We start from the raw sequence: 144,179 nt of genomic DNA on the forward strand, positions 1-144,179 counted from the left end.
ATCTGGTGTGTGTCTTTGTCGTCTCTGGCTGCCTCGTCCATGCTGTGATGTCAGGGAAGCAGGAATGGCTGACTCGAATCGTCCAGGGCATTTATAGAGTTTTTCCAGTTTGAATCAATACAATTTTTGCCTAGCGTCCAGAAGGCTTCTTAGGGATTTTGTTTGCCTATGATGAGATTTTAGCGAAATTCTTCCCCATACGTCAAACAGTATTCATTCAAGGCGAGCAATTATCACGTCACCGTCGGTTTCAAAACAGGGGCAACCGAACGAAACGCATATATCAGCATATCTCCTAAGCCGTGTCCTCGTTGTGGAGCGACACCTCGTTACACAAGATACATGACTTATAGCGATGTTTACACTGTTGAAATACGACTTACTGACAGGCAAATAGTGAGGAGGTACAAATTCGTGGTGAACATGATAGGTGTATTTAGTCCCGGTAGATTCCACTTTGAAATAAATGACTCTCAGTAATGGTTCGGATATGTGACGAACCAGGTTGTACTCCACCACTTTACAGTACACAAAGATCAAAAATAATCCTAGGTTCACTTCTACAAGGAAACGAAACGAGTCGCAAAATTCAAGTTATCTACAATGGGTGATATAAAACCATTAACCATCTTGAGGTCTCTGCCGAAAATGTCAAACAATTCTGGACAAAATATAAGGAACAACATTTTGTCACCCAAAACTTTTATCAGTAGGCGACGAGCCACCTTATGGTATGCAATGGTGATACTTCGTTTTGTTTTGTCCAAGGTTTTACCAAACAACGCACTGAATTCGGAAGCAATCGTGTCCACCAGATGTGTCACCGATAAAATAACATCCTGCAGGATGCTTCGTCAGATATATGCAGTGAAGTATCGGGTAACACTGATTGTTTCAAAGAAGAATCTGCCGTTTTTTTGTTTTCATTCAAGTAATGTTGAACTTGGTCGTTCAGAACTTAGGTCTTAAAAGTGTTTTGATTTTCAGCGATGTTTTTGATTTGTGCTGCGTGAATCGTATCTACCAAAGCCACTTCCCAATGAGCGTCGTAACCTGCTTATATGGCCTGAGGAAATCTGTCAGTGAATCAGCACAAAGTCTTGTGGGAAACACATCCATTGAACTGTCACTGGCAACGTTAAGTAAAATTGCTTGTTCATAATGCCTGAGTTCTTTTGTTCGCGATGTCAATATATGTCAGTGGTGTGTCTAAAAGAGGGTTTTGTTGTGTTTATGTATTGACTGTTGCAAGTGTGACAGGTAATTGCCGCAAGGCTTCCGTTATTTTCGTTAAAATATTTTAATGAAGGGTTGGGGAAAAGGTAACTAATGCAATTGTCCAGTAAAATGGTTCACAATTGTTTGTCTTCTTGTTGCAGACTCAAAAAGGTAATGGCAGTACCGATGACACAATAGACCACACAGACTTGGCATAAAAAGGACTATTTCCCTTTTAGGCACACGTTCTCCGCACCCCACCCATAATGAATCCTTTTGTATAACTTGCAAAGAAGAACTCGGAGAAGGAGTGGTTACTGTTGTGGCTGAGGATGTGTAGAAGGGCATGATGGCCACTTCTTTTTTTTTTATAGACAATGACTTGCTAAGCGTCGATACAAGGCTCCAAACTGGAATGATATCCTTTCCAACGTAATTTGATTTGTTTGACACGATGTTTTCCCACTTTACTGGTTCTTTGATCGAAAATGATTTCGATGTGGTTCACTTCGTTTTGGTATTGGTTACGCATTGTAGCTTGGGCAATTAAATGTTTCCTTATTACACTACCCTGTTCAAGTCTTCCAATTTATCGACGGCAGGATGATGGCCACGCACTCGTCTAGTGACAAAAAACAATTCGGTGGTCCATTTGGGTAAGTACTCATTGTCGGAAGTGCGTTAGGTTTAGTCAATGCGCACACAACATATCGCCGTCAACACTTAGCATATCCTGGGGACTACCGTAGTCGGGGACGCACCAAAGAGGCGGGAGTCACTTCCTCTGTGGCGCATCCGATCCTCTGATGGCAAGATTGGTAGCACGCTTTGACCGGGTGCGGTAGGACGTCGATGTACTTGAGAGTGTGTTGACGCTTAATATATTTCCACATGCGTTATTTCAAGGTACGTTGAAAAGGTTTTACGATGTTGGCTTTGTTTTCGGGATTCTCGATGGTAAAAACTGAATGTCTCGTTTCTTTAATTAATTTTGAAAAGCTTGGTTCAGAAATTCGGTGCCTTTGTTAGTTTTGGCAAAGGGTGATGACCACTTGTTTCAACACCAGTTTTACGACTCGCACTGACTCAGTGCTCGATTTGAAAGTCAATGGCACGACCCCGGCAAATTAAGAAAAGAAGTCGAAGACAGAAAAGCAAATATTATTTTTGCCACGATTGAATGTGGCCAAATGAAAGACATCGGCTAAATCGGCTTGCCATTTGTGATCGATACCCTCCACTTGGGTGCGATTTCTGGAAAGGTTCCGTCGAATGGGTTTGTTTAAGGTGTAAGTGTCTCGTTCTTGTAACCATCGTTGCACTTTAGGTAAACAAATACTTTTGAGTGCGATCTTGTCAACATGATACACTATCTGAACTCCTCCGTATCCCACACGATTGATTGGACCGTAGCAAATGCTGCATACCAAATTCTCCATTATGACTGTCTCTCTTTTCAATAAGTCACCCACTCTTCATGGACGCTACTCTGGCTGGGGTGAGGTGTTGGCTTGGAAACGAACGCTTTATGTATCCTACGTGCCAAGAGAGTAGACGTTGAGGGTAGTAGTGGTGATGACAATGTGATGGTTTTTGTATTGCTTTCTTTTTTCACTTCATGTTTCATTTATTTTTCTTTTCACTTCTGTCGAATGAGGCGTGGACATCATTATTGTAGCCAAGCTTTGCGTTCTTCTTGTTGTGTTGTAGGTGAAGGGGTCAACAAGGACAGTGCAATCTTATCATTGATGGGGTCTCCTGACCTTGATTTATATATGTATTGTGCATCATTGTCTTCAGGCATACATGGGGTTGCGTTCATCTTGGTTACTAGGGGTGGTGGAGGTGATATACGTTTCATCAGGGTCTTAAAATCTTTCAGAGTCGGTCGATCTGTTTCGTGTTGCAACTGGAACATCTCGGTCAGATGAGGATTGGGAGGTAAATGAGGGGTGAGTTGTTCTTGCTAACGACGGAATTCCAGCCTTCGTCTGTAAATGACTAAGGTATATTTTATTCCTTCCATCAGATTCCAATGACCAGGTCTGGGATGTTTTTAATCCAGTGGTCCCCTTTATGTGTTTGATCCCTTTTTATCTTTGACCTATCCCTTGTTCAACAGCCCACGAGTCCTGTAATCGGTGGTCACAATGTGGCTGTTTGCACGGGTGATAACAGCAGATGCACATACCACAAACGTTGCACAAACAACATTTTCTTTTGACGGATTGGTATTTTCTACTAGAACATTTGGCGAACAACGTGTGGATGCTTGGCTACGCTGTCTTTCTGATGTTACTGATCGTCGCACCGTCGTATCATCTTCATCACAGGTGTCATTAGACGTTCAGGGGTTTGCAAACGTCTAAATCGGGACAGTTCTCCAGTAAGCCCTGTAACATGCCCGATCTCTTGGATTTTGATTTCATGGATTTGTATTTTGAAATTTAAACAGCTTCCAAAGCAGCTACATAAGAGGGTGGTGTTACCTCAGGAGGAGAAGTTCGTGGAGATACGGGTTTCCATTTTATTTTACCAAATTAGGAAACTGGGTTTGGTGGGCATCACAAGCAACGGAGAGGTAGAAGATTATGAGGCTATTGGAAACGCCGTCACCGCCGCTGCAGGTCGTGGTTTGGGGATGTAAGTTTCCTTCCTGGCCGCAGTGCCTGGCTTGCTGTCAGAAGTTATTTTATGTGGTATTTTCTTTAGACTTTTCTTTTTCTGGGTAATTTGTATCTTAGGCTGTGATCTGGTCTTGTCCCCACTAATAATTTTTTTTTTGTGGTACATTTAGGTCGGGGATTGGCTGTTTTATTGGGGGTGTCTTTTGGGGCATTGGGATCCCATTTTAAGAGGGAGTGAATGATGACGCCTTCTAGAGAACAGCTACTTCCAGGTTTGAAAAAGATTTCCTTTATGGTTTGAGAGGCGATGAGAGTATCTGGCAGTTGCTTCAAGGCTACATTGTTTCCCTCAAACAAGCGTTTTGTTTGATGTGGGATGTGAATGATTTCTTGAAGTATTTGAGATCCTGTCACCGTAAACCATCGTACGACTTATCTGAGACTGGCTTATAATACACGAAAAAGTATTGATTTATTTGTCTAGCGACTAATGTAGTTCAAGGCACGAATCAATTTGACGGAAGATGAGACAGACGAGACGACAGGTTCACGATGTGTGAGATATACTAAGTATCCGTTTTTATAGATTTGTTTAAGTCGACGGGGACGTGTGCACGACAGGCCGTCCGTCTTGGCAACAGTGGTGTAACAAATAGGACCGAAATCGCAGATAATCGTGGGTAGTGGGTTTTAAATCCACGAGTAAATATGCGTGAGAGGTTTGAATGGCATCGTCGTACGCATGAGTCTGATAAGGAGTACCTGTTTGGCTAAAACTTGCACTTGCGACTTCTTTCTAGTACTTTTAAACAAGACTACCTAATGAGCACTGGGATTTATGATACAATTGGCTTTACTTTGTTGAAACAAATGATGGGTGATGGGAATGACCCTGGCATTACGATGATGCCTTTTGCGCGTAAGCCAGTTTAATTTCTTCTTCGTATTCTCCTAACATGTTGTCGCAGACTACTAGATGCGTTTGACAGGCGTCAGACACGATCCCGTCATCTTCGCCACGAATGACTTACACTAATACGATTGACCTTCTAGCAAGAGGCTGTACGCCGATTGCCACTCTTTGTAACACCGCACAATACTTTGAGGTGGACGACCATTCAAATGATTTCTATGTTCGATCATACGTTTGACCAATTTGGCTTTGCCTACACTGTTCGGTCTAGCAATTAACATGACTTAGAAAGTGGAAGTAGAGGAAGCAGAGACAGAAGATATAGAAGGTGATGTCAATCTTGAAAAGAACAGAGAATACAAGAGTTTCTTAATACTTTTTCATGACATGTTTTTCCCAAACGGTTTCAAATTGAACACGAAAGACAAAAATAAATAACAGCCTAATGATTAAGTACATCGATGTAATACACATCAAAATGATCACATTCCAATATAAACAAGTCACTGTACAACATTGTTTGTGACGAAGGTGTGGTGTACTATGGACACTTGTAAATGTTCATAAGTTTCTCTACACTTGGCACTCTCACACAGTTGTCCTTCCGACATGGCTCTTCGGAGAAGTCAATGTTAATGTTTGTCCTGCCCTAAATGGAATGATTTTCCTCGGTGTCGGATTCTTCTAACTCTGTGGTTAACACAGGTTTAAATGTTACGCTTTTTACTGAACGTTTGACTTCAGGATTACAAATCTTTGTCATAATGTGCCACCTTTTGTGTCCGAGTCCAAGCCTCAAAACTGAGTCTTTTCCTGTCACGTACATCTTGCCAGCGAGGTTGTAAGTCACAAGCTATTCACACATCTACAAAAGCATTCTCAGTGACTAAAGCATTAAGAATCGTCGATACGATTCAAAGTTTTGCTAGTCGCTGTCCCAAACATTACGGCTACGAATACACTGACCAAGAAGGATAAGGGCACACCGACTGCAAAGTGAAAGGATTGACTCTAAAGTATCGCACCAGTCATGAGGTGAACTTTGGAGTATAGACAGAAGCCTTGCAGTCAAGAGAGGTTCAATATTTTAAAGGGTCCACCTACGAACCGCACAATATAGTACGTTTAGCCACACACCAAATTGTCAGTCGACTTTTGAAAAAACCTGAATAAAATTGTGTACCAGAAGAGAGTGTGACTTCCAACACTTCAGATTACCTTACGGACACGCCGGTATTGGTCAGCATATACAACGATAAAAGTCCAAGAATCATAGTTCATTGTGAATACAGGCCCCAGCGAGAAAGATGAATTCTTTTGAACAGACACAATTCAAGTTCAGCGATACTCTATTGAAGTGCGATACTGTCCGATTGCAAGGATGTCGTACGCTGTGACCTTAGTGACGCAGCAGGACATCATGGTAATTTTGCTTTGATAACTACTGCAATACTTATATGGAAAGTTCTGTGGGTTTCAAACCTGGTTGATGAGAAAACGATGCCACTCGTTATCATATCATCTTTACTGGTTTTCATCCTCAGCTTGAAGCAATGCGGCTACCACCCTTCGGATGTAATCTATGACTGGGCAATCTACTTCGGATTTCACCATACTCTCATCTACATGAACATACGAAACAATAATATTGTGTGCCCGTCTGTCCAGGCTCTTAAACGGTCTTCTTCGATGTCAGGATGACGGAGACCAAGGCGATAGATGTATATGCAACTGTATATGTCAAAATACAGGACGCGATCTCCTAACAGTTATAACTCTTCGAACAATTTTAAGAGAGTGTGGGCTGTTATTTAGGCTGCAATGATAACATTTCCAAAGTAGTCGGCCTGTTAAAGTCAAGTTTTTCTTCGTAACTGACCAAGATCAAGTCTTCACGAAGGACGTCCACCTGTTTCATGCATTTGGTTTTGTCGTAAATCATCTGGAAGTAGCGCAAAGGTACTATCAAATACTTCGTCTTGTTTAAACACGGTCGTTCTGCCATTGCGCTCCACAAGCAATTCAACATCACTTTGGCAAACTATCGTCGACCTTCGTTTTTCTCGATGTGATCTAAAGTGATGAATTACTGCTCCAAGTATTTCATATAGTCATCAACGTAATCTGCGGAAACGCCTTTCTCAGTCTCCTCGCCTTTGCGGTACTGTTCCGTTTTGGGAAAGTGGAAAATTTTGTACACTTATACTAATTGGTATCCTAGGTCCAGAGCATTGAACAATTCCATACTGACCCAAGTTCATGTCAAGGCGCGTTCTTCTGTGTGTGCTTGTTCTTGGTTGTATGTTTTAGCATAAGTACGGCTCAAGTGAAACACCAGTGTTCCTTGGCAATGGTGAGTTAAAACAGGACAGTACAAGTCCGTGTGAGGGAATACTTTACATTTAATCATTCCTTCTTAATTTCCAATGTTTTCCTCCTCGATGTGGTTCGTCATCAATTGTGGGTACCCTGCGAGAAAGTGAGGATATTTGCACACGTAATGATACAGAGGACACACTTCAAATATTTGACTTCGTCTCCTTTCTCCACGTCAGCGTGGTACACCAAATAGGTTGCATTCATCCATTCTCCATGAAAACTCCACCAACTTGTAACTTTCCACGACATGCTTAAATTCGGGATCAGTTTTCAATATTTATAATATTTGACCAAAACATTGCAAACTCAGCTGGCACACTACAGCAACTCACCATTGGTCAAATTAGCAAAACATTTCTTATCGTTTAGCTTCGTATATATTATATGTACAATCGCAGGTTGCCACATCACGGCGACAATCTTTAACATCAGAAAATATCTATCGAATAAAATGAAATTATTAAATATTTCCTGACGAATGTGTATAAACCCTACATTCATCTGCAGTTATATACGACAAGTTGAATCTAATAATTTTTTCATTGAGAATTAATGTGAGTTGCCAAGATTCCATTTCATGAATAATGGTACGATTCATGACATATGCAACATTGCAGCTAATGTGTTTAATGTTTATCAATATAAAGACATGTAGTTACATTGCCAATGTGGTCAAGTTAACAACAACAAGTTATGTATTGACATATGGATCTAACTCATAGCATCGGTACAGACTTTATCTGCTGCTAATTGGTGCTCTGTACCGTTCCTCAATCTTGTTGCAAATATATACAGATCTCCTTGTATGGGTGAGCATTTGCAATTTAGTTTGATTAAATAAAATAATATGGACGCTTACAGTTCGACCGTGAAAGATGTATAAAAAGTGCAGTTGAAAAGTAGTGAAAACTTGGCCATTTGTATCACAGTATGTACGTATCATCAACACCCAGACTTTTCTATAGGTGGCCCCGAGTGGCCGAATGGTCTAAAGCGCTCTCCGTTACGGATCACAGCCATCTCACCTGTGTTTGAGTCAAGGATTCGGCCAATGTGGTTATGTGAGAAAGCTTGCCAGTAGCTTATCGTGGGTCGGTGGTTCTTCCCGGGGTTATCCCGGGTTCTTCCTCCATCATTAATACTGGCCGTAATGCATAGCCTATCGTGTGCTGAAAAATGGCGTTAAACCCACAACAACAACAACAACAACTTTTCTATAAATTCTCCTTCATCTTGCTTGGCGGTTGCGACCTTATATCTCTCTTATTGTGTAACACGTGAAAAGTTAACTAACAAAATAGTTGTAGGTTACCTAGATAAGTTTCGTTTTCTGTTCCGCTGCAAGATAACCATGCGTTTTCCTCTACCAACATCACTATGTAACAGTGCGGGCTATAAAATAGTGTACATACGTTTAGAAATTATAAAGTTAAATGTTGGAGTTGTATCTTAATATTGTATACTAAATAACTGGAGTTGAATCAATATCATTTGTCCCTTTATCATCTTCCACATTCGTATTCTCACTAACTTGGAAAATAGGACGTTTATGAGGGAACGGGATTTGCCCTAGAACATAATATGTTTTATGTTGTAATTATATACATCATTGTGATCACGGGTCACATTCTGAACCTTTCCATTTGCTAATAGTTATGTACATTTCTTCTAAGTACGTTTTTAAATGATCAGACTGATATTTCCAAACCTACTTGTCACGTTTGTTGTGGACAGTGGATATATCAAATTGATTTCTTTTTTTATTTAACTTAAGTAACACCTGTATGGAAGGCAAATGGCTACTTTCAAAACCATGCCAAGATAAGGTGACTGGGTGGGACATCATGCTACATGTCTACGGCTAGAAGCCTCAGTGCTAGACATAACTATAAACTGCCACATTGCAGATATTGTAGCAATATGAATGAAAAATTGTTAACGCTAAGTTAAAATTGCTAATCACACACACACACACACACACACACACACACACACACACACACATTACCTTTTGTGATATGTTTCCTGTAAACTGATATTTCTTGTTTTACTGTAAGCGACAGACCATTGTTTAAAAATATCTGAGTCATGTATTCGATGTCTGGTTTCTTGTCGACTAGTTTTAACTTCCCTATGCCCAATGGATTTGTATAATTCCCCCTTGCACAATCATGTAGCAATGTAGTTCTCATATCGTTTTCACCGTCCTCAATGTTATCAAGAGACGGCAACGTTCCGTTGATCTGGTCATCATCCATATATTCTTTATCATTAGCTACCAATTATGTTTGATCAGTTGTACTATCGTGTTGCAACTTGTGTCCTTTGATATTAACTTTGACAACTGAATGTTCATGGCCAAATTGGGGTAATACACCATATTTTATCAGAAACAACACTGAACCTTTTTGGCCATTGTACTTGGCATGTCTCGGAACATGCCTGCTTGTTATAAATTTTATGCATGCATGCATGCATGCATCCTTGCATCCATCCATCCATGCATCTATGCATCCATGCATCCATGCATCTATCCATCCATGCATCCATGCATCTATCCATTCATGCATCCATCCATCCATGCATCTATCCATCCACGTATCCATCCATCCATCCATCCACTAATGCATCCATGCATCCATGCATCCATGCATCCATCCATCCATGCATCCATCCATCCATGCATCCATCCATCCATCCATCCATCCATTCATACATACATCCATGCATCCATACATCCATCCATCCATGCATCTATCCATCCATCCATACATCAATCCATCCATCCATCCATCCATTAATGCATCCATGCATCCATGCATCCATCCATCCATGCATCCATGCATCCATGCATCTATCCATCCATGCATCCATGCATCCATGCATCCATCCATCCATGCATGCATTCATGCATGCATCCATGCATCCATGCATGCATCCATCCATCCATCCATGCATCTATCCATCCATTTATCGTTCCATCCATCCATCCATGCATGCATGCACACACACACACATCCATGCATGCATGCATACACACACGTACACACACATACATACACACACATGCATGCATGCATACACACATACATACATACATACATACATACATACATACATACATACATACATACATACATACATACACACACACACATGCATACACACACATACATACATACATAACATACATACATACATACATACATACATAACATACATACATACATACATACATACATACATACATACATACATACATACATACACACACATCCATTCATGCATGCATACACACACACGCATACATACATACATACGTTTTTCCTCATTTACAGAACATAATAGCATATTCTCATTTAAATCGTTCCTGAACATTTGTATTATTTTAACGTATTCGTTTATGCCACCGTGCACCTTGCTTATATTTAGAGCTATTTCCTTTTCAGCTATCACCTTATCCTCTTGTATGTTTGAATTTAGTTTGTTTTTGAGAATTAATATATTTATTTGCATCTGAGACTTTAATCGTGTAATTTATATATTGCATTACTAGATGATCAGTTGTTCTCATCAATCGAATGTTGTTGAAATTAAACATACTATTTAAAGATAAATGCAATTCAGGCAGTGACACACTTCCATTAATGGAATTTACTTGCTTTATATTAATCCATTCTAAATTACCCTTGAGAATATTTTTTGTCAAGAGGCTAATATCCGCTCTATGTAGATTTATCGTGCAATTAATGTCAAACTGCCTATACAGTATGGTATATCATTATTTGTTTTACAGACACTTACTAAAGGGGAAATCCGTTCATAAAAAGTTAGCAATAGTTCACATGACTAGTGAAGTGGGATACTCTAGGGACAATGGGAAATACCATTACAGACACTCCTGGGACACTCTGGGGACTATGTAAATTTAACATGGAGAAAAATCGTGGGACACTCTAGGGACAAGGGGAATTAGCATTACATGGGAATAGAGTTTGGGACTGTCTAGGGACAAGGGGGAATTGAACATGGGGAATAGAGTTTGGGTCTGTCTAGGGACAAGGGGAATTGAACATGGGAATAGAGTTTGGGTCTGTCTAGGGACAAGGGGAATTGAACATGGGATTTTTTTTTAAGTTTAAAATAAATGTGCTAGGCAACTGAAAGTCATTCTCTTTTCGAGAAATATGGGTGGCCCTGAAAAGGGCCTTTGGGTTTATGTTAATGTATCCATTAACATAAAGGGCATCTGCGGCATCTTCTTGTCCTCAAGCTGCGTCTTACTCGAGGGCCATAAATCAGTGTCCTCTTGAGGCAACCTTGTCTTTCTACGTACACTCTTCGTATCCACAGACTGGTGTCTGACTTGTCGACAACGGTCCACTTGGACCGGACATACATGAGCATGTCCGTCCTAAACATCATGGAAGACACAAGGGTGGATGATTCGACTGTGGTCCACATCGTGAAGCGACGAGAACAGGTGAATCAATGCAGTGAACTGCGCTTATTTATAGGTAGAGGAAGGATTGAAACGGATTGAGTTCATTCACCAATCCAAACACGCATTACATAATTCAGTCAGCCCGCATCCAATCCGAAGAGAGCAGTCTGTGACGTCACGTGGTCTATATAGATTCGCTAGCGCTTGTGTACAGTCAATCTATGCGACAGTGATTCAACATGACGGAAACTCAGAAAACGATTCATTGGGGTGCACCAGCAGGGGAGACTGCCCAAGGGAACCCGGACTTACTTTCAGAAGAGGTAAATTGGGATTTTATGGATTTTCTTACCTCGCAAGAATTTGTTCCGGAACCTTCGTTACCTTCTTCATTACCGCAAGTGGAGAATTTTAGACAGAGACAGAAAGAAGAATTGGAGAAATTTATACAACGACAACAGGAAGCGGAACAAGCTTTTCTCCTACAGCAGCAGCAAGAAGAAGAGGTAAGAAAAAAACAACAGCAACAACAGCAAGAAGAAGTAGCAGCAAAGAAACAAGAGGGTGAAAATCAAACGGTCACGGTACTGTTGGACGTTTTAGCGGAGTTAAGAAGTCTGAAACAAATGTATCAGACTTCTTTATTACGACCAAAGAGAATACGACCTTCCCGAGCTAAACACGTTAACCCTGTGACTAAGTCTACCGTACCACCCTTAGTGATTTCAACCCAATCATCAACATTACGCAGTCCAGAAGTAGGCCTTGGCCGTGGCAAAGGCTTAAGGCAGTTAAAGTTGATTGCTTAAACTCACCCCTACACCAAAAAGAAAAAAGGCCCTTTTCAGGGCCACCCACATTTCTCGAAAAGAGATAGCCTTTCAATTTGCCAATAACTCAAAAAAAAAAAACATCCCATTTTACCCCCTATAGTACGTGTCTTTGTATGAGTGCGTGAGTGTACGTTCTTATTTTAAAATCAAAACTCAAAGACACTTACCTTATATAATTAATTTATTCTTTTATCCGTTGTTACAATCCAATTCACAATTCACAACAGAACACTTTAATATAAAGTTCATTGACTTCTTCTTTCTCCTTGTTTAGTCTCTCTGTTTTTTAAATTTCTTCACCGTCTTTTCCTCTTCTTCCTCCTCACTTTCTTCCCTTCTTCTTTTCTTCTCCTGTTTCTTTTTCTTCACCTGTCTGCTTTCTTCCTCTGAAAAATCCCTCTCTTCTTCTGAAGAATCCCTCTCTTCCTCTGAAGAATCCTTCTTTTCTTTTGACTCCTCTTGTTTCTTTTTTGGGCAATCTGGAGACCAATGTCCTTTTTCTTGACAATAATAACAGGTATCTTTACTTTTGTCTTTTTTAGCCCCTTTTTTTCTTTTTTGACCGTCTGGACACTCTGAAGACCAATGCCCTTTCTATGACAGATATAGCAAGTATCTTGACTTTTATCTCGAAAGGAAGGAGAGTAGTCCGTCGGCTGGTCTGAAGAGAATTTTCTAATGACCCCTCGCAAAGCTCTGACGAAACGTTCGATTTGGCTAGTCTCTTCCATCGTTGTGCTCGGTTAGAAAGTGAAATGAATAGTGAAAATACAAGACACACACCCTTTTATATACGCTGGTCTGCCATGACTATAAATTGGTCTATGGTGTTTAAACTTGAGTCATTTGACGTTTTTCACTCAAGATGAAACGATCCCATTCATTCGAGAAGAAAGAAGAAGAAGAAGAAAGTAAGAGGCAGAAACGTGATCTATCGCCTCGTACCAGAGCTGAAGTCTTGGCACAAATTCATGCCAGTGATTTTGAAGAGGACATGAGTGAACCAGAATCCGAACCCTCTAAACCAAGTTCGTCACCCTTAGTCAACCCTGAAAAATACTATTCCATTCGAGAGACGGAAAAGCGCTCCTCTAGAAAATTTAGAACCAAGGCTTACAAATACACGGTGAAGTTTAAAGATTTCAAGGCTGAAGTGCCGTTAGAGAAAGCAGAAGTGTTTATTACTGGGGTGTGGGATTCTTTGCTCACCGCACTCAAGCGACAATGTCAGCCCAAAGAAGACGATCGCTTGAGACTTTCCATACAACACGACGGTTTGAAATCCCCTGTTTGGATCGAGTTTAGCACCCCTGCAGAATTGACTGCTTCCAAAGTCATGGACAAGATTCAACACGTACAACAATCTAATGATCAGTTTGACATCACCGATGGTAAAGCCACACTGGACATGACCCACGTCTCTCCTCCTCAAGGGACTGGACGCAAAAAGATGTTATTGGTGGACGACCTTCGCAACACCAAAACAAGTCTCGTCCGAATTAACAACCCTCAAGACCAGATGTGTTTAGCCCGTGCCATCGTGGTGGGACGAACCTATGCCAACAAGAACGACACGGTAGAATGGAAAAGAACCTGGGAGAACATTCGAAAATCGAACCGAGCCAAACAACGAAACGAAGCAGAACTCCTGTTACAACAAGCCGGACTGTCCAAAGACACACCCTGTGGCATTCCTGAGATGCAAAAATTGCAAGATGCCCTAGCTCCACGATACACCTTGAAAGTGCACCCTCAAGAAATGCGTGGGTCTCTGTTGTTTCGAGGCCAAGATTTTAAGGACGGAAAATACATTCATGTCTATTATCACGACGACCATTTCGATACCATTACCAGTATCACTGCATTCCTGAGATACGGTTATTACTGTGAGAAATGTGATTACGGTTTTAATAATCGAGAGCAACACAAGCATTGTGGATCGAAATGCCCAGGATGTTTGGCCTCTCCACCCTGTCTGAGCGAAGAACCAGTGCCTTGTTCAACTTGTCTGCGCACGTTTGTCAGCCCTACCTGTTAACAACATTTGAAGACGCAAGGTTCACAGAAGAAATGTGCTTGTCAACTGCTGAGATTGTGCCCTACGTGTGGACAAGGCATACTTACCAATAATGCCAAGGCACACGTATGTCGAGGAAAGAAAAAATGTCACATTTGTCACCACATCGTGGACTTGGAACACCAATGCTACGTGCAAAAATACCAACCCCCACCAGAGAAAGAGGACGGTCACAAGAAGAAAGGCAATTTCATCTTTTTCGATTTCGAATGCATGCAAGAGACCGGCATTCACATTCCTAATTTCTGCGTGGCTCATCGAGCGTGCGAGAAGTGCATTCAAGAACCTATTTTCAGTGATTGCCCTCATTGCAGCAAGATTCCCGGAGGGCGTGAAAAAATCTTTCGGGGACCGAACACGTTAGCCGATTTTGCCCAATGGGTCTTAGACCCCATCGACAAGACGTGGAGCCAAGAGGACATCGAACGTTACGGAGATTGTCATCGTCATGCCACGGTGATGGCTCACAATTTCTTCGGATACGATGGACAGTTTCTTCTCAGATACTATACGGAACAAGGCACCGAGCGTCCTAAAGTGACTTTGAACGGAGCCAAAAACATTTTCATGCAAGTGGGACAAGTACAGTTTAAAGATTCGATGAGCTATTTGGCCATGCCTTTGAGCCGAATGCCTAAAACGTTTGGAATGACAGAAATGGCTAAAGGGTACTTTCCACACTTTTTCAATACGGAAGACAATCAACACGCCGTTCTACCCCATTTACCTGAGGCTCACTATTATGACCCCGACAACATGCGTACCGAACAACGAGAAGTTTTCTACGCTTGGTACCAGGCTCACGCCTCGGACCCTTTCGACTTTCAGGAAGAAATGCTAAAGTATTTTCGTTCCGACGTGGACATTTTACGGCGTTGCTGTGGAAAATTTCGAGAACTGTTCATGGAACACGGAGGGGTCGATCCTTTGAAAGAAGCTTGCACCATTGCCAAAGCGTGTTCCTTAGTGTATCGACAACGATTCATGCCTGAAAACACCGTGGCTGTCATCAGCACTCAAACGACCAACTTTGTCAAACGTCAATACTCGGTCAAAGCCCTACGTTGGTTACATTACTTGTGCGACAAGGAAGACAAGTGGATTCAGCATGCCCGCAACGGAGGGGGTGAAAAGACCATCGGAACGTATTCGGTCGATGGCTGGGACTTACAAAATCCTAAGATCGTGTACGAGTTAACGGTTGCTTATTTCACGGATGTCCCGTCTGTTACCCTGATCGTAGCACTAAAAATCAGTTTTTGCAACGAACCATGGAAGACTTGTACCAGGCCACTTGTCAGCGACGCCTAAAGTTAGAACAGCAAGGATACCAAGTGGTGGAAATGTGGGAACACGAGTACGATCACCGTATGAAAACCGGTCCCGAGTTTAAACGCCTCGTGGAAAGTTACCAGTTCATGGACCCGTTGAAGCCGAGGGATAGTTTGTACGGAGGAAGGACCAATGCCACCTGTTTGCTGTACCAAGCCGACGAAGAGAAAGGAGAAGAAATCAAATACTTGGACGTGTGTTCGCTGTATCCCTACGTGTGCAAATATTGTCGCTTTCCTGTAGGGCACCCGCAATTGTTAACGGAGCACATCGACCTGAAAAACATTCGACAATACGAAGGCTTGATCAAGTGTAAAGTTTTGCCTCCCACCAACCTATACCATCCCGTCTTACCTCACCATTGTCAAGGCAAACTGATGTTTCCATTGTGCCGTACTTGTGCCGAAACGTGCAACCAAGACCAACCTTGTCAGCACACCGAGGAAGAACGGGCCTTGACGGGAACCTGGGTCAGCGTAGAATTGTTCAAAGTTCTGGACATGGGATACCAACTGTTAGAAGTGTACGAAATTTGCCACTTTCCCAAGACACAACAATACCACAAGGGTGATCCCAGTCAGAAAGGCATTTTCGCTGACTACGTGGATGCCTTTTTGAAACTGAAACAAGAAGCCAGCGGCTATCCTTCCTGGTGTCACACTCCCGAAGACCAAATACAATTCAAAGAGAAATACTATGAACAAGAAGGCATCACTTTAGACCACATCGAGAAAAACGAAGGCAGGCGATCATTTGCCAAAGTGATGTTAAATTGCTTGTGGGGTAAAATGGCACAACGACCGTGTTTACCCAAGACGGAATATTTGACAGAACCCTCCCGCTACTTCCAGATGATTCACGACAAAACCAAATACATGAAACACGTGGACGTCGTTCGAAAGGATTTGATCTTGGTCAATTACGAAGAAGATCTGGACTTTGTACAAGACAACCCTTTTGGAAAAGTCATCATTGCGGCTTACGTGACAGCTCATGCTCGCTTAAAATTGTACGAAGCTTTAGAACTGTTAGGGGAACGCGTCCTGTACTTTGACACGGACAGTTGCATTTACATCCATCACCCGGGTCAACAGCACCCTGACATCGAAGGAGACCGTTTAGGAGCCTGGACAGACGAGCATCCCGACGACAAGATTCTAAGTTTCGTCAGTGGCGGTCCCAAAAATTACGGCTACGAATACCGCGACAAACAAGGAGAAGTGCACACGACGTGCAAAGTGAAAGGACTGACTCTGAATTATCGTACCAGTCGTGTGGTCAACTTTGGGGTATTGAAAGAAGCCTTGCAATCGGGAGAGGATGGAAACTTTAAAGTGACCAATCACCAACCGAACAAGATTGTACGTTTACCCACTCATCATATCGTCAGTCGGCCCTTGGAAAAAGTCTATCAAATCGTGTACCAGAAGCGAGTGCGACTTCCCAATCATTTCACCTTACCGTATGGACACGTCGGTATTGGTCTGTATATAAAAAAGGAACCCTAGGCAAGATCGATAGTTCATTGGGACTACCAAGACCGAGCGAACAAGATGAATACTTTCAGAGAAACACAAAACAAGTTGTTTAGAAAGGCACAATTCAAGTGTGAGGCTTCGGAAGTGGAATGCGATTGTGAGCCTTGCGATGGGTACGATGCTGTACCTTGTGACCTTAGCGATGCCGTAAAGCATCATGGGAACTTTAGTGTCACTACCCCTATCATGGAAAGGGATGATGTGCGTGTCAAACCTGAGGGATGCGAAAGTGATGCCGCTCGTCCTCTTGGACATTTTACTGGGTTTGGTTTTAAAGGGGAATGTTCACCTTCACGTCTACCCCCCCTATGGATGTCATCCAGCCCTGAGCAAACTCCTGTTCATGTCACCCAACCCTCATCGAAACGAACCTGTGAAAGACGAATATTCGTTTCCTGTGCGTTTGTCGGAATACTGCGACTTTGAAAATCGTCTTCAATCGTTCAAAGGAAAATGGCCTAAGTATCTGGGAGGACCGACCCCCGAAGAATTAGCCAGAGCCGGATTTTTCTACTTGGGCGAAGGAGATAAAGTCAAGTGCTTCAGTTGCGGTGTGTCACTTCACCACTGGGAACCGCAAGATTCGGCCTACGTAGAACATGCTCGATGGTCACCGAATTGTCATTACTTACCCTTAGTGGGACCGAGACATTGAAGTAACTTACCATAATCTGTTCATGGATACTTTACAAGAGAACATTTGTGCTTTGCCTGTGGAGTTGAGAGAACGCATTTACCGAGAACTGGTCAAAATACAAGTGAAACGTAAAGAACAATTGCATCCGTTACGTCACCGGTGTTTGAACCATTGGTACCTGAAGGCTATACAAGGACTGATTCAATTGAAAGTGTTCCATTGGACAGACATTGATCAACGATCCCCTAGTTTTAAAAAGGATTGGTTTGTTATGGACGATTCTATCTACTACATCATTGTAAACTTACTGCATCGAATTCCAGAGGAAGAGTTAACGAATTACCAACATCTTGAACACAATGTCAACTTAGTGAAAGAGGAAACTTCTGAACGAATTATAATGTGTAAATTAGTGACTAAACGATTTAAATTCGACACTGAAGTAAAACCATGTTTGTGCAAAGAGTACATTTCTTGTGTCAGACCAAAGACGATTTAGTATGACCTATTCATGGATACTTTGCTAGAGAACATTCGTGCCTTGCCTGTGGAGTTGAGAGAACGCATTTACCGAGAACTGATTAAAATACAAGTGAAACGCAAACGCAAAGTTATTCAACCGTTTTCAAATTATGCTCTGTTCCAAAGTATAAGAAGACTGATTATGAGTGAATATTACATTAGGCACAAAGGTAAACGAGGCTATTGGCCACCACCCAAGGATTCCAAAAACAGTGAATATACTTATGGATACTTTACAAGAGAACATTTTGGGCTTGCCTGAGGAGTTGAGAGAAAGGATTTACCGAGAACTGGTCAAAATACAAGTGAAACGTAAAGAACAATTGCATCCGTTACGTCACCAGATCTTTAACCACTGTTACCTGAATGGTATAAGAGGACTGATTCGTCAGAAATTTTTTCAGTGGTCAGACCTTGTTGAACATTTTCAGTTTGTGAATGATGATGAACTAGACGTTCGTAATTTTGATGAAGACGAGTTAAAGGATTACCAACATCTGTTACATGGAATCTGCTTAGAGAAAGACGAAACCTCTAGACAAACTCTGACGTTTCAGTTACAGTATGTAACATTGAAATTCCCTACTGGAGAACGAACATGTCTAGTTAGAAATTACCTTTATTGCTTCCGAAACAAAGACACTATAAAATCAAGTTGCCATGCCACGGATTATGTCACATATTATTGAACAGATTCCGTGGAAGGAACTCAATGACCATATTCAAACCGTGGATCATTACCATCGATTATTACAAGAACTGTATCCATTCAATTTGGGTCGACAAGTGGTGTGTGTCTTAGTGACTTGTTTTCTGGGATTTCGTTTACCAGCCGATTCTTTGTGGACTCTTTACGATCAGTACTTACCACCTCAAATACCTTAAATGGTCACGAAAAACTCCTTTTGCTCAAAGCCTTAAGGTTTCATCTGGATACTTCGCGACCTCAACAGGAAATAAAGATTCGTCAACTTTTAGCTACCCAAGACGTGTATGACGATGTGTGTGTAGCTTGTGACTTACATCCCCATTGGACAGATGTCCGTGCCTGGAAAGAATGGGATTTTGAGGCTTGGACCCAAGAAGTGGCCCAGTATGCACGAGAGTTGTTCAAGGAAAAAGGTTACTTTTCAACCCGTGTTAGTGACGGTGCCAGAAGAACCCGTCACCCAGGACGGGACTGTCGTGGACAGGCCTGAAAGACCCTTTCGGGAGGACACTTGTGTGACCTTACCCCCTACTATAGAACTGGTCAGAACATTACCCAAAACATGTTGTTGTACAGACACTTGTGTTTATTCCACGTTAATGGTGATCATGTGCCTTTTATCCTTGTACTTAAGCCTTTGGCTTTTATGTATTTTTGTCTTTCGTATTCATGTTTGAAACATTCAGTAAACGTGTTCTGAAAAAAGTATATAAACTCTTGTCTTGTTTGTTTTCGTGTCACAAGTGACATTCCTGACACTATGGCTACCTCTGCTGTCTCTGCTCCCTCTTCCTCTACTGTCAAAGTCATCGACGAACACTTAGATCGTGCCAGTTGGGAGGCTTTGTATCTTCGCCATCCCTTTAACATGCTCATTGCTGGACCTAGCGGTTCAGGCAAAACCGAATTTGTCAAACGTTTGATCGAACATAAACATCATTTGATCGATCGGCCACCTCATCGGATCGTGTGGTGTTACAAAGAGTGGCAATCGGCGTACAGCCTCTTGCGAGAAAGTCAAGGCGATTCCATCGTGTTTGTGGAAGGCATTCCTAAAGAAGACGACGGCATCGTCTCTGACTCCCGTCAAACCCATTTGGTCATTTTCCACGACATGTTAGGAGAAGACGAAGAAGAAATTAAACTGTGGTTCACGCGCACAGGGCATCACCGTAATGCCAGTGTCGTTTACATCACCCAAAATTTGTTTCAACAAAGTAGAGCCCATCGCACCATCAGTCTCAATGCGCATTACGTGGTCGTGTTTAAAAGCCCTCGAGATAAATCGCAAGTGCAAGTCTTAGCCAAACAGTTAGGAACGCCTTGGCTGACTCAGGCGTACGACGATGCCACTCAAACGCCACACGCCTATTTACTCGCCGATTTGAAACCTACCACCCCCGAGGATTTGCGATTTCGTACCCACTTGTTTCACCACTGGTGCCAAGACGGAGGGCCTGTCCTGTACACGTCTCCGTCCTCGACTTAATTTCACTCCACATAAAAAAAATCTATAAAAACCTCAGACCCTTTTCGTCTGTCTCACACAGTGTGAACATGACGTCCCTTCAGTCGCATCTTCCCGTCAAATTGATTCGTGCCTTGTATGGCATCAGTCGAGAAAAAAAATCCACAAATACGAGCTCGTGTCTTAGAAGCTAGTCTCAAAGAAGTCTTACGATGGTTCACGGTGACGGCACGTCAAATACTCCAAGGAATCATTCAGATTCCTCATCAAACCAAACGCTTTTTCGATCGAAACAAAGTCGCTTTGGTCCAACTGGCCGATCCCCGCATCGACACTCAAACCAAAAACCAAATCATTTTGAAACCTGGAGGGAGCAGTACTCTAGGAGGGGTCATCATTCGCTCTCTCTTAAGATTGGAACCTAATGCCCCCAAAGTTATAGTCAAGAAAAGAGTCCAACGAAGCCCCAAGAAGAAAAAGAAAAAGACCAGGTCCCCAAGAAGAAGAAGAACTTCTCCAGTGGCGGGACCGTCCTCTTATCAGACACCACCCCGGAAAAAGAAAAAAAGCCCCCAGAAAAAGAAAAGTCCACAGAAGAAAACTAGTCGCAAGAGAGGCACTTCGGCCAGGTCGCAAGTTTACAATCGCAAACCACGACCTGCCACGGCAGTGACTGTGTCTCCGGCAGCCTCACGTTCATCCACTTCTCCATTAATGACACCCAGAACTGAAGAGTACTTGGAGACATTGATCACACCAAGAACTTCTCCGTTGATGACCCCCAAAAGAACTTCCCCAGTGGCAGGACCCTCCAATTTAGTGGCAGTGGCTGCTGCTCACAAAGTACCTTCTCCCAAAATCAAAGTCCAAGAAAGATCGGGCATGTTACAAAGTTTACTGGATTTGTCCAAGCAAGAACTGGCTCGATTTAGTCCGTTGCGTACCCCTCCACGACGTGTCATGCCTGTCCTCAAACTGATACGACGTAAAGACAATCAGTGGCTACGCGTTCCAGTATAAAAAAGACCTGTGACCATGTCGGGGGTATCAGTGTTTTTTTTGGTGCTCCTGAAGACTCAAAGATGTCACCCTCCAGAAAACCCCAAGGAAAGAAAAGAAAAGGACTACCACCTCGTTTAGTTAAACATGGAAACATGTTACCTGTCCAAAGCTTCTCCACTTCTACGAAAAAAACTCATTCAATCGGCCTCCAAAGAGGTCATCGATACCGTGTGCGAATGTTGTTTGAACGTCTTGAAAGGCACGATCCCTTTGTCCAAACACCAGAAACAATGCTTAAGCAAACATCGTCACGTTCTTCGCCAAATGGTTCAAAAGAAAATTCCCATTCGTCAAAAGAAGAAGATGTTGGTCCAACGTGGAGGCATTTTACCTCTCTTGTTAGGCCCCATGCTGAAAGGAGTCTTGGGAACCATGTTTGGAGGACTGGTTGGCGCAAGATAAAAAAAGCCTTCGGAAGTCCCAAGATCTCGGAATTGACCCCTGACAACCCCATGGAAGGACGAAAACTAGCTTTAGTGCCTTACAAACGATGTATGGAATACCATCGGTGGCAAGAACAACGCACCCCGCATTTACCTCCCAATCCCCATTTGAGCGAGATCTCCCAGTTACAAAACGAATTGCAGTCCTTGATGGATCGCCAAGATTTGTCCGAAACAGAAAAATCGCAAAAGTACGGTCAACTCTTGCAACGAATGCAACTCTTTCACCAGAAAGCTTTAGACGAAACAGCTCTACCCACTCTGAAAGATTTTAAGACCTTGATGAAAAGTCCAGCACCATCATCATTACCACCACCACTACTACCATCCCCAGGGGTCACCAGAGATGCTACCCCACAAAGGCCTGAGGAAGAAGAGATGCGAGAAGTGTTTCAAACACCGTCAGCAGCTCCCATTTCGAGTAAGATTGCAGTATCCTTGTTAACCCGTCCCCCACACCCCAACGAGAAGAAATGAAAGCTTGGGTTAAAAAGATGATGTCCACTCCTCCTTCGACAGAAGTGAAAAAGAAAGAAGGGAAACCAGTAGTGAAAAAAGAAAAGAAAACCAAAACCATTCCATTGCCACCTCCACCACCACCACTACCTTCGACTTCTACTCCCGTAGCCCATCGGACACGTAAATCCGTTTCTAAACCACCCTTTCGACCCACCCAAAGTAGCATCACCGAAGAGTGGGTGACTTATTAACACACAAACACAAACAAATGGAAAAAGTCTTAGCCAGCATTTACTACGATCCCTCCCATCCTGCAGGTTACGCAGGAGTTCAAAAATTGTATCGTGCTGCCAAAACTCGACTGAAAAGTCTCCGTTTACCTCAAGTGCAACGATGGTTACAAGAACAAGCTACCTCCACTTTACACAAACCCATTCGTCGCAAGTTTGCCAGAAGTCGCACCCGAGTGGAAGGCATCGATCATCAATGGCAAGCCAATTTAGCCGATGTCTCTGATTTGGCCAGTTACAATCGTGGCTACAAATATTTGTTTTGTGTCATCGACGTCTTTTCCAAATTTGCCTGGGTCGTACCCTAGACTTCCAAATCGAGCAGCGAGTTAGTGCGAGCCCTGCAACGGGTGTTGAAACAAAGCGCTCGTCACCCTCTTCGATGGCAAACGGACAAAGGCACCGAATTTCTAAACCAAGCTATCCAAAAAGAATTAAAGAAACGTGACATTCATTTTTTTACCACCGAGAATCCCGAAACCAAAGCCAGCATCGTGGAACGTTTTCAAGGCACTTTGAAAGAACGCATGTGCAAATATTTTACGCATCACCACACTCTGAAGTACATCGACATCTTACCGCACCTGGTGCAAGCGTACAACCAATCTTACCATCGAAGCATCGGACGTGCCCCGCAAGACGTAACTCCCGACAACGAAGTGTTGGTGTTTGAGCGCCTGTTTGGTACGTCCCCAACGAGGGCTGTCCCCAAGAAAAGTGGAGAGTTGGCCGTAGGAGATTGGGTGCGCATTGGCAAAACCAAACGCACTTTCGACAAAGGTTACTTACCTAACTGGACGACCGAATTGTTTCGTGTCACTGGACGAGTGCATGGCCGTCATCCTGCCGTCTATAAATTGGAAGACATGAACAGAGAAGTGCTCAAAGGAACGTTTTATTTGCCCGAGTTACAACGTGTGACCAAAAAAGAAGACGACGTGTACGACATCGAAAGCATTCTCGAACGCAGAACCCGTAAAGTGTGCAAACGACGTGTCAATGAAGTCAAAGTACGTTGGAAAGGATATCCACCCAGTTTTGATTCTTGGATCGACGCTTCGCAAGTCATCGACTATAAAAAGAAGTGACCATCATGCCCTTTCACACAGACGCAGCTACGTCGACCACTCCTCCTTCACCTAGTTCTTCTGTGCAAGATTTACAAAAAAAACCTTGTGGGTGTGGTGTGGAGAACGTGTGCCTAAAACGCAAATCGTCTTTTTCTGCCAAATCTTCGTGGTGTATTGTGTCATCGGGGCAGCCATTGCGAATTTGAGTTTGCAACAAGGAGACAAACAATTGTGGACCATTTTGTTGAGCAGTTGCATCGGTTACCTGCTTCCCAATCCCTCCCTGAAATTCTCTTCCAACGGGAACCACGGGAACCTTGTGTCCAGTGCCAGTGCCAGTCACCACTCCAATAACAACAACCACAACCAGAACCCCATTTTGGGAGGAGACACGCCTCTGACGTCCAGTAACCCCTCGGACAGCCACAGAACTCTGGAATTATGAGTCACCAAAACCAATTTTACTTAACCTTACCAAGTGACAGTTCCATGGAGGTGTTTCCCAAGAACACGTTGTGCTGTTACACGGCCAAATTACCTCAAGCCATCCCTTTAGATCACGAAGCCCATTGGGAAGTGGCTTTAGTAGAAATCATTTACCCGACCCAAGTTAAATTTAACGCTATGGACGTGCCAGTCTTAAAAAATAAAAAGCAAAGCAAAGAAGAAGAAAAAAAATCAATCTTCAACTGTTGCTATTTGCCTTTGTGACTAAATTATAGTGTGAGCTTGATGGTTCTTTAAAACTGAAACGTTACACACATATTTACTCCATTTATTCAATGGCGACGACGATGTCATGTTCTCACCAAGATTAGTGAATTATATCTAGTTTATCCTTGAACTGTGCACCTGCTGGTCGTTTGACGAAACACAAGTTTTTATTTTCTCAGGCTAACATTCTGTCCTTGTTGTCTCAGGTAAGATTTAACTTCCTGAATACGGCGACTTCTATCTAAATGAAGTAATTCACTTTTATAAAAGGTCTATATTATTGTTATTAAAAGAGCATTTACTAACGACCGGTAAAAAGATCACATTATATGGTTGGCTAGCGACGGGTTGTACAAAGATGACCAAGATCTGCTTAGTTGAAGTATGTCATTCGCTCTAGTGAAGGTATTACAACTTTGACAAACATTCTGCCACTGAGCGCCAATTATTGTTCTGGTCACACCGCTGCATGAAAGACGCCATAGGTAAGTAAACTAATTGATTCCAGCATAATTAAAAGATTGTTTTAATACTACATGTGTTAGGCCAAGTTGGACTTATTCTTACCAAGTGCGTTTATCTTATGTGCAATTATGCATTGGTTCTTCTTGTATAACCACTAAGTGGCCTCTCTTGTTTCACCTTATCACATGAACTAGGCTGTTTTTGATGTCATGCCTATCAAGATATTGAAAGAAGGTGTAAGAAAGGATTTGTTTCATATCGTATTTCGGATGAGGAAATATGGTGTACCACCTTCTCTTTACTTCTCTTTATTAAGGTAGAGGCCACTGCGTGGTGGTAGGTGACTTACATATTTGACAATAACTTATTATGTAATGTCAGATTAGATAGATTTCATTAGAGCAGAGGGTGTAACGGAAATTTGCTGTAGACACTTTTATGGAAGCATGTTCAAGATATCAATTCAATTGGACTTTATACATTTCCAAAAACACAAATTAAGTGATTTTAAGTAAGGCATAACAACACCGGATTCACATTCATTTACATAATGTATATTATAATGTAAAGCAGAAAACAGATTTGTTGATATAAAGTTAGTTTTAAAGACCACCTTTAAATGTCACCTGGATTAGCGTTGCCAGTACGGTATAAGTTTTTCTACAAGAGTACCTGTTGCCTTAGATTAATTTTAAAGTATCAACACATGCCTTTCTCATGGCTGTTATTTATATCGAAAGCAATTTAACATGGTGCAACGTCCATGGAGTGTCACCGTCAGTCCAAGCATCCATTCCCACCTAAACCTATCAGCCATCAACGACGCATTATCACTTGACTGAACCACACTCTTCGCCAGAATAAAACGTCCAATACAACTGTTCTATATGTTTTTGTTAAGTCTTCATGTACAAAGTATGCTAATATAATATATAATAAATAATAAGAATATTAATACAAATGTAAATATCACTCTCTTATAACGAATTCTTTACACGTTCCCTATTATTCTTTGTAAGCTATCAAAGACTAATCTTCACAGCATTGTCAACTCAAGACCTCTTACCTCATATCCATAACGACATTTTGTTGTAATACTTTAAATACCTATCACATGGGTTCAAAAGAAAAATAAACACAACGACCGTAAATGAGTCACTATTTATTAATGACCGTATGACACCGCACGCCCTTGTTGGTTGCGTGGAGTAGAAATGTGGTTTGCATTGAAATAATGATCAATACATACATTGTCAAAGGAAGACAAGTATTGAGATCATCATGTATAGTTTGTTTATACATATATCATATGCGTTTGTTTAATATATATATATTATGGTCGAATTCAATATGATCGATATAAATGTGCCTTTACATTGACATAATGTACCAATCATAAGAACATTATCTCACAATATATCATCTATCATTTAAGGTCAGAAGCCCATTTTCCATTATTGTATTGATACACACATTTATGGCTTTAACGTTCAAGCAAAGAGTCACCTATAAAAGTATTCAAGTAAGCAAAACATTATGCATACATTATTCAAGAAATTGGGAGAAGGGTAAAAAAGAAATTCATATTAGGCATTTTCAAGGAATGCACTTTCGTATCTTCTCTGTCAGGGATTTATTTTCCCCCTGTACTTTAGGTAACCATGGCATCACCAATGGAATGTAATCTTTTTCTTGACCTCCCTTCATGTAGATTCAGTTAAGCAATTTTGGAAAGTATTCACCGTTTCCGTTTCCGTTTCAAATTGGCTCGAAAGCAATGTAGAACCCACTCTTTTGGTACCCCTATAATATCAGAGATTTAAAACACTTTTGTAATGTCGGTATGTGAGAAAGCTTGCCATTAGTTTCTCGTGGGTTTGTGGTTCTTCCCCGAGTTTTCCCGGATTATTCCTCTACCATTAATACTGGCAGCTAATGTATAACCTATCGTGTGCTGAAAAATGGCGTTAAACTCCACAACGACAACAACAAACATAATTGCACTATTATAATAATTAGAACAAAACACAAGCCAGCAACAAATGATAAATAAAATAGAAACAAATGCAGGTTGTATTTACAATTTAATAACGATATTAAAGCCCTAAATCATCTATTATCATTTCCTGGTAATCTTGAACACTATATTACATTAGTTTGTACTTGACCTTCGGTTTATCCATTCATATGTATGCTTCTTTTTTGGTTGTTTGTATTTTTTAAATCTGGGTCTATCTTATTCTCATTCATTTGTTTTGAAACTCAGTGTCTCAGTTTTAAGCAAATCCATCCCTTGTGAGTGACAAATTAGACTCATTTTTACCTCAGTTATACGTTTTTTCATTACACACACTTGACAAGGCATAAACATGGCTTTTTTTCTCATAATTCGAATGGCAAAAAAGTTCCCCAAACTGAATTTCCTTAGTTCTGCAAATCCAAATTACTTGAGCAACGTCATGCTTCAAAAACTGGATTACACACCATGAAATTCTGCTAAACGTTTGACTACGTTTCCAACTGCAAATCCATTCTCGTTGTTGCACTCAAAACGAAATGAACTTGCAAGTCCATAGCATAGTTTGGATTTCAGTTGAAATCATTCATATGTTTCCCAGATTATGATTCCAAACATGCAGTGAGAGAACAGAAACACACATGCATCTGAGTAAAATGTTTCCTGCTCAAATCACAAAATCACATGTACTTGCTGTGGAATTGACACAGCTAAATCCAGCCCAATATCCGAACAAAAAAAAAAATATATATATATATATATATATATATATATATATATATATATATATATATATATATATATATATATAACACTTATAATTTAGGGTCAGAAGCCCGTTTTGTATAATTGTATTCATACATATATATGGCCTTAATGTTTGAGGAAAAAGTCACCTATCTATATGATAGTTATAGATTATTCAAGCAAGCAACAGATTATGCCTAAATGTTTTAAGAAATTGGGAGATCAGTCAAAAATGTTTACATTAGGCATCTTAAAGGAATTCACTTTCGTCTCTTCTCTGTCAGGGATTGCCTTTGCTCTCTGTACTTTAGGTAACCATGGCAGTACTTATTCTTGTTCTCGAGCTCCCTTCATATAAATTCATGTAAGCAATTCTGGAAAGTATTCACCGCTCCCATTTCTGTTTAAAATCGGCTCGAAAGCAATATATAACCCACTGTTTTTTGGTACCCCTATAGAATATGATATTGAAAACACTATTGCACTATGGAAATAATTAGAACAAAGCAAAAAACAGCCAATAAGAAAATAATAAACAAAATACAAAGAAAAACTACAGTATGTCTTTACAATTTAATAACAATATTAAAGCCATAAATCAATTGTTATCCCTTTATGGTATTCTTGAACAGTATATTGCAGTAGTTTGTACTTGACTATCTTTTTATCCATTCATTTGTATAATTGTTTGGCTGTTATTTGATATATGGGGCTATCTTCTTCTTATTCATTTGTTCTTAAAAAATGTATCAGTCTCTCCTTTGAAAGTATACACATCCTTTGTGATTAAAACGTTAGGCACATGTTTACCACAGTTATACTCTTTTTCATTACACACACTTATCGTTCTTTTGTTATCATCTTAGCCATAACGATTTCCATCTATGCTCGAATCCCTTTACATATATCTCTGAAGCGCTTCTCCTTGCGTTGTAATCCCTTTGAGTTTTTTTTTCCAATATTAATATCTTGAGGCTGTCTTCTTTCATGTTCAGACTAGGAGTTCAAAGTCGTGCGTGCTGGCCCCGCTACTCTATGTTATAAGGGCATAAATTTTCTACTATTAGGACGTAATTGGTTTATTAGGCAAATCATTGACAACATTAGTGTAATACTGACAGAGTATCTATAAGGTATAGCTGAGCTGCAGCTATACACATAAGAATTGAGTTTAATTTAGTAATAATAATAAGAAGAAGAAGAAAGAAAAAGAAGAAGAAGAAGAAGAAGAAGAAGAAGAGGAGGAGGAGGAGGAAGAGGAAGAAGAAGCAGAAGAGGAAGAAGAAGAAGAAGAAAAAGAAGAAGAAGAATATCAAAGAAATATCGGCAATTCGTTCCACACACCTTGGTTCTGGTAGGCAAACGAAAGTTGTCCGTATGGCTTCGCTTTATCAGTGGGAACATTGCGATATAAGGTTTTCCAGTAACCGTTACATAGCTGAGAGTGGGTGGTGTAGTGGAAGAATCTCAATACTTATTACTCGTGTTTGGAACTGTTTCAAGTTTGTGCTGCAGATACTGAGACGAACCATACATAGGTGCAGTATGATAACAGAGTCAGAAAGTATTAAGGAAAACAAAAGTGTTGTAGTGTAATCAACGAAAAGAAATTTGCGATTGGATATGATGCGTCTCAGCTCAAGATATGCAGCCCTGATTATTTACATTACACGTTATTGTGATAAGAGCGTACCATCGAGAGTGACACCTAGGTTTCGTACTGACTGTATCAATTTAATGTTGGTACACCTGTTACTTGATGTTTGAGTCAAGGGATGCGAATTGAAAAGGTTTTTGCTAGGTGATCAGGACGGCTTTAACATTACATCGTTCATATGCAGACAACTACATGTAATCCATGACTTCACATCGACAATACACTCTTTATGCCTTTAATGGTAACCGCAACTTGAGAAGTGCAGCTAGATTTGTATTCTTTTGTGTCATCAGTGTACAATGGGAGATATATACACCCATATTCATTAAGTAGATCTATATGTTTCTACCTTTAAACTTAAGAACTTATTATGGCAACCGATGACACTTATCGTTGGTACAGTTGTTGTACATTAATACAATGCATACACAGTCAAGGTAATTATTTTCGGAATAACGGTGTGTTCAGGATATAGGTAAATATATTTGATATGAAACCTTTACATAACATATGCGATGCCATGGAAAAGGGTATGAATGGTGGTTTAGTTTCACTTTGTTCACAATTCGCATGATTTTTAATACAGCAAACAACTGCATATATATATATATATATATATATATATATATATATATATATATATATATATATATATATATATATATATATATATTACAGTTAATACTATCATACAGGTTAGATAATTTGAATTCGTACTCTACGGAGATTCGAATATAAGTCCGAGGGTAAACGGTACCAATCGCCTTGACTGCACACACCAGCCCATATTCCATTACAACTAAGCACACATCCCCAAAACATGATGTTACTTAATCGGTGCACGCGTGTGTTGCAGACACACTCGCATAACAACCAAGTAATTAATTATCATCTATCTAAACAGTCATTCCGGATTTCTATGAGCAAAATCAAGGTATATATGATTAATTAAACAGAATTATAAATATACACCAGACAGAACGGAAAGTGCTATCCCTGCATTATATCGGAGAATTCTTGATAATAATAGGCCTAATTAATATGTAATAAAAATAATACTATTATACAAGTTAGATCGAAATTGGACCGATAAGTATGGGCTTAATGAGAACACAAGTGGGAATGTTTATATGTGCCAGTGAAAGCTAGAGTATCCATCTGCCCACTTTAGCAGCATAGCGAATACGAAATATACATTATATTCGTACATGTAACACAAGACAAGAGCATGACATTGACAACACAGTCTTATTCACCTAACATACTTTCTAAGCTCATTTCCACGACATATGAATATATGATACCATTTCGATTTATTTTAAAAATATCATTAGCGCTTTTAAACATAAATAACATGTTTTGGTAAGAAAATTATAAGACTTTCAGGAGTCTTTTGTAATTTCTAAAATCAATCTCGTTTAAATTATATGCCCCAAGCCATCACTCTCCAATTCTGTCTGTCTGCGTCTCGCTATATATATATATATATATATATATATATATATATATATATATATATGTGTGTGTGTGTGTGTGTGTGTGTGTGTGTGTGTGTGTGTGTAGTGCCGGGAAACTAAACTCCATTTATGTTATGAAATTTAAAGAGCAACATATTTTCAGGTTTTCTTTTGTCAAATCATCTGGTGCTGTGCAACGCTTTCAGTTCTGGATAGAACATTTAACATGAAAGAGATATTATCTGCACTGTACAACATTTTCGCTTTGTGTAGATATTTAATATATTTGGGTCGTGACATTAAAAATGTATTATAATATAATTGTATATGGACAACGTTATGCAAAAAAGTTTTCTCTTTATATGATCGACAGTATTCACACTGATTTTGTTTAGCTATGCATCTCGCAAAACGTCTATGGCACTTTCCCAATTATCACCAACGGGGCACTATTGTAGCATACCAAATATTCAAGGCAGATTAGAGACATGAAATCTACACTTACATAAACAGCAGTTAAAAAACTTTGATGAAGCTAAATTGATCTGTTCGGTGTGTAAGTGAGTAATTATGGATGTGCTGTGAAAACTTGTATGTAGCTTCCCTCCCTTTCTGATATAGTTTGTGTTTTACTGATAGAAATATATCAATTCGTATAGAAATCTATGCGGCATCGGGTATGTGTTCCCTGAATAGGAATTTTGTTGACAGAGAATCCTTAATTCTGAAGGTAAGCTTGCGTGGATGGATGGAAGGATGTATGTTTGTCTGTTTGTCTTTCTTATGTATTTATGAATGTCTGTATGTACGTATGTATGTACGTATGTATGTATGTATATATGTATGTATGTATGTATGTATGTATGTATGTATGTATGTATGTATATTCGTATGCGTGTATGTATGATGGATCTGTGAATATAACATGCATTGAATATTACGGAAAACTGGAATTGTTTAATTAACGTAACCCTCTTAGACCATTTTTAATAAAAAATGTTGATGCAGAATAACCACCCTTACAAGTGATTTCTTAACGATTTTGTCACATTGGTTGTTATCCGTTCCTTACCTGAGTCATTACTTACTGATTTTATTGGGTGGGTAAGGAGTACATGTAATTATCAGAGCAATTTTCAAGTTTTTAAACCAGATTTGTTAGGATTTTAATATACATTTATGACATAATCTTTTGTTATAAAAGACCAAAAAAACAAAGAGTTATCAACTTCTTTTGTTGGAGTTGAAATCGTGAATCTATAAATGTTGATTCAGGAATGATATACAGGGCACGACCAATTTAAAAATAAAGAAGTTAAATTATATTAAGTGTCAAAGAAATATTATGCATATTTCAAATGTGCAAGAAACACCTTTGATGCCAAATGACAACTAAAAAAAATATACGGATGGCTCGTACTATGCTTGAAAATCATAATTACAGTCTTACATTTGCTTTGATATGTTCATGTATGAAATTAGGCATCTTCATTAATGACGTACGGTCTCATTTATTCAATGCTTTTGTTGAGTATGTTATACAGGAAAATATAGAGTAACTGTATATGAAGCAGCTTCAAAGGTGTTCAAGTGATATGTTGTTATATTACTATTTGTCTTCGAATTTATGTATTTGGGTTTAGGAAATTGGTTTAAAAAAGGAAACAAAACCCATTAAAAATAATAACGGTATCTAAACATTTTCAACGAGTAAAGACAATAATTACTTTATAAAACTATAAGAATGAATTGAGTTATAACCCATATAGTCGGCTTTGAAAACTCAGGCCAAGAATATATAATTCACAAATAAAAATATATTATATCTGCTTATTCATTCTCAGTAAAATAACGCAATCATTGAACACATGTAGAAAGAGACCAAACATGTTAAATAAAACATATCAGACCGTTACGCTACAAATAATAATTATTGTGAGAACAACACAACAGTTTGCACGAAAGCAGTCCATATCAGCTAAGATTTCATTACCTATGATAGTTTGTGACATTGATGACATATTTTGTTGTCTACTGTTTCAATGGTAAAGTAGCCCTGATTCAAAACAGGTGCTTTTTTTTCTTATCTGTAGGTTTACATTGGGCTTATCACGACGTAACAGTGATGCCACTAAATTTAAAAATAATTTCCACATGTGCAGATAACATTACCCCCATATGATTTCAGGCGCAAGACAAACTGATAAGGATAAACACAAAGTCAATAAAAGGAACTAATATACAATGTCCACCACTATTATTTACGCATACTTACTTACATAACGTATTAATTGATGATATTTAATTGGGGCTGGTATATTCTCAAGGCAAAGGCATACATTTTTGTATCTGTTTGAAAGTTATTTTTCTAGCACAATGGATTTGGTGGGATAAATATTTTTTGTATTCTTTTCTAGCAGGATATTTGTCTGTTTTGTTATCCTGGACCTTATATATTTAGATACCGCAAAAATTAAGTTCATCATATGCAGATTTATATTTTAATCCAATTTCAGGAAATAGGGAAATTTAGAAAAACATTTCTATCTCAGCATGGTCTTTCTATTAACTTTTAATGAAGCGAGTATTTCACACACACACACACACACACACACACACACACACACACACACACACATATATATATATATATATATATATATATATATATATATATATATATATATATATATATAGTGAGTAAAATTTATTTCTGTAAAATTCATATGTCCAGTGACTTTGGACAGACTGACCCAAATAGTATGATCAGGGTTCTCCTAATTGCTGTTCAGAAAAGACAGTATCACTTTACGTCTGATATAACAATGTAAATGTTCCTCCGAAACATTGTTGAATTCAATGCCGTGGATGTGCCAGTCTTGAAAAAACAAAAAAAAATAAAAAAAAAAAAAAAAATTGTTCAACTGTTGTTCTTTTCCTTTATCATCATAACTAAATATTTGTGAGAGTGATGGTCCTTTAAAATTGAAACGTTACACACTTATTTGGTCCAATTATTTTATGGCGATGACGATGACATTTTCGCAGAAAGATTAGTGAATTATATCTGTTTATTCCTGAACTGTACCCTTGCTGATCGTTTGTCGAAACACAGTCGAGATCGTGTAGGCCCAATACTTTAATTTCTCTCGCTTGCATGACAAGTTTTTCTTTTTTCAGCTAACATTCTTCCTTTGTTGTCTCAGGTAAAATTTAAATTCCGCAATGCGGCGACTTCTATCTAAGGTAAGTAATTCACTTTTTTAAAAGGTTTATAGTGGTGCTATTACAAGAGTATTTACTAACCACTATTAAAACGATCACATGATGTGGTTTGCTAGAGACGGGTAGAACAACGGTATGGCTTGGATCTGCATAGTTTAAGTATGTCATTCACTCTAGCGAAACTATTACAACTTTGACAAACATTATGCCACTGAGCGACATTTACTGCGCTAGTCACACAGCTGCGTGAAAGATGTTATAATTGAGTAAAGTAAACAATTCCATCATTTCATCCTCATTTTTGTCTCCGTTAAATTTTTGCATTGTCAGAATCGTGCTGTATGTTACGATACTGAACACTTTGATATTGTACGCAAGTGCAAAACTGTATATAATGTATTGAGTCAATTTAATTGGGGTTGCTATATTCGCGAGGCAAAGGCATACATTTTTGTATCTATTGGTGTATTAGGAACTATGTACACTAATTTATTAGATGATTTAGGCTCACTGTGTGTGTTTGTGAATGAAATAAAGGATGTTTCGTCAAATTGAACATATAATGATACAGTTAACGACGAAGACGAGTTCAGTGAATCAGAAAGCTACGTTTCAAGCATTCACACGTGTCAGAGAATTAAACTTTTATTTATTGAATACATATTTCGTTTTTTGTGTACAACGATGTCCCAGGGTGATTTATGTATATTGTGTCGTATTTCGAAATACTGAGTTCGGATCATTGTTTGTTGATAGTATTATTTTTTTTCTCCAGAGGTGGGTATACTTTGGGTAGCGGCCGTGTTGATCGTTTCAAGGATATTGTTATTATATATGTCGATGTCATTGACCCGTAGGCTGGCCATAGTCACTCCGGTAAGTAAAGAATTAAATGAGTGCATCTGGGATATTTGGGACATCTGGGACAGTTCGTTAAGTCCGCCCCGCAACGGATGTGTGTCGGCCTCAGATGCGACTCCCATAGTGAGCTTTTGGGGGGCATCGCCCGCTATGTGTGAAACAACATCCAGTTAGCGGTCTAGAGGGCTGGAAGTAAAATACCCAAGGATTGTATGGACGTTAATAGGTCTGTCTGGTCTAGTATTTGGAGTGGACCTGTTACTGGAGCCATTGCTTGTTGTATTTTCGCCAATCTTGCCAGAGATATCTGGGCTTGCTGGACTTGCATTTGAGTTTTTTAGCTTGCTAATTTTCTTTGGCTTTCCTAGTTGTGTATCTATTTCTGTTCATCTTAACACTAGCAATACCACAACCAAAAACATGGAACGCGCGGAACTAAATGAGATACTCACTTCCACTTTTTTCCTGCAAACACTTTTATTACTGCTCATACAATAAATCCTAAAACAAACACTCACTATCCTACAAAACCAGGGAAACAAACCTTTTATAGACTCATACAGTCTTACAACCCTAAAACACACACACACACACACACTATCCTAACATCCAGGGAAACGAAGTGTTTATAGGGACACTTCTGTTTTTTGTAACCTACCAACTTACGAACACAGACACATTCGGCAATAAATTAGTATGTAATTTCTAGGTTTTTGGGGTAGCCCTGAAAATGGCTGTTTTGTTGCTTAAGAGTTTTGGCAATCTCTTATTATCTAAGATTGCATTCACGTTTGGCTACAAGTTTTTCCACAGGATATGGTCTGCTTAGGAAGGAGGAGAATATATCCGTAGTATCCACTCTACAGTCCACTAAAACTCTGTCTGGTTCCTGCGGGTGTTGTTGCTACTGCTGTTTTGATGCTGCTCTCCCTTCTGTTTCAGAAGTCTGTACCTCTCTGTTTATTCTTCTTGCTCCTTTTTATTTCTTCTCTGAAGACCTCTTCTATCAAGTCTTGTGCCACTTTCAGTATTCTGTCATTTTCTACATCTTCAGGCTTTGACATCAAGTTTTGCCTGACACGATGTAAATAGGCGTGGGCTTCGTTTAGCTTAACTAGTTTTGAAGTCTTCACAAGTTGACACATTAACAATGAATGGTCAGACTGGGGACGGCCCAGATTTAAATGTCTCAAGCGCGGACGCGATAGAAAACATCCCAACGGTTTTGTGGACCATTTTACTGAGCAGTTGTATCGGTTACCACCAACAATGTTTTGATAATATTTTTATTGAACCAAGAATTAACCAACAAATAATATAATACCAGACATTTGTTTCAAACAACACATTTTTGACGATGTTGATTACGTACTAAAGTCAAGTTAGACGTCCACTGTTGGAGGTCTTTTTGTCATTGATGTACGCTACGTTTCGTAGCTAAAGACAAGGTATATCCATAATGGTCACAAAACCATCTATCTACTTATTCGTTCCTAAAAGAGTCACGATCAAAATAAGGCACTAAATGTTCTTAGAGATATCGAAGACTCCATTAATGAAGAAAATACACACAATATTGTCCACACACTATGGCATCTGTGCCTTGTAATTTCCCGTTATAGAATCATGTCGTCTGGGCATTTCTTCTCATAAAGTCGAAGATGTCTTCTAAAGGAGGTAATCTTTAAGAATCAAAATACTCCACACAGGTATCTTAGGGAAAGTGGACGGCTACCCAGTGGGTTCCTGGGAGATGACTGTCGTCCGTGTCGATGACATAAGGTTTATGGTGTTTAGGTTTGTGATGAGAAAGTTCATCTTTATAGCACACGACAGGATTACAAGAAGCGGTGTACGAACTGTTTTTCAAAATCTAATACAGTTCCCAGGTATCCATTTTTTTTGTTTCAGAGGTAATGATAAGTCATCAATTCAATCCTGACGATTTACTTACAAATCTGTTACGTAATTGTCTCTTCGCTTCGTCTCCATACTCTGACCAAGAGAGATTCGATACGATGGATCTCTGGAATAGTTAGTGGAGTGGAAAAATGTTCATGCAAGTCTTTATACCACTGATGCAACACTGCTTCTTCCGAGATGAGACCCCAAGCGTGATCCAGAAACTCGTTCAATTGTTCTTGTTGACTCATCATCATACATTTATCGTGTTGAATTTGACTGGAATGATCGTTTTGACATCCATATCAATCTTTCCTGGTAAACCCTGTAATTATTTGTGCCAGATGTTTAAGAGAACAGGAGACTATATGTATGTCTTGTTATGGCCATTTGGACTTCACCATGTCGTCTTCGTCTTTGTCTTTTTTGGTGGGTGGTTCTACTTCGAAAATATAGCCCCTTTCCATTTCCAAAGAGGCTCTACTCTTCAATGAGGGGCAAGATTCTTCCATATCTTCTAATAGTCTAGAAAAAACTTCTCTCAAACTGCTGATTTCTACAGTGTTGTCGAATTCGGCATACAAGATGACGTTCACAGTGTGGTTTGCATAGAGTTTCTGCAAACTAAAGTTCCACACGCAGTTGACGGATTTTAGAGGGTACAAATGTCCCTCGTCACTGCCTGGGACAGGAGTGAAATCAAAAGCCCACAAAGCGTAACCTCCTGCATGATCATCGTATGAAATGCTGTGGCATGTGTTGGTCTCTAACTGCCCCGTGGATTCCTACATGATAGGTACGATCTCAAATAATTCTTCTCGTCAAACTTAGGTTCGAAGGATCGCGTCCACAAGGTCTTGCCATCGCAAATGACTTCAATCTTGGACACTTTGTAATGCTTAAATTCAAATGAAATTTCATTGTGGGTTCCGTTGAATGCTGAATTCTTGACGACGACGCCAATGATTAAACGTTTGGGTAACTGTCCTTAGAACAGATTATTTTTGATCACGGATCGCTCTCCAGCGGGAATGGTGAAGGTTTTCACTTCCACGCGTCGTATTGGATACTTGGCTTTCTTTCTGCTCAAAGTGTGGCTGATGTCGTTTCCCACTTTAGGTAACACTTCCACGTACCGCAAGTAGAGTCTGGCCTTTTGGATGATGGCTTTGTCTTCGTTGGGTTTGTCCATCAAATGCAAAGCGTTATTGCTTCGATTCAGTGGTAGTCGGATATTTACTCCGTTCAACAAATATTTGTCTTCTAACCACATGTCATCATGTCCAAATGTAAGCGATCCATCAGTTCTAAATTATGTCCTTGCATGATTTTCTTTCGATGGTCGCTAAAGCCCACATTATGAGGATCTTCAGCTGCTGTCGCGGCTGTGGCTTTAAACCTATCCTCGTCCGCTGTGTCAGATTTCCATACTTCGCAAGCATCTGAATGAGTATTCTTGGCATCTTTCCCATACGTCAAGAGATTTTCCATGTAAGGCTCGGAAAGGGTACGTTTTTTCAAAATTGATATGACTTCTTCCGCCCGTATTGTCTTTCAAAAAGTGCTCGAACACAACATGCACCATGTCTTAGTACACTTTAATGGGCTTAGTGTGCCTAAGTGATCAAAGGGGCTAGCCATTACAAATTTACGTTTTTGCAAAACAGCTAATAAATGTATGCTTGAAACAAAGATTGCTTGGATATCGCAGTGGTAGCACACTTCGCTTTTCTGGTCAATGTTTGAAGACAAGGCAACATATTTTAGACTGTTGATTTTGTCATGCTTATTCTATATCGAGAGTCTCAAATGTACGCCCATTAGTATCAATTTAGAGTTTCCTTGAATTATTTTATTCCCGATTTCATTTGTTCTTTTCAAGTGACTTTAACTTATAATTATATGCTAAAAGTAATCAGTTCAGGTTATTTATTTTTCATTTTACTATTTTATATATCACATTGTTAAGACCAACTCTTAATAAGTGACTATACAATGAGCTAGCTGTCGTAAAGGTCGAAAATTGCGTGCATGACTGTACGGCTGACTGATAAGGTTGACTGGGAAGGTGAATAATAGCAAGAAGCTGCTCTAATTCAAACATGTATACAAACTAACATTTCAAACACAAACGTATTAAAAAGATTGTCACCTTCATGGAGTATAATGTTATTACGAATGATAATAAAATATTATTTTCCCATTGATTCTCAAAGCGATTCAGAGTTAAGGAAACACGATAGCCTTAATGTTTATAAATCCGTCTTTATATTTTATTATCGTTTCTAAATATTTTATGATCAAAATAATTCACTAAAGTATCTAAGGGGATAAAACCTGGTTTTATTTTCCGCATACAATGAAATCTAATTCTTGTAATTTACATTTATTAAATCTTCTCATAGTCTTGTTTAATGCTATATTATTGCAGTATCTAAAAGTATTGGAGATTCCCGTGGAATTGCATAGTTCTGCATATATGACAACGTTCAAAACATTGGACACAGCTTCCCTAAAATGAAGTTTCGGATGACGTTGACCGGATTTAAATTGTGGAATAGGCCCAATCTTGCCGTAGTCGTTAGTGAAATCATCACGAATAATATAGTCATGCATAATCATGGAAAGAAATACAGTTGATAACTAATGACCATGTGGATTTAAACGGTCTCAATGAAAATATCAAGTACTTTGCATCGGCAAAGTTATATTCAAAGACAATGCTACACAACGCTTGGTCAAGCCGAGAGACTTCTCTAGAACACATATATTTTCGGTTCCAATGGTCCGGTACACAAAATCATCTCGGGTGAATGTCTATATTTGACACATTATAATGCTAGTTTGTTTTGTATACATACGGTAAGAGAGGAAAGTCATAAAGGGTTGGATGAAACATATCCGGCATTAAAGTAGGAAACGATTCCTCATCACAATACGCATCACAATACCGCTTTTCCTAAATTCATCTCACTTTATAGCCTTTATCATATAATATACGTGACATAAAAAAGTGGTGGGATTGGATTGTTGACCTAATGTGTCGCATGGAAACTGCATTTGTGTAAATGTGTAAATTATTTTATCCCATCTGCAAACGGAGTAAATAAGTCCAATTCATCATTGCCTCACTATTATAGGTAATCATACTCAGTCACCGCATCTTTTATTTTCAAATGTGAAGATACAATTATATATTTAATCACATGTGAAAATATAGAGCTATATTTTCACATAAAATATGGTTATAAGAAACTGAATTTGTCTTCGCCAATATGTCTCTATATTTAGCCATTACATGCATTATCAATATGTCGAAATAAATTGAAATGAATCACTGTCTAGAGAATATTTAAAAAATGTATACGTTATACTGCATTTATATGGGAAAATATGAATGAGTTGCTCAGATGGAAATACTGCACGATCTTGGGAGTGAAGTATATCCATCCGACAACACGAGTTGATATTTTCCCATACAAATGCAGTAACCTTTTTATTATATGCTCATTTTCTTTTTCTACCTAAGGCTTCATTATGTAAATAAAAATACACTACAAGAAAAAAAGTAACTCAGTGTATGCCGTATTCCTAACTAAATGCACAACGGCAGATTTGTCATTACACTACAACAACATTATTAATCACGTGCACACAACTCCGTCCAGAAAACTTGAACTTAGTCACGCGCAAGACATAACTTTCGAAAAAATGGCGTTTTGGTCTACTTGCAATTGAAATTTTGTTTCGTATTATGAATGAATGCGCATTGCAACAACTTTTCCTTTATATCTGGAATGAATGGATGTTGGTATTTTTGTCGCTTGTAGGAAATTTCCTGATTATGAACTGGATTTATCTGCCAATTCTACATGAAATACATAGGACTGAAGTAGCGAGGGAAACGCATGTTGACATCTGCAAGTGTGTTTCTGTTCTGTCATTTTATGTTTGAAATCATAATGCGGGAAAATTATGACGACTTTCAATTGGAATTGTCAACAAGTCTAAGGAATTCAAGGTTTATTTCATTTTGAGTGCAGTAAGGAGGATTTAATTGCACATGGAACATAGTCCAAATTACAGTACAATTTCGAATCGTGTAATCAAGTTTGAGAATCCATGACATGGCTCACGTATTACAGATTTGCAGAACAAACAAATTTCATTTTTAGGAAATTCAAGGTGTAAAACTAAGTATATTGTTTGCCATTTGTATTACCAGCTAAAGAAGACAGCTTATGTATTGTCTCTTGCATGTTATTTGTAAGGACCCTGTCTGGCGTCTATAGCGATCCTAAATGCAAAACATTTATCCAAGAAGTTAACACGGAATGTGCTAAAGCAGTTGATATGTAGCAGTCCACGAAACATCTCGTTTAGTTCATTCAGAAACAAATGTAATCAACCACAACGTAAGGCGTCTACTACGAGAGTGTATATGATTTATTTACAAATTAGTTCCAAATAAAATATTGGGCACACGTGAGTTCAATATGAAGTTGAGCGCGAGCCCCCCCCCCCCCCCCCACCCCCACCCCGAAGTAGGTCGGTGTATATGCCAATTTGACCTGAATATATACATATTTACGAGATAAAAAAAGAAAATTGGAGAGAGGGATAACTAGTGAAATCAAGACGTGATATACCCACATTATTGATATATGATTTCGCCATATTTTACTATTTCCAAAGTTTTGACATTTTTGTATAGATAAGCGATGATAAGGACGATATACATAGCAAGAGGCCGAAGGAGTTGCTTTAAACTTCTTAGCAGCCAGCTCTTCGTTTTTCTCGCTTACAAATTTTGCACTTAAAAACTAACTTGAAATAGTCAAAATGAAGAAAGAAAAACAGATACATATTTTACGCATATAATATGTTTTTGAATGCTATAGAAACGCACAATAATTTCACACGTGTGAAACCAGGTCAGATATTTTCGATGAGCTCAACCACACAAACAGGTAAATCCCGGACGTTCATTACATGTAGCCTGAGATATGCGATACAACATATATATTACGCGACAGATATGAATTTGCCACACAGAGTTGTGTATAGCTGTTTTGTAAGAAAGTATATGTCATGCAGAATAATACTATCGCATGATGGGGATGACTTGACAGGAAACGAATGATCACGTGACTGGTTTTTCCACACTTGTATTACACTTCCTTTCTGAAGTGAATCAGTTAGTTATAATATCGAAGTTGGCTGGTACACTGATCATTCGTGGTTTCCCTGCAGTAAAGATATTACAGGTTAGTAAAATGGTCAGTGGTAATATATACAAATTGTTTTTTATACAACTGAAGTTTAACATACACATTCACGCAGAAGCTGGTAATTTAAGTGTATACTCTGGTAGTGTACCTTCAAGTTATATGTTCTGTGTTGCCTCTCGTTTTGTTCATAATTTTCCAGGAAGAGTATCTCAAATCTAATTACGCGCTTCTCTTCTCTTTAGCATCATTGTGGATTGAATAGGGAAATACAAAAAGAATAGAAAACGAATACTTTCTTTTGGTTTTGTGAGGTTTAACACAATGTTTTCATCAAAAAACAGGCATATATGGCGACCAGTATATTTGGCTAAGAAGGAACCCGGAAAACCCCCATAATTTCTCCAAACCTCGACCAACGGGTGTTATTTGTCTCTCATAAGCAGACTCGCGAAGCCGAAATTCAAGCCCACAAACAAATAACAGCTGTTGCTTTTGTTGGGTTTCACGACAGTTTTTCAGCACATAATACACTCAAAATGGCGGCCAATACTTTTAGCTGAGGAAGAAACCGGGCAAAGCCTAGAGAACCGACGTCCCTTGGGAAACTAGTGGCTGGCTTTCTAACAATGCCCATTTGGCCTAGCCAAGATTCGAAACAACATGGACAAAGGTGCGATGTAAGTTATCTGTAAAGGGTAGCACCATAGACCGCTCAACCATCAGGGTCCAACACAAAAATGAAATGATGAGATAATCATTGCGTTCCATGCCCATGTTAAATATCCTTGCAACTGATTAGTCAAGTTGATTACAGTACGCGGAGATTTGGCTTGGCCATTTTACTAACTTCTTTTGTAATAACTATATGGCCATTATACCACTTTTTAAGAGCTTCGATGGAGAATCTAAATGAGATTTTCTTGCAAACAAACTTTCAGCAGCGGAGATTAGCGTGCTATAAAGCAAATGAATCGAAATATAGTTTGGAATAGTATTTGAAATGCACCAAATATGCTGCTTTACAGATCGTACTAAATCAATTCAAAGCAAGAAATGTGAGTTTGTTATTATCATTGTGTAGTTAATGATCATGTTTATGCGTCAGGTAGAATGAGAAAACTCAGTTATGTATCATCTGTCATAGCAGTGAAATATGTAGTCCAAATCATTTAAAAATAGACGCGAATCGTTATAATCATACAGCGAAATTTCCGAAATTGGGGAAGTATGATCGACTGAGATTGAAAGCAGCTTAAGCTATTGAATCTTGAATGGACCCCTCCATCCTTAATACACACATCTAATGTCTCCTCTAGCTGAGAAGCCATAATAAATGGGAATAGTGTTCCTAATGGTTCATTTCAAGCTTGACATTCGTCGGAGAGAGTTTGTTTCCAGTGGGTTATCGTTGAATAATATCTGAAACAGAGTGGCCTTTGAAGGTTAACACTGATTATCAGTAATTATTATTGTTGGAGAGGTGGATGTATTTACCAATAGACCAGTTTGACAACAACCTCACGTTATCGCTGCCGAAACAATTATTATGTATGGCCTTATTTCTGCATGTACAATTTTCTTATCAGCTCACTTCGTTGCAAATTACACCAGGGTCAGAACATTCAGAACTGCGTATTAGCTGCAATGGAACTGCAGGACTTTTAAAATGGTGTGTCGACAACTTGAACACGAAAAAGATGTGTTTTAATGAGCTCACATTATCTCGTAAACTAATATGGATAATTAATAGTGTTCGATGACTAAAACTAGGCACTTTACTAGACGCGACATTTGGACAGAAACACTGTTTCAAACCACTGTAAGGCATGGTACATTTAGTATCATGTTCACGATTGTTCCACATGGCTGCTGTTGAGGGCATAAAATATGAATCGGTAGAACTAAGCCTGCAATTGCAAATGACTATTATTTTAACATCGAAGGTTAAAATTTGTCCGGACAAGGGGTTGTGGTAATATAATGAGATAACCCGGAGTTTGGCTCATTTTGATTTTGTAGAGTGTTAATAATTTTTGTCTCTTTCCTCTAGAATTTCCCACTATATTTCAAAATAACGAAAGTGCCTATTGGTGTGTTTTAGATGCTCTCGAAGTATTCTTGCCGCTTCAAGATGTGGCATTTCCAGCTACTTCTGAATCAATCAGCGAACATTGATCCCAGACTACACTGGCATATTCGAATATATGACTGATAAAACTATATAAAACATTGATAAAATATGCCTGCTAAGTTCGCATTTTTGTTTTCGAAGATTGACTGTTCGATATGACGCTTTTTTAAAAAAGCTATCAATGTGAAAAGTCGATTTGATACTTTCTAAATATTGTTGATTCAGTAAAAAAGATCAAATATGGTACCGAAGAAAAGGTAAAACAACCGTTAACTAGAACATGAGCCAAAGATTTGTTTCCAATCCGACATTAGTCTGCGTTGAATCTTCGGCTGTTATGTTATGTATCATGATTCTACAAAACAGTTTCAGCTCTGTAGTCGTTTATTATAATATGATTCCCTCCATACATTGCTTAAATTTAGATGTTGCTTTAGTCAGTCATATACCATCGTAGTTTATGTGAGGTGTTCGGTAATACAAAATCAATCATTTGTCAAACCTACACTGACAATAGTTGTACCATAGCCGTTTGTTTACTTGATCTCAATAATCATGATCGTCATCAGAATTAGTCCATTCCGTAAACTAGTCTTTAGCCGTTGTATTATAGACTATTGATATTCTGATCACATATTACACCCTGACTTGCAAAATATAATTATAGGTGTAATTTTGAAGAGAACATTTTGGACCTTATTGCATAAATTCGTAATATTTAATGCAAGAAAACAACGTGCACATATTCTACAACTATATGACGAATTGGCGGATAAGCATGAACACAAGATAATGACTGCTATAATTAAAATTAAAAGTATTAGTAAAGTTCATATTTTGTCATTAAGAATGAGAATATTCAAAGAATAAATGTACCGCGGTTAGATTAACTAGATCTCAATGTGAGGTCATTTGTTTTGATCACTTGACAATATGGCGCCGCGTTCGCCTGAATTAGTAGAGCTGAGTGCAACGCAGGGAGTATACTAAGCAGGGAACCAGACTAAAATAACATGAGATCCAATGTTTATAGAAATGACGTATCGTCGCGAAAAATTACCCGACGCGCAGAATTGGCCGATATGATGCGTATATATAGGTTTAGATATAAAGAAGCGTCTCGCAGTATATCGGACTTAAGTGGAACTGATTCATATCTTTTTTTCCCCCTCTGCTTAAACTTTTAACCATGTCTTCCATAGGGTGGAAGCAGGTTTTGTATTATTTTAATGTTCATTACACTTAACTCGTATGTATATCCCACGTTTCCTTCCACAGGGCATAGTGGACGGTCAGCTGGTGCTTTGATGGCAATATCAGTGGTTATATCCTTACTGCCGAAAACGAAAAACACATCTCTGCTCTGACTAAATCTTTTGAGAACCACTGTTGTTACTATTTTGGACACAATGCTAGAATGGAAACGGCAGGAGCCAAAAATCAACCAAAGGAAATAGAATTTGATCTAGTTCGAATTAAAGACGTTATTGCAACGGGGTCTTACGGTGTAATTCTGAAAGGTATGTAACTAATGAAACCATGCTACCTTCTGTTAGCAACTGAAGTGGTAACAGTTATTGTTGACAGCCAGTTCTTATCATTTAGCAAAAGCCATAGGGTATGAACTTTAAATTACTTCTGTATTCGTTTACGTGTCAAGACATTTTAAAGCCAAGTTTAAATGAACTAATAAAATGGATACATACATATTTATGAATTAAATTGACTTGAACAGCAACGAATCCATCCTGGTTCCATTGACATGAACAGAGGACCAAAACAATTGCCGGCATGATCAGTTCGAGTCCACTGAAGATAAGCATTTGCCGATCATTATTGAATTGAATGTATTTGTCGTTGACAAATTAATACATATCACGGATTTGGGAACTGAATTAGAGATATATTTGGAGTAGCACCTACACCAATTACATTGATAACGTCGATATGAAAATAGTTTTATGCTTTTGCTAAAATATTTAGAACAATTGACGTACGTTGCTCTATCAAACCTTGATACATTCTGACATCTTGATCACTACCACTTTATTAGGAAGAAAAAATTGAAACTAATATTCATCCTGACACGAAACACATAGCTAAAACAATGCAATTTAGCGCCACTGGGCAAGGACGTTTGATAAGATCTGCGTATGTTTTATATGTGTTGTCAATGGCACGTTATGTGTGATATTTCATGTTGAATACCGTTTCCTTTAGATAAATAAAGATGTAAAACAAAAATTGTTAAACTATTGAAACGATGATTTCGAAAAGGGAAATAATGTTTGCTTTATCAACAAACCACTCGAATGTCCATATGTTTTTATAATATATTGTAATACGAATTCAACCGGCAATGTAAATAACTGAAATTTATTTAATGCACACGTATGATTCCTTGTTTCCATGGACTAACTTCGATATTACCTTCATCATCATCGTTATTACCTTCCATGGAAGATTACATGATATAAGAATAAATCATCTAAATATAATCAATAGATAAGTATTTAAATAAAAAAGTTATATAAAAAAACCAACGATATTAGAATCCAAATTCTTACACTATATCAGTCAACAAAGTGTTCGTCAGCTGCATAAGTTGCAAGTTTCAGTACCTTATTTGTAGAAGATAGCTGCACACTGAATGACAAGGTATGCTGCATACAGGACGAGTAGCTTGGAATTTTCTTTGTCGATTACACCTCATGGTAACCTTTTACCTAGAAGATAGTGTAGTTACAGCTCAACTTCTGCATTAAATAACGTAATGTGCAGGCTCAGTGGAACTTTATCAGTAAGGACATCTCAGAAAGAGGTTCTAAAATTCGACATATAAGGAGAACTAACACAACAATGAAGTATCAAGTCTGTATAAACATTCCCATATTTAATACACATATTGAGCTGTGTTTGAGGAAGAGCAGCCCATAGTATAGCTACATATGTAAATACCTTAGAGTGTTGTCTGTTTTTAGCCGACTGCCACACTGAGGCAGGTCGTAAGTATTCGTGTATGGAAGAGAATCTATCAAATATGCTTGATTAGACATACGAATTTTCCAGAGGCTATTTTAAAGACCAACAAAGTTTGAACTTACAATTTCTTTCCAATTTTGTTTATCTGGAATTTCAGAGTGATGCAAATAATCAGTTAGATACCCGAGCAAGTCAAACTTCTTTGATGTATATTATAAATTTGAAATTAACCCGTAGTTTGACATGCATCCGCTCAAAATGAAGTGAAATAACGCAACGTTAAACACGTTTAGTATGTATGTTGTTAGGCATCAAACACAATCTGTGTAAAAACATCAATTTTTTTAATATTAATTTCGAACTGTGCTGATCTCCATCCTAGTATTCCCAGGGCAATGTCTGATCTTTTATGTGTTGGAAAACCTTGTGAATGTTTGTCAAAATACCTCAGAGTTTTATCCAATAAAGAGAGGTCACTTTTGAAATGTTACACCATAATTCACTTCCATAAAACATTGAAGTGAAATTACCTTTTTAATTACATTTGCAGCAACCAAAGGATTTAAGCCATTCGGTTTAATGCCAATACCATTCGGTTTAATGCCAATACCAAACAGACCGTGAAAAGATTTTTTTCCTTTCTTGCATGCATCGAGTATTGCGTCATGCGACGTCAGCTTGGAGTTAATCCGGTGTCCCAGGTGTGTTGCCGAATCAGTAACCGGCAAACATGACGGGCCCAGATACAAGTTCATACTGATATAATTCTTGTACTGGGGACCGAAAATGATAATGAATGACTTTGTGACACTAAGCTCGAATCGCCACTTGTTACTGTAATCGTATGCTAGATCTAACAGCTTTTGTAGATTGCTAGGATATATAGCCAAAAGTGAAATATCATCCGCTAGGGTTGGATTTCCCACAGCCAAGGATCCAATCTTTGCTCCAAACCCACTATTTTCTAACTGTAGCAGCAAGTCATTTATAAATATTGTGTATATTAAGGTTGACAAAACACCACCTTGTCTCACTCCTTGGCCAATTGAGAACCAATCTGAAAAGTGCCCATTTACAAGAACTTTACTCTGTAAATTTGTATACATGTTAAAAAATATCAAAAAAGATTTACCCGTAATTCCCAACATGAATAATTTAAAAAGTAGTCATTTGTGCCACACGGTATCAAATGCGTTTTTTGTATCAAGAAATGCAGTAAAAACCCGTGAACCCATGTTTACATTATATTGTACTGATTGCGAGAGCACAAATCTCGCTGTTGTGCGGCCTAAATCTTTTTGGTAACCATGTTGTTGTGAACTTGGTATACTAGAATTAGTATCTTTGAGCCAAGTTACCAAACGTTCATGAATAATTTTCTCAAAGGTTTTGTAGATAACAGGCAGTAATGTAACATGCCTGTAACTTTCGAGGGAGTTCTTTGATTTTCCGTTACCTTTGTACAATGGTATAACTAACCCTTGTTTGCAATCTACAGGTATGTAAGATTGATCAATCATCTGAGTAAATAAAATTGTCATACACTCGATGAGGTAGTCGCTGCCATAGATCAAATGTTCATTGCAAATTTGATTATGGCCCGATGCTTTTGATTTCTTTAGACCTTTAATGATTGCTCTTACTTCGTTTAAACTGATACTGGTCTGTAAGGCCTCATAATGGCTTACTCCGTCCTGTAGACCCCGATTTAATTCTCACTCTATAAATTCATAAAAGTTTCCGTCAAAACTATGGCTAAAATTTGGTGTGATAATGTCCTCATATTATCTGGAAAAGCCATTTGTGATGGAATCATCATCACGGACAAAACTACATCAGTTGATAGTTCCTGACAAAAATGTATATTGTTTCCTCTCTTAACGTTGATCATTTTCCAAAAGTGTCTTATATCGCATTCATGTGCTTTTTCAATTTCTTCATATACCTCCTCCATATATTTTTCAACAGCCAGTTTTTGAACGTCTCTAAAGTCTCTCTTCTTATCTTTATATTCTCTGCAAGAATTATGTTGACTACCCCTCGGCCTTCCCTCATTTGTTCAAGTATACCTAGCTTGTCTTTGAAGCTTATGTGCTTCTTTGAGTTCATTTGACCAGTATGGTTTGGCATGATAATTTAATTTAGACTTTGGAAGCGCGATGTCGCTTGACTGCTGTTTTGCATTAACAATGCGCCCGAAAAATCTATCAACATTGTCCTAAATGGTATCTATATCTAAAGTTTTCAGGCGATGGGTATTGGTAGTTTTTCAAGATATCAGTGTCTAATGTATTCCAAGCTATCTTATTTATCTCCATAGACTGTCTGAAGTCTCTTCCACAGGCCACTGTACGAAAGGAAGTAAGGATAGGGAGATGGTCAGATATCACGTGCTCTTCGTGATCTGAAACAATGTGCACACTCCGTAATCTACCTATGCTCCGACAGTACAAACTTATCAATCATCGTTCTTGCTGGGGTGAATGTATAACGGGGACCAGTGCATATTATTACATGCGCAGCACTCACTAGATTATTATGTCGCAAGAACTCATGAAATACCCTATCTTTGTAATCTCTGAAAGTGTCTTGTTCCTCTGCTGCATTGAAATCACCCGTAAAATACACGTCCCCCAGCTGTGAGTACTGATCATACAGATTTTAAATCAAATCAGTTTGCGCTTTGTAACAATCTATGTCATACAATAGGATCGGCATATATACACACAAAATATATAAATTTTGCATATCTGGAAATTTGAATTCTATGCCAACAACTCAGTCACTATTAACTTCATCTATAGAGTTAGCATATCCCATGAGATAAGTTTTGCTGAAGATCGCAACTCCTCATTTACCACATTTTATTAACGTGCTATTAGAGGAAATATCATCGGTCTTAGCAGTGCATTTATAATCAGAACGAATAGAATCGCAAAATGGAAGTATGTGCTGTAATAGTTTATGTTCAGTCATGCAAGCTACGTCAACATTATATTTACCCAGCATTGCACTAAAGTTAAGAGCAAAGGACATAATTCCTCTAACATTCCAGCTCAGTATATTAAGATTCATATTAACCTGCAATATAGGCATATTAATACTTATGCATTGTGAAAGCAGGACTAAAATGACAAAGATGACAAAACACATTAACTTACGACAGTACATAATGGCAAATTTAAGAACAATTGACTATGTCACCTTAGTCATGGAATATCGCATCCTGCACCTTCATTTGCCTCCTGATCGCGACTGTTAAACCTGTCTCGACAGGACTGATTCCTGTAACAAGATAACCGGGTGGGATATTTCGAATTAACAACAGAACACGTTTTGACGACACATATATGATTTAATGTGGCGATTTATATGAATAATGTATTATGAAGATGTGTGCGTATTTATAATCCAAATATTGGATCTATTTAACATAAAAACGCACAGTTTCAAAGATGGAAAAAATATACAAATAAATTTAGTTCAGTAACCCTAAAATACAGGATAAATGATTTCACAAATGATTCAATAATGGAAAGATGAATATAGTTCACTCAAATAGTAAACAATGTAAGTCTTTACACATAGTAAAAAATGTATTCGCTCAGGTAGCGAAATTATGTCACTAAACAAGAACGGATATACAATCTATCCTTCCAGTCCTGAATAATACATTGGGTCTTACTAACCCAAAATTAGCATACAGCTAAAAATACATGTGTGGAGATGCACTCCGTCACCCGTGCACCATATCCGCTCCACAGCTCCTCCGAATCAATTTCACAACCAATATAGACTCCGGACCCTCGGAATACTATGATCACTTGAAACATTAGACCCTCCGGACACTTGAAATATTAGACCCTCCGGACCCCCTGGTCCTTTGACGGCTCTACAGCTGGGTCACCTTAGTCACTCTTGACATTCCGGACGCTAGACATTAGACGCTCCGGCACCTTAAACGCTCCGGACACACGGACGTTTCTACCCTCTGACAACACCGGACACCCCGGATATTCCTACCATCAAAAACTCAGCTGAAAATATACCCGATACAGTGTACTAAACTTGTTACAGACATAACGTAAGGACGTTATACATGGTAAGTTATAAAGATTATATTATTATGGCAATTACAAAACAGAGGTTCAATAGTAAACCTAACCCTGCTCGATAAGACAATAGTAAACCTTTTTTAAAAAAAATGTAACTTTACATTACCAATACAAATCCTGCACTACGTCGCAACAAGAATAAAAAATGCACGCATTATGGCATGTAAAGAAAACTATAACAAACATGCAAAGGTAAATATGGTACTACACTAGTTATCACTTAAAACCCAAAACATTACCTACCCCTACAGCTGGAGTTGTGCGAATCCATTAAGCAGGCCGCTTGCTGACAAAACCATTTGTATTGTAAAGGTCCTTTACATATAGTAACGTATTTATACCTTTAGAATTTTCGTTATTCCTTATTGAAGGCACCTTGCACGTGTGGCATAGGACGAATTGTACTCACGATTTCGAAATACACAGACCATATTATAATCACCCTCGGGCATCGTTGTACAGAGAAAAGAAACGAAACCCGAGTACATGTATTTAATTAACAACATTTACACCATTCCGTGACAATTCCCATACCACCTTTTTACATAATCACCTTTTGGCCATTCTACATCATTGTCAACAGTGTTGCGGTCTGAATTATATACAGTCAACTTGGCCGATAGACAATTAAGTCTACTGTGGATAAACTTTATGGATAACGGATCTATATCGTATTCTTTCAAGAATTTACCGAGGCCTTCAGCAGTAGATTTGACGCCAATGCCACCCACATAAAAGCGCCTTGTTCTACGTCTAAACACACCTTCAAATACAACATTCTCATCATTACGAATTCAACCTGCAATGGAAATAAATGAAATTTATTGAATGAACACGTCTGATTCCTTGTTTCCGTGGACTAACGTCCATATTACATTAAGTACGGATGCGATTTATAGTATCTGAAATTAATTCGCATTGCTTCACGGGTGTTCTGAATGTATCTTAATTAAAATTAAACATTTCCCGCCAAGAAAATGCATTATTTTTATCATATTGATTCTGACTTTGACAAACATGAATGCAAGATCGCGTTGAAGGTTTATTAGCTATCGTACTTTGTATAATGCAAGTTAGGAGTACACAGCCTTGAATCAAGATGTAATGTTATGAAGTAAATAGTTAAAAAGGAAAACAGTATATATAAAAAATTGGAAATAAATCGCAACTATTTTGAACTTTGTATCGGTGAATTTTCCTGACAATGTTTATCAAGTGTAAGTATTATCAAGAATGTAGCAAGTTTCTTGATAACTGGATGCAAATTAAATGATTTGGATATATGTTTCGTACATGATTTTGCGTTTTATCATTGCGAATGTATCATTTGAAGATTGACAATACATATGTAATGTTATTGTTCCCTAAACTTAAACGAACCCTAATATCTAAAGAAAGATTTTGCATGTATGCCCGGTAATACCAAAGACCGATAAAAGTTGTAAAATAATATTTTTCTGTTACATTTACGATTGATTATCATCTGCAGACCCTCAGACCTTCAAAGTTACACTTGTGCCATTTTAAGGACGTTTACCTTTCTTGTTTTTGTACAAAATACTCTACGTCTAAGGCATTTGTTTTGGTACGTGATCATTTATGACCATGCCGATTATAATAAATTGGCATGATTATAAATCACTAATGCAGAGCAAATCTACTGTTTGTATTTACGGCACCAAGGATTCATCATAATATTGCTGTCTGAATAGCTAAACTCTGACCATATTGGAAGAATAAATGTGAATTGTCTGTATTACATTTACTTTACGATATCTCTCAAGGTAAATGCCGATTCAATAACACACGAAATTGTAATAGATGAAATTTGCAACATACAATATAATAGATGCATTTCGTAACTAAAACAGCAAACGTCAACCCATTATATAAAATAAATTTTCTTAAACATCTTATATGCACATCTTCTTCCCTGTCATATTCATTTTGTGTTGTGCAAATGATATTGTAATAAATATGGAGTATGCGCATTTGGTTATAGCTCCCCGTTTTAAGGAATTCTTAGATTTGTGTGATTACTTGTGTGATTATTGGAATTCGGCGCAATGGAAATATTGCGAGCCCGAAATAATTAGCCAATTATTAGGAGCAAACGTCACGGAGTGAAGTGTTAATGAGTTTCCATGCTGCTATGGTTTGCTAGTAATGAATTCCGGCCAAAACCGAATGAATAAGATAGTCCATATTAAAATCTAGTGGTGTACATTGGTGGTGTGACTGCAAGGGCATTATTTACGGTAGGAAACCGGTAAATTACACAAGGGAATAAATAAGAAGGGACTTGGCAGATACCGTTTATGTCGCCATGGGAACAAATGTGGTGCAGTTATATTGGCGAAATATACCTGGAACGCATACATTGACTGGCCTAAGGTGGCGGAGTAAAAATAGTTCCCAGTGTTAGGGGATACTCGTATATTTTCTAAGGCGCGAACGGTTGGTGGTACGGAAACATAATGAAGATAAACCATGCAGATGTGCAGTTAATATATATTTGGCAGGTTGTTTTATCTGTGGTCTTACATTAGAGTAAAATTTAGGTATAGAACGGACACGTCTGGCTTTCTAATTTAAAACTGAAGTTGTACGGAAGTCTTTGGAAAGTTGGGGTAAACTTATGACTTCTAGTGAGAATCGCCCCAGGGTTTGACAACCTCTCGGTCAAGTAAATACTCATGTGCGAGTAACAATATGTTACTTTATTTCTTCAAGTAAGATCCATTACACTCTTTTAGGGCAGCAATAGACCACATCAGATAGTTTGCACCAAAAGGTGAAGGACAAGTTTCATCTTATTCAGACTTGCAGACATATGAATCATCTCCCTCTTTCAAATTCAATACATGGACAATTCTGGTAACTTTATACGCAAGGGAGCATTATAAACTGTGGCCACGAGTAAAACGAATGTGGACTTGTAAATTGTATATACGATACATGCTTTATGTATCAAATATGTTTGAGATGGCAGTGTTTACTGGCGTCTACAGTAGTTTAATCATTAAGCTAGTTATATAAATCCACGAACCGATAATGGACCCACGTGATAGTCATTTAAGTAAATTTAGTTAAATATTTTCGTCTTTTGACACTTGTATTTGGACAAAGTCTGGTATATTTGCAGATGAAGTCGTTCCGCTGCATAATGCAATATGCAAGCTACATTAGAGTTAGCGATTTCGTTTGTAGTATAGTCTTCCTTATGTATAAAACAATAAAGGAGGTTAAGTTTGCAAATCTACAAACATAAAACGTATTTAAACTTTAAACTTTGATGTGTACATTTCTGCGTATGATGTTATCTAAGTTGCCTTTTTGGGTTCTTATTAGGAAAACTTTTATTAGTTTGTATACAGTAAGCAATCTTTACAAATTAAAGTTTTATTTCCAGATTCTGGCATGTTCGTAATATGATTTGGGCTATATCTGGAAGAATAGGGTCGTAGAAGGAACATGAGACTTATATGTGCATATCAGATATGAATGTTATCGAAACATACCGGGACACGTTACCACCTGGATATTCAAGCGTACACAGGAAAAAAGATGGTTACGTCATAGGTGACTTGTGTACTCAGTGCTGTCAATCACTGCTTTATTTATAAATCACATCTATTTAATAATGTTGGTAACCATTCTGCAATGTTTATTTGTAGCTTGCTCGATGGGAAATATCTGATGTGCTATTTGATAAAAGTACTTTGCTATTTAGTGAACAAACTTTTATACATATATATTAGGGAAAATCATTAATATATGATATTTTATATATGACCTAATACCCAAACACATATATATGTACATCGATATACACACACATGAATATACACAGTAATATTTGGCCTTTTTCACTCACATAAACAAACAGATTTTAGTAATTAGGAATATAAAGAAGCAGATCGTTTTAAGAAATTAATACGTCACGATTATATTTAAAATCTCTAAATGAGGAAGTGTAAACTATGCTTCTGACAGTGTAAGTGGAACTTATCTAACTATCCATATAATTTGAAGATAGTATGGTTTAGTGGTCTTGAAATAGTTATCGGAGGTATGAGGGTTCGATTCTCACCAATTGAACAACTTGGATCGGTTACAGAGGAATGTCTTTTTGGGAAAGGGCCTATACTTACCTCGGTGATATATACTCTTCAAAGTGCTGGTGTAACGTTAAATACAAAACCAACTATTCTTATCAAACAATGTGCGATAAGTAAAACCGTGTTATACCAAATAGTACATAGGATAAATAGTTTTTCATACAGGTAAAGAAACATTTTATACAGACTATTTAAATACACACAAGTACCGCGTGACATAACTGCCAAAACATTACTTAAGTATATTACTGTTATAGTCCGGTGGGTGCAATATACAACTTGACGAGTCCACTACGTACCCGATGTCGACACAGTTGTAAACATTACAACAGCAACCAAGTCTATGGTAGACAGTTTACACAAACTAAATATCATTTGTGGTGGTGTATTGTAATCGAGCCAACACACTTTGAGACTGAATGGGATTTAAGAACTAACACGTATGTGAGTGACAATGAAAACAATGTATTACCCTCATGCACTAATGATTGTAAAATAAAGAAACAGGACACCAAGATAAATACAAAAGTACAAATTATGGATCCAGCGAAAAACAAAGAACAAATAAATAATTATTTGGAATATTCAATAAATATGTGAGGTTGTCTTAGATAAACACTACCGTCCGTTTTGTTTCTATAGTCAACCACCATACTGACATTTCTCTTATAGTCAAGCACTACAATGACATTTCTCTTATAGCCAAGCACTACAATTACAGTTCTGTTATAGTCAAGCACTACGATGACATTTCTCTTATAGTCAAGCACTACAATGACATTTCTCGTAGTCAAACACTATAATTACATTTCTCTTACATATGGCCAATGTTTACTTGCCATTTCATATGCACTTGACCCTCTCTCCCGGCTCGGTCACTTTAACCACACAGTCTTTCCCTGCACACACACGTTGGCATTTCTCGTTATGGTCTTTCACCTCTACTACAGTGGCCTCTAGCTACATCTAGTCAGTCCGCACCCATTTATCCACACCTAATCACTCACACCTAGTCAGCTGAATATGAGAAAACAACTTTTCAAATAATCTGCTTTCTGATTATCATTCAGATTAATAACATCTGAGCGTTTCAAAGGAATTAGTATTAACACGCCTGAAATATTCCTGTATGTACGACTTTCTGTAATGTATGAATGACATAACATTTATTGGGTAAATAAAAAATATGATATAGTAATACTCTGTATATATATATATATATATATATATATATATATATATATATATATATATATATATATATATATATATATCTTCAGTATTAGTTATAATAGCGACACAGTAACCTACAAACAGGAGTACTACACATATGCTCATATCCCTGCCAATAATATGAATCATACCATCTCTTGCTACCAAATTACATAAGCCATACACTCATGGTGAATTAAACTAAACGTATGATAAAACAACGCAAGCATATACTATAACATTCAGCTTGTTTTGCGAATCTGGACGTTAATTTGACCTAAAAGGAATGCAAATCACCCCATTTGTTGGCTCGAACTAGGTAACACATAATGGCGATCTCGCCCTGACAGCTAAACGTACAAAGAACTTCCTTCTAATGGCTGTCCCAGTCAAGATCCCTAAGTGACAGATATAGTCGCGCGCAGTAACATGTATTACGCGTGTGCCACTCAAACAATGTAGGCGTCACGCCATGCAAGTAAAAAGTATATTTACAAAATACTAGGGTGCGCCAAACACGTCACTTTAATTATCCTGGAATATGTGATGGTCTAGCCAAGCCATATCAGGCATTTCATAACAGGTGGCATTGTCTTCATGACAAACACAAACACTCGTCCTGTTTTTTACTTTACTTTACAAAAAAATTCAGTAATTGTTTTGCATTTCTTATAGGCCAAATGTTTGAAGAAGAATGGGGAAACAAACCTACCACAGTGGCTTTTAAGTATTTGAAGGATAGCGTCTCGGGGGATCTTGCTTTTGATTTTGACAGAGAAGTCACTGCAATGAGCGCACTTAATCACGCTAACATACTCAGATTACTTGGCGTGACTAGTAAGTATATGCTTTCATTGTCCATTGATAAGTCATTTTGATTTAATATATGTGTGTTGTATCAGTCATCCTTTATATCTGTTTATTCATACGCATTCTTATGTCCCGTTCACAATTCCTGACCACAATGTATGTCATCATCTAAATTTGTCTTCTATAATTGTAGGCAGTGAGGAAGGCACACGTTATATGATTTTTGAATACATGGTTAAAGGAAGTTTGGATTCTTGGCTTGTAGAAACAGGTCGTACGTTTGGTGAAGTAAATGGAAACAAGGCTATCAATGAGGTAAGCTACATGCAAATGCATTGATAAAAGAGAGTTATGAAATTGTTTTCAACTATACAATGGGTCCATTTATTTATTTTAAAGTAAGGAATAAAGCGAAATAAGATCAAAACATTCTTATATATATATATATATATATATATATATATATATATATATAGAGAGAGAGAGAGAGAGAGAGAGAGAGAGAGAGAGAGAGGAAGAGAATTATAAATATACACCAGATAGAACGGAAAGTGCTATCCCTGGATTCTATAGAAGACTGCTTGATAATAAAGGGAAGAATTAATATTTTAATAAAAATAATACTATCAAAGAGGTTAAAAAATTTCTAATTTGTACCCTACGGAGATTCGAACCCAGGTCCGCGGGTAAACAACACCCAGCACCTTGCCTGTACGCACGAGCCCATATTCCCTCACGACGAAGCACACATCACCAAAAACTGACGTTACTCAATCGGTGTTATATGCACTTGAGTGTAGCAGACACACTCGCATGACGACCTAGTAATTATTTCAGCAGCAGATAGGGCGAACAAACTCTAATTGGTTCACTCACTGTGTCGCAAAAAGAGCCTTCCACGAAAAATCGCAATTTTTTTTTTTTTAAATCGCGATTTGACCGGTAACTTGGACTTACATGGCATATCACTGATAATTTTTTTATTACGACATCGTGCGAAGAAAAGTCGGCGACCGCGTCGGTGCCAAGCATGAGTCGCTGCCCTCTCTGCAGCTATTAATTAAAAAATTATTATATCAGTAATGGCAAATATTGGAGAAGCACACAGAGCTAGATTAGCACGAGAGCGACTAGAAGCAATCAAAAAAAATATTCCTGTTCGTGATAGTGTCAGAGAAAAACTACAACAATGACAAGAAGCACAAGGTGAATTTGCTACGGACACAGAACAGTTATTTAAAACTGTCACTACGGCTACTGAAAAAGTTGCAGCGACTAGCGAAAGAGCTATATGGGGGATATTATGGATGAGGAGGAAAGAAAAAAGGGTATTTTTCACTGTTAAAACAAACTGCTGAGCGGGCTAAAGAAATAAAAAAGATTTTACAAGATCTTCCGACTGATATAGCAGCTGCGGTTCGACATTCATCCGCCGACGAAGGGATACCTGAAGGTGAAACTCGTGCCGGCACCAGTGATGCACCAACAACAGCAACAGCAACAGCACAAGCCAAGGTTAAGGTTGATGTAATCGATAGATACACCGAAATAGGTATTAAATCCATAAAGAAAAGTTCCAACCATGGATGGTTTAGCTGAGTTTGCCGTGCGAAGTTATGATGGACGAAATAAGCTTTTAAAACCCGAGTATATCAATGATGCTGTAGGTCGTGAAAACTGGTATAAGCGGATATTTCGTATCTACTATGATGCTGATCAAGCTAGAAGGAATGATACTAGGTGTATTGCATTTGATAACGCAATATCTCGTTTTTTTACACAACTACAAGCACAACAAGAAGCACAACTACAACTTTCCACCCAGCAGCGGCTGACAAAATAACAACCACAAACCCCAGGCGCCACTGGTAGTGGTTTGGGGAGTGGCTTTTTTGCTTGTCCTGATAATAGTCTCAATGATGTGTCACGGTTAGAAGTTCTCATTGGGGGAAAACGAGCTGGAAATAACTCACCAGAAATAATTAATGAAGCAGCTGATATGTGTCGACGACTATTTCAGGGTGGTATCATGGACATTAATGTTTACCGAGAACTTATTGATGAGATCGTTGATGGTTACCACAGAGACTAATTGTTAGATAAATAATAATTAAATAAAAATGATCACACACAATTCTTATCGTAGACCTACCCGCGGTCAGGGTGATAAACTCGCGATTACCAACCTATAAAGCAACTTACGGAGATGGACTCGGTGATGTTGTTCAGGGTTTATTCAGAAGGATAGCTCCCAAAGCAATACCGATCGCAAAACAATTATCGATGAAATCTATTGATGTTCGTGATAAAGCCTCGGGTGCCATTGGTAACTTTGCCAGTAAAGAGTTCTTGGCAATCAAGGACAGACTAGCACGATTAATACGCAAACCATAAAGCGGTCAAGCAACCAGACCAGTGAAACTGGCAAGCACTGAAGTGATGCCTGCAAATGTCAGTAAAGTAATAAATCAGGCTGCAAATCAAAAACTGGCGGAGATGATAAATCAAGGAGTTGAACAAATAGACACGAGTCTGATATCGGAAAGTGGTCTTCGTTTTAGAAGATAACAAATTATAATACTTTCGACATGGATGCGCCGGTGCTCAAGGATGAGTTGGTGCGTGATTGTCAGTACTATTCTTATGAAGCAGTAAATCCAGAAAAACGGGGTAGAATTGAATTGAGAGTTCAAGATACAAGTATATATTTCTTGCCCGCTGAAGCATTTATTGAGGTCACAGTTGAACTTGGTAAAACAGATGATACTACATAAGCAGCTGACACCAAAGTTGGTTTTGTCAATAATGGCGCCATAGCGTTATTTAGTAGCGCCAACTATCTCATAGACGTAAAAAATATCGAATCGATCCAAGATAACGTCGACGTTGCTATGACGATTGTAGGTCTAGCAAGATATTCAGACGATTATATAAGATCAGCTGGTCCGATGATGATGTTTGCTAAAGAAAATACTAACTTTCCAGATCATGTGAACTTGGATACGGGTGATGTGAAAGCCGCTGAAGGAGCTGCAGACACACCTGCATTAATATCACAGAATCAAAATTACGACTTAGGATTTGCAACACGTCGAGCAATGCTAAAGGATCTAAGACGTTTTTCGTGTGCGATTCCATTATCTCATACCTTTGGATTCTGCAGAAATGTCCGAAAGGTTATTTTTGGAGCCAAACACACAAATGTTCTTCAACGAAAAGAAAATGATAACGATGCGATTTGACACACTGTAGGAGCTGATGAACCTGCAACCATAGCACTTCATGCTAAAGTAAATATAACAAAACTTGCATTGTGGATGCCGGTAATGACCCATCAATTGTCGAAGAACAGCGGTTGATTTCTTTTATGGAACAAGGTGGTAAATCTGCATTATCATGGCTAACAACAACTACTGATAATACTGAAAGCGGCGCCGCCGAGTTCACATGGCATATATCAGCGCAGCAAAGTACTTCTTCACCAAGACATATCTTGTTGCTTTTCAAGATGCTGTGCGATTGAACTCACAAGTTCGCTCACATATGATATTTGACAAAGTTGGTGTCAGTGAAGTATCTTTAAGAATAAATGACATCAAGAACCATCAGAAGATATAAAGCTGGATTTTGATCGAAATAATGTAGCACGTGCATATCATCGCTTGATAAAATTTATGAGACGTGACCAAAATATTGATACTGGTTTGCAAATATCACAACTGGATTTTACAACGCTGTATCCGATTTATTACTTTTCGTTGGACCATCTTGATCTGGTTAGGCAATCTGTCGTTGATATACACTTCCGAGCTCGCGTGAACAAAGGAGCTATAGCCAGATACAGAGTAATCGCGGTCATACTCAATGATAAAACAATGCTACTTGAAGGTGTTGGTGGGCGAATGAGAGTCGTTGACGCACCAGTAGAAAACATGTAACAATTAGATCAAAAGTTAATTAATAAAAATGTCATACAGTCAAGTTAATGTCACTCTGACTCCTGGTCAGATGAAAAAATTACGATCAAAAAACGCAAGCGTATGCGGGACAACAATAACCCTGAAGCAAGACTCAACGAAAACATTTCAATAAGGCATTCAAATCAAAAACCGGAGTTCAACTTAATTTCTCACCAAATGCTGTCAAAGATATGGTTAAGACAGGAGGTATATTTCCACTTCTCGAAGCAATACCAGCGGTGATAGCCACTACTGCTCCAGCCGTGGCAAAGGCAGCTGCGTTAGGTACTGTTGGAACCGCTGCTGGAATGGCATTAAAGAAAGCAACTGGGAACGGATATAAAAATGGGAAGGGGTCTAAAACTTCCAGGAACTCCACCCTCATGGTACGGAAAAGGTTTAAGACTTCCAGGAACTCCACCCTCATGGTACCCAAAACGATTTTCGAGATGAAACAGATATCAAATTTTGAGTTACTCGATGTTACTAAACAATTAAATATAAAAAATGTCAGAGGTATTTTTATGCGAGATCAATTACCGAGACGACCAAATAATCTAGAAACGGGTATTATTAATCTCGATAACAAAAACGGTCCAGGAACTCAGTGGGTTGCTTACGCGATTGATCTACGTGGAATTATTTATTTTGATTATTATGGGTTAGTCCCTCCAGTTGAATTTCTAAAATACGCGCATAAAGTGCAAAGCACTTCAGTGAAAAAAACTCCAATTTGGTACTCAATATGTGGTCGTGAAGTAATTAATGTACTTGATGCGATATCAGCGTCACCTAAACCACCTCACAAAGTCGTGCATGAGTATGCCGCAAATTTAAACAGTCAGTCCTTAATAAATAATGGTTAGTATTTATAGAAGACCTCTCAGCGAAACAAGGACATGAAAACGAGATGTTAATTTATCAAAATATGCGACTAAAGATGATGTCGATAATCTTTTAAACTTATCCGGGGTAGATCCAGATGAGGTTGTTATTTTTCAGGATCAATACGGCAAGCTAAAAACCAGCAATATCAGGTGGAATTACATAGTTCGCAGGGTTCTTGGAGCTAACACGGACAACATTCCGGTGTTTACTGACAGCGGCAAAATCAGAGACTCAAGTAAATCGTTTACAGCTATCAGAGATGAAATCAAAAAAGGTGTCGCCGATCGCTTACAAAATACCGGCGACACAATGACAGGTGAACTCAGCATGAACGGAAACAATATAGTGGTTTTAAGAGATCCAACACCCGATGCGGACGCAGCAGCAAAAAAGTATGTTGACGTTAACTGACATACCATAGATGGTATACTATCCACGCATCCGGCCCAGTATGATGTTCACGTAAACTCATTTGCAAGACTTCGTAGAAATTTTCAAAGAACTAATGAAACTGCAGAGGAACTTTTTGGTACTCAGCTCACTTCTGACATGAAACTTTCTGATATCAATACGAGCATCGACACAACCAAAAAACACTAGAAGATGTCGTAAGTGGGATTCCTGAAATAGTCAACAAAATTAGTTTGATTAAAATTCCAACCGGAGTAACTCCCGGGCATATTACCAATATCGTATACACGGTATCATATGGATTCGCAACGTGGTCAAAAAAAAAAAAACAATACTATCAAATATACCGCAACAGTCACTGGTGTGTATTGACTGTCTGTGTTCAGTGCTGCAAAATTTGAGATATTTACAACATATCCCTGGCGGCGTAGCACAGACAAGTTTTCTGGAGTTGTGACTATCATATTAAATTACGGGACCGAAGAAACTTTTATGCTGAAAGCAGCTGATAAGAAATTAACCGCAACATCTTACTGGTGGTGTCTGGAATTTGTAGCTGAAACACCTCAATTGGTTACTGCGTAAAATGATAATAACCCCCTTGACAGCGTCAACGACAACATTCGATGCGTAGCAATATAGATACAATCAAGTGCGTGAATTGCAGTCAGAGTTAAAAACCGTCATTGACCAGTATACGTTAAAAGTCAAGAAATACAAGCGGCGCGAAATCGTGCTGGATGCTGTAGTTTGCTCAGTATCCGCGTTAGTAGCATCAACCGGAGTAGCATTATCAGAGCTGACCCCGGGAACAACTGCAGAAGCAGTAACAATATGCGTTTCATCATTAACTGGAATCGCTGGTGTTTTTAATATTATCGCGAAAAAGATATCGACGTGCACGAACATGAAATACCATGACGCGGTTACACGATTAAACACAGCCATGGCCGCATATTCTAAATTGTTATCGTTGATATCATCAAGCTTCAGCGATGAAACGATATCAGATTCCGAATTCGTGATAATGGTTAAGATATACGATAAAGTCCTTGGTAACAATTTAGAACTTCAACAATTAAATAATGACATAATTACTTCAGCAGATAGCCGAAAATACAGATCCGGCAAAGACCACGATGATAACAGTATGTTCCACCATGCCTGAATTCAGCGTTACTTTTCCAGCTGCGATTCCGGCAAGTAAGATCTCGCTGGCTCAGTTGCGAGTATACTACAGTTGGCCAAATGTCAGATCAAAATTATTTGGTGGATTACCAGCAAATAAATCGTTTGTATTCGCGTGGAAAAATAAACCAGATTGTACACCAGATTGGAACGTCATTGGGTTACCAACCGGGAGCTATCAAATCTAAGAAATCAATGAGGAATTGCAACGTCGTATAAAAAAAAAAAATCACAGGAAAAGAATCCAAGATAGCAATAACCGCTCACGATCCAACGCTTTCCTCTGCAATCGAGATAAGCGCTCCAGACCACGCTGTGGATATCCATCAATCTTTGCCCAGGTCAAAATTGGGATGGCCTGATATTCCACCGCCGGCACCACCAATACCACCAGAACCTAAAAAGTCTGACTATGGCACTGACAGGTAGTCATACCACAAAATTACTCCATCGTACAAAGATCATGTATTTAGTATAAAAAATGCAAAGTTGGGTAGTAGGTTTGGCTTCTTCAGCAAGGATATAATTGAGTGGACTTTTATTGATGAACGAACTTCGCGTGATGGGTGTGGGGGCGACAGGATTGGGGGGGGGGTCTTCTTAACATAGATCGCATTATTTAATGTTTTAAAGTCATTAATTGAGAATATAAAACACAACTAGAGCGACTACGGCAGAGATTCCAGGAACATTTTTTTTATATATATCTTTATGCAGCGAAATCATCAAGCAAATTGAGATATTAAATTAACTTGTGTCCGATATAGAATATATTAACCGGCGAGTAGTTCAGGAAACAATTAATACTAAAAATATAGACCACAAACAACAATTTTTAACCGCATATTCGTTAACAGAAGCTGATCTACCGAATTTTAAATTTCCTGGAGATACCGCAGACCGATTCAGAAAATCAGTCAGCGACGTCATTGATGAGTATTTTCCTGAAATAATTGAACAATACAAAAAGCACTACCACCTGCAACTATCCTCAGACACAACAGTGACCCAGAAGGAACCGGACGACCTGTGTCTAAGGAAATCGTAAATATAACCACAGTGGTCGCGGTCAATCTTGTATGTGACGCAGTCAATGGCAGCTATAGCACGGACATGACAGTATCAAATCAAGCCCAGCAAGGATATATTCTTTATTTATTTACACCGGAAAAACCACCCGGATTTTTGATTGTGCAAGAGCCGATCAAACCGGTCTTCCTAAGATGTCATAATCCGCTGTTATCAAGAATAAATTTCAAACTAACAGACCAATCCGGGCACCTTTTGGATTTGAGAAATGAGAATTTAAATATTAATTTACTCGTAAGATCCTAAAAAATTACGACCTGTATTAAATTTGATCAGCTTAAGGAAATATTAGGTAAGTAAAAAAAAAAAATACTGAAGCTGCTGACAACTTTTTTTTAGCAACATCAGATTTCCTTGATTTGTAGGGGTAGTTGCCCTACAAGGTTGAGTATTTTTAATGTTTTCCTTGATTTGTAGGGGTAGTTTCCCTACAAAGTTGAGCAAATGTGGCACTTTTCAGTGAAAATAAATATATATATATATATATATATATATATATATATATATATATATATATATATATATATATACTTTACTCTTGTAAGTTGCAACACCACCATAAATTATTATATATATTTTTTTGTTTTTCACTGAAATGTGTCACATTTCCTTGATTTGTAAAGTAATTAGCCCTTGATTTGTAGGGGCAGTTGCCCTACAAAATTCAGCTGATTTTTGAGTTAAAAAAATATGTCAGTGTATTGACATTCTGCTTTCGATTTCATTTCCAGGTACCTGATTTCATTTCCAGGTACTTACTTACTTGACAGTCTACCTGCGCTCGTTTTTGATCGCTTCACTGGTAACTTTGTTACTCGCTGACATAATGTTTTTCAATTGTCTTACACGAGTATTAATTACCTTCCTGGCCTCGTATTCCTGAGAAAGCGCTGATCTAATTTTTTTGTTTGGACGGCACAGAGACAAATTCATTCAGTCGCTGTTCTTCTACTGCAGCTAGTGATTGATACACCTCCGTCTGAATTCTCTTTATAAATCTATAATCGGCCCCAACATGTATGCTCCGTATTGTTTTCTTTGTTGTAGTGTTTCAAAATCAGAAATGATTTTTAAAGGATTTAATTCATCAGACATATTAAATCCGCGCTCTTCTAATTTTTTAATACCAGAAATTACATCACTGATATTTTCAAAATTCATATATATATATATATATATATATATATATATATATATATATATATATATATATATATATATATATATATATATAAATCAACAAAAAATAAACAGTAGCTATGTGAGCGGTTATCTTCACGGGGTCCCCTCTTAAGACCGGTGTGTCTTCCATGGAGTCCTTTTCATTTGACCACATTCTTTTGTGTGTATCCTTCGGCACTCCACGATCATTTCCTTTTGGTCACAATCTTTCTGAATGTTTTTAGTGGGGTAACCTTCATGAGGTGTACAGCTTTATGAGTGAGTCAGCGATCTACCTATACATGCAGACGAACCTTACCTGTAAACGCAGACAAACATAAAATGATTGTTGGCCACATTTGTGTTACTGAAAAGTCAACTATTTCCATAGGATTTAATATTGATGTAAACCGAGTCACAATAACAGATATACAAAACATTTTCCTTTGAAAAGTATACAACACGGGAGAATAATTTACCTGTGAGATGGGCCGTGAGAAATATTTACAGGTAAATACATGTCGATCTGTTGACCCGGATGAGGTTCGATAAACTCTACTAACCAGTCTGACAGCCGCACAGAGTTATACCCCTTGGCATTTCAGGCGAAGCGGTTATTACGCTATAATGAATTCAACTTCTCTCTCTAACAATAATGAAAAGTAATCATTTGATTATATTTTTTGGAGAAGGTGGATTTGCATATTTTTTTTTGCGACTCTTGGTACTGAAGCCCTACAGATGTCAAAATACTTGCCAGCCTTGTTCATCGAATGAAATATTTTTTCTTCGTTTGTCTCTAGATTTATGGAAACAACTTTCTTGGCGCTCTTATCGTTACAGTCAGTGTTTCCAAATTTACAATTCTCGTTCTGCGTGACAACTCTCAGATCGGATAAAGAATTATCAAGTTTATCTATGTTGATGTGATCGATCACAAGACCATCTTTGATCACACCATGAAAAACCTCGAATACGAAACGATGGTTGTGATAATGTTTCTTCCCAGCAGTAAACATCAGATAAGCAGCATTAGTAATAACACCAACTGGTTTCTTCGACCTGCAATTTCCAATTTCACCATTACGATTTGCTTCGTAACTCTTAATAGTAAGATGAGGAACAAATTCTTGGTTCGTTTATATTACAATGTCATTTGTTTAAATTATATTTTGTCTGAAAACTTAGTTAGATAATCGCGCTCGCATCTTAGCGCGCTATCATTATTTTTATATTATAGTATCGATTGAGCTTACGATATCTCTTTCCACCACAATTCGCACACAGCTGTGTTTTATCCCTGACTCCAACACCACATCGCAGACATGGTATTGGTCTTAAACTCCCTCTTCGAACACTTTATGAATGTTCCCTGCAGAATTCTTTCCTGCAGGATTTGTTACAAGGAGTCGATGAACCCACCTTAAACCATTTGCACTGATTTCTCATTTGAGACATCATATACATTTTTTATTTAAATATTTGCCTTGATTATAATATGGAGGAGTTTGAGAGATTATCCAAGATCAAGCCTTGGAAACCTTCTAGATTTGATCTTGACAGACTAACCCCTGACTTGCGGAGTTGAGCTCTGACTCATCTGATTGATATTATCAGAGATGGCAAAAAAGAATTTTGTGATGATGAGGCCTCTCACACCTGGTCGACATTCAAAATTATACGCGACGACGAAATCTTTGACGCTGTAATGAGCGATCCACGAGCGAAAACGATTATCGATTACCTTCAAAGTGATCGAAAATATTTTTTCAGAATAAAATGTATCGTCCTAGCAGAAACAGATAACTGGATTATCCGCGACAAATATGATCCTGTCCTTGCTAATGGAAAAACTGTCATACTGAGTAACGATTCCAAACCAGGAGCGCTGACTGGGATTGACAGATCATATTACACTCGAGCGTATCCTGGAAAAGCAGTTATTTATGGAATTTATCCGATAGAAAAACCCAACATTAATGATCTTGTCCCAATGAGATTTTCATCCTTGACAGAGTCAAGGCTGAATTGTGTAGCCGAACGAGTAACAGATCATTTTAAAACGCGAAACGTGGAAACGGTTTAATTGATCTGCGAAGTGAAAAAATAGCGAAGTGGGCTGAACAGGTCAAAGATACAGGAGCTACAATAAATGATGTCGCTGAGTTATCAAATAAATTCAAAATTCCAATAATAGTAAAAACACTAAAAATGGAAATATTATACGAATCAGTGAATAAATCGAGAGGAACCCAATTGAAATTGTTGATCACAACATGCACGAGTGGACCATCGCAATTACAATATTTCCACGAGATCGTGTTGTAAAATTTTACTCAGGAAATAAATGTGATGCTATTTACCAGGCAAGTAATAACGATCCTGTGTCAGTGTGGCTGTTTAAGAGTTCCGAAGACGAAGAATGTGATCAATTTGTTCGACCCAACGGTGAAATATATCGTCAAGAATCTCTACACGGATAAATGAGAAAACTCGCTTGTAGGTATTCAGAGGATACTGAGCAATTATTAAAAAAATGTTGTACAGTTCCGTCAGTTGCTGCCCACGCTGCCAGAGAAAGAAATTTATGGAAGCCAACGCGATTTGAATTCCTCGAGGATGTGCGGCTAAGTTGTGTCGAATACGGCCATGGCGGATTGTGGAATACTAAATACGATTACAAAGATATGATATCGGCTGATATGGTCGCCTGCTATCCGGGAAGTCTTCTTGGAGCGGGTGAATGCAGCGAGTACTTTTAAAGATTCGGACACCCCACAAACGAGATGACACGGGTGGCGATTAATGGTACATTACCTGAATTTGATTTGACAGGATTTGCTCGAGTGGTATCATTTAAATTCGCTAAAAATCTTCTTCCGTGTTGTTATATTTGTTTCGGTAGACACTTTTCAGAAAAACGCTGGATACCAATAGTGTTGTTACGATATATGATTGATTGTAAAATATTGATATCGTTGGTTGTCAGTGAGGCAATTATATCATATCGGGCACAGACCGAAGTTTGGTTACCAACACCTGAACGTATTAGTGCAGATGAGGTTACTGAGGAATATGCACGAGAATGTCCCAATACTCCCATCCATGTCATCGTTGATGATGCTCCCAATATTCTTAAAATTAAACTCAACAACAGTGAAAAACCGCAAAGGATCTCGGTAGAAAAATAATCGGTAAATTTACTCAGGAAGGAGCATATGATGATAAACGACATCATGCAAGATCGATTATGGATCCCGCCGAGTATAAATTTGTGGTCGCTGATGCAACAGCAAAAGATATATTTTGTAATCGAGAACACATTTATCTACCCGATGGGAAAAAGTTAGGGACAATTGTTAGTTTTATTAGTGGCGAATCCCCTCAATATACTCATTTAAGATCTTCAATGATTGCCTATGTTTCTATAAATTTTCTATCAATGATAAACATATTTCCTGACGCTGCAGTTAGAGTTTCAACAGATTCGTTTTATATCAACAAGAAATATTCAGAATTATTGACTCGTTTTACAATTAATGATGCATCATGGGGTTCATGAGAATAAAACAAAAAATTATTATATAATTATTGTGAATCAGCGAATGTCACAATCAAAGAATAATTATCGCGGTGATCAGATTGAAGAAATGTCGAGTGCACCATCTGTAAATGATCCAGTATCCAGACACAAGACCATTTATCTCAATGGGCTGGAATGTTCTGGTAAGACGACCCGGGCTATCGAATTATTTCGAAATTCAGATATGATCCTGTTAACATCAACACAAAGTCTCGCTCGAGAGATGAAACAACGAGGAGTTAATTCTTGTACTGATCACAGGTTTTTCAAATACAGCGGTGGTGTGTGGACTCCTGACCGAATGGGAGAGAAATATATTCCTAAGATCATTATTTAGGACGAAATATGTACAGTGTCGTTAGAAACACTTAAAGAATTTCTTGATTGGCTGTTAACGAAAAATACCGCAGTGATAATGTTTGGCGATCATGGTCAGCCACCGCCTTTTGTTGGACCATCTCCACATTTGTGGTTAAAAGATTTTGTTGATTATTACGAGGAGATAACTGATCAATATAGAGCGCTTGATGCAGAATTAAACGCGTTCAATAAATGAATCAGACTACAGCCGAATAAAATTCAATGTGAAATAATGCGTACAATAATTTCAGAGACTTCAATGAGCGACTTTCTGCAAGAGTGGAGACCAAACTACTTGATAGTGGCAAGTATAAAGATAGTCAGAGACACACTTCAACAGCGGTTGTTTCAGTTACAACGAGAGAAGTTTCCAACGTTGCCAGTGCCGCTGCGTTATCGACCAGCTGATACACAACTACAAAATATTGACGTTGATATACAAGGACAGACTGAGCAACAGATTTTAGTATTAAATGATATTGTTACAGTTGATGTCAATGTTGTTGAAGATGCTCTACACTCTGATAAATCCCCATGGACGCTAGGATACGCGATGGCAATTCACTCATCTCAAGGACTAACCATCTCTGATACAGTCGTTTGGATAGTTGATGACCGTATCAAGTGGCCAAACTTAGTTTACTTGGCGGTGTCTAGAGTCAGAATAATATCTCAACTGCGGAGAATTGTTATAGACGCTACAGAAATTATTGATGATGTAACCGACGATAGCACAATAAGAAAAAAATTAACTGGTTATAAACAAAGTGCTAAAAAATAATGGAGAATTTCATCTAGATGTTGACTTCGTCATAGCGCTAAAACAAGAGCAGAATAATCACTGTGCGAGCTGTAATTGTATAATTCTATGGCAGCACTCGAGTAAACACCCAAGACAATTTACCGTAGATAGAAAAGATAACAATTGCGGTCATACACGTGAAAATGTGATGCTGACCTGTCTTGAGTGTAATAGACGTAGGGGTGCGAGTTAAGTGATTGGGGTGGTAACTGAGTATCTTCGGGAATTACTTGCAATTGTTCACGTAAAAATCCACGTTGTTGAGCTGTTGAATCCAGCCTGTAGATTGCTGGTCTACCAGTAGATCTAGTTATGTTAGATATTTTGTGTGTCGTAATACTCCAAACAGGATCAGTCGCTCTTTTTTACCACCTTCAAGTTCACCAGGTTCATATAAATATCTTAGAGTCACATTGCCCAGTATTGGCTGTGCTGAAAAATCACGTCTTTGTACGGGTATATGTTTTCTTGTGATTGCATTAACGGGTTTCATGTTGATTGTTCGAGTAATCTCATTATTGAATGCGGTTATCACACTTGATTATCTTGCAACCCATTCGCGAGATCTCTTGTCTTGAATGAATTCCTTCGCGTATTGATATCCAAATAACCGCTCAGCAAGTGTTCGATTAAATCGTTCAACTATTGCCTGATCACGGTGAATTGCAGTATGTCCTCGTATGATGGTGACGCTGTGTTGCTTCATTAACGACGATACTGGACCCTGAAATTCCTTGCCAGTTTCAACCTGTAGCAGCTTCGGCCATCGTAGACTACCTCGTTGATAAATTCTTTTAAACGCAGAAGCAACCTCAGCAGCCGTCTTTGTCGATAACGGTTCTGCCTCTTTGTATCTACTTGCAACGTCAATGACGGTTAACGCATATTTATACGTGCTACGGCGTATAGTATCGTGTGGTAAAAACAGAATATCGGCCTGATGAACTTCATTAGGAACACTAACATCAAAATGTGCAAAGTGAATTTGCTTAGGCTGAGGTAGGTAATTTTGCCATATTGCTTGCTTGGATAACCACGCTTCAGCAGTGGCACGAGTAACTTTTGCTGCTTCGGCGAGTTTGCTAATTGCTGCTCTACCCTTCCAATATTCTATTGGGGAATAATAAATCGACTCCATTTATAATTTGTTACCTGCACCTAGCGCTAATTTACCTTTCATCGCAGATCTTATTAACCAATTAGCTAATAATTCTCTGAAGTTTTTATTTTTTATAGAATTTAGCGCGTGAATTAATTTCACATCTGCGATATGCCTGTCTTGTAGGTTTTTACTTTTATAAGCTACACCATGAGCATGAGACGCTTTATCAATTTCATTTATTAGATACTCGCCCGGTCTTGGTTGATCTTGATCATCATGTCTGATATCAAGTCTGGTTCCAGGGCCGCAGTAATTATACCCTGGGAGGTGTTTTTCTCCTGGGTACTTAGCTCACGGAGTTCCCGGTAATTTTGTTAATTTTGCTGCAACATCACCCACTTGCTTTTTGGTGTTTTTTTCTAATACTTTCTGACTTTATCCCTGACTTGTCACCGGGAATAAATTTAAATTTCTTTACACCACACCGCGTACACTTACCTGTAACCGCTGACCTGTTATTGCTTGTTTTAATAGTTGTTAGTGTATCAGTTGGGGTGCGCGTCCTGCACTTCACACAATATAAATTCATATTATTTTATATATTTCTATAACATGGAAATTAGTGACTTTTCTGCGACAAGGAAACGAGAACCAGTTAAGCATCATACTGCGCTGCCAAATTATGTTCCTATGATTATCATAGGACCATCCGGAAGTGGTAAGAGACAAATGCTGCTTAATTTCATAATGAAGGGGATGCAGTGGGATAACTTGTATTTGGTAGCACCATCAGTTGATGATGAACGGTGATACGAAGTGCTAAAGGATTTTAATGAAAATGCAAAGTCGTTAAATGAGCACAGTGATGATGTCGTTGTATTTATTACTGACATCAGTGAAGCAACATCCGTAGACGATTTAGACAGATTATTAACAATTTAGTTGTGTATGATGATGTAATGCTTGATAAACAAACAAACCCTGCTCGGATATTTTCCAGGGGCAGACACAAAAATACTGATATGATTTATGTAACATAACGGTATACCCAGATACCAAAATTAATCAGGGATGACTGCAATATTCTTCCTGTGTTTAACGGAGTAGATACACATACACTGAGAAATATTTATCAAACTTGGTGTAGCGGCGATATGGACATAAACAAATTTAGAAATTTCTTCTCACAAGTACAATCTACTCCACATGGGTTTGTAACGATAAATTGACATGACCCCAGAAAAAATATCGAGTTGATCTTGACAAAAGTTTTTAATTTATAGCAGGAGAGAGGGCGGCGACTCATGCTTGGCACCGATGCGGTCGCCTACATTTCTTCGTACGATGTCGCAATAAAAAAAAACACTTACCTGGCCATATGCCAGGTAAGTCCAAGTTACCCGGTCAAATCGCGATTTTTAAACAAAAGTTTCGATTTTTCGCGGAAGTCTTTTTTGCGAAAAGGGGGATGAACCAATTAAATTATGTTCGCCCTCTCTGCTACTATTTCTCATGTATCTAGACTACTCTACGGAGAATGGAACCCATATATATATATATATATATATATATATATATATATATATATATATATATATATATATATATATATATATATATATATATATATATATATATATATCAACCCAGGTGGCCGCTCACCTTATTGACTGTCTATCGTTTTTAAAGTTTTATTTTAAATGATTGCGTTGTTCTACCGTGGCACATGTACATGCAAACAAATGCGCGTAGCAAATTTCACATTAATTCAGGAAAGCCATGATATTATAACGTTGAGTTTGAAATATAATTATCTGCAATATAATTGAAATGTTCATATGTTCATCAGAAAATGTTCATTATCACTTTCCAGCTCAGTCTCGTTGACATCGGGCTCCAAATAGCAGAGGGTATGGCATATATGGCGTCAAAGAATTTTGTGCACCGCGACCTTGCCGCACGTAACGTTCTACTGGCCGAGGACCTGCGCGTAAGAATTGCAGACTTTGGATTAGCCCGAGATATTGAAAAACAGGGATACTACCAAGTAAGCACTCAATCACCGTGCCTAATTTTCAGTTAATACTCTATCCTACTTTTTATGTTTTGTAAATCTACGAGGAAAAAAAACATTTACCACCGTCAGATGGAACATATATAGTCGGGGAATTCACCGTCATAATCACTTTAATATTTGTCAAGTTACCCCTGTTACGATTCTCAATTTAGGTATTCTCTATAGGAAATGATAAAATAAAGCCGAAAATACTGCGAATCCCACAGAAACTTTGGAATAATATTGCAAAATTATTTGAACATGTTATTGCATTAGAAGACGTTTGATTTATGTTGCTGTTGTTAGTGTTGTTGTGGTACGGTTTAACGCCATTGTTAAGCACAAGAAAGGCCAAACATGGCTGCCAGTATAACGGGTTAAGGAAGAAACCCGGAAAACCCCGGGAAGAACCACCGACCCACGAGAAGCTACTGACAATCTTTCTCATGTACCCACGTTAGACGAGCCTGAGACTCGAACCCATGCAGACAGAGGTGAGATGGCAGTGATCATGAACGATGAGAGGTTTACACCACTCGGCCACTCGGGGCCCCACTTTTGAATTTAAAACTGCTATTTATTTCGATATTGAGAAATGTCCCCACATTTTTTAAAATTTAAAATGAGGTGGGAGTTTGAAAACTATATACCAATACGAATTGTCCAAAAACTAAATACACACTGATCTAACAAAATGCTATTTTGCTTTTTGTCATAATCAAATATATCAAGATTAATTCTAACTATCAATACTCCATTAGTGTAAATGGTTCCATCTTTACACAGTCATCTATTAATATTAGTGTCCCTTCATGAATGATAAAATACAACATATCTTTCAACTGATTCAACTTCTATTTTCTCCATTACCAGTTCCATCAGACTTTGAGATAGGTATTATATTGTTCAGATCCTCACCTAATCGTATACTTTATAGCTCCTTATTATCGAGCCTTGTTTATTCATTTCTTTTTTGGCTAAATGAGAACTATGCGGTACATACAGTCTGGTGCCGCATTGTTTCTGCTAAGAACAAGTTCACACCTTGAAGTTAACTCCGCTGTAATACTCACTCTTTTAAGTGTAACGCTCATATGTTTCTTTTTTAGTTTAAAATCGCTATTTGTTACCATCAATTTCACTTCATTTACAGGCCCATTGCTGAAATACTCCTCCAATTCATTTACAGGTGCATTTAATCTTAATTGGATTTGTATTTGAAAATAATACACTTCTGTTAACAAATATGTCAAGAATTTTAATAGTTTTTAGATCTGTCATTTTTCTTGAATATTACAATCTCGATGAAGTGGTATGTTTCGTCAGAATGTATCTGAAATGTGAACCATATGGTGTAATTATGTTGGTGCTTCGAATCGTTAATACTCTGCCATCAGTTATTTACAATCCCCTTATATGAAACGGCGTTTACTTTAGTTTCTGGTAAATATCGTCGAGGAAGCAACGAAATATATTTATATTTTCTAAATGAAATCATCTTCTTATAATTGTTTTTGGCACTGTTAGAAAACGTTTGCTTAAGACATAATGAGTAAGCAATTGACGCAATGATTTCTGTCCAGAAATTCATAATGATCTCTTTAGAACTACGCCGTTTTAATGTTTCAGCTGAACATCGCAAAGTATATTTTGTATTTATTTCTTTGGATTACATATTTGTTTTCGTATTAATTGCATCTTAACATTAATCGACAGTTCTGATGTAAATAGTGTCATGTTTAAAAAAAACAAAAAACGAATTCGCCCTGATCCTTTGTTCACCACAGTATTATAAATGATCTTTAAGGATATCAAAAGACTTCATTTTTGACTGCTACATTAATTAATCCCTAACTAAATTATTATTTTTTCTTTGGGAAAAGTGAACTTTTTGGAACCTCTTTATATGTACTAAGCATCTAGTTGCTTAATTACACTATCATCTCGGTGTTAACATAATGTCTACTGGATCTTGGTAAAATTATAACTGTATCCAAACTAATATTCAAACTATTTACTGAACTTATATTAGTGCAGAATGAAAGTACGGATTTAAAATGTTGTCGCCATGTGTGATTAATCTGCAAAATGTTCGAATCTAATCAACTAGTGTCCGCTTAGCTATAAGGTAGTCACAGAGAACAAATTTATTATGAAATAGGTTGGGCTAGTAATACTAATCTACATAAATATTCCACAGTCATTAATGTCTGTTCAAATAGGTATTGAATCATGTTTCGGTGCCTTCATACGTATTTGTAATTTTATGGAATTAAAGGTCAGTAATCAGGTTTGATTTGAACGATCTACATAAATTTTCCATAAAAGTCCTATCTTTATTATACACTAAACTAACATCGCAGATCTTGTAAATGTTTTAGATAGTTTGAAAAGTTGTCAGAAAGCACACCAGGTACTATATTTTGGACGTGTAGAACAAATTTAGATAACGAATTTTTGCTACTCCCTTTTGAGACTGAACGTGAGATCGTTATTATAAAAATGGAACAACATGTCGGTACATTTCCGTTATGGTGGCATTGTTTGCTTGTGTTAGATTGTTGCTGTTAATCCAATCAGTAAATTTTGTCGGGGGATATACCTTAAGGCAGGCTTGGTCAACTGCCTTTGATTTTTCGTTGGGAAAGACCCTTGACTCCCATTATCGCACCATGTTTATAACCTAATCAACTGATCAACAACTAGATACTAAATCATTTTATTCTCTGCAGACTAAATCGATTCTCTACACTGCTGTCGACGGCATAAATGAAATATATGAGATTCCTCTTTGACCACAAAAAATCAAGTATTACACGTTTACATTAATGTCAAAATCGCCTTATATGAAGGCGAATAAATGTAATTTGTATTTTATTCAGGTAGTTTCAGCTTTACTGAATTAGTTATAGTTTTACCTTGCAACTTTGCGAATCCAAACGAAAAGAACTTATCATTTAAAAGCTTTCCTCAACCTTAGCTTTAATGTAGCAAACTTCTGTTTGGGAAAAGATAATATTTGAAATAACAGATTTAAATAAATTATTGACTTAAATATATCATACCACGTTCATAGTATGACCTTTTGTTAATTGCTAAATTCAGTTTTGAACCTCATCGCTAAACCAAGTACGTTTTAGAATCTATTTGTTTGTACATGTGCAATGCCTTTCTGATGGGCACGATCTCGTGTTTGTCACAGGTGCAGTTAGCAAGTTTTATTTATAGTGTCATGTCCATATATATATATATATATATATATATATATATATATATATATATATATATATATATATATATATATGTATTACATTTCTAAAATTTATGACTAACTAGAGATAAACAGTTTCTTGTGCCAAAGAGATTGCATCTAAAACTAAAAGTTCATATTGGGAATGATACAGCATCAAAGAAGTTCCAAAAATATATGGACTCTATATTGGAAAAGGTATCGTTGGAAATATGTGATGGACTAAAAGAAGAACATCAGAGGAGAGTGATCAACATAGGCAAAGAACTAGAAGAACATAGAGATGAATTAAAAACTTTAATAAAAGTCAATACTGGCACTTTTGATGAAGAACTTAAAAAAAAAACTGAATCCAAAAAAGACGAACTATTATTAAGTCAACTTAAAAAAGTTTCAGAATTTATTTTCCTGGACAACGAGAAACATCAGCATCGAAAATTACTAGAGAGAAATCAAAAAGAGATAATCAACAACAAAATAAACCAGCAGAATAAATTAACTTCGTCAATGAAAAAAAAATAAATAAACGTGCAGTAACTAAGAATCACACACGCAATAAACAACAACCAAGAAATGAAAATGAAATGGAACAAGCATCGGCAACAACAATAATTATATGTCAACTAAATCACACAGAAAATATAATAGACCCATTCAAAACAATTGCAAAAATGATCAAGCAAAAAACTTAACAGCCCCATGCACACAAAAGGCAACCTATGCACTGCAGTAAGAAAAAGAGGCGAAGAAAATTACACAGGATTCCAAAATAACCGTTATAGCAACAATACAAAGACTAATGAAAACCCTCAAGGATCTATTGCGAACAAAACAAATAGCAGAAAGAATAGGAGATTTATTAGAATACAAAACAAGAACAGATGGAGGAAAGAAAAGAAAAGGCAAAAGGAAATCGGAAGATGAAAAACACTGTGTTCAACCTTTCTAAGCGAATTCTAACTATTAGTGATTACATTTTTCTAGGTAAGGGATTATCATGTTGTCCGAGAACCAAAGTGCATGATAATATCAATTTAGCAGAGGCATTTTTCAAATCCACAAGATTGTTAAAATTAAAAGAATTTTTCTCATAATCGTGTACATATTCACAATATGAAAGCAGTTTCATCTACAAAATAAGCCCTTTTTCAATAAAAAAGAATCAGCATTTACACTTTCCAGTGGACGAGATCTTTATCTCGATTTTTATATTAAAGTAAATAAACAAGCAATTTTAAATATCAGTCCAAAAAGAAAACATTTTACAAACATATCTAAAGAAGTACTAACAAAACGCACGGTATACACGGGTATTTTTCCCTTCCTAATACTTATTCTCTTTCAGATTGAAGGCAAGGTTCTTACCTAATTGACACACTGGTCTTTTGGATCTTGTCAAGGGGTGTGAGATTATTTGAATGCTACTTTCATTACATGAGATTATTTGAACCTTACTTTCATTGCATGAGAATGCAAAAATCTTACCTTCATTTTGAACATATGAATCACATTCTTTTCCATTTATGAATATTTGCGTAAATTAATTGAATGAGTCGTACGCTTAGAGCGCAAAAGAATCACACTGTATTTGTGGAGTATATACATATTTTTATTGACACATTTCATACAATTCCATCTTTCATCACATTGTGTTGCGTTGTCATTTATTCCAAGCACCCATTCAGGTCAATCATGTTACATTTGGTGTCAGAAGTGGGATGCTTTGGAATGAATGAACTACCAATACACTGTAATTAAACCAAACGCAGGCTGTAATTCGTGAACTTTTGACAAGTGAATTTTTAGTCGGTACGCAGTTCTGTACATGTACACATTTGTTTAGTTTTTGCTGCCTTGATAACTAACATTGTTAACTGTAGTTTGACAACCTCTAATTATTACGTACCCATGTCATGGATATTCATATGAATATACGAAAGAGCTTATATAATTGGTGGAAACTCTGCAAAAATTTAAATTGATCAATGTATTCGATGTCCTGTCACCGCTTTCTCATATCCTTCTGCACACCAGGTGGTACACTGTTTCAATGCTATTCGAATAGAAAGCCACACAAAGTCCTTTACGTGACTTTATTGCCACTCGAAGTTTTAGGGTAAAAGCTTTCTCAGATAGAAAAGGTCGCTATTATTGGCCTTCTCAAAATCATTGTCAACGAGAATAACATAATTTCAAGTGCGCCAACAAATGACCCATCACAACAATGTACTGCCCCTACCCGAGATGTTCAATACTCTATGCATTGAAAAAAAAAAAAAAAAAAAAAAATCAGATTTCTTAGAGCGATGGCAACTTTCCATAATCGTTTCTGTTTCGTTGCCTTCGTTAATAACACTTGAAAATTGTTGTCATTGTTTGCTTTGTTTCTCATCTGAGTGTAGTATACCTATCGTGCATACACTGACTAATAGTGAGTTTAGATACGATAAATATATTAATGGTCTAAACGCATTTGCTTAATTGTTTGCACTTGGATATCCCCATCATTGGTGGAGTTTACCTGGAATTCGACACCGTTTCCCATTCCGACCTAGCCCGCAAGATAATGGATCAGCATATGAGAAAAGTGGCGATGCTGTCTTCCAGAATTATACTTTGTCGCTAGATTGTGTTGAATAAGCGCAATATTGTCTGCAATATCAATCGCGACACTCTTTGAGGATCCAACACGACATAATGAGTTCGCGAGCAACATTGAAGACTTGTACAATTCCCTTATCAAGAAGGGATCGGTGACAACCGATAGTATCCAACAGAATAGATACGCTAAGGAGCGGGAGCAATACCATCAGCGGGTAAGCCCTGAATGCAATGGCGATGGGTTGTATTGGCCTGTAGTACCGCCGCTAGATATCGGTAAATTATCAAAACATGCTCGCCTGTGTCCTGGAAATGAAAATCACGGAAGGCCAAAAAATCCCAGTATCGGCAAGATGGGTTAAAAAAGTAAGGGAGGGAGCCCATCTGCAAAGACTAAATGACAGGTCTTGGACATGTTTGTTGAACATCCAATCGGCTTCTTAGATCAATGACCAACAAGCAAAATAGACGCCATGAATCGGCCTTTATTAACCCATCCTATCTACTAATCTTTGAAATCGTTCTGCCTTATTGTAATATGATTTTTCGCACCCTCGGCTGTGGTAAAAGCTTTAATGGTTGTGTGTTTCTGGAAATAGAATTTACGGAACGCGTTTTTCCGTAGCAATTATATACCTTACAATTTAACTAAACAAAACATACGACTGGCAAAGAAAAATCAAATGTTGTATTGTTTGTCAACACATGAGGCCATCACATTGATAACCTGCTTTCTTTCGTCCCAAAAATGTTCGAGGTTGCATGCAATTCAGCTGGATGACTACTCCATTTCTTAAGCGTCCTGTATAAGGATGCTTTCACATTTATCGCGTATGTCAGTAACCAAGCCTGAATGAGCGTCAGGCTAAATACCCTTACAAACAAGTTAAGGACTATGCCTTTAGTGCGCGGATATTTGTTTCGCGTTCTATTTCTGCAAAACTGAAAAGGTGGGCTGCAAGATAGCGATGCATTTAAGCCAGAGCGTCGAGAGAGGCCCATGGTTTTCACAGGAACGAGAACCGCTAAATAATGAGTAGTGGTGAAGTGTTTTATTTTGCCACTCTGGCCCCATTGCATCACTGACACCCGCCACACTCTACCACCATGACCTTTAGGCTCAGATGCTTCTCGTACGTGTTTAGCAATTTAACCACCCATGCATGTTACCAGTAATGGGCGTAGAGTCTATGACGTTTGTCAGTGCCCAAAGAGCTAAAATGGGCAAGATTGCAATTTGTTTCTATTCGTGCTTGTTATGGATGTGGTTGCATACGGTACACTGAAAACAGTCTACTAGCACACAAAGCAACTGTAATTTCCATCAATTAATGTGATGGCTGTGTTTGCAGTATTGTAGCTCTGTTTGATTGTGCTTGCCCTCTCTTTTGTAGTTAGCCATACATCCATGTTGATGCCCCAGATGTTCGCATCGTCGATGCATTTCACTTCATTGCACAAACGCTTGACTCTAACATTTTGACGTTAGCGCCTCAAGCCTATTCCAGACTGTCTCTAAATATGCTGTGTTGCTGAATTAAGAATAATTGCGAAAGCCAACCCAGTAGTGCCTGGAATAGTTCTTCGTTCTCTTTGAGGTTTGGAAATGTGATTAGCATATGCTCTTTTCAGACTATGGCGAATGAGTCACTATTTACAATGAAATGTATTACGAAAGCATTTCACGCACAGCACCTATAAGTGAGTGGATGGACTAAGCCTTATGGCATATTGTAATATTTGCGAATGATATGCCGGGGTTCTACTGGAGGCCACGCTGTCTTTCTTCAATATGAAACACGTTAGCTAACCTGGGGGAAGAAGACTTTGAGATTGAACTGGAATAAGTGGTTTGCTAGAAAGACGAGCTGCCTGTAGAAGATGAGTTTTCATCTAATGAACAGAGTGGTGGCTATTAACTGGCACAAGGAGTTGGAGGAGTCGAAGAAAACTGCAGGAAAATGTTCGAGGCTACTACCTGATGGCTGCTGGAAATACATTGCTTAAAACTGAGTAGGTGAATAGCTTTAATCTAGTTATCTACGTTACGTTTATAGGTTAAAATGTAATGTTATAATGAATTTATATCGTGGTCTCAAGGAGATGAATACCACATATTCCCGATCCCAAGGCTTCTTTCCATTAGTGAAGAAACTATTTTAAGTTCTCTACTCCCCTCAGGCTACAGAAGGTTACTTCGATTTGCTCCTTATCCGCAGACAAGTGAATTAGAGCCTTAGCCACTCACACCGGGTAAAAGTTCCGATCATCGAATCAACGTTTTACGAATCTCCTTTAACAGCGAAAGATATAACGGCTGAGCCGTTTAATGTATGAAGCAAGTTTAAGTGTGGAACAATGTTATACTTTACGTATGCACACACATTGATTGACGACGTATTAAATTATTATATAATATCCACGTTCATACATGTATATGTCTCCCAGAAGAATAATCGCACTAGAGTACAAACCTCAAACGTTTCCATTTGTCAAACCATGCAAAGGACTCGCGATACATGGGTCACTCAAACGCAAGCTAAAATGGGGGTTATCAAAATGGTATTTTCTCTTCGTCATAGATGGCATATCTGTACTCGAAATATGTTATGCTGTCTGTGGCGCGATTTCCGTCAGCAGTAGTATTATCTACAAATTCTTGGCAAAATTAACGCTAACATTTAAAACAACATTCTTGTTTTTGCAACAGCAAAGCTAAACATCAGGCAGGACCGCGTTTGAAAGACATTATAAGACAACACTATATTTGGCGATGAGTTGAAGGTACAAACATAATGCAGGATATAATGCACATATTCTATCAGAAACCGATACGGCCCTTGATACATACATTATTACCGGGGTGACAAAACAGGAAGTGATAGCACGGGGCAGGGCGATGGAATTCCTTCGTACCTTCAAACACCTCACCCTAAATTAAAATACCCCAGCTCTGACTTCGTAACAAGAATCGCCAAACTGCCACAGGGTGGCATGCCTTCTTTGTCATAACATGCATCCCCTTATCCACTGAAGATACGGAACACACAATGTGTGCTCCTTAAAGCGTCTATATATGATTTGCCGATGTAAATTATCTTTCTGGAATAAAAGAATTGGCATCTTCAGCATGTTCAGTTCCAGCGCATCAAACAGAAAACAACAGTCTAAAGTAGGTCTTAGGATATAATGCACATATTATGGGTCAGAATATTACGTCGTGTATTTTGATGTTTCTAGTTTGATAATTCTTGATTGCCACAGTCGGTGTCACAAATGCAGTTCCCACAACATCAACAGTTGTAACTGTTTATGCAGCCAAACTCATAAGTTAACCAGTACACGTTTAGATTATGGTATAACTGGATTAATTCTATTTAGAAGTTCACTACTGGCATTGGTATGTGATAACGTCATGAAATCCATTGCTCAAATAAATTTGAATAACGTATTCAGAGGTTTATAGATATTCTACTTTTTTAAAACAGTACGAAACCTTTAAATCCGTGACCCTGCAAGAACTTCGCTAAATATATGGGGCTATAACGCAGATCTGGCTATAGTAGGACATATTGATACTCATCATATGGAGCAAAATGTAAATATTTTTAGAAAAAGAAACATCCACAGTAACATTTAAATTTCTTAAAAAGCCCGATCTGATTTAAAATTCAGAAAGCGAACTATTTGATATCGTAATTTCAACTGGAATGTCATAAACGGGTACGCTGGTTACGTCAGAAAGGACAAGGATTACACACTTGCATATGAGTGACTGCAAGTCATTTGCCTTAAGACGATGTCAAATGTCACCATAATTTATGTGATGAAACATGAACATGACACAGTATGCATAATATATGATATTGATCTACAGCAATCAAAATTAACATATATATTTATGATCAAGAGTGCACTTTTTAAATAAGGCAAGATATATATATATATATATATATATATATATATATATATATGGGTCTATATATGTGTGAAATGTTCCACGGAAAAAGGATGGACTATAGCTGCATATATAAGGGTTCGTGCGTAGCAGACAAACTGTCATGCTGACGCAGTAATTACGCTATAATGTAACGCATAGCGGCTTGATGAGTGGTGGACTGGCAGAAATGAGACTGCACTTTGAAGTGTACCTGGGAATTGTAAACCCTAGTAGATTTCGTCGGTAGATCTTGATGGCTGTATGGCTAATGATTATATATATATATATATATATATATATATATATATATATATATATATATATATATATATATATGTTCTAAGGAGAATAACTATATTTTCGTTTCCGTCACATGTCCCTCATGAACTATATAAAGCGCTGGCAAACGTGGCGTGCACTATGCCACGTGTTAGTGCTAACAATTAAAATAATAGTACACGTAACATAACTAGTAGTTGTCGAAATCACTTTGACGACACTATAATTTTTTATACGAGTTTCCTGAAGGGATATATTGTGTTTGATTTCAGTACTGATATCTCAAGATAGGTATATTATTAATAGAGTTCGGCTACATGATGCTTAATACGAACTGCCTTCATGAATTCTAACAGGAATGAATTTGATGGAATGTGTCATTCCTTAACAATGCCGATATCTCTCTCTCTCTCTCTCTCTCTCTCTCTCTCTCTCTCTCTATATATATATATATATATATATATATATATATATATATATATATATAATGCAATTAATGCTAATAATATCATACAGGCTAGGTAATTGTTATTTCTTACTCTACGGATATTAGAACCGAGGTCTGCGGGTTCGAATCTCCGCAAAGTAGGAACTTCTGTAACCTGCATGATAGTATTAGTTGTATTAAATATTAATTCTGCCCACAATTAGCTAACATTTTTCTACAAAATTTAGGGATAGCGCTTTTCGATCTGTCTAGTTTATATTTATAATTCTCTGTCTCTCTCTGTATCGGTCTCTCTGTCTGTCCCTCTGCCTTTGTCTATCTCTGTCTGTCTGTCTATCTCATCAATTTACTTTTCTCCATGAGGATCAAATGAAGATGCACCTTGCACGGGCAGTTTTTTTGATTCTTCAAACATTGATCTTGTGATCAAAATAAACTATAGATCTTGTACGGCCTGCCCATCCCATGGAAGAAAATCTGACCTTTCGATTCTGCTGTAGTACTGATTCTAAATCTGTTTGTGACTTCCCAAATGCATCATTATCAATGTTTAATTAGAATGTATGCACTGCCGATTATAATATTGAGAAAGCAAGGGACGTAGGGTTTTACGTCTGTATCGTATTTTCAAAATAAAGTTTTTTAGTGTGGTGTTACTGATTTTCAGTACCAGCACTGAAAAATGATACGGTCCATATATGTAGCTGAATGACGCCTTTCCAGGTTCCCTTTGTGACGAATTTTCCATTTAATCATATTGGACCTATCTACTGTTTTGTGTCAATTTCAACGAAAAATATGTGGCAAGCTAGCAAAGGCAGGCCGATTGCCAAATGATTCTGTCAAAAGCTTTTGATGAATTGGTTATTTAAAATCGAAGCAAACTATGTTATTTGCACTTTTACTTCGTACATACTATGTAGGGATTCTTCTAGCAATCTGCATTGATTAAAGTCAGTGATATAAATTTGCATCATAAATAAGTGACTAAAACTTTTGACTTCACGTTAAACTGCGTGTGTCTATCACGATTAGTCTGGTAATTGTTTGACAAAATAAGAGTATTCTTTGAATGTTAGAATGAGGAATAAGTAAATAAATAAATGCTTATGATACATACATCATCATTTTCTATGTATTTACTCTAAAGATATGTATTCAAGAGCTATTGTAACATATTTAAAATGTAATATACTTTTTTAAACGAACAGAAAGTACTTTTAAGTAGAATATATCCCTGTGTAATTCCTTTCATACTTCTAAAAGTACAGATTTCGATGTTGTTGTTGCTTACGTCACCAATAAAATAAAATCATGTATGAATTTAGAACTCTATTATACCTATTTCGTTCATACATATTTCCGTACGGACCAAATAAAATATCCTTAACACAGTGCAAAATAAGTTAGTCACGTCTGTTATAATTTTAGCTTTCATCTACTTTGTGTATTTTAACAAAACTGCATTTCCTATTATTTTGTTATAGAGTTGTCTCGTTTTGCCTGAGCATGTTCGTTTTCAATATACATCAGATAAACAAGCATACTTAATTAGATGGTGTTCAAAACACTGAATTGTAAATAAACAAATTATCCCAATGAGTTAATTTATTGTCACTTGTCTTTAATTTAATTCTAAACTTGAAACCAATCCTTTTTTTTATAGCTGGGAGCATCCAGAGTATATCCTTTACGCTGGACAGCTCCTGAAAGCATACAAACAAGCAAATTCAATTCGCAGTCTGACGTCTGGTCTTTCGGGGTATTACTTTGGGAGATATTTTCCCACGGCAAAGTGCCCTATGAGCAGCTAGATACCGATACAGTAAGAAATGAACCTTTTTGAAATAACTTTTTGTTCGAGATTTTTAATCTCATCTTTAACTATTCTTTGTTCAGTACTCTGAAGTACTACAACAGTATAAATGTGTTAGAAAGGTTACCCGGCATGGATAGTTTTAGTGTGTATCAAAATACCTTTGGCTGATTTAAATACCGTTAGGATGAATATTCGCTTTAACCTGCGATTAGGCCAAGTAAATTCATTAACACATGTTTAAGGGGATCACGACACCTTTGATTAATTTTGATGAACGTTTCCAATTATGTGCCAAAAGCACAATAGTCACGCAGATCTGTATACTTGGCCCAAAAATAGCTCAACTCATCTTCAAGTTTTTCTATTAAGACTTGCGTTGCTTCTGCAAGTTGCTTCCTACTCTGACAGAGAATTTACTAAGCTTTAAACATAACAACGTAGTAAAGAAACAATAATAGCAGTAGTACTTTTAAATACATATATAGTTGAAATAATTAGACACATTAATACTAGCTGTTCTAGCTCAAATCGTAGAGTCAGTGTGAGTTGTGTGACAGAAATCTGGCTCGGTTGAAAGATGAATTAATATTGTGTTGTTTAATAAGGCTTGTATAAAGTTTTAAAATAAGATTCAAAATGAATCAAATTTACCAACATGATATCTGACATGAATATTGACTGACCGTCAATCATACAGGTTGGTTTCTAATCTTCGAATCTGCCTGTTCAGTATATGATGGACTGGCCTACACCAATAGAATGACATACTGTATAGCACCCATAATCAGCAAAGCTGCTAACCCCAAAATGATCCAAAAACAAAACAAATTTAGCATAAAACTGCTTTGAAGTTCTGAAGTGTTTCTGTGTTTTGCAATCATCAAGGAAATTATATGGAGAGTACTACTTTTATACTCATGCTTTCTCAGATAACTTCAGCTGTTTGTGCATTTTATTTTATGTTTAAAAGAAACTAGTGAAACATAAACTTAGGTATTTATGATATATCATCCACCATCTTTGCTTAGGCTATACAACATGCATATTATATTAACCACATCGAGATAAGTTCAGACGTCTTCGCTCACAGATTGTTTCACACTGTAATATTTTATTTGTATAGTGGAATACCCATCGTATTATTTTTGTAAGCACATTATATACAGTGTAAATCAACATTTGAATTCACCTCCGCGTTAGTTATGAGACACCGACACATTAAACTGAACATTCATCTTTGGCATGGTATCAATCTTTACAATGTAAATTTTATTTTCAGACTCTTCCATCGTGCATATCCAAATATTTATTGCATGAAATACATTCGATAATGCGAGAAAACAAAAGTGATATCGGCAGGAAACTTAGGGATAGCAATAAATAACGGTCGATGCAATGTATTTTCTTCAACATTTGCGTTCTGCTGAAAATGGTATTAATTTCCCTAATCACCTTTTATTTGGCTATTATTGATTCTTGCGACCTACAAACTTTAATTGTCTCGTATTTCAAGAATGATATGACAATCCTGCTATCTTGTAAACATTTTCTTTAACACAACAGATTAAAGAAAACAAGGCACAAGGGATTCATCTTGAAAAACCTGATACGTGTCCTGATGACGTGTACGACCTGATGAAGGACTGCTGGATTTTGAACCCCGACAACAGACCTCAATTTCAGACGATCTTCGAACGTATGCATCACATCACTGAACAGATGCTGCTCACCCCAGTTTTACAGTCATGGATCCTCTGGTTACGACATCCAGAAAGAAATAAACCAGCACTAGGAGGATGGGACATCGCTAAATTGCCTGTTGATATTCGTGAAAGATGGGGTTTGGAACATTGGCCGCATCCATTGTTACTTTTTCTGAAGCCTTTGACTCCATTGTCTCTTCCGAAGAAATTCATCTGAACTTTGCAGCCATTTTGCAAAACTTGTTAGAACTCTTCTCATACATTACAAAAACGTCATGTATTGATATTAATAAAATAGTTATTAGTTATTGTAATGCATTTAAAACTATGACTAAGGTCCTGAATAACATGTCAATGATTGTCAGCTTGTTATGAAAATTGGTCCTTTAGTTAATTCTTACAGGAACGTCGCATGCCAATAAATACAGTTTTGAGTCACTGTTAATTAATTAAATTTAAAAGTTTCTTACCCAAGACAAGATAAGCATGGCTAATGAATGCCTTCGACGGGGTCTTCGCTCTACATATACAGGTAATATAATGGTAAAAGTAGTAAGTTAAAGAGAATCAAAACACAAATCACTGATAGCTACTATTCACGTTTTCTATTATGTGCATGATCTTGTAAGTAATTAAATAATATCTTCTGATATGCACGGATAAAGAGAGAGAAAGAGAGAGAGAGAGGATCAGAATGTGACACACAGAGTTAAATAATGGAGATAACAGATTCCTTGACCTGAATATGAGAATGAGAGAAGAACAGACAGGCTTGAAGGAGCTACATTTGGAATCCTCCAGGACAATATAGACAATATCTTTACTTCCATGCAAGCTATGGAGCATTTTCTAATTCTGCCGACAGTCGTGTTCCTTGCGGGACTAGTTTTAGTTCTCTTGTTTTATGATTTTAAATTGATATCAAGTTTTTGAACATATGCTTACCAAGTTACCAGACTGATAATGAGAATAAATCACCCAGAACCTGCGGGAAATCTTACAAATCTCTCACATATCAGATATGGCAATGATATGGCTAGCCAAAACAACCAAAATGTATTTGTTTTATATCTAGACGACGACAGGACGTTTGTTATAAATGAACTGATTCCAATTGTTTGAGAAAAAAACATTTCCTTCTTTCTTAGCGAAGATGATCTTCCACCACATCGTCCTAGATTATAACTTTTAACGCGGGCTCTTAAACAGAGTTACAAAATAATAGTAATCATTTCCGAGAACTTTGTAAATGATGATCATTACAACATTATTGTTCTTCCTCATACAGTTTTACTTCCCCTTTGGAAAGGCGCGATTCAGTCCGGACACGTTATGCTTCTAGTATGTAAACATTGCAGGGTGCCCGAGGATTTGATGCTCAATGACGACATTGTTACTCTGGATTATACGAGAAACCAGAAGGATAAATTCTTAATAGTATTTAATAAATGGTTAGAGAGTCAACTAATTCCTCAAGGTTTTGGAAAGCAGCCACTATTCCACCCAGATCTTTACAACTAATTCAATCTTAACTACTTAATATTGTATTCTCAAAAACACCTTTTAATCGTGCTTATGTATCTTTAATTGAAAAAGTTTTGAAATATTTCATATATATATATATATATATATATATATATATATATATATATATATATCAATGTCGTCAAAATTAATAGTTCTTAAATGCAAACTAAATTATCCTTCATATCCAATAAATATTGCATTCCAAATACTTTTTTTTATTCAATTCCTCATTAAGATATTCACTGACGGAGGAGTCATTTCTTCCTACTTATAACAAGCTAAGTCACAATAATATAGTCAGGATGTATGTCATTCTCCTATCTGAGATATTCAACTTTGTCACTTTAGCAACTTTCAGCTATTTTTGTCTCACGTAGGCAACATAACTATAAAATAGAAACTTTTCAAGTAAGCAAACTACATTAAATTCTTATATTATTAAATCATTAAGCATGAGAGTTCCACACGTTGTAGGCCTGGCATCAAAAAACTCTGGCACTTGCCAGGGAAACAATGGACAGGATCACACACACATACACAAACGTATCTACACACACACACACACACACACACACACACACAATTACACACAGTGCAACTAACTAGACTAGCCAGGAGCCACATGCCCATTAGAAAAATCTTCCAGTGTGAAATTGAAGGAATGGTCTTCACTATAATATCAATAAATTGGATATGTCTCCAGATATGCAAAATCTATGCGATTAAATATATTTTCAAAACCATATACTTCTCGACACGAATGAATAATAATACGATCCAAATTTGTCATAACTTCATTGCTAAACTCGCCTGCCAATCCAGCAAAACTTTATATTCAACATGTTTCAGATTGACACTATCCGTTATTATCATTATTATTATTAATTCTGTATCAGCTTTCCTTAATAATTGTCTCATGACGCATTAACATTCATATTTTTCCAACTACCGCTCCTTTCACCTAAGTAGTTAGAGCGTCCGCCTCAGATGCGTGATAACGCATTTTCGAAATACGGCTGAATCATACTAAGACATAAAAGTGGTACGAGCAAACTACCTCGCTAGGCACTCAGCATTAAGAGGTTAGTGTATGTCAGGATAATGCAGCTGGGTGGGAGATGATGTTTCGTGTCTACAATATGATGCAAAAGTGCTAAACATCAATATAAACTACTACACTGCATACGTTATAGCTATATGACTGAACTACTAAAGCTATATTAACAGTCCAAAAGACACACACGAAACTTGCCAACTCATGAAATATAATATTTAGACTATGCAGTAAAAAATGTTTTCAAATCCATCAAACAAAAAACCTTTAGTTTGCTGACGTCGATACAGTCTTTTTATCGGACATGTTTCGCTAACTCATTTATTCCTGCCATTTCAATATGAAACTAATTAAAACATAACTCGTGGCTTTTGTATTATATCTCGATTTGTTTCTTTCAAGTTGTTACCCTCCCATGACGGAGAGCTTAATTATCATGAAACATAACAACTAAACAATTGTTTTTCTTCTTCTTTTCTTCTTCTTCTTCTTCTTCGTCTTATTCTTTTTCATCTTCTTATTATTATTAAGTAGTAGTTACCTATACATCTATCTGTCTGTTTGTCTGCCTATCTATCTATCTATCTATCTATCTATCCATAAATATATCTATCTATCTATCTGTCATTGTGTCAGTCTGTCAGTCTATCAATCTAAACATTTCTGTACGTCCGCCTGTCCATCTGTATTTATATTGTTTAACTATATGTCTCTCAGTCAGTCCGTCTATGTATGTATGTATGTATGTGTGTGTGTGTGTGTGTGTGTGTGTGTATGTGTGTGTGGATGGATGGATAGATGGATGGATGCATGCATGCATGCATGCATGCATTCATTCGTGCATGTTTGTATGTATTTATGGATGGATCGATGGGTGGATAGATTATGTATATATGAATGTATACATATATTTATGTATATACATATAACTATCTATCTGTCTGTTGGTATACTTGTCTATCTGTATATGTGCCTATGAATGGATGGATAAATTTCTGTCTATATAACTATATATATATATATATATATATATATATATATATATATATATATATATATGTATGTCAATCTATCTATATATCAATTTATACATCGTAAATTAGGAGAAAACAAAATGGTATCAGCAAACAACAAAGTCATACAAATAGGGCACTGGTTCACAATCTTTTTCAGCCAAGGACCAGATTGCATTTTCTAAGAGCACTTGAGGGCCGCAAAAACTAATTTCTTTAATTTAATTACTTTTTCACTTTTCACGGGCCAGATGCACGTGTGGCTTTAATTTGCCCTGAGGACCGGACAGAACACATTCGCGGGCCACGCGTTGTGCACCCCTGAAACATGGAATTGTCGATCAAATGCATCTTCTTTAAAATCTGCATTTATCAATTCTGCATATGGTAATCAATTCCAGCAAACTAGGTTGTGTAAAATTAACTTTCAGTTATACACATGATTTTATTAAGTTAAAAAATTATATTTCTCCAATAAAATACTATTTCTCTCGCATATTTCTATAACCAACAATCTCGCGCACGTAATATAGGTATATTCGGTGAGATTGTATATCCTGAACTAGGAAAGCAGTAAAATAATAGAGCAAAGAGCACTGAAACGATCCGATTCATGCCCACCTTAACCTGAAAATGTTTTGGAAAAGGTGTTTGACAGAATTTATGGTGGGGGGGGGGGAAGGTGAGATTCAAAAAGAGTATATTATTATGTCCAGTCTTAACGTTTTGTTCTTCTCGCAGTCCTTAATACGTTCTCAAATTCACAATGCGCCCTGATTGTTCATATGCTAAAAGAGGCAAAATATAATTCAATGCTTAGGATAAGAAAACAGATCCCAGTTTTATTCATGCTTGATATTAAATGAAAATATAACCTGTAAAAGCTGTGGTCTCCTTGGAGATCGCAGGTACTAATTAATTATCTGAGAAAGAAAATGTGTTATTTTCGGAATTAATCTAATACACGTGTGTAAGAGTGATAGATAGATAGATAGATAGATAGATAGATAAAGAGAGATGGATGAATAGATAGATATATTTTGTGTGTGTGTGTGTGTGTCGGTGAAATAGCATACTCAGTTATGTCTCACGAATATGTCTACATATTTAAGAACAGTCAAGGTTTTCCTTCTTTCTTTTCTTATAATTATATGTACTCAGTGAGTTGAACTTAAGTTTAGGAGATATTATCTTATTGGATGTAAATGGCCGCTATTTCCGCAGGAGATACTTGGAGAGTACCATTGAATAGTAGCTGGTACATGTAAGAACTGTTCTGACTGAGAGTTGTTGACTCAAGGCAGGACTTTGCAATAGCAGGCATAGCGACAGGCATAGCGACTGACTAAAGGTTAAGAATGTCACTTTACAGCCAGTTGCTGGTAATACATGTACATTCGTTTAAGAAACAAAACAAATCTAAATAATTGTCAAAACAAAATGAAACTCTTCTTCACTTGAAAAACTTTGTTGATGACAAATGTCTACTAACAGAGCTCAGGTGATACAGTGTACACAATATCGTACATTTAAATATGTGTCGTACTCTTATAAACAATGTTGTTTCAACGTTTAAGTGTAAACGTACGGAAATACAAGTATCATTGCTCATGCATCTTTCTTTATTTTAATATACGTTTCCACTCTATTCCTGTAGAATAAACTTTAGAAATAATAACGACATGCATGCATAATTCTTTAGTTCTTGATCATACATACTATATGAAAAACGTATAGTCAGACCTTTACAACAGTATGAAAAGAAAAGTGAAACTGTGACAATTAATTGATAAATACCACATTAAGTATTACCACTATATAGTTCATAGAGGCAAAGGTATGAAATTGACCCCTGCCAGGAACTGTTTTACGGTGTCAGAGCTTCTCCCATCTGTTTATTTAGTTTGTCAACTCGCGGAGCGAACACATCGGAAACGGCGAGGGGTGCAACACAAACAACTACATCTAAAGTACAATCTAAGAAGGACTTTCACTTGAATGACTTGATTTTCACCAGTACTGTCTGTGTGTGTGTGGGGGGGGGGATCAACCAGGCAGAGCGGATGTCCACCCTCCTTGTGGTCACATAATCCCGTTTCTCTCTATCCATGTCAACCCAACTGAGTGGGCAATCCATACAACACCATTAGTGTACTGTACTGCAGTTCTAACAACATATTACAGTCTATTTCTAACTAATTATTTTCTTCAGCATCGGATGATCGACCTTTTTTCTAGGAAAATATCTATAACAGTTAAAGCTAACGGATGTTCGAAAGGCATAAATAAGGTTTTCATATTGGGATAATTTTGCCATTAATTTGATGATATGATTCCTGCATGCTGGTTATTGTTCTTTAAAATCTCTTCCTGACCCGAAGTGATACCTTTTGGAGCTTTTCATCAATACGAATCAATTTGTCCATGTATTAATATACAGACATGACGAATACAATGCCGACATCAATTGATGCATATTAGCAAGATATTTATGTTTGTGCAAATTCATAAGGCTAAGTGTCATAAAAGTGAATGTCAAACGCGTTGCTAATGCTAGATATACATCTCTATTATTTCACTTTCTTGTGTGCAACTATTTGTTTCAAATACCTGTAAAGTGTGAATACAGTTCATTAGTTCCGTTCCATTCATGAAATCAAATGGGTAGTTTTGAATATTCGTTCACATGTAGAGAAAGCTGTAAACACTATTAAAAGCCAGTTTATTTTTCATTTATAAAATAACCATAAACTGCATATATTACGTATATTTGATTTAATTTATTTTTCATTTAATTTGGTTTTTATTTGATTTCATTGTTTGTGGGTTTTAGAATCCTTTTATCTTCTGTACATGTCAATGTAATGTAATTGTGGTTACTAGGAATGTGATATTTTTCAGAAAGTTCAGTTTGACCTGAATCTTTCCATAAATAACTAATACTATAAATAATATTTATATTTCTTGACTGAGTTCCCGGACTTGATTGATGGTCAAGTAATGTAAACAACTTTTATTCTCGGAGTAAAATGATTATCTCTTATCAAGGACATATGGGGGCTACGTGATTTTTATATATAAACGTGATCACGTGATCTTCTATTTCACAATTAGGAATTTCCAAAATTAAGAATTACTTGGTATCAATAGTGGTGTTTAGAGAGAGATCTGCGAGTCCGGGCTTAAAAATGCTTGATGTCATGTTGTGTCCTTCTGTTGTAGCCGGCTTTTGAGTTATATTTTATTTTTTCTCATATTATTTGGATTCTAACAGATTAATTCGTTTCTCTGGAAATACTACTGTGTTTATACAGAATTTTTGAAAAAAGACGTTTCTTAAAAAATTATTTGGATTTCTAAAACCGGAGGTTTAATTATTGTGTTTCTAGAAGGATCTGTATACTTCAACTCAGTACAGGTTATAGCATACTTCATCGCCTTCCATCTTGGATTCTTCGTCGGGACTCGCACTTGAATTCATTAGAACATTTTATTATTAGGAATTCTACAATTTTATTCGTGGATTATTCTTGGATTATTTTTGGATTTGATTCTTGAAACCGTAAGTTCTTTATTTACAGTATTTTTCCAGGGAAATAAATTATATTTTCTTTAAGCTTTTTGTTTTCACTCTTTCTTGTGTTATTGTTTTTGTTTTGCCTAAATACGTAACATAATATATATAACTGTCTCTGTCTTCAGGAGAATAAATATATAATCTATATTTTACGCCGTCGAAATCCAAATCTCCTCAAAGGTTACCTTACCAGACTTGCAACAATAAGAATGTTAGCTAGCTCCAATATTGAATATATTAGCCCTTGTGTGTGCATGTGAATGCATGTGTGTGCACGTGTATGTGAGTGGTTATGTCTGTGGTGTGTGAAGACACTTTATATAATTTTTCTCATCACCATAAACCTTTCCTTTCTTAATGTACGTTCAATACTAATCAAACCATCACTGAATCGATCAATCATTCACTAAGTCAAAACACCTGAATACAAGATTGCATACGCCCTTAATGAATATGCAAACTGACCGAATAATATGCATATCTATCTATCTATCTATCTATCTATCTATCTATCTATCAGTCAAATTGGCATATATTTATAAAAACATTAATACAAAATAGGAATCTAAGCAAATCATTTTAAGCCTCTCAATAATCATTTTAACAGAGTATTTGTGGAATAACTGACACACTTGTCGTTAGACCTCACTTAGCGACTAGAGTCAACTGAACATAAGGAGAATTTAGGTTAATACAGTTTTAATCTTTGTTTTGTGTATATTTTATGACCAGATATAAGTTCTTTGACACAAATCTTCAAAATAAATATTGCTTTAAAAAAGTTTGCGTCACATATTTTGATGTATTAATACATCAAAATGGCAGCAAGTAAGTACTTCCAGAAAGACAAAAATGTCATTGCTAAAAGGATATTTCCTCGTTTGTTTTTGACGCTGATTATAACTTCAAGTACTTCATATACAACTTTCGCAACATATATCTCATTTATGTCGTCTATCTGGATTATAATGCAAGAGTCTTTTGCGCTCTAGCCTTGGTGAAGATTTTCGGATTTCAGAAAAGGTTCTGAGTCATCTATGTTCTTGAAATGAGTTTCATTAGTAGATCTGTTCAATATGAGAAGCATGACTTTTATACATGGTTTGTTTGAGGACAGCCGCACGTATGTTTCAGCTCTTGAACAACTCATACTTTTGGTATGAGAGTACATAATCATCCAGTTATGTCGGCATTAGTGGTACATATCGTACATTGAACACCACTTTAATCATGTTTTTAAATGGCCCTTACTGATAGTCATGGTAAGGAATAAATCAAACATTATAACGAATATATGATGTTGGTGGTATCAAAAAGGTAAGGTTTCCAAAGTTGGCTTAAACAGCATCTAACTCCCTACACGACATAAATGTAAAACATAATTGTTTCATAAGAATAAAGATCTAAAGGTTATATTCATAAAATTTGACCAAAACATTGCAAACTCAGTTGGCATAATACAACCACTCAACAATGGCCAAAATAGCAAAACATTTATTTGTATTTATGATACCGTGGGTACATTTTATCATTTAGCTTCGTATTTATTAATTGCACAGTCGCAGGTTACCACATTACGGCGACAATCTTTGACATCACATCCATCGAATAAGATGAAATTATTAAACAATTCCTGACGAAAGTATTTAAACCTTACATGCGTCTGTATTTATATACAAGTTGAATCTAATATTTATTTTTTTCATTGAGGATGGATGTGAGTTGTCAAATTTCCATTTCATGAATAATGGTAGAAGGCGTGACATATGGAACATTGAGCGCATATGCAGCTAATGTTTTTAATGTTTATTAATAGAAGGACATGCAGTTACATTGCCGATGTGGCCAATATTAACACCAAAAAGCTATGTATACACACATGGACCTAACTCATAGCATCGGTAGGGATTATTTCCGCTGCTAACAGGTGTTCTGCACCGTTCTTCAATCTTGCTGAAAATATATAAAGATGTCTTTATGGGAGGGCATTGGCAATTTACTTTGAATAAATTAAATAATATGGTCAATTACCGTACGACCTTGAAAGCTTAAAAGTAGTGAAAACACGGCCATTTTGTGTCATAGTTATGTGCGTATCCTCTATATAAATACTTTATTATAGCTTCTCCCTCAACTTGATTGGCGGTTGTATCTCTCATATCGTGTATCACTTGAGAAAGTATATCGAATGGATTTATATACCAGCTTAACTGTCAAAATAGTTATAGGTTACTTAGTATAAACTTTGTTTTCTATTCCACTGCAAAGACAGCCATGCGTTTTCCTCTACCAACATCTCTATGTAACAATGAGGATGGAGCGGACTATACAATAGTGTACATACATTTTAGAAATTATACAGTTCAGTGTTGGAGTTGTATCTTCATATTGTATACAAATAACTGGAGCTGAGCCACTTTTATTTGTCCCTTTTTCATCCAAACTCGATGTATCCATTTGCGAGAGAGAGAGAGAGAGAGAGAGAGAAGACATAGTTCCATTGAACCTCAATTATATAATATTATTACGCCGTGATCGTCTTGCATTCATATAAATAGTCCGTTTCCGTGTATCAGATCAATTTATACCACTAAGTTTAAATCATTTCTAGTAAATAGGCTGATACTATCGTTGTTCTTTGACATGAACACGTTTCATTAGCTGTACTCTGGCCGCTTGCAGGCTTTACACCAAAGAAAATTTAACATAGTCTCATCTCCCAATTTGCAAATAACAACAGGTTGACATGTCATTTTAAATTATTTATCTGAGACGAATTTCGTCAAATTTATGCGCAGACTAATATCAAGGAGCCAACATTAAAACACGCCAATGGTTTTTGACTAATTGCATGCTTTTCAAATAATTCACATACTGGATTTTGTCATTTTTGCAACATGGAATGACGGGAAACGACTTGACTAAATTGATATGTTACTTGTAATGCGATCAAAGAAATATCATGCAAAGTATGTATAATGAACAAATAAAGTATGGTGCACTTTTCACTATATCAAAGTAAACTTCTTTGACTCATCTTGAAATAGATCAAAACTGTTAAATGAATTGTGTCTCCTAGCGAACATTGGTTCCAATTAATCTGTGATGTACAAAATAATGCACAAAATCAATCCATATCAGATAAAAATTAATTAATCATGAGAGTGTGTTATGTTAATTGTTTGGGTAACATATTTTGCACAGTTCTTAAAGCTATTGTAGGCCCGATTCATGAAAGGTGTTAATTTCTCTCTCACTATTTTTGTCGTTCGGTATCTCCCCAAACTCACAGTGGCACCATTAGTCTCATAGTGATGTTATTACAAGTGAGCGACCGATAATAAGATCACATGTCGGGGTTGGCTAGAGAGTGTGTTGAAAATCACATTACTGAGATCTATATAGTTTATGTACGTCACTCGCGCAAATGAAACTATTAAAGCTTTGACAAACATTCTATCACTGAGCTCCATGTATTACAGTGGTGGCAGGACTGCATTAAATACGTCACAGGTGAGTAATTAAATCAATTCTAGCATAAGAAAAACATCGTGCTTAATTGTATGCTGTATTGATCGCCTCTATATTACACGTACTTCCTGTCAAGTATAATATCCCATGTAGCGTTTCTTATTTAATGTAACACGTTTCCTCCATTTGTATTCCTATCAACACAGTGAAAGGAAATGTGGAACAATTTGGGAGCTCGCTTGCATTCCTGATGAAGATACATTGATCATCAGTTGTGTATATCGTGCTATAACAAAGGTAGAGGCAGATGGTGTGGATGCATCAGGGTTTGACAATAATATAATGTTTATTTTCTCAGATTAGATATATTTCAGTACAGATGAAAGTTTAACTTGGAACATAGCTGTTTTGGTGCTGAATATATACATATATGATGGACTAAGTTCGAGATATTAATTCAATTGAATTGTGTATGTACCCAAAGCACAAATTTAGTACTTCGTATTTAAAGAATCCCAGACTCCCAAAATAGAAGTCACAATAATTTACAGACTGCAAACACTGAATATGTGGGTAATAATTTAGATATAAGATCACGTTTAATTGTCAGGTAGAATAACCTTCTAAGCATTGTATTCGTTTTGATAGCAAATGTATTTGTTGTGTTAGCTTACTTTATAAGTAGAGGAATATCAATACACGCCTTTATTTGGAAGTGATATATATCGAAAGCAATTTAAACTAACACAACTTCAAAGGTGTCTATTGTCAGGCCACGAATCGACCCCCAACCCACCCTCGGTTAGGCATCATCCACGCCTGCGCACCTGATCCAAACTCGCTCTTTGACAATTACGCATTGGCCAGGACAAAACGTACGTTGCAGCTGTCATGTATGTTCCCAACTTCATATACAAAGTTTGCTAATACAATATATAATAACTAATAAGAAAAGTAATATAAAGGCAAATAGTACTCTCCGTGTAACTAAAAAAGCATTGGAATTACCTTTTGTACATTTTTTCAGTTGCATGCTCGTTTCTGGAGTGACTAAAGCTATATAGATATCATGATTGACAACTGACACTTCTGTAAATCCAAACACTCTAACAAAAACGTAAGAAGGGGAAAGTTACAAAGCAGCTGCAGTGTTATTTTTTGCCCTGAGGCCCAATACCAATATCTAATTTAATTTATTGATCAACTAATCACTTTTTGTGGAGATTTATTTTGTTTGGGTCTTCTGAACTGCGTTAGGTGCAACCTAAGGTGAAAATTATAATGTGGGCAAAATACAGAATAACCCAAAGTTTGTTAGGACAGTTGGTTCTTACATTTATGGGAAGACATATTCAAATTCTTTATTCATATCTACAGCTTGTCCAGAGATTTGAGTCTTTATTTTAAAGCTATACATGTTCCTCTTTTTTAGAGCCAAAAATTCCTCGCGAACTCTGGATATTATTATGTTTTATGTTTAGGTATTCATATTTTGTATTGTATCTACTCAGCCAGTCATATAAACGCTTGTTTAATTACCACATGAAATGTGCCTAGTAAACAGAACCAAAACCACTGACTGCACTTGCTAGGTGACGATCGGGTCGGGTTGCTTGTGTTGGCATAATTAGAGAAACTATTAGGAAGATAATGTTTTATAATAGGTTGGGAGCGATATTTCCAATCAATCTCTATCAAGTCCTTGTTTGAGATAATTTAAGATCTGTATTAAGTTAGCTTTTTTTTTACTGGAACGTGTTTCGATCACGATTGTATTCTATAACTTTTGTGTGAAACTGGAGGAAAGTGTTGAAGTTTCTGACCTGTTAGTTATATGTGGACCTCATGAGATGCACGATGTAGATGCATAAAATATGTAAACTTGAGTACTTTTAAACAGGTGGATGGATTTCAAACAACACGAGTTATCACACTAATCTTGAATGTGTGCTAATTTTTTAATTTAATGCTAGTAATATTGTAGATAGTGAACATCCTTAGGTTTCATTCCGCTCAGAGGTCTAGAGACAAAGAGATATTTAAGATCAATTGTGAATTCAAAATAAAAACCACCTAATGACACCAGTAATGACAGAAAAGAGTATAATGGTAAGACAGAAAACGGGAAAGAGTTTCACATACAGTCCGATTTCTTTGGTGGGAAAATAAACTCCCCAACAATGATATAGGATAATACGACAAAAATAAGTTCAAGGACAGTGATAAGAAAATTGCAAAAGAATCAAAACCGGAAACAATCTCACAAATTGTATATAATTACACCAATGGTGGAAAACGGCATCAGGAAATATTGCTCGATCTTTCTACATAAAGCATAGTCTGTATAAAAAAGGTCAGTTTAATAAATGAGCACACGCCTACATAATCTACATGTCAGAACAATACAAATACGTTATCAGGACCAAACTAGCAAGAAGTGACTCCATATATGAAAAGGACATTCCTATTAATGAGCTCACCATTGGAAATGTCCATACATAACACTTCAACGGTTCCGGTAAAGAAGGTTGTCGCTAATTGTATCATTGCGACCTGAACTTGGTCGATAGTTTGTTCTTGGGAGATTAAAACAACAAGCAATTGGTCATTCCTAGCGAGGCTCCTTTTTGCGACAACAATTCTGGGAAGGTATTAATGGAGAGGGATATAGAAAAGGAGACATTTTTGCAAGTCTTTGGTATTTACTAATGGCGGTCAGTACCCTCGCCTCGGGAGAGAGAAGTGCCGATCGATTTAATCGCATCACGGCCAGTCTGCGCACGTACCACGGACGCGTATACTGTATCCACGTTCTTATGCTGCAAATACCACGCTTTCCGTCTCCTGAACGTCTGCCCGCAAACGGAGATCGCGACTATCTGGAGCAGCCAATTTCGCTTGAAACAATCCAGGTAGATGTGACACCACTCCCTGCAAGAGAAACATTCCTTTTCCTAGAGATTTCATGTCTTGGTAGACTGAAAGCTTCTACCCTTATTCTTACGAAGTCTTTCAGGTTATTTGGATCTCTAGTCTCTAGATTGATTTCCGCACTTACTATCTCATGAGTCGACATTCTGGGAACCTACCCGAGCTTCGCCGAATAATATGCCTGTGTGGCCATGTAGTTAGTCTCTAAGCAAGAAATCGACAAGACCTTCAAACGACATATCGATTTTACCGCCTTCCATCCATCTACTGACTAGCTCGGTGAATGTCACGCCTCTCTCGGGTTTGCTGTACTTAAACGTCTTGAAAACCTAGCTCATTTAGTTCGTTCCTCTTTAGGAGAGTTTGTTTCAACGCGTCATAATATATCGAATCGTCTGTGGGTAAACAATAATATACATCTAACGCTTCACCCTTTAGAAACGCGCTCATATGGAACAACCAATCATCTTTTTCCACTTCTGTACAATGATATACCTTTTCAAACCTATTCAAATAACAATTAATGTTATCCTTATAATTTTCAAAATCACAGTGTAATTTCGGACCCTTAATTTCACCGAGTTAAAAACGTGTTGCCGTTCTAAAATTCCTGCTTGTGCTCTCTCTCCCTATTTATATCCTCTAGTTATAATGCATCCCTTTCTAATTTCCTACCATCTACTTCTTTTTATCATTTCTACTCGTTCCCTTTCTGCTTCTCTTCTCCATTCTATCCTTTCATTTTCTGCTTGCTTCTTTAATTATATATTCTGTTTCTAAATCTAATTTCTCCTTTTCTATATCCCTCTCCATTAATACCTTTCCAGAATTTCCTAAGACCACCACCCCACACCCAAAATGTTTATCCAACTCTATACGATCTTTCAGTGATGTCATATTTCATATGTTCTAATGATAACTAATTCCACGCGCACTACCATGCGAAAATATGCAATTATGAAATTTACAAACCAACCGTATATTCCATCTCAGAAGGTAACATAATTATATCAGACACCTGAACTTAATATCAAAGTATAATTAGATAATTACTAAACTCTCAAAGTCACGAAGGTCACAATCTTTATCACACAAGAGAAACATACAAGACTTATGAAAACATAACGTTAGTTCTCCATTTAATCTGATTCCACTTCTGACAACATTTTAACATGATGAACCGTGTTTGGGTCAGACTATTACAATGAAGACACCAATGAAGATAAACGAAAATATGATGTTTATGTATGAATGATTAATGACACAAAAACCTACAACAAACTCGTGCGCATAAAATCCAACACTGGATTTTGAATACAGTATGCGCATTGAGTTAATAACAGAATGATAACTGAAATAATATAACAAAAAGTGATACCGTACCTAATTGGAACGAATTGTAACATGTAATATAAAATGAACAGGCCACACAAAATGAATTGAAGTTAAACAAAATTTAAGCACAACAAATACGTAATCACTCACAGAATGATACTTAAAATGCAAAAACAAGATAAGGTTTCACTGAAATAGTGATAACTGGTTTCATATAAACAATGACATGTTTTCACTTAAATAGTCATAAATGATTTCATATCAATTAGGACAGATATCTTGCGGCATCCAATTCATACCTACAAGATATTTCAGTCCTAACGCTTTGCCGGATGGTCAAGGAGCCATCACAAATGGTCCGCGCCTTACGGCCTGCACAAGGATCCGTACAAACTCTTGTTCCCTGCAGACCCGTAGGTCCTGAAGCTTTGGTCCCTCACCACTAGATAATCACTATCTTACTCAGGGCCACCGACAGCATCACGCCGGGTATATACCAACCCAAATTAGCAACAGGGTTAAACAACAGCTTCAGTATGGTGCAAAAAAGATACACCATAGCTCTGTCACTATCGATCTATTACTCCGTCACTGCTCCACACCTTCCAGCCCTTTCAGCCCCTTACCCCTTTCAACTCTACATCTGAAGATATTGCGCCGTAAAGTGGACTGTTCACCGACAAGACTTTTCTTAATGCGAAACTTGTATCTACCATTAAACCTGTACGTACACTGGTTCTTTTGCAATGCATGGCCTGTGCGCCCCAGGTTTATTGGTTTTCCCATCGTAAGCACTTTTTATCGTGCAACGTGGATTGAACCGAACTCACTACATCAAAATAATGGATGATACACGTAGTCTCTCAATTTATATGCCTAGAATGTGTGTGATATCGATTTTTAACGTAGCTTTAAGAAATGTTCTGTTATATAACTACGATGTCTGCAGTGTGACAATTTATAGTTATGTCTAGCATTGGGGCATCATGCCGCAGGCATGTGGCATGATGTCCCACCCAGTCACACAATCCTGACACCAGGCCGACTAGTCTTAACATTAGCCTCTTAATGCTGAGAGCCAAGCGAGGCAGCTGTTAACACAATTTTTGCAAGTCTTTTGTATGACTCAGCCGTGGATCGAACCCACGACCTCACGCATCCGAGGCGGACGCTCTAACCACTAGGCCACCGGAGCGGTCTATGCCTAGAATTCTTCCCGTTTTCCCCATTCACACACACACACACACACATACACACACATGTATATATATATATATATATATATATATATATATATATATATATATATATATATATGAGTGTGTATATTAAAATCAATTAAAACGTGTAATGATGTTTCCATTATGTAATTACGAAAATTAAGTCCTCTCACTTTCGTATATGATATACATTTGTGATATTTTATACATAACTTTATTGCATAAATAGGGGGTCCCCGAGTGGCCGAGTGGTCTAAAGCACTCTCCGTTACGGATCACTGCCATGTCACCTCTGTCTGCGTCGGTTCGAGCCTCGAATTCAGCCAATGTTGGTACGTGAGAAAGCTTGTCAGTAGCTTCTCTTGGGTCGGTGGTTCTTTCTGCGGTTTTCCCGGGTTCTTCCTCTACCATTAATACTGGCCGCCATGTATAGCCTATCGTGTGCTGAAAAATTGCGTTAAACCCTACAACAACAACAACAACATTACATAAAAAATGCTAGCTGAGCAGTGTAGAAAGACTAACTTAATTGTAAAGTGAAAGATATGTCAAACTGCGAAAGAAATAATGTGTAAGTGTTTGTCACATCTTCCGCATAATAAAGTCAGTGTCTGAGTGTCTAGACAGGAGAAAATATTGTGTCCAATTTTGTCGTGATACACAGGCTATATTATAGCACACCTGCACTGTTTGTGTGATTTGGATTTTTAACGTAGCCTTTTTCAGTCATATGGCTACGATGTCTGCAGCGTGACAGTTTATAGTGATGTCTGGCACTGGGGCATCATGAAGCAGACATGTAGCGTGCTGTCCCACCCAGTCACATTATCCTGACACCAACCCGACCAGTCCTAACACTAGCCTCTTAATGCTGAGCGCCAAGCGATGGAGCTGTTAGTACCTTTTTGAACAGTCTGTGACTCGGCAGGGGTTTTGAACCTGCTTCCTCCCGCATCCGATTGGAACGTTCTAACCATTAGGCCACCGGAGTGGAACACCCCGCAATGACATATCTATCTATCTATCTATCTATCTATCTATCTATCTATATATATATATATATATATATATATATATATATATATATATATATATATATATGTTAATGGATGCATAGACGCATGCATGTATACATGGACGAATGGATAGATTGGATGTCGGACAGACAAACAGACAGGCAAACGTACTGATATATAGATATATAGATAGATACATATATAGATAGACAGTGTCCAAGGTAAGGTATATTACACCAATACACATCAATATATGTACGTGTTTCTGTCATGCCTTTGCTTAGCCAAGTCAAAAGCATACAAATGAATATTATGATCTGGGCTAGGCACCAGGCTTTCTTTGTTGAGCGTTAAAAGAGCCTTTTATTTTTAATGTACTACTGCGACCATGTACCTGCTCTACGTGTATTTGCTATGAAGTTAGTCCATTTATTTATTTATCAAATGGATAGTTCATAGAGACGTTTGGTTTGGTATGACCTCAACGATTCTCTACAGCGGTATGCAGGGACATCCGTATATGTCTATAACAGGGAGCGGTGTTATCTATCACTGTATTCGAACTAGTAATCCGATGATGATGAGTTAGATACTACCTCATGTTGGGCCAATACACCTATATAACAATAGCTTTATTTTGATGGTCGCTATCCGAATAGATACTTATTTATATAATTTTCTTTCATGATGTGTAATAAAGTATTTGGGGGAGATTTCACACAGGCATCGATCACAAATCACGTTCAATGGCTCAGTGCGATGACGTTAAGTCTTTCATTACTAATTTGTGATTTTATTCATCTTATTGTTCTCACTTTAAAGATTCTAATGTTGCAAACCTAGAAATGTATAATCCGAATTTCGTATAGTTACTGAATATTGGTTTCTTTAAATTAACGTAGTTCGTGGGAAAGAAACCTATTCGAGTTCTTCTTTGCATGCGATTAAAGTACATTCTGTATTTCTAAAATAAACGTTACACGTAAATGTGGCTACATATGATGTTTGTTGTCTGCTTACTGAATTGGTTAGGAACCCGGCTGCAATTTAGTACTTTGTTTCAATATACTCAGTGAAATTATGTGTTTATGTCTGTGTTAACCTACACTACAAGTGGTATATTCACCTTGAGTTGAAATATTCATCAGCGTCTAAAACAATTTTCTTTTTACATTTAGAACAAACAATCATATATCAGGGGTAAGTTTTAATAACAAAATAATTTTAAAACACGTCTCCGCAATATATAAAACAAATCAATTTTAGCTGAAACCAGTGGATTCCTGAGAAAAAACCAACATAGAGATACAAACATCTACACCGAAACAATTCAATATTGTACCATTTTACCTAGTTTTTAATTTCTGCATTTTTACTTAACATTTGTCTATGTCAATTTCATGTTTCGAAGATGACTATTAAATGCGGTAGGGACATATATGTCTCCTCTACTCATTTAGTCCCTTTGTTTTTTGTGATCATTTTTGCTGTAAGATGACAGTAAATTAATTAATAAATACAGGGAGATTCTCTAGTTAATACACTTTGTCAAAATAAGGTTCAACGATGTACGATTGTCATAAGGATTAATATTTCGAATCGAAGGGGAAATAAAAATAAATAAATATACAAAACAAAGTACTGAGCCCATGATCCGCGGAATTCGATCACCACATTCTACCACCTAATAAACTACCACAGAGAGCCACGCTGACAAATAATTTGAAAGGTCATTGGAAAGAGGAAGTAGGGGTAGTTTCATGCAATCACACAATCATAACATACCACATAGATAATCATTCAAGGGGACAATGGTGGCGATGGTTCTGTTTTGGGGTGATGCGAATATGGGTCGTTTGATTAGGCTGTTTTATGAGCAAACTAATTAACAAAAAGAGCACATTAGTAATCTGCGGTATCTTACAATTAGATCGATCATTACTCCATACTTCAGACCTCTTTATCAAGCAGACTTGTCTCTCAATGCAAACATGTGTCAAAAAGGGACCACCTGAATTCTCTGTTTAATGGTCCACTTTGTTTTCACATAGACATGCTTATTGTGATAGAACAGCATAATGTTCGTATTATGTCTTCCGCGTGATTATCGTTTCTGATATGTGCACGGTTTGTCTTACAAAAAAGATGGCGTGTGATAATATGCTGTGTGTTTGGACTGTTTATTCTTAACAACTATACTTTGTTCAATTTTAAGTACCTTCAAGAATAAGACTGAATTTAATTGACATTTATTTTGAAATATATTATCTACCCCTCATATTTACACGTGGTTACCATTTGTGTACTTCTAGATGGAATATGTAGAGACTTCTGTCTTGGTTGTTCTTTTCTCATGTTACGCACAGAACAATATATTGTTGGGTTATTTATTATACATATAAATATTGAATGCACCCACGGCATAAGCATGTGTTCTATTTTAAGGTCCCCATAAAAATAAGTAACAAATACGAGATACTGTATTCCTTTTTATCTTAGTAATATTATAACACTCTAACATTTTGACACACCGCCATTACACGTTGACTTTAAAATGACATTATAGGGTAAATGTGCCAATTTAATGAAACTTGCTTTATTTCCTCTTTATCATTAGCTGTTACAAGCATAAACACTGTCTGAATTTACATCCATCTGTCTTGTTTAAGAATGACAAAATAATCGGTTAGATTATAATTATGTTAACGTACCTCCCGAGCGAGTGTAGACAGTTATATTGAACACTTGCAAGAGGATGCTTATAGTTCGATCCCTTCCACATTTACATGGATCCCAAGAGATTAATCGTGTTCAGCTGAAGGGGTTTTCAGCGCGCTAATCAGCTAAGAACAAAAATGCTTTTACATTCAACTTACTTGCTTGTTTTTTGGCTGTTTTTTTTTTTTTTAAAATCACATGTGCATGGTTTATCAGCATGCGTCTCTAAGCGATGAAGTTTATTTTCGTAACTGCAAACGTCATAAGGGTAGTACGCTGTGGAACGTTTTCCACATCTCGTTTGTTTATTTATATAAATAATCTGAGTTTTGACACTTTTCCATTGTTTATGAAATATGATTTTGTTCAGTAGAACATTGAAAAAATTGTGAAATTTCATTTTGTTCAACCTGAATAAAGTCCTATTTTACGATGTTGGTCATTGTATCAAATAAATAACGTAGCTAAAATAAATGTCTACGATCCGCCGATATCCCACTACCTGCATTTTTTATATTCAAGACGAGCTTATTAAAACTGGGAGAATTAAGACAAGGTTGGATCTTATGGAGACAACACACAACAACTGTCCACATTTATATTTACGGCAAGAAACACGAAGGGGATGGTGAGAGACTTGTTAACCTTTTTCAAACATGTATAATAAAGCTGCATAAGTGACTCATCTGACTGGATCTCCTATCCTTGGCAGTAGTAGCCGTACATCTTGCATAATAATTACCTTCAGGTTCTAAGCTCACAAATGTAACAAACCTTACATTATAGTAAACCTGCGTGTTATCTGACTCAGTATTATATACTTTAGGCTAACAGTTAGAGTGAATAGAGGATAAGAACTAACCTTTTGTAGGTACATCCCATGGTAGTGGATTCGTTACATTTAAAGTTTGTATCCCTGCTATAATATATTCAACGATTCCATGGCTAGCCCATATCTGACTCTTTCTCTCTCTCTCTCTCTCTTTCCGCTTGTTTACATAATTATTGCATCAGTGTTCCATATTGATAATATGTTATTACTTTAAAGAACAGTGCATTATTATCAGCAAGGATGAAGCATGAGATAGTCGATACTACGACACAGTATAATTAATCGATGTATAACTACAGTCTGTGCAAAACTGTTACGGTAGTCAAACAACCATAATAGCATTAGATTATTTTGAACATTATTATAGTATGACAATTCATTCGTAATATCACCGTATAACAAACAGGATCCATTTTCTTACTAAAGTTAAGCTTAATCAACGTGGGATTAGTTATGTGAAAATTGCATATTTTGTTCACCAACGTTTAATGTGTTTTGTCAAGGACGTAAGCAGGACCGCTATCATCCATTAATCCCTCCTCACACTATAATATAACATCAGTCATTGACACCGGTCTAAAGGAACTATAATCCACCCAACAAACGACTAGCATTTGATTAAAATATTTAAAGCAAGATTCGATCGCAACTACATATTTGTTCTTATTTGTCATCTTCATATACTCGGCTTCCTAAAACATTAAAGGCTCTTACACAGGTGCATTGACACATTGCTAGCATTTGCAAAAGAAAATAACAACATTTCAGAAGTTACTAAGAAAGTACATTTTTGATGAAATTCAAAATGCAAAAATGTACGTATATTTATTGACAGTCTTATTTTCTGCTAAAAATACTTATGTTTGTGCCTCGTCACTTGCATGTCTTCTATTGAAAGGACCCCATCTAACTATATGACAAGTATGGCTTTTAGAACAAGTATGGATAGCCTGTTGGTTAGAGTAAATCTGAATAACGTGCTGCTTAGGATAAATATTAATAAACTGTTGTTTAGAACTCGTCTGGCTATCCAGCGGTTTAGACAAAGTATTGACAGCCTACCATTTATAACGCGTATACATAGCATACTAATGAAACCAGTATGTAATACCCGCTTCTCACAGCACGTATGTACATTCTGTTGTTTAGAATATGTATAGATGGCATGTTCTTTATATTGATATTTTGATGTTCCAAACAAGTATGGATAGGTGTACTATTTAGGGCAAATATGGGTAGTAGGCATGTTCCTGTTTGGAACATGTATGGATTGAACACAAGTCTACGGAAAGTTAGGATAACATTTTGTAAGTGCATAAATCTTGCAGTTTAGAACAATTATGTAGTGTCTGTTGGATAAAACAAATATTGATAGCTTGATATTTAGAAAAAGAATGTATGTCATGTACTTTAGAACAAGCATAATTAATATGTTGTTTAGAAAACAAATATGGTTTGTGTGCTATTTAGAAAATGCACTGGTATGCATCCGTTTGGAACAAGTAAGGATTTACATTTTCTTTACAACGCACATAGATAGCCTTTTGCTTAAATTAAGTATTAATCAAATATTTTTAGAAAGAAAAAATGTTTTAATTACATCACAGTGTTTTTATCATTTAAAACAAATTATTCATTGTGGTGAACTTTATTAAACGGTCATTCAAATAATTGTTTAATATGTTTATTAATATTAGAATAACCAAAATATTTATACAAATTAAAGACAAAATAAAACTGTCTTAACATTCGTTTTCAGTTGACAACACAAATTATACTAAAATATGATACACAGCATCTTTCAGACATATTGAAAAATAACATGTTACACAAGCCTAGATAATTTAAAATAAAAGCTATCTCATATATTCTGTTTTTATGTCTTCTGTTTCCATTAATTAGGGTAGATCATTCAGGCAAAGAAAATGGAGTGTCCTTGAGACGGGATACCTTATTGATAGCTATAGTACACACGGTACTAATTCAACTCCAATAGTAAACAGATGAAAAAACCATCATATCCAAAATTCAATAACTTAACATTTCTGGGTGCTGATGATGAGACCTATAATTCTAATATTTTAATATAAAACTATGAGGAAGGGTGAGAAAGCAAAGAATAGACAGAGTAATTTCTTCAAGCTGGTAATGTTCCCCAGAACAAAGTGGGAAATGTGCATCAAGCCAATAGACACAGCAACATGGGGTCTGTTACATAAGGACAACAAGAGACAAATTTGAAAAAGCTATCCAAAGTTCATATAATGTTGACATTGACGTTCGAGACAGAAAGTGTATGTACAAACTGTTATGACTCAAGCTATTAAGTATGCTGGAGGTGGAGAAATGTGTGAAAAACTTTGCGATGCCAAGACAAGTCCATATCTCTATGCAATATGCAGACACCGATAAAACCTATCACTGCATAAACTACTTGTTAAATTTAAGTATGAAAATTGAATTGAAAAGTCTCAAAATCATTACTATGGCTACTTTCCACTATAAGCAGTGTTAAATTACTTACTTTTTAATATAATGCTGAATACAATGTATAAATTATTGAACATAAGAGAAACAAAGCTAACCTTGCAATCACTCAATTTTGGTCAAAAGGGGATGTACTATACCTTGATTTGGCAAACCAAATAGCAATCTTTAATTTACAGCTAAATGATTCCTTAATATTAATTGATAGTATATGCAGAGCAGTGTTGGCTTTATAAATAGCTTTTGTTTCAAATATGAAACCATATTTCTGCCATGAAGCTTGTTTTCATCTATTCACAACAACATATATGATGAGCAAAACACATATCGCTTAGTGCACACATAAAAATATGCTGAGATGTGAAATAATGTGTTCTGAGAGCACCAGTTGCAACACCCTGACTATAAAGGTATTCTATCATTTGACTTGGTACATGAAGAAAAATGGGTCTGGTGTGGTGAGAAAGAGCAATATGTTCACCATGCAGTTATACATCAAAAATGTTTCAACTGTATGAAGAGAGATTGGGGAAGAAAAACTGCACGTGTAAATAATGCAATACAGATAGGACTTTTGCAGACTTATATTGGGAATGAAAGGTTGAAGACTATTATTTTAAGTGAAAATGTTCCTTCCTACTCCCTCAACAAAAGGGATGCAGAAAAGTTCCAATGCTGTTAGCCAAAAAATGTAATGTACCAATATGAGAAACATGCTGAACATAGAATATGTGTCAAGGAGTTTAATTCTATGATAATAATTAAGACAGATATAATTGATATTCAATGTGACTCGACATATGATAATGCAATATACAGGTTGAGTCAATGCAATATGTGCTGTTACGTGCACAGTCCTTGATTTGTACAATGTTATCTTCTTTGATCTGCTCAGTGTGTCTCTAAATATAAATGATCAGTATTGATACATAAGTGATTGTGACATAAGTCGCTTACATATAAATATTCCCCACCACTTTTTGTGGAATTGTTGCATGTGTTAAATGTTATTTAACCATAAAGGCCAATATGTGGGCACCATCATATGAAATTCTGCCATCAGGCCATACTATGCTCTTTTCCCCATGGCCAAAGCTATCTACTGCCACTGTCCAGTGTATAAAACCATCCCCATCTGTCTTTTGTATATAATGTTTCTCCAAAATCACATGCAAACCATGCAAAAAAGACTCCATTATGATTGTCATATGCACAAACCACCGAAATGATACTGTGGATGCACATGGTAACCATGGAAACAACAAGCTCCTATTATGGTATAGGTCGCATACAGTACACACGGTATTAATTCAATCCCAATAGTAAACATACGGAAACACCATCATATTCAAAATTCAATAACTTACATTTTTGGGTGCTGATGATGAGACCTATGATTCGCCATGCACATCTAACCTTGCTGCAAGCTTATGTGTGGAGAACACCATATGACCCGCGTCATTTTGTTTATATAAATGTGCACGAAACACATGCCATTGATTCTGCACCAAATCAATCACGTGCTAATTTCATTATTGGGTACTCCTGAGACAAGCCTGTAAGAATGCTAACATTGCATAGTAGAAATTTGTCTATATTTTTGTTAAATCATATATAGGATAAGCTCTCAAAAGATATTTTTCCTAAAATTTCAATTTTCATTATTAACAAATTATGGACCACCAAACCCGTAAATACTCTATTATTTCTTACCCATTTCTAGACTGGTTCAAAGGTCTTCCATATAATTAACATCGTGTGTCCTCTACCGTCAATGACCGGGTTTTTCTAATGCATTACATCATACGCTAATTCAATACGCCAGCTGAGACAGGTGTAAATACCTCGAGAATATTCACTTGAAGCAGCTTTTGACTTTGTCCCATGTATGCATATCATAAACAAAAGATAAGTGGATTAAGAACGATGTTATCTTCTCCAAATACTTGCATGTACCATGGTCGTATTTGTAGGGTGTTTTTAGGAGGGGTTCTAGTCTGAATCCTCTAATCCACCATAAACAAATTCGCACTGTTACGCTGTTGTGTACATATCACATAAAGTGACTCACATCAGGTCGGTAGTAAAATGTCTACACTTTAGGCAGTGACTTGTATTGATTTCATTGCCATTGGCTACCAAGGAAAAGACAAATCGGTGTATTGATGCAAAGTCCGAAAAGAGGACAAAACTAGTGCTGTTGTTGTTGTAGGGTTCCACGCCTTTTTTAGCACAATATAGTCTATACATGGCAGCCAGCATAACTGGTGGGGGAAGAGCCCTTGAAAATCCCGGTAACATCCACAAAGCAACGAGAAAATACTGCTAAACGTTCTCACGTACATACGTTAGACGAGCCTGAGACTCGAAACGACACAGACAGAGGTGAGATGGCATTGATCAGGAACGGTGAGCGCTGTAGGCCACTCGGCCACTAGGGGCCCGACAGTAGTATATGGGGTCACCCTAGCGTCAAGTGGACTTACCATGCAAAAACAGTCGATTCACTCTGGCGTCAATGGGAATTTAACATGGGAAATTTTAACATGGATGGAACTGTAGAGCGTCAAGGGGAATTGAACATGGAAATTGAACAGGACCGGTACTTTAACGTCAATGGGACTTTAACGTTAAAATATGGGGTTTGCACTTTGTCGTAAATGGAAATTGAACATGGGAATGTCACCTGGATGTCAATGGGAATTGAACTTTGGGTGACGTCATGAGGTTTATAGGGTCAAAACATTTTATAGGGATTTTAATGTATTTGTAAGGACAAAAGGTAGATAGGGACAAACATACAAATACACATTTAAACACACAGAAAAGACGACAGAAATGTTCTAAAACAAACCTCACAGAGAGAATAATGGCTCAAAAAAGAAAAGTCTATTGTATGGTTCAAAACATTTATTCAAGTATATACATGGGCTCTCTGGCCTGTGCTTTGGTCTAAGCACTATCCATTTAATACATAAACATTTCTACATCAAACAAACCTATTTACTAGTTATTTAGTTCTTGGCTCTAGTAAACCTGTTTACATTTAATGTTCATTTATAAGAAAAAGCTAACACAAAACAAGTAACATGCAATCAAATAGGACAAAGTTCATGTTTCTCTCTCTCTATTCGTCTCACATGTTGTTAAAAATCTGGTCAGCTAGCACTTGTGTCCCAGCGTAGATATTTCCCATCACTTAATCCGTTTCATTCATAAATCGGCTGTTATATCCATCGTGCTAGGTACACTTATCAGTAAGCAGATCAAGTGCAGTCATCGTCTTCTTCCCATGGAGGTACAATGTATACCATATGAATGGTTACTTTTCCTTCGTTGATGTCAAGTTTTCCTCTCATCGACTGCACGTCTTCAATAGCCCTAAAAAGTTTGGACGAAGTTATTTCTGCAGGTGTGCTAAATCCGAGACATACAGGTGAGTTCCAACTGTCGCGATACATAGATAGGCTCAAACGACCTCGATCTTTGACTTGGCAATGACATTTGAGTTCCTCTAACAGTGAGTCAAGTAGGTCCGTAATGAAACCTGCTACTTCCTCAGCTGAAATGTCAGACGCGAAGTCTCTAAATTTCACCGTGTAGGTGTAAGTTGTCGTTCTAAATTTTCTTGAGGTCACTGTCTGAGTCATTTGGATGCTAAAATACTCCTGTAGGTCTACTGAATCCTTTCCCTTCTTGGACGTACTTTGCTGTGACGGTATGGTAGTGAAAGAGGTCAGTGATGTTTGTTCCTTCTCTTTTTTCATCTGCGTAGAGTGATTCATCTTTCTCGTTGCTTGTCCTCGCAATGAAGTGTCGTTCTTGGAAGTCGTCCCTTTTTATACTGGGTGATATCAGTATGTCCATAAGGTAAAGTTATGTGGTCTGGAAGTTTCACTAGCTGCACGTAGTTTGTCATGGCGTTAGTACATAAATAACTAAGATGTGTTACTGCATTGGTGATGTGATAGTGAGGCAAAGAATCACACCCGAGTTTCTCGTTGGACTTGAGTCTTACGCTCTATACTTGCTGTTTGAAGGGATTCATTTTTTCTCAATTGGTCTTAGTAGTGACAATGAACTGTTGGTCTTGGACGTTGTCCTTTTTTATATGCTGACCAATATTGATGTGACCGTACGGCAAAGTAAAGTGGTTGGGAAGTCGCACTCGCTTCTGGTACACGATTTGATAGACTTTTTCCAAGGGTCGACTGACGATGTGGTGAGTGGGTAAACGTACAATCTTGTTCGGCTGGTAGGTGGTCACTTTAAAGTTTGCATCCTCTCCAGACTGCAATGCTTCTTTCAATACGCCAAAGTTGACCACACGACTGGTACGATAATTCAGAGTCAATCCTTTCACTTTACACTCTGTGTGCACTTCTCCTTGTGGGTCCCGGTATTCGTAGCCGTAATTTTTAGGACCGCCACTCGCGAAACTTAAAATCTTGTCGTCAGGATGTTCGTCTGTCCAGGCTCCTAAACGGTCTCCTTCGATGTTAGGGTGTTGCTGACCCGGTCGATCGATGTAGATGCAACTGTCCGTGTCAAAGTACAGGACGCGATCCCCTAACAGTTCTAAAGCTTCGTACAATTTTAAGCGAGCATGAGCTGTCACGTAAGCCGCAATGATGACATTTCCAAAAGGGTCGTCTTGTACAAAGTCCAGATCTTCTTCGTAATTGACCAAGATTAAATTCTCTCGAACGACGTCCACGTGTTTCATGTATTTGGTTTTGTCGTGAATCATCTGGAAGTAGCGGGAAGGTTCTGTCAAATATTCCATCTTGGGTAAACACGGTCGTTGTGCCATTTTACCCCACAAGCAATTTAACATCACTTTGGCAAACGATCGCCTGCCTTCGTTTTTCTCGATGTGGTCTAAAGTGATGCCCTCTTGTTCCCGGTATTTCTCTTTGAATTTTATTTGGTCTTCGGGAGTGTGACACCAGGAAGGATAGCCGCTGGCTTCTTGCTTCAGTTTCAAAAAGGCATCCACGTAGTCTGCGAAAATGCCTTTCTGAGTAGGGTCACCCTTGTGGTATTGTTGTGTCTTGGGAAAGTGGCAAATTTCGTACACTTCTAACAGTTGGTATCCCATGTCCATAGCTTTGAACAATTCTACGCTGACCCAGGTTCCCGTCAAGGCCCGTTCTTCCTGGGTGTGCTGACAAGGCTGATCTTGGTTGCACGTTTCGGCACAAGTACGGCACAAGGGAAACATCAGTTTGCCTTGACAATGGTGAGGTAAGACGGGATGGTATAGGTTCGTGGGAGGCAAAACTTTGCACTTGATCAAGCCTTCGTATTGTCGAATGTTGACCAGGTCGATGTGTTCCGTCAGCAATCGCGGGTGCCCTGTAGGAAAGTGACAATATTTGCACACGTAGGGATACAGCGAACACACATCCAAGTATTTGATTTCTTCTCCTTTCTCTTCGTCGGCTTGGTACAGCAAACAGGTGGCATTGGTCCTTCCTCCGTACAAACTATCCCTCGGGTTCAGGGGGTCCATCAGCTTGTAACTTTCCACGACACGTTTAAACTCGGGATCGATTTTCAAACGGTGATCGTATTCGTGTTCCCACATTTCTACCACTTGGTATCCTTGCTGTTCTAACTTCAAGCGTCGCTGACAAGTGTCCTGGTACAGGTCTTCCATGGTCCGTTGTAAAAACTGATTTTTAGTGTCACGGTCAGGGTAGCAGACGGGACATCCGTGAAATAAGCAACCGTTAAACTCATACACGATCTTGGGGTTTTTTAAGTCCCAGCCATCGACCGAATACGTTCCGATGGTCCTTTCGCCTCCTCCGTTGCGGGCATGCTGAATCCATTTGCCTTCCTTGTCGCACAAGTAATGTAACCAGCGTAGGGCTTTGACCGAGTATTGACGCTTGACATAGTTGGTCGTTTGAGGACTGATGACAGCCACGGTGTTTTCAGGCATGAATCGTTGGCGTTACACTAATGAACACGCTTTGGCAATGGTGCAAGCTTCTTTCAAAGGATCGACCCCTCCGTGTTCCATGAACAGTTCTCGAAATTTTCCACAGCAACGTCGTAAAATGTCCACGTCGGAACGACAATACTTTAACATTTCTTCCTGAAAGTCGAAGGGGTCAGAGGCATGAGCCTGGTACCAAGCGTAGAAATCTTCTCGTTGTTCGGTACGCATGTTGTCGGGGTCGTAATAGTGAGCCTCAGGCAAATGGGGTAGAACGGCATGTTGATTGGCTTCCGTATTGAAAAAGTGTGGAAAGTACCCTTTAGCCATTTCTGTCATTCCAAACGTTTTAGGCATTCGACTCAAAGGCATGGCCAAGTAACTCATCGAATCTTTAAACTGCACTTGTCCCACTTGCATGAAAATGATTTTGGCTCCGTTCAAAGTGACTTTAGGACGTTCGGTGCCATGTTCCGTATAGTACGTCAAAAGAAACTGTCCATCGTATCCGGAGAAATTGTGAGCCATCACTGTGGCATGGCGATGACAATCTCGGTAACGTTCGATGTCCTCTTTGCTCCATGTCTTGTCGATGGGGTCTAAGACCCATTTGGCAAAATCGTCTAGCGTCTTTGGTCCTCGAAAGATTTTTTCACGCCCTCCAGGAATTTTGCTGCAGTGAGGGCAATAACTGAAGATAGGTTCTTGAATACACTTCTCGCACGGTCGATGAGCCACGCAGAAATTAGGAATGTGAATGTCAGTCTCTTGCATGCATTCGAAATCGAAAAAGATGAAATTGCCTTTCTTCTTGTGACCGTCCTCTTTCTCTGGTGGGGGTTGGTATTTTTGCACGTAACATTGGTGTTCCAAGTCCACGATGTGGTGACAAATGTGACATTTTTTCTTTCCTGAACACACGTGTGCCTTGACACTATTGGTACGTATGCCTTGTCCACACGCGGGGCACAATCTCAGCAGTTGACAAGCGCATTTCTTCTGTGAACCTTGCGTCTTCAAATGTTGTTGGTAACAGGTAGGGCTGACAAACGTGCGCAGACAAGTTGAACAAGGCACTGGTTCTTCGCTCAGACAGGGTTGAGAGGCCAAACATCCTGAGCATTTCCATCCACAATGTTTGTGTTGCTCTCGATTATTATAACCATAGTCACATTTCTCACAATAATAAACATATCCCAGGAATCCAGTGACACTGGTAATGGTATCGAAATGTTCATCGTGATGATAAAGGTGAATGTATTTTCCGTCCTTAAAATGTTGGCCTCGAAACAACAGAGGCCCGCGCATTTCTTGAGGGTGCACTTTCAAGGTGTAGCGTGGAGCTAGGGCATCTTGCAATTTTTGCATCTCAGGAATGCCACAGGGTGTTTCTTTGGACAGTCCGGCTTGTTGTAACAGGAGTTCTGCTTCATTTCGTTGTTTGGCTCGGTCGGATTGTTGAATAGTTTTCCAGGTTCTTTTCCATTCTACCGTGTCGTTCTTGTTGGCATAGGTTCGTCCCACCACGATGGCACGGGCTAAACACATCTGGTCATGAGGGTTGTTAATTCGGACGAGACTTGTTTTGGTGTTGCGAAGGTCGTCCACCAATAAGACCTTTTTGCGTCCTGTCCCTTGAGGAAGAGAGACGTGAGCCATTTTCAGTGTGGCTTTACCATCGGTGATGTCAAACTTGTCATTGGATTGTTGCACCTGTTGTATCTTGTCCATGACTTTGGAAGGGGTCAGTTCTGCGGGTCTGCTAAACTCGATCCAAACAGGGGATTTCAAGCTGTCGTGTTGTATGGATAGTGTCAAGCGATCGTCTTCTTTGGGTTGACATTGTCGCTTGAGTGTGGTGAGCAAAGAATCCCACATCTCGGTGATGAACCCTTCTGCTTTCTCCAACGGTACGTCGGACTTGAAATCTTTAAACTTCACCGTGTAGGTGTAAGCCGTGGTTCTAAATTTTCTAGAGGAGCGCTTTTCCGTCTCTCGAATGTGATAGTACTTTTCAGGGTTGACTGGTGAACTTTGGTTTGGAGTAGACTCTCTCTGTCTGGTCGCAGACGTGGAAGGTGTTGGTTCAGGTTCGCTCATGTCTTCTATTTGAGCGAACACTTCTTTTCGTGTGTGAGGCGGTACGTCACTTCGCTGCCTCTTACGTTCTTCTTCTCTCTCACTGAAATCGTGCGATCGTTTCATCTCGATTGCTGATTCAGAAATGATTTAACCAAGTTCATTCTTTCCATATATACCCTCTCTACCTCTCGTTGTGACAATGACGGTATATTTCACAAGGCAAGTGAAAGCCAAGCATATAGGAACCCAACGACAGCGTTGCGTCTTAAACACCTCATGCATCTTGACGACCCTTCGATTCAAACCCTACCACGAAAGAAAATAGTTGCAAGAAAAATAAAACAGACAGTTGGTGTCTTCAAGAGAGCTAGAGACGGCACTGTGTCGCTGGGACACGTACGTACGTACTCCAGAAAACTACGCTACTCGACAACGTGAGTGTGCTTGTCAAAATGTTTGAATAAGATTAAAAATGTTTGTCAGTTTCAAAACGCGAACCAGTACTGTGTCCGTTTAATATTTGATGTGGCAAGAAGAAATGGTACAATACGCAACAAAGGGTTTGTACGTTTACACTCCAATCTGTCTGTACTGCAATGGTAACAGCGCTCTTGCGTTGGCATTATTTTGCCACACTACCTTTTAAATAAAACAATGCATCACTCATCATAAACGATTTCATTGGCTATACTTATTTTCTTACCGCTTTCGCTTCGAATTGACTTCAGTACCTTTTCGCACAGCGACAAGATCGGACGTGTTTTTTTATTCTGCGTCTGGTCGCTACACTACTTGCCCTGAATTTACAACCAAACAATGTGTTACACATTGTAATTGACTTCATTGGCTAACCGATATTTTACACTTCTGTCTCTGTTGATGTGAGTGTGCTTGTCAAAATGTTTGAGTAAGATTAAAAATGTTTGTTAGTTTCAAAACGCGAACCAGTACTCTGGCCGTTTAATATTTGATGTGGCAAGAAGAAATGGTACAATACGCAACAAAGGGTTTGTATGTTTACACTCCAATCTGTCTGTACTGCAATGGTAACAGCGCTCTTGCGTTGGCATTATTTTGCCACACTACCTTAAAAAAAACCCCAATGCATCACTCATCATAAACGATTTCATTGGCTAAACTTATTTTCTTACCGCTTTCGCTTCGAATTGACTTCAGTACCTTTTTGCACAGCGACAAGATCGGACGTGTTTTTTTTTATTCTGCGGCTGGTCGCTACACTACTGTCAACAAGCCCTGAATTTACAACCAAACAATGTGTTACACATTGCAAGTGACTTCATTGGCTAACCGATATTTTACAATTCTGTCTCTATTGATGTGAGTGTGCTTGTCGAAATGTTTGAGTAAGATTAAAAATGTTTGTCAGTTTCAAAACGCGAACCAGTACTGTGGCCGTTTAATATTTGACGTGGCAAGAAGAAATGGTACAATACGCAACAAAGGGTTTGTACGTTTACACTCCAATCTGTCTGCACTGCAATGGTAATAGCACACTTGCGTTGGTATTATTTTGCCACACTACCTTTAATAAAACCCCAATGCATCACTCATCATAAACGATTTCATTGGCTATACTTATTTTCTTACCGCTTTCGCTTCGAATTGACTTCAGTACCTTTTCGCACAGCGACAAGATCGGACGTGTTTTTTTATTCTGCGTCTGGTCGCTACACTACTTGCCCTGAATTTACAACCAAACAATGTGTTACACATTGTAATTGACTTCATTGGCTAACCGATATTTTACACTTCTGTCTCTGTTGATGTGAGTGTGCTTGTCAAAATGTTTGAGTAAGATTAAAAATGTTTGTTAGTTTCAAAACGCGAACCAGTACTCTGGCCGTTTAATATTTGATGTGGCAAGAAGAAATGGTACAATACGCAACAAAGGGTTTGTATGTTTACACTCCAATCTGTCTGTACTGCAATGGTAACAGCGCTCTTGCGTTGGCATTATTTTGCCACACTACCTTAAAAAAACCCCAATGCATCACTCATCATAAACGATTTCATTGGCTAAACTTATTTTCTTATCGCTTTCGCTTCGAATTGACTTCAGTACCTTTTTGCACAGCGACAAGATCGGACGTGTTTTTTTTTATTCTGCGGCTGGTCGCTACACTACTGTCAACAAGCCCTGAATTTACAACCAAACAATGTGTTACACATTGTAAGTGACTTTATTGGCTAACCGATATTTTACAATTCTGTCTCTATTGATGTGAGTGTGCTTGTCGAAATGTTTGAGTAAGATTAAAAATGTTTGTCAGTTTCAAAACGCGAACCAGTACTGTGGCCGTTTAATATTTGACGTGGCAAGAAGAAATGGTACAATACGCAACAAAGGGTTTGTACGTTTACACTCCAATCTGTCTGCACTGCAATGGTAATAGCACACTTGCGTTGGTATTATTTTGCCACACTACCTTTAATAAAACCCCAATGCATCACTCATCATAAACGATTTCATTGGCTATACTTATTTTCTTACCGCTTTCGCTTCGAATTGACTTCAGTACCTTTTCGCACAGCGACAAGATCGCACGTGTTTTTTTATTCTGCGTCTGGTCGCTACTCTACTTGCCCTGAATTTACAATCAAACAATGTGTTACACATTGTAAGTGACTTCATTGGTCAGTCGATATTTTCCACCGCCTTAGCTTCAAATTGGTTTCATTTGTTATTCGCACCGTGAGATGATCAGACACGTTTTTCTGTACCTGACCATTAGTCACTTCACAAACAATAAAACTAAAACACAAATGATCACGCCATGAGCTGCTCATGGAAATTATGTTAGTCATGTTACGAAATATAGCACGACTTGCTTGGATGTACTTTTCGGTGGTCACTCTTTAGTTACATGCGTCTTCAGTTCACTCTTGTGATATTTTTTGTAAAGGGTGTATTTTTTCTATGGATGTGATTGTGTTATGTTCTTTTATGTTTTCAGTGATTTTACTTTATATCTATATTTTAATTTAGATGTACAGACTATGTAGTCTGAAATAAAGAATTCTTATCTTATCTTATGTAAATGGAATGAGTGTTTCTTTGAAACTTTCATAAGGAAAATGTGCCATAAAAACAAACGTACGTGTCGTCATATTTTTAAAGTAGGAATACATGATCTCTCTCTCTCTCTCTCTCTCTCTCATTGTAGTTTTGATTTATACCCTAATGGAATATGTTCCCGTTTGAAGATACCTCTCCAAAATTGTGATCAGTAGTCACCATAATTACGTGAACTGTTCGTCATGTCATTTTATTCAAAAGTTTACACTCTAAAAAATTGTAGAACGATTTTTTTTCTTCCATCAGTAAATCTTTGTATGAAATAAAAGCTTGAGTTTGCACAATTCTGGTATCTTAACTTTACCCGGTTTTGGAACTGCAATATGTCACGCAATTTTTTTCTTTTAACATTAGATTTACAGTTTTTCAGAAAAAAGACAATCACACGGCTTTTTTAAGAATGAAACAAATGACATTGCACTGTATAACCCTGCCTATGGTTAACTCTGAATTCTAAAGTCAAAACATGGGTTCAGGAAAAAATGTAACAATGTTCGTCCTATCCTATATTCTCTCAATTTACACTGAGGATAGGACGAACATTGTTACATTTTTTCCGAACCCATGTTTTGACTTTAGAATTCAGAGTTAACCATAGGCAGGGTTATACAGTGCAATGTCATTTGTTTCATTCTTAAAAAAGCCGTGTGATTGTCTTTTTTCTGAAAAACTGTAAATCTAACGTTAAAAGAAAAAAATTGCGTGACATATTGCAGTTCCAAAACCGGATAAAGTTAAGATACCAGAATTGTGCAAACTCAAGCTTTTATTTCATACAAAGATTTACTGATGGAAGAAAAAAAATCGTTCTACAATTTTTTAGAGTGTAAACTTTTGAAAAAAATGACATGACGAACAGTTCACGTAATTATGGTGACTACTGATCACAATTTTGGAGAGGTATCTTCAAACGGGAACATATTCCATTAGGGTATAAATCAAAACTACAATGAGAGAGAGAGAGAGAGAGAGAGAGAGAGATCATGTATTCCTACTTTAAAAATATGACGACACGTACGTTTGTTTTTATGGCACATTTTCCTTATGAAAGTTTCAAAGAAACACTCATTCCATTTACATAAGATAAGATAAGAATTCTTTATTTCAGACTACATAGTCTGTACATCTAAATTAAAATATAGATATAAAGTAAAATCACTGAAAACATAAAAGAACATAACACAATCACATCCATAGAAAAAATACACCCTTTACAAAAAATATCACAAGAGTGAACTGAAGACGCATGTAACTAAAGAGTGACCACCGAAAAGTACATCCAAGCAAGTCGTGCTATATTTCGTAACATGACTAACATAATTTCCATGAGCAGCTCATGGCGTGATCATTTGTGTTTTAGTTTTATTGTTTGTGAAGTGACTAATGGTCAGGTACAGAAAAACGTGTCTGATCATCTCACGGTGCGAATAACAAATGAAACCAATTTGAAGCTAAGGCGGTGGAAAATATCGACTGACCAATGAAGTCACTTACAATGTGTAACACATTGTTTGATTGTAAATTCAGGGCAAGTAGAGTAGCGACCAGACGCAGAATAAAAAAACACGTGCGATCTTGTCGCTGTGCGAAAAGGTACTGAAGTCAATTCGAAGCGAAAGCGGTAAGAAAATAAATATAGCCAATGAAATCGTTTATGATGAGTGATGCATTGGGGTTTTATTAAAGGTAGTGTGGCAAAATAATACCAACGCAAGTGTGCTATTACCATTGCAGTGCAGACAGATTGGAGTGTAAACGTACAAACCCTTTGTTGCGTATTGTACCATTTCTTCTTGCCACGTCAAATATTAAACGGCCACAGTACTGGTTCGCGTTTTGAAACTGACAAACATTTTTAATCTTACTCAAACATTTCGACAAGCACACTCACATCAATAGAGACAGAATTGTAAAATATCGGTTAGCCAATGAAGTCACTTACAATGTGTAACACATTGTTTGGTTGTAAATTCAGGGCTTGTTGACAGTAGTGTAGCGACCAGCCGCAGAATAAAAAAAACACGTCCGATCTTGTCGCTGTGCAAAAAGGTACTGAAGTCAATTCGAAGCGAAAGCGATAAGAAAATAAGTTTAGCCAATGAAATCGTTTATGATGAGTGATGCATTGGGGTTTTTTTAAGGTAGTGTGGCAAAATAATGCCAACGCAAGAGCGCTGTTACCATTGCAGTACAGACAGATTGGAGTGTAAACATACAAACCCTTTGTTGCGTATTGTACCATTTCTTCTTGCCACATCAAATATTAAACGGCCAGAGTACTGGTTCGCGTTTTGAAACTAACAAACATTTTTAATCTTACTCAAACATTTTGACAAGCACACTCACATCAACAGAGACAGAAGTGTAAAATATCGGTTAGCCAATGAAGTCAATTACAATGTGTAACACATTGTTTGGTTGTAAATTCAGGGCAAGTAGTGTAGCGACCAGACGCAGAATAAAAAAACACGTCCGATCTTGTCGCTGTGCGAAAAGGTACTGAAGTCAATTCGAAGCGAAAGCGGTAAGAAAATAAGTATAGCCAATGAAATCGTTTATGATGAGTGATGCATTGGGGTTTTATTAAAGGTAGTGTGGCAAAATAATACCAACGCAAGTGTGCTATTACCATTGCAGTGCAGACAGATTGGAGTGTAAACGTACAAACCCTTTGTTGCGTATTGTACCATTTCTTCTTGCCACGTCAAATATTAAACGGCCACAGTACTGGTTCGCGTTTTGAAACTGACAAACATTTTTAATCTTACTCAAACATTTCGACAAGCACACTCACATCAATAGAGACAGAATTGTAAAATATCGGTTAGCCAATGAAGTCACTTACAATGTGTAACACATTGTTTGGTTGTAAATTCAGGGCTTGTTGACAGTAGTGTAGCGACCAGCCGCAGAATAAAAAAAAACACGTCCGATCTTGTCGCTGTGCAAAAAGGTACTGAAGTCAATTCGAAGCGAAAGCGGTAAGAAAATAAGTTTAGCCAATGAAATCGTTTATGATGAGTGATGCATTGGGGTTTTTTTTAAGGTAGTGTGGCAAAATAATGCCAACGCAAGAGCGCTGTTACCATTGCAGTACAGACAGATTGGAGTGTAAACATACAAACCCTTTGTTGCGTATTGTACCATTTCTTCTTGCCACATCAAATATTAAACGGCCAGAGTACTGGTTCGCGTTTTGAAACTAACAAACATTTTTAATCTTACTCAAACATTTTGACAAGCACACTCACATCAACAGAGACAGAAGTGTAAAATATCGGTTAGCCAATGAAGTCAATTACAATGTGTAACACATTGTTTGGTTGTAAATTCAGGGCAAGTAGTGTAGCGACCAGACGCAGAATAAAAAAACACGTCCGATCTTGTCGCTGTGCGAAAAGGTACTGAAGTCAATTCGAAGCGAAAGCGGTAAGAAAATAAGTATAGCCAATGAAATCGTTTATGATGAGTGATGCATTGTTTTATTTAAAAGGTAGTGTGGCAAAATAATGCCAACGCAAGAGCGCTGTTACCATTGCAGTACAGACAGATTGGAGTGTAAACGTACAAACCCTTTGTTGCGTATTGTACCATTTCTTCTTGCCACATCAAATATTAAACGGACACAGTACTGGTTCGCGTTTTGAAACTGACAAACATTTTTAATCTTATTCAAACATTTTGACAAGCACACTCACGTTGTCGAGTAGCGTAGTTTTCTGGAGTACGTACGTACGTGTCCCAGTGACACAGTGCCGTCTCTAGCTCTCTTGAAGACACCAACTGTCTGTTTTATTTTTCTTGCAACTATTTTCTTTCGTGGTAGGGTTTGAATCGAAGGGTCGTCAAGATGCATGAGGTGTTTAAGACGCAACGCTGTCGTTGGGTTCCTATATGCTTGGCTTTCACTTGCCTTGTGAAATATACCGTCATTGTCACAACGAGAGGTAGAGAGGGTATATATGGAAAGAATGAACTTGGTTAAATCATTTCTGAATCAGCAATCGAGATGAAACGATCGCACGATTTCAGTAAGAGAGAAGAAGAACGTAAGAGGCAGCGAAGTGACGTACCGCCTCACACACGAAAAGAAGTGTTCGCTCAAATAGAAGACATGAGCGAACCTGAACCAACACCTTCCACGTCTGCGACCAGACAGAGAGAGTCTACTCCAAACCAAAGTTCACCAGTCAACCCTGAAAAGTACTATCACATTCGAGAGACGGAAAAGCGCTCCTCTAGAAAATTTAGAACCACGGCTTACACCTACACGGTGAAGTTTAAAGATTTCAAGTCCGACGTACCGTTGGAGAAAGCAGAAGGGTTCATCACCGAGATGTGGGATTCTTTGCTCACCACACTCAAGCGACAATGTCAACCCAAAGAAGACGATCGCTTGACACTATCCATACAACACGACAGCTTGAAATCCCCTGTTTGGATCGAGTTTAGCAGACCCGCAGAACTGACCCCTTCCAAAGTCATGGACAAGATACAACAGGTGCAACAATCCAATGACAAGTTTGACATCACCGATGGTAAAGCCACACTGAAAATGGCTCACGTCTCTCTTCCTCAAGGGACAGGACGCAAAAAGGTCTTATTGGTGGACGACCTTCGCAACACCAAAACAAGTCTCGTCCGAATTAACAACCCTCATGACCAGATGTGTTTAGCCCGTGCCATCGTGGTGGGACGAACCTATGCCAACAAGAACGACACGGTAGAATGGAAAAGAACCTGGAAAACTATTCAACAATCCGACCGAGCCAAACAACGAAATGAAGCAGAACTCCTGTTACAACAAGCCGGACTGTCCAAAGACACAGCCTGTGGCATTCCTGAGATGCAAAAATTGCAAGATGCCCTAGCTCCACGCTACACCTTGAAAGTGCACCCTCAAGAAATGCGCGGGCCTCTGTTGTTTCGAGGCCAACATTTTAAGGACGGAAAATACATTCACCTTTATCATCACGATGAACATTTCGATACCATTACCAGTGTCACTGGATTCCTGGGATATGTTTATTATTGTGAGAAATGTGACTATGGTTATAATAATCGAGAGCAACACAAACATTGTGGATGGAAATGCTCAGGATGTTTGGCCTCTCAACCCTGTCTGAGCGAAGAACCAGTGCCTTGTTCAACTTGTCTGCGCACGTTTGTCAGCCCTACCTGTTACCAACAACATTTGAAGACGCAAGGTTCACAGAAGAAATGCGCTTGTCAACTGCTGAGATTGTGCCCCGCGTGTGGACAAGGCATACGTACCAATAGTGTCAAGGCACACGTATGTTCAGGAAAGAAAAAATGTCACATTTGTCACCACATCGTGGACTTGGAACACCAATGTTACGTGCAAAAATACCAACCCCCACCAGAGAAAGAGGACGGTCACAAGAAGAAAGGCAATTTCATCTTTTTCGATTTCGAATGCATGCAAGAGACTGACATTCACATTCCTAATTTCTGCGTGGCTCATCGACCGTGCGAGAAGTGTATTCAAGAACCTATCTTCAGTTATTGCCCTCACTGCAGCAAAATTCCTGGAGGGCGTGAAAAAATCTTTCGAGGACCAAAGACGCTAGACGATTTTGCCAAATGGGTCTTAGACCCCATCGACAAGACATGGAGCAAAGAGGACATCGAACGTTACCGAGATTGTCATCGCCATGCCACAGTGATGGCTCACAATTTCTCCGGATACGATGGACAGTTTCTTTTGACGTACTATACGGAACATGGCACCGAACGTCCTAAAGTCACTTTGAACGGAGCCAAAATCATTTTCATGCAAGTGGGACAAGTGCAGTTTAAAGATTCGATGAGTTACTTGGCCATGCCTTTGATCGAATGCCTAAAACGTTTGGAATGACAGAAATGGCTAAAGGGTACTTTCCACACTTTTTCAATACGGAAGCCAATCAACATGCCGTTCTACCCCATTTGCCTGAGGCTCACTATTACGACCCCGACAACATGCGTACCGAACAACGAGAAGATTTCTACGCTTGGTACCAGGCTCATGCCTCTGACCCCTTCGACTTTCAGGAAGAAATGTTAAAGTATTGTCGTTCCGACGTGGACATTTTACGACGTTGCTGTGGAAAATTTCGAGAACTGTTCATGGAACACGGAGGGGTCGATCCTTTGAAAGAAGCTTGCACCATTGCCAAAGCGTGTTCCTTAGTGTACCGCCAACGATTCATGCCTGAAAACACCGTGGCTGTCATCAGTCCTCAAACGACCAACTATGTCAAGCGTCAATACTCGGTCAAAGCCCTACACTGGTTACATTACTTGTGCGACAAGGAAGGCAAATGGATTCAGCATGCCCGCAACGGAGGAGGCGAAAGGACCATCGGAACGTATTCGGTCGATGGCTGGGACTTAAAAAACCCCAAGATCGTGTATGAGTTTAACGGTTGCTTATTTCACGGATGTCCCGTCTGCTACCCTGACCGTGACACTAAAAATCAGTTTTTACAACGGACCATGGAAGACCTGTACCAGGACACTTGTCAGCGACGCTTGAAGTTAGAACAGCAAGGATACCAAGTGGTAGAAATGTGGGAACACGAATACGATCACCGTTTGAAAATCGATCCCGAGTTTAAACGTGTCGTGGAAAGTTACAAGCTGATGGACCCCCTGAACCCGAGGGATAGTTTGTACGGAGGAAGGACCAATGCCACCTGTTTGCTGTACCAAGCCGACGAAGAGAAAGGAGAAGAAATCAAATACTTGGATGTGTGTTCGCTGTATCCCTACGTGTGCAAATATTGTCACTTTCCTACAGGGCACCCGCGATTGCTGACGGAACACATCGACCTGGTCAACATTCGACAATACGAAGGCTTGATCAAGTGCAAAGTTTTGCCTCCCACGAACCTATACCATCCCGTCTTACCTCACCATTGTCAAGGCAAACTGATGTTTCCCTTGTGCCGTACTTGTGCCGAAACGTGCAACCAAGATCAGCCTTGTCAGCACACCCAGGAAGAACGGGCCTTGACGGGAACCTGGGTCAGCGTAGAATTGTTCAAAGCTATGGACATGGGATACCAACTGTTAGAAGTGTACGAAATTTGCCACTTTCCCAAGACACAACAATACCACAAGGGTGACCCTACTCAGAAAGGCATTTTCGCAGACTACGTGGATGCCTTTTTGAAACTGAAGCAAGAAGCCAGCGGCTATCCTTCCTGGTGTCACACTCCCGAAGACCAAATAAAATTCAAAGAGAAATACCGGGAACAAGAGGGCATCACTTTAGACCACATCGAGAAAAACGAAGGCAGGCGATCGTTTGCCAAAGTGATGTTAAATTGCTTGTGGGGTAAAATGGCACAACGACCGTGTTTACCCAAGATGGAATATTTGACAGAACCTTCCCGCTACTTCCAGATGATTCACGACAAAACCAAATACATGAAACACGTGGACGTCGTTCGAGAGAATTTAATCTTGGTCAATTACGAAGAAGATCTGGACTTTGTACAAGACGACCCTTTTGGAAATGTCATCATTGCGGCTTACGTGACAGCTCATGCTCGCTTAAAATTGTACGAAGCTTTAGAACTGTTAGGGGATCGCGTCCTGTACTTTGACACGGACAGTTGCATCTACATCGATCGACCGGGTCAGCAACACCCTAACATCGAAGGAGACCGTTTAGGAGCCTGGACAGACGAACATCCTGACGACAAGATTTTAAGTTTCGCGAGTGGCGGTCCTAAAAATTACGGCTACGAATACCGGGACCCACAAGGAGAAGTGCACACAGAGTGTAAAGTGAAAGGATTGACTCTGAATTATCGTACCAGTCGTGTGGTCAACTTTGGCGTATTGAAAGAAGCATTGCAGTCTGGAGAGGATGCAAACTTTAAAGTGACCACCTACCAGCCGAACAAGATTGTACGTTTACCCACTCACCACATCGTCAGTCGACCCTTGGAAAAAGTCTATCAAATCGTGTACCAGAAGCGAGTGCGACTTCCCAACCACTTTACTTTGCCGTACGGTCACATCAATATTGGTCAGCATATAAAAAAGGACAACGTCCAAGACCAACAGTTCATTGTCACTACTAAGACCAATTGAGAAAAAATGAATCCCTTCAAACAGCAAGTATAGAGCGTAAGACTCAAGTCCAACGAGAAACTCGGGTGTGATTCTTTGCCTCACTATCACATCACCAATGCAGTAACACATCTTAGTTATTTATGTACTAACGCCATGACAAACTACGTGCAGCTAGTGAAACTTCCAGACCACAAAACTTTACCTTATGTACATACTGATATCACCCAGTATAAAAATGGACGACTTCCAAGAACGACACTTCATTATGAGGACAAGCAACGAGAAAGATGAATCACTCTACGCAGATGAAAAAAGAGAAGGAACAAACATCACTGACCTCTTTCACTACCATACCGTCACAGCAAAGTACGTCCAAGAAGGGAAAGGATTCAGTAGACCTACAGGAGTATTTTAGCATCCAAATGACTCAGACAGTGACCTCAAGAAAATTTAGAACGACAACTTACACCTACACGGTGAAATTTAGAGACTTCGCGTCTGACATTTCAGCCGAGGAAGTAGCAGGTTTCATTACGGACCTACTTGACTCACTGTTAGAGGAACTCAAATGTCATTGCCAAGTCAAAGATCGAGGTCGTTTGAGCCTATCTACGTATCGCGACAGTTGGAACTCACCTGTATGTCTCGGATTTAGCACACCTGCAGAAATAACTTCGTCCAAACTTTTTAGGGCTATTGAAGACGTGCAGTCGATGAGAGGAAAACTTGACATCAACGAAGGAAAAGTAACCATTCATATGGTATACATTGTACCTCCATGGGAAGAAGACGATGACTGCACTTGATCTGCTTACTGATAAGTGTACCTAGCACGATGGATATAACAGCCGATTTATGAATGAAACGGATTAAGTGATGGGAAATATCTACGCTGGGACACAAGTGCTAGCTGACCAGATTTTTAACAACATGTGAGACGAATAGAGAGAGAGAAACATGAACTTTGTCCTATTTGATTGCATGTTACTTGTTTTGTGTTAGCTTTTTCTTATAAATGAACATTAAATGTAAACAGGTTTACTAGAGCCAAGAACTAAATAACTAGTAAATAGGTTTGTTTGATGTAGAAATGTTTATGTATTAAATGGATAGTGCTTAGACCAAAGCACAGGCCAGAGAGCCCATGTATATACTTGAATAAATGTTTTGAACCCATACAATAGACTTTTCTTTTTTGAGCCATTATTCTCTCTGTGAGGTTTGTTTTAGAACATTTCTGTCGTCTTTTCTGTGTGTTTAAATGTGTATTTGTATGTTTGTCCCTATCTACCTTTTGTCCTTACAAATACATTAAAATCCCTATAAAATGTTTTGACCCTATAAACCTCATGACGTCACGCAAAGTTCAATTCCCATTGACATCCAGGTGACATTCCCATGTTCAATTTCCATTTACGACAAAGTGCAAACCCCATATTTTAACGTTAAAGTCCCATTGACGTTAAAGTACCGGTCCTGTTCAATTTCCATGTTCAATTCCCCTTGACGCTCTACAGTTCCATCCATGTTAAAATTTCCCATGTTAAATTCCCATTGACGCCAGAGTGAATCGACTGTTTTTGCATGGTAAGTCCACTTGACGCTAGGGTGACCCCATATACTACTCCCGACAAAAATAGCGAAAAGACAAATCGGTGTATTGATGCAAAGTCCGAAGAGAGAACAAAATTAGTTTTGTTATTGTTGTAGGGTTTAACGCTAAGCAATATTGCATATTGCTGGATTAACAATCAATATGCATATAATGCAATTGTTTGTCTCACTTAAACTTTGTGTTATTGTTTAAATTTGTGAGTTTGGGGAATTAAATTGATTTCAAAGTTATCGTGTGTGAAGCCAACGCTTTAATTGCTTATCAGCTTTGTGAATAGTTTAAGGCTCTACCGACCTAATTTCAAGTTGCTCCTCACTAACTCGACGTTACACTCCTATAAAAGGATCATATCAAACGAGTGAACCACCGATGTGTCGTTAATGAGGGACCAAAATGTGAGTCTTACCGACTTAATTTCAAGGGTTACCTCCTTTATTTAATACTATTTTCATTAATTAATCCATTAAAACTGACAACAATCCACCCCAAAATCACACATACATATAGTACACGACTAAAGTGATTTTGAAAACAGTGATGCAAGAAAATTTACACATTTGTTTGAGTTAAGTACCTGATTCAAGAAGCAATACTAGCTAAAGTACAAATCTTGCCTCGACATCCAAGTTTAGGCAGCAATATTTTAACATTATGTCGACGGTTAGCTAATGACATATCAATCTCGCAAATACTACTAATAAGCGACCTGATGCTAGACTTATGTAACTTGCCCAGGTAATCACCGTGAGTTCCAAGGCCTCATAGTACTAAATCCTATTAGTTTCAAAGTTGTTCATGAAAAGGTTATTGTAATGGATCTTATTTTTCTGGCTTAGGTTAACATTTTTATGGCAACATGCGTTTTGTATTCAGTTACGGTTTATCTAGAATCGCAGAATATGACTCCCAGTGGGCACTACTCCGTGCTTTGACGCAGTATATCGATATGTGCAACGATTTACACTTCATTTTCTTGAATTAGATTAGCTTTTTGATAATCTCTCATGAAATGTTGACGTTAGAATATTGTGATAGGTAATTATTTTTAATGTTTTTTATCATCTCCGTAAAAACCCATCATATTTCTTTGTTTACTGCTTTTGTTTAAGTTTCAATGTTTAGCTCATGGCCATAATAAACTAGAATAATATATGCATCTTTTCCTAATTGGAGTAGTGACACTTGAGGGGATACACCTAGATATGTAATACCGTATATTGTTGGTTATTAATCGATTCCTTTACACGTATAGGTACCTTTTTAGGGATGTAAAAGGTGAATATTGTAATGGACCTCCTTTAAGTCGAGGTGTATTTTTCAAGCCAAATCCATCTGTAAGGAGTGGCATGCGTTCTGTGTTACGACTCTAAGGTCTTAAATAAAGTAGCAGAAAAGAAAGAAGTGCCTCTAATTGCCTGAATAATAATAATGTATTTTGCGGAATCTCAATATCTCAATAATGCTATTAAGGAATATAGCTTTGTATGCATTTCACTCTAAATCCAATTCTCTAATTTTATTTTGGGTGAGAACTTTGTATATCCAGTGAATAATTATTTAATTGGGTAAACAAATACCAGCTAAAATGACATACTAGACACAACGGTCACACTGATTTCTTGTTCAGATGTTATTGAAGACATACTTTTTTTTCCCCAAACAAGATTGTACACTGCACTTTCTGACCCAGGTAACATTTTGATTCTTCTAAGATAAAAACTATTATCTATGGAAAATTTCCTTCTAGAAGATTCCAAAGGTTTACAAGGTGAAAACTTAGTTATAATTAGAAAGTCGTTTACTTAAAGCATAATAAATAACATGGTAAACACATATTCCTCGAATGAAACCAAAAAACTAATATGTTTACTTCTATTACTAATCACTATACTATTGAACCAATTATCATAGAGACAAGTATGTATAAGTTGTTTTCATGGTTGAAGCAATCAATGAGTATGGTCAGGTCTACTATTAACGTTATTCATGACAATGTCAGCTACTAAAGTACAATTATTCATAACATACAAAGTTGAATGAAATAAAAACTAAACAAAACCTAACTAACGGCCAACGCAAATTAGATATACATTATTAAGTTGAACATGTACAATTAAACTGACAGCTTACATTTTTTGTATATCTTCAATCCATTTATATAATCAGTGCATACATTGAATAACATGTAATATTCTGGCATGAAAATGGTTAACCAGAATGATACGATTCAAAATAAATCTTAATGTATTAATTCTAAAATGTATTATAATACACGATTGCTTTAAAATAAACACTTTTCTTGATACACAGTTTCATATAAATATTACAGTCGATTATCTTCTGATTAAAATCTTTATAATTCATCTTCATCGTCATACTTGCTAAATAATGTTCTGCATTCCTCAGTATTATCCGGTCGTCATAAACGTCGTCCGAATTTGACTCCACATCTGATTGCACGGCTTGCTATGGCAAACATGTAAGTACTGCAGTACCAACGTGATGCGGCCAGGGATTTTAGTCTGGTCGGTTCGATTCCGCCTAAAGTTATGTTTCACAGACTGCTTCAGATACGTCCACATATGCAATACCATATGTTTCAAAAATTCGTCTGGACTAGCATTAAATCCTTTTTTGTAAACCTCAGACTAAACATGGCAGTTTCGTCCATATTTCCTCTATTCACCAGATTGAAATCAGTATGTTTCCCCTCGTTGATAACACATTAAAAAACCGTCCACCTTCTCCTCAACAGCGTCCTACAATTGCTGGGCTGTTGAGTGCGTTCTCGGAATGCAATTCTGTGACTTTGTATACATCGTGTACACCTTCCAGCTGAAGCGTTAAAACTTTCATCACAGTCAGCACCGGCAGTGGAAGGGGCCTTCATTCCAACGTTGTTTCTGGTGACTGTATGCCCATTTTGACGCTGCTTCAGAGCACACTCATTCAAACCTACTTACCGATTGTCATATCTTTTTTTACTACTCGAAGTTTCATTAGATGTCCGGTACGATCACCCGAAACTGATTGTTCTTGCGCCAATCAGTTAATTGTTTTACAACGCACTAGATTCACATTCCGCTGCGCTATTGTTGGTTTTCGCTGCAAAGCTATAACTTTGTACGTAAAATGTTGCATCATAAGCATTACACATTCTTCTCCACCTATTAGTGAAAGTACCCAAGATTAACAATTCACTATGTATGATATACAAGAGATAAAGTACATTGTAATAAACAGAACACTGACACTTCGTCAGATTTGACTATGATGTATGTACAGGTTGAGTTTGGGCTCCGAAGGAGAATCTTGTTTTATCCTAATATCTATAACTTTATGAATAGGTCTCAGCCATTGAACCGGCTGTACGATCAAAGCAACTTTACAATGCATTACAAAATTATCAAATTCATGTCACGATCAAATGATTTTGCTTGGGGAAAAACAAACAAAGGAGTTCTACTTTTACATGCAAAAGGATTGAGGTGGTATTAATGTAATTTGCAGCCCGAACAAAACAATGTAAATGAGAAAACAACGAAAGTTCGCCTATTCATGCTAGGGGAATAATTTATTATGTCGTATTATTTGTGATAAATGTATGCCTCTCTTAAAAGAGACTGCAACAATACGTTAATACATTGTTTAGTGAAATAGGTCTTCTAATAAGCGATAATATTCCGTACTCCATTATTTTTGATAAAGAGGTTTAGCTCGGCTAAATATTTAGCTTTAGTGTTGTTATTGAATATTTAAGAATATGGGAGTTTCCATTCGTATATTCAAAATGCATTTTTTTTTAGTTTTATACAACAACAACCGGATATGATAATTCTGAATGTTACAATTTAATAGTCTTTAAATAAACAACATAAAATACACAACCAACCAGTTTTGTGAAATTCAAAAAAAGTTTATTTCAATATAATAAAAAATGAAAGTGAACTCAAAGTATTTTGAAACATATCCCAAAAATACCAAATGTTGTATCATAGGTTCAATGGTATAGTGTCCCGAATTAATTTCAAAGCTTCAATGTGCTGACGTACTAATATCACTGAATGTGTTGATGTACTAACAATATTCATGTATCACAATGGCATAATAGTGAGATTATTTGAATGAATTCAAAATAATCCAAAAGTGGTGTTTTACTCCACCGAGTCAATGGGTACTTGGAATTTACAACTAATGATTCAATTAAATGATTCCTCTACAACTAGCATTGAACGCAATATTAAAAGATTGATATTTAGATCTGAATATGTATCTAGCTGATGTTAATGAACTCAACTGTGGACAAGGTCAAGTTGAAAATACGATTGTAGTGCAGAGTCCTGTTGAGAAAAACTAACAAATACGAACTAAAGGCATGTAACACCTCCGCTCGTAAAATGAAAGATATATAACTGCATACATGTCAATAAAGTCAAGTTAGAGTCGTATGAATGATATATGAAGCGATATATTAATTATATTTTACATTGGTTTGCCTGATGTCAGTATTGTACTCATACAACATCAACCTCTATCTGAATAATCTCTGAGTTGTGTTGTTCGCTTTGCCATTTATAGTAAGAGAGTTGTACCGAATAAACTCAATAATCAGCTTTCTCACATACCCGCAGTAGCCGAATCCGAGAATCGAACCCACGGAGACAGAGGTGAGATAGCAGTGATCCGTAACGGCGAGCGCCTTAGATCACTGGGCAACGCGCCCCCACCTCACATTAGTTAAAAATGACTAAAACCTAATGATGTTTGAACTGATTCCCAAACAGCAAAGGACGTGAAATGAACCGTCCTCCCCATTATTTCCTGTGTTAAGCAAATATGATCGAATAGTATTCTTCTGTGTTCGATGATTTCATTGCAAAGTCCCTGGACTTTCAAGACGTAAGGCAGAAAAATAATTTGTCTGATGCTTTATTCAATAGAAATTCAAGACATAATATTTAACTCTTGATCAGACAGGATATATTTGGGAGGCCAACATATGCTCTATAAAATTTTATCAAAGCTCTTGCTATGGTGTTAATTTTTAATATTCCTCATATGAATTGCGTCTGGAAATCGGGCTGAAGCACAGATTATATTCATCGAGTATTCGTTTCCTGGCTTAGGCTTACGTTAGGGATCGACGAAGTTTTCCACCATTCTGCAACATGGTTCGTGCAGAAATTGATTGCAAATGAATCCTAAATATGTTCTTTTTGTGCTTATAGCAAGTACGAAAAGATCTACAGTATTTAAGTAAATCATTTTTGATTTCCAGCAAATAAAAAATTTGAAGATATTGTAGGTAATAATATTAACTCCAAAATGAGAAAAAGATAGAGCTAATTAGCTAGACTAACCTCATTATTCTCAAAGCGCTTTTAGCCATTGATCTATTAACTTACACGTATGGATTATATCAGGGAATTCAGTCTCAGCAGGATCAACTTTCTGATTCTAAACCAAATTGTCAGAAGCAATTGGACTAACCTCAACATTATCTCCTTGTTGGGCATGAAAAGTGGTTATGATTGCTTATGACGCGTATCAGAAACGAATTATGCCAGATTGAGATATGGCTGTACTTGTATGCGAATAAGATGGATTTGTACCATTCATATTTTTGAGAGGTATGCCTATTGAGACATGACATATTTTAGTCAAGGAATGAGCAGTATTTACTAGTTTTCATCCTTTGCTGGTGAAAATATATCCTGGACTCAATATGGCTTTCAATTCTTGAACATATAAATTAATCTGAGATGTCTGAAGTTGTCACGATCTTGATCAACCTTCTTTGCTCAATACAACATATCGAAATAGCTGTAATTTCCATTGAAATTCTAATGTAGTTTGTCCAGGGTGTTTTGTTGTACCGACAGTGAAGTGCAGACTTCACGAGCGTTGCGCTTACTTGCACGTTTTAATAATGACGTGCAAAGCTCTCAGATATGTTAAATAAGTTCCAGCAATTGTCTCAAAGCAAAGCAGTGATCTACTTATGTAAACAAAATGTGCGTACTTATCAGATATTTTTGGTAAGACGACAGTCTGAATTTCAGTGTAATGAAAAAGAGTGTGATCGGCGTGTCAGTTATAATCTTTTGAATTTCAATTTTGTTTCTTTAAATTATCAATTTGCTTATCTCTTTCCTCTTTTGTCACTCTGCATCTTCGTCCGTTTCCAATCTCTGAATTTGTATGTATAGTAGCCTACCTTCTCTTCGTCTCTCTCTACTCCCCCATCTGATTTTGTACTTTCGTTATTTCCTTCTGGATGTTTTAATTGTTTCCATCAGGATTTTTTTATGTGCAAATATATTTTCAGTTATTATCAGAACTAGATACATACTTACGAATGAAACAAAAATCGCTTTTATCGAAAACTTCTTTCCCATCAACAGCTGGACATAAAATATTTCTTATTTCTTGCTAAACCAAAGATGCTTCAACTTCCGTAATAGTATAATCCCATATAAGCTAAATCGTGTTCTCGTCTAAATAATGTATCATTTCCTCGGTATTATTTAGAACAATGTTCTCAACTTTAAACATTGTGAATTATTTTTTTTTACTTTCACAAAAACATTATTCATAATGTAAAAAAATATCTTTTACAGTGACAATACCACTTGAATTCCGAAATAAAAGGTGTTTAATTTTCAAAACAATTTTAAATTTTCTGACATATTTTGAGGAAATTAATATCTCCGAAGAGCCCTCGATTTTCTGTTACGAATGTATGGTCTTAAAATAAGTAACATAACTAAGCAAAGACAAAATAGTTGCTATAATTCAATAAATAGTGTATTTCACAATAATAGGTGAACATTTGAAGCGGATCTGACAGTATTCCGAAATAACTCCCAAATAAACATAACATTAGTATCTCTAGTCCAAAGGACTTGAGTGTGTTGCTGTAACAACAGTTTGAATATACCCATGTCCCAATAGTCTTGATGTATCACAATGATATGATCCAAAATGTCTTTGAGTCAATTCACGCTTATCCCATATTAATGTTTTGGTCGACACAGTAAATTATTACTTTGTAATTTCAGTGAATAATTTGTATAATTGATTCCTCTACCAACCTACCAATTGACTGATGATAATATATGAATGGCTAATCTTGTTGATATTCAGGTTTATATACATCCCCACTTGATTGTCAGGAAATGAGTTTGGAATATTACCGTATCATTAAATTGTTGCTATGCTATTATAACGTTCAATACAATTTTTCAGAACACGACCTGCTATATATAACGGCCAGCATAATTGGTGGATGAATAGCTCTGAAAAACCATCGACCCACGAATACGCGCTGGCAAACTTTCTCATTTACCCACCTTTGTCGAGAACGAGGCCCGAACCCACGTAAAACTTGATTCGATGACAGTGATCGGTAATGGTGATTACTTTAAACCACTCATGCACCCGGTGTTCTCCAGAATAAACAAAATGTATTCTAGAATCCCTTCAGGTCGTTGTCTAGGCTTGGTCATGTACTCGAACCGAACTAAACAACCAATTTACTAACAAGACAAACACTAGAGCTGCCATGTAGACCTTTACCCTTAAATACCCAAACTTCAAGCGCACACTATAAATTAAATATACATTTCATGAACTATATATTCTGCTTTAGTAATGTAGATGAAGTATTTGTATGATTGCTGCCCAAATAGACCTCATATAGCCCCGTATAATTAATGAGACTGGATGACTATTTTAAGAGTAGTTATGTTTAGAAAATTAAGATTTTTGTTTTCGATAAGCTACTTATTCCACCATTTTTTAGATATAAGAAGAGGGTGTGTAGGTAACGTTTCTATGCTCTTTGGAAGGGTCAGCAGTTCGTTCCAAGTTCTCCTGAGGATAAACGTAATTTGTGCATAATTATTAATGGTTAGTGAATACAACACATTATAAACAATGTAATATTTGATTATACTCTGATTGAACTTCTACGACTTATATGGACTGACAAGACCTTTGGAACAATTGAGGAATGTAAATGTAACTCATATGCAGCCGACATCATTAGATTTGCAGCATACCGCAACAGCAGGTTTTCTAACACATTTTCATTTTTATGCTCTTACTTATAAATATAAATTGGGTTTGACAGAGATAAATTGTATTGCTTCTTTTCTTATGTAATTCTATGTCATATTTTTAACTTTTGTCTATGATTGTGGATTGTAAGTATCATTTGTAGACAACATATTACATTCTTAGCAGTTATATATGATTGTAGATTATATTTTAAGTTATTACTTGCAGACATCTTCACATGACCTTCAGAAGGCTCTACAGGTGGGATTTCAACCCAAACCCTTGTCTAATTTTGTCATAGGGTTTATATAATGGTTAAGATCAACACTATACTAGGTGGTTCACCCTTAACAAGAAATTGATTTCTTCTTTATATAGAATAATGCAATTTGATTGTTTTATTTTGAATTATATATATGATTCATCCGTGGCTAATATGTGTTTTACTATATTCATACATTCGTCAAATGAAACCCCTTTTACAGGAGTTGATACTCAATAATCCCTGATATTATCAACATTTAAAACATCATCTTTTTTATCCTTCTCGTAATATTCATTATAAAGTTCACCAAAAACTTCATATATATTTATACTTGCCTGTATTCATTGAGAGATATTTAGAATAAGACAAGACTAACTTTAGAATGTAAAATTAGACAGACAATTAATGCAATGGAACACACATTTTCCTTCAGCAACCACGAACTTAAATTTAGTTGATTAGTCAACGTCAGCCATATATTTATAATACCTTATTGAAGGTTAGCGAAATTGATAAAAGACCAGCTCATTTGTCATCTACTATTGCATGCGTTGAAGAGCTTTATTGCCTATGTTTTGCAAAATTAATTTGAAATTCACGCGTAGCAATGGAACCCTCTTCCAAGGTAGACATTAACTGTATAATTTCCAGTCATATTTTGAAATTCAAGTTCATTGAAAAAAGATCCTCTGCCTATTTATCACTTAAATAGCTAGCCCGAAATGTATTTTAAGGATCTATTATTCGATAACTGCCCAATATATCCATGGTGAACTGCTCAACATATTCATGTGAAAGAATCTGAGTTCCTGATTCACCGACATGCTTTACCAAAGGTAATCTTCGTCGTCCATATAAAATGTTGCGTAGAACATCTGTTGCAAAGCGAAACTGTATTACTGAGTAAATTGATTGAAGGAATGTCAACCTAACGTATGAGGGGGACAGACCAATCCCAAAAGTTGATTAGACTTTGAGGGAAACCCTGAGGCCCAGTTAGAATGTTGATTTTACCGGTAACAATGTTGATTTATTAGTTACCAAAAGTAAATATGAGGCTCGTATGAAATCTTGGAGAAACAAAATAGCAAAAGGATATTGCAATGCCCAAGTCATTGATTTTGAATACCTATTGTATAATTTTGTCCGGTAATGGCTAAAGCTTTTTTCATTGGTTTTGTATCATTGTCCTTGAACAATCCCCCTGGTGAATCAATAAGTGCAAAGCGTAATTTTAGAACAAAATTTTAGATATTTAGAGGGATGCACACACCCCACCAAGTAAACCACGGTTGCTATAAAACGAACACCCTTATTTGAGTTTGAAGGTGTGTCCAGGTAAGTACACCTGGGGCAAGTATTAAAATTACACTTTTCAATGATATTGCATCCGCTCCCACTTATATTAAGCTTGTTATTAAAACCGCCAAATATGTGTCCCGAGATTGGAATCTGAAGTAAGTTTCCACAGGTCGATCGAAAGATTGCGTATCCTCGATGCTCTAACCACACTACGAACGGCTATGTTAAGAATATACAGTAAATAATAATTTACAACAATGATTTTAGCGATATCACATATAATTTTATCAGCATAAACAGACAGAAAATTTCCTCACTATTAATGCAATTTTAAACAGGACAGAGATTTTAATTTGTAAATCACATATCACGTATATTCATAACTATTATTGTTTTCGCTTGAACCGCGTGCTGCTGATAAGTGCAACATTGAAATACTGAAATCTGTTATATCCACTGACTGGTTTGCAGGAAAGGCAACAAAGATAGTAGTGGGGACCTTAAGTAAATTTTATATGATGGTTAAAACACTTGGAATGAGCTGAATTTAGTATGCTGCGTTCAAAGTAATAGATCCTGAACAAATGGCAAAATATTTTCCAGCCTCATAAGTTGATTCAATACCTTCTCCTGCATCACGGTTTATTGGTCTGACTGGTCGTGGTGTTTTTTTTTTTTGTATCTGCCAGTTTGTCCACGTATTGTGTTTTCTCTCTGTGTGACTGCTTTCAGGTTTTTCAGATTGTTATCTTTTCTATCCGATTCGACGTGAACAATAACTTGTCCATCATTGATTACACTGTTCAAAGATTTGTAAACAAATATGTAGGAGAAAAATTGTATTTCCTTGGAAGAACTAGCTATTCTTACAGAGATCATCATGCAACCCATGTTACTGACAAATCCAATTGTTTTTTTTTGTTTTTGCAATTTATTGTAACACCGACTCTGTTCGCTTAGTAGCTAGCGAATATCGGACGACATCGAAACTCATCAACGTTAATGTCTTTTTATCTTGTTCCACTATATAATATTTTTTCATTTAATACAACTTTATTCAGCAGAGGGATATATTTTTAACGATTACCTAAGCAAGATGTAACTCAATGTGTACAAGTTTGTTTTTTACGGTACGTTTTACATTAGCGTCGTTACAGCACCGATAATTTGTTGCCTGGACCAACCAGCAGCAATTATGATCAGTGCATAGGTCCACGGGAATAAATTTGTTCAAACGCATTTGAAACTTCAGCTGCTGTTTTTGTCCATAGCGGTTCCACTTCATTGCATCTGCTTGCAATGTCGAGGACAGTCAACGCGTATTTGTATGTGCGCCGTTGACGTGATGTGCCAATGATGGCATGTGGTATAAACAAGATAACGGTCTGATGATCTTCGTTGGGCGTGCTGACATCAAACAGCTCATGCTGAATCGTTTTGGGACGTGACAGATATTTCCTGCCATGACGACCAATCGTCAGCAATAGCACTTGTGACATGTGCTGCATCGGCGAGTTTGATAATCACTGTCGTACCTCTCCAATATTATATTGGCCTTTAATAGCCGCCTCCATTATTTAATTATCGGACAAATAATTGCCTCGTTCCACTGCTAACTTAATCATCATCAATGATCTTATCAACGCGTAATCAAACGCATTTACCAAAAATTCGCCTGAGTTTTGTTACTTTTTTTACCAAGTATACAATTAATTCGGGTTCCAGGACCACAGTAATTATATGCCGGAAGATGATTTACCTCTGGGTACTTCTCCCATGGCATTCCTGGTAATTTCCCAAGTGTCGCATCAATACCACCGTCAGCGACCATGTCGCAAACAATGTTCAAATTGCTGCTAACAAGCTTAATTTTTTATGCCGCATTAAACACTGTTACCTGTATGTGACTGCGTTTTATTTCCCAACGTATTTGCGCTTAACCAAGTTGTATCGGTGACTGGCGTGCATCGAACACAACATGATCTTATGATTATAAAATACTAGATTTATACATTATAAACGTGGTTGACTTTTGCAGAAACACGCAATCAAGCACCGGTCAAGCATCATTCAGTGTTATCATATTCTATCTGAGCCATCAAAATTGGTCCATCTCGGTCTGGTAAAACTCATTTGTTGCTCACCCTTATAATGAGGTGGCCCAGATGGGACAAACTGTATTTGGTGACGCTATCTGCAGATGACAAACGATGCTAAAATGTACGTAAGGAATT

General features: G+C 37.5%; 1 protein-coding gene across 3 annotated transcripts; it reads left to right on the top strand.

Moving 5' to 3' along the window:
* Window positions 1-25,081: 25,081 nt before the first annotated feature.
* LOC149788649 (megakaryocyte-associated tyrosine-protein kinase-like) lies at window positions 25,082-91,255 on the top strand. Of its 3 annotated transcripts, none has more exons than XM_089974736.1 (7): window positions 25,082-25,220; window positions 45,707-45,948; window positions 57,534-57,695; window positions 57,862-57,983; window positions 74,085-74,258; window positions 86,452-86,610; window positions 88,168-91,255. In XM_089974736.1, the coding sequence occupies exons 2-7, from the start codon at window positions 45,846-45,848 to the stop codon at window positions 88,522-88,524; spliced, it is 1,077 nt and encodes a 358-aa protein (XP_089830862.1). In that variant the 5' UTR covers window positions 25,082-25,220; window positions 45,707-45,845; the 3' UTR covers window positions 88,525-91,255. The 3 variants fall into 3 exon arrangements, with proteins under 3 accessions (XP_089830862.1, XP_089830864.1, XP_089830861.1); XM_089974735.1 differs by lacking the exon at window positions 25,082-25,220 and adding an exon at window positions 42,183-42,333; XM_089974738.1 differs by lacking the exons at window positions 25,082-25,220; window positions 57,534-57,695 and adding an exon at window positions 42,182-42,333.
* Window positions 91,256-144,179: the final 52,924 nt, after the last annotated feature.

The sequence above is a fragment of the Sinohyriopsis cumingii genome, chromosome 11, assembly GCF_028554795.1.
Source record: "Sinohyriopsis cumingii isolate HCF-2022 chromosome 11, ASM2855479v2, whole genome shotgun sequence".
NCBI lineage: Eukaryota > Metazoa > Mollusca > Bivalvia > Unionida > Unionidae > Sinohyriopsis > Sinohyriopsis cumingii.

What these genes read in the sequence shown, in the direction of transcription:
- LOC149788649 (XM_089974736.1), top strand. Translation starts at nt 45,846, where the DNA reads ATGGAAACGGCAGGAGCCAAAAATCAACCAAAGGAAATAGAATTTGAT. An exon ending in CAGATTACTTGGCGTGACTA is followed by an intron (nt 57,696 to 57,861) that starts GTAAGTATATGC and finishes CTATAATTGTAG; the next exon opens with GCAGTGAGGAAGGCACACGT. An exon ending in AAAAACAGGGATACTACCAA is followed by an intron (nt 74,259 to 86,451) that starts GTAAGCACTCAA and finishes TTTTTTTTATAG; the next exon opens with CTGGGAGCATCCAGAGTATA.